The sequence below is a fragment of the Amphiura filiformis genome, chromosome 9 (assembly GCF_039555335.1).
Source record: "Amphiura filiformis chromosome 9, Afil_fr2py, whole genome shotgun sequence".
NCBI classification, from domain to species: Eukaryota; Metazoa; Echinodermata; class Ophiuroidea; order Amphilepidida; family Amphiuridae; genus Amphiura; species Amphiura filiformis.
In genome coordinates this window covers 59548916-59693094 of record NC_092636.1, presented here as the reverse complement: position 1 = coordinate 59693094, position 144179 = coordinate 59548916, and the positions used below count along the sequence as shown (strand labels likewise).

General features: G+C 35.9%; 3 protein-coding genes, 1 long non-coding RNA gene, 1 other non-coding gene and 1 pseudogene across 6 annotated transcripts in view; 5 read left to right on the top strand and 1 right to left on the bottom strand.

Moving 5' to 3' along the window:
- The window catches only part of LOC140161234 (large ribosomal subunit protein eL8-like), a 15474-nt gene extending 13908 nt beyond the window's left edge, over positions 1-1566 (top strand). For both annotated transcript variants that reach the window (XM_072184688.1, XM_072184687.1), the window contains exon 16: positions 1442-1566. The gene's annotated coding sequence lies outside the window, so the exon portion shown is untranslated. The remainder of the gene's footprint in view (positions 1-1441) is intronic.
- A 3194-nt stretch (positions 1567-4760) lies between these two features.
- LOC140161438 (small nucleolar RNA SNORD18) lies at positions 4761-4831 on the top strand. Its single transcript, XR_011860128.1, has one exon. It is a non-coding gene; the product is annotated as a small nucleolar RNA SNORD18 (small nucleolar RNA).
- Positions 4832-9349: 4518 nt separating this feature from the next.
- Positions 9350-9434, top strand: LOC140161445 (small nucleolar RNA R38; annotated as a pseudogene).
- A 6308-nt stretch (positions 9435-15742) lies between these two features.
- LOC140160376 (uncharacterized) lies at positions 15743-16474 on the top strand. The gene is made up of 2 exons (XR_011859974.1): positions 15743-15871; positions 16381-16474. It is a non-coding gene; the product is annotated as an uncharacterized lncRNA (long non-coding RNA).
- A 20262-nt stretch (positions 16475-36736) lies between these two features.
- LOC140161232 (uncharacterized) lies at positions 36737-130111 on the top strand. Its single transcript, XM_072184686.1, is given in 28 exon segments — positions 36737-36900; positions 51668-51738; positions 52908-52977; positions 67623-67726; positions 81076-81124; positions 84299-84418; positions 87198-87647; positions 89841-89986; positions 91005-91182; positions 93104-93307; positions 99429-99740; positions 101587-101607; positions 102100-102232; positions 102826-102867; positions 103021-103182; positions 105615-105943; positions 111903-112244; positions 114385-114540; positions 114933-115116; positions 115924-116103; positions 119299-119622; positions 120411-120721; positions 122406-123144; positions 123710-124197; positions 125859-125985; positions 125988-126082; positions 128266-128368; positions 128980-130111. Coding segments are annotated over 28 exon segments (5574 nt in total). The 5' UTR covers positions 36737-36789; the 3' UTR covers positions 129003-130111.
- A 6783-nt stretch (positions 130112-136894) lies between these two features.
- LOC140161231 (beta-alanine-activating enzyme-like) overlaps positions 136895-144179 on the bottom strand; it is a 17304-nt gene continuing 10019 nt past the window's right edge. Inside the window, exons 9-15 of the mRNA XM_072184685.1 lie at positions 143148-143471; positions 142250-142788; positions 141510-141658; positions 140588-140751; positions 139408-139533; positions 138692-138823; positions 136895-138307 (exon numbers count right to left, since the gene is read on the bottom strand). Coding sequence (XP_072040786.1) covers positions 137696-138307; positions 138692-138823; positions 139408-139533; positions 140588-140751; positions 141510-141658; positions 142250-142788; positions 143148-143471 — 2046 coding nt within the window. The 3' untranslated portion in view covers positions 136895-137695. The remainder of the gene's footprint in view (positions 138308-138691; positions 138824-139407; positions 139534-140587; positions 140752-141509; positions 141659-142249; positions 142789-143147; positions 143472-144179) is intronic.

Below are 144179 nucleotides of genomic sequence, written 5' to 3'. Positions count from 1 at the left end.
AACCCAAAAGAATTATACCATTTCCAAACAGGTGGCAACATTTTTACTACTCAAATTGGTTTGGCAATAATGCACAATTTCATCTAAGATCATTGCGCATTACAGGAAGCTGCTGACCATTTTGGCCCACCTAAAAAGCATGTAGCATCATTCAGGAAGAAATATATGTACAGGGACAGTATCCTAATTGCCCTACATAAATAACCATTGCACTCAGGATCAGCCCAAGTTTTGTTTGTATGGGTAGAGCATAGTAATTGGCAGCAGGCTCCTTCAACCTTACCCAGGACCAGGGGAATTTCAAGCTTGCCCAATTTTCTAGAATTATGACAAGTGCTAGTGCTCAAACTGGTAGCATCACACACCATGCTAGTGTCTTGCTAATTGACAAGCTAAAGTAGGAATGTTGGGCTGTTACTTGCTGGGGTTTCTTTTAATTGAAAGGCACTTCAGTACTCTCAGGAAACTTTTGAAAGTGCTTGGGATCATAACTTATTTTTCTACTTATGCCAGAATCAGAATTGTATTTTCTATATTGAGGTTGTAGCGCATTACCCAGTAAAGCCTATTACTATGTAATGCCAGTCACCTCAGAAAGCAAGTCATAATTACAGAAACAAATGCTTTAGACATGTATTTGTTTGTTTTCTATGAGACGTGTCTTATCCATTATATAACTTAGCATTCGTATACATGTGGCCTTTCAAATAAGAAGTCGGATGCACAAACGGACAGTTCAACAATTATTCAAAGGAAGCATTATTTCAAACAGCAATTTCTTACGGAACGAAGAATGTTATAAGAAAGTGGCTTTCCATTTTGTTGATGAAACCAGGAAAAGAAAATTCAATATTTTTTTGAAGAAATTGTGATCGTTATATTAAGCTTACATTAGCCACTTAAAGAATAGACCACTGTATTCCATCATTTTAGGCCACTTAATATTAATAGGCAAGTTTATTAGTAGTATAAAAGTGAGAAGAGCAGTATGGTTTTGGGTACAAGTAACAGGACAGCTTGCGTTTGCTATCTTACATGACCTATCCTGTTCAAGCTAGTGAGTCGTCAGTGAACATATGTTGCTGCATCACAAAGTTGAGATAACAGCGTCATAAATGAAAATTGCACTTCAATGAGGATGTGAACCAATTGCTTTTCATCTTTCATAATAATATAATAATCAAGCAGTTGTCTTTAAATAAGGCACACTATCCTACTGACGTTTATGTGTGTATGCATCTCATTTGCTACATTCATTTTAATTGTAGGTAAATGAAAACTTGTGGGATCTTTCTCCGTGTCTGTAATGATCATATTACCAGCATTATCAGACCCCATAACCCACAAACAGGTCTTCTACAAGATGGTCTTAGTGCTTGCCCTATAATGCAGAGATACTTATATTAATTGTAATGTATTTTGTTACTTCTCACAAATTCAGTTGGCAATGATCAGCTTGATGGTAGTAGACAAAGCACTTGGCACAGATGTTCCGTCATGTTCGGCAACTTGGTAGACGGCAAACTTAGTCAGCAATTTGTACGCGAGTGTGATGCAATACAATAAGGCCGTATAAAATTAATGTTTTGGTTCTCGCCCAGAGGATTTTCATGAATTGATGAGGGAGGGAGGTGTTTTTTTTTTTTTTTTTTTTTTTTCAATGTAAAATTAGCATTGTCAGTAGTTTTCGGTCTTCTCCAACAGTGCTCGAGGAAGCGATGAGGCCCTTTTTTTTTTTTTTTTCAAATGTGAGATTCTGAGGGATAAACCCCTAGTACCACAAAAAGACTTGGAAGTGATGCTTGTTCTCTAATAAACTTATTCATATGTATGAAGATTTCATAAATCATTCCAAAGTCTAAAAAATTGAAAAATCTAAAAAAAAAAAAAAAAAAAAATCTGACAAATCCCAGAAATTGAGGAGGGAGGGGCGAGAACCAAAATATTAATTTTACACAGCCTAAACAGGTGGGTGTAATCCTTAGTATTAGGGCCTTGTACATATTGGCTGAGGGAATATGAAATTTGGGTCACTGAAAAGTCGATTAAACATCCCAGCCCAGTAACATCAGTTGGCACCGAAGATTGGATGTCGGCAGCAGGCCACCACAGCTAAACAAGTTGTGAGAAATTGGTTAAACTTTTCATTCATTCAAAGTCAATTCCTTGTTTCCATTGGCCACATTGCCAATGCACCATAGTTATTACATAAACAAGAAATAATAATTGACTTCTCCTTGCAAAAAGAGAAACAAGCTTTGAACAAATTCTTGAATTATTGAAAAAATTATGATGTAAAATTGGTTCCCTGTCAAGAATTGCATGCATCCTGCAGAAAAACATTTAATTTTCATTTTGTTCAACCTAGTGTTAAAATGCCAGTTATGAAAGAATGTTAACTTTATTTTTTGAGTTGCCCCTGAAGTTTGTTGCTCAAATGAAAATTTTTTTATAATATTTCATTGCATTCTTTGTGTACCTGAGCAAGTGTATTTCATGTTGCCTTGCCCTATTTGGTCAGAATGCGATATGAAGGAGATATCCAGACAGGACGTACTACTTAACCGTGTTAAAACAGTACGCAGTCGAGTGCAGAAACCTGACTACAGAAAAATTGCGATGCTATCATAAACAACTGCTGGAGGCACTTAAATGTTTAAAACTTTTTTGATTGTGTACTTTTTATCTCAGAACACCAACTGTGCTAAGGAAGAGCTGAAGATGTCGCTAGCATGTGTGAATGAAGAACTGAAAAGGATGTATCGCCCTTGCTAATATCTCGGTGACATGTAATTTACTCTAGCCAGACAAACCGGTAAATAAATTGTATTTGAGATTCCTTCAACAGTTGTGCTCCCAGAGCAAACAGGTGCCGTTCAGTATTTTTTGCGGATTATTCTGCAAATGGCTGTATTGATTTGGATTAAGTATTACAAAAGAACAGGCTTCTGCCATAGGTGGTAGGCAAGGACAAGTGATGTGCGTGGAACTTTTTTTCAGCGCAAATCATGTATCCCTGCCCATAAGGAAAAAATAGCCAATTGCGCGGAAAAAGTTCCGCGCAAATCACTTGTCCCTGGTGGTAGGTTGTGGGTTTTGAGCTTCATAGTTTTTACAAATTCTTGAATTTTAATTCAGATGCCACTGCCAAAAATTCTGGCTTTTTCAGCAAAACTGTTCTTTGTACAATGAAAGTCAATTCCTTGTTTCCATTAGCCACATCGCCAATGCACACCATAGTTAATATGCAAACAGAAACTGCTTATTGATTACAACTTGCAAAAAGAGAAACTAATTTTTCATAGGCATTTTGTGCATGAACAAATTATGGGAAACAATTAAAATGTAAAATTGCTACTCCACCCCCAAAATGCATGCATCATACAGAGAAAATTTTTTATCCTCCCGTTTTAATACCCGTTATGGAAGAATTAAAATTTTGTTTTCAGAGTTGCCCTTAAGTTAGTTGCTTAAGTGAAAGAACAAGTTGCAACTTTTCCATACTAGCTGGCATTCTTTGTGTACCTGAGCAAGTGTATTTCATGTTGCCTTGCCCTATTTGGTCAGAATGCGATATTAAGGAGATATCCAGACAGGACGTACTACTTAACTGTGTTAAAACAGTACGCAGTCGAGTGCAGAAACCTGCCTACAGAAAAATTTTGACGCCATCATAAACAACTACTGGAGACACTTAAATGTTTAAAAGTATTTGAATCTGTACTTATTTCAGATTCGACTGTACTAAGGAAGAGCTGAAGATGTTGCTAGTATGTGTGAAGAACTGAAAAGGATGCGTCACCCTTGCTGATATCTCGGTGCCATGTAATTTACTCTTGTCATACAAACAGGTAAATAACTTGTATTTAAGATTCCTTCAACAGTTGTTCTCCTAGAGCTAACAGGTGCCGTTCAGTATGTGTGCCGATTATTCTGTAAATGGCTGTATTGATTTGGATTAAGTATTACAAAAGAACAGGCTTTTGCCATAGGTTGTGGGTTTGAGCTTCATAAGATTTTACAATTTTAATTCGGAGATGCCACTGCCGAAAATTCTGGCTTTTAAGCAAAACCTAAAGATCTGTTCTTATCTGGACGTCCATTTTAAAGAATACCAGAAACAAAATTGTTTTCATTTCATGTGTCTAGTTCATAGACCAGCCATCATAAAGACTGGCAATCATAAAATAAAACTGATACTTGCACCTACCAGACTTAATGTCGGTAGTGCCGGAATATTCCCTATCAACGCTGCCAAGTGATTGTCCCAATCTTTCACATGGTTTTTTAAAAACGAGGGGATAGAGTAATCAAGTGATCTTTAAAAACCCAGCTTGAGAGTTGATGATCTCCTTGACTGGATCCTGTCAGATCAAACAAATACATAAAAATGTATAGTTCTGTGATTTGTTCCATTCCAAACAAATAGATACTTTGGTGGTAATAACCAATTTTATTGTGTCACCTTTGCACAGAGAATTGAGGGGCTTACTTGTTTGCGCTACAAATTGGTGTATACATGCTGAACTGGGAAATGGCGTCCAAGCTATAGCAGTCGGAAAGAACACATACAGGTGAGAGAATAGATAGCTAATATTAACACACAATCTATAACCTGAAAGTTCAGTTACGTGGCTAAAACTTGAAAAATATGGTTCCTGCCATCCGACTCGCCGTAATATAATCGGAAAGCAAGTAATTTTAATGACAAAGCACAGTCAGTTGTCTGTATCATATTGGATATACCAAAAAGCATAAATAAGAAGTGATGAGTTTACCTTCAAGGTCCGTGTTTCTGATGAACAATGACGTGTATTGAAGCTCTGATCTTATTGTTTCATTGTGCAGCAAGTTAATCAATGGGAGGGTTTTGTTTTTGCTTCCATTTGCACAAACATCTTACAAATAAAGTATTTTCAACATATAAAAAAATGAATTATTTAGGCCTATAACACCCTAACAAAATGGGTTTCATGCTTTATAAAACATGTTTCGGTCTGTGTCTTAATTTAAGGCGAGGTAAGTAAACAAAATTAAGTGATGCATTACTGGCAATGACGGAATGAACTGGCAGTACAGGGTGTGCAATATGCGTACACGGGTCCATGCTTAGTGGTTGAGATGTGGTGTCTACTCGTACAAAACCGGCAGAGGGTTAGACTTGATGTTTGCTTGCCTGTTGTAGCAGGACAAAATGGAGTTAGGTTGCACAAGATCTCGCAGGGAAGTGTGGGGCTAGCGAAGAAAAAAATCTTGCCCCGCTCATGGCTTTGCTCAAAACTTCCCAATATACCATAATTGATATGAGGTGTTGGTACTGTACATTATTCTCTAACATAACCACTATCGTCTTTTCTTTTACAGCCTTCCAATGCCAACCATGGTGAACACAAATCTGAACAGATTTCTTGGGAGGTCAGGAGGTCTCAGCTCGGACCAGCAAAGTAAGTGACATTCATCACAATGGAGATTGGACAAATACTTGCCTGAAATAAATTGAAAGGCATGGGTATTTATTCAATCATCTTTTAATATTCAAACATACAAATTAAAAGGAATATGAAACCAACAAACACTCAAGACAACTGGGGCATTTACTGTCCACCAGGCATGGGGTGAACTAAATACATGTACAAATTACGCACAGACATATTAAAACACCTTACAAAACAACTGGAGGTCCTCCAAAGTCAACTAGAGAGAATTGCTCCAATTTGACTGAAACCCACACATTGGCACTTAAATGAAATTTGCATTATTGTGAATGTTCAATTCAGGTGAGGCTTCAGCACATCGGTGCTCTTTGTTTATATTGAGGTTAGCGCATTGCTTAGTAAATCCAATTACTCTGTCGTGCTATCCACCTCAGAAATCAAATCATGGATCTGTAACATACAAGTGGAATACAAATGCATTTGCTTGTAAGATATCATGAAACATGTTTTTTACGACAACTTACTGTATTTTGCAAAGGCCCTTCCCTATTTGGCGATGTTTACAATGTAAACAGGAAGTGATGTTCTGATTGGCTAATTGAATCATGACCCAATTCTTTTTACACAAGGATCAGGACAAGCAGTCACCAGAGCAAAAGGTCTTTACAAAATACTGTAGCATCTGTTCTCAATGCCTGGAAGAATGTACCTTATATTGTGAACAAGCCATTATGAAGACCCCTGATAATCTTATATAAGGTAAAAGATACCACCAATTGTAACTGTACCCATTCATATTCATGCCTTTGGAAATAAGATTTTTTCAGGTGTAACAATATATGTTGGTAATGGGAGTGGATAGGCTGAAAGAATTAAAAAATGCTTAAAAACTTGCAAATGCTTAAGTTGTATGTGTTTCTCACTTCCTACAGGCTGCCGATATCCAGGATTGAAGCTATCTAGTTCTCGACAAAGCTTGATCATCAAGCACTTCAAATCACAAAGGTGAGCATACCTCGAGTAATGTTCATGATATATCCATGCAGCATGTGTGGGTGAAGTTGCATTTGCTTTCCCTGCCTATAGGGGTTTCACATCATCCCCCAGTCATCATTCCTCCACCATCAGTCCATTCCAAATATGCCAAAATTGGACTATTTACAACCAAGGGATCTCCAGTTGGGTAAAATAGAAGTTTCTGATCAGGTGAACAAAACATAAAAAAGGGATAACAAAGTTGATATTGAAAATTGGCTATGATGATGTTTCCACATCTGCAGTTTCCACTGTAGAGGGCGTCAAAACCCTCGGTGATAGGCAAACTTCCTTGGATGTCTGAGCCAATTTCTTGTACAGATTATAGATATTTTACATCCAAGTCTGTGATTTCCAAAATGTCTAGGTTGTAATTTAGTGTTTGCTTTTCCTTCCATAATTTACAGCTGCCAGAGGACAAATTCCAGTGATCACAAAACAGGAGATGGGTAGGTTTTCTTTCAAAATGATGAAATGTAACTATTATGAATTTGTCTTAAAACATTCATGTAAAGAAAGTATATGAGCGTCAAGCTTCCTTGTAACAACTTGCCTTGATGACACTATTCTTTCCCCGTCTTATCGATATATGCTGATATACTATGGCTGTGTAGCCATATTAGCCAAAACAAATCTGAGCAAGTTTCAACAAGTTGTCTAAATGTTTTTCAATATCTAGAGAACATTTTAATAAAATATGCATGATTTGTATTTGAATTGCAGGAACATTGACGCACAAGCAGCAATTTCAGTTGCAAAAAACCTGATGAACAAAGGTAAGCAATTCTGTAGTTATTATTGAAATTTGTCAATTTCGATCAAAATTTGATTAGTCTTACAGGCAATATCATACTAGACAATCGCAAGGTGCGTAGCGTTTTTTTTTAATGTAATTGCCAATATCTGATAAGTCGCCATCGTCATCAAGTCACAATCAGTTGACTTTGTTGCTAGCCAGTATGATATGCCCTGTAATGGGATCAATTCAAAAATTGAGTGGAAAATCACACCAGATTTTTAAAGCACTGTTTGTCGCAACTGAAAAGAAATTTTATCGTAAAACATACTGTAGCCTTCAAACTATAATAGAAAGTATGAAATGCATAGTTGCTATGATGACACCAATGATGTTCCATGATTATATACAAATAGCGTTACCAGATTCTGAGCAACTGAGTGCACATCAATAATGAAAAGTTGTATTAAAGTGCTGTACTTTAATGCATTGATTTGATTTGTTTTATGTCTTTTGTTCCAGATCCTAAGCTGCTTCACCAAGTGATGTCTTAGAAATGTGTACTTCATTATTGACATAAGGTATGGATGTTCAGCATTTGTTCTGGAGCACTTGGCATGAAGGCTTTATTACAAAAATAATTAAGCAACAAATATTGACAAATCAGCATTGGCAAAATCAGCTGTATATTGAAAAAGATTTTCAAAATTGGCTATGATGTGTGTTTCCACATCTGCAGTTTCCACTGTAGAGGGCGTCAAAACCCTCGGTGATAGGCAAACTTCCTTGGATGTCTGAGCCAATCATAGATATCTTGCATTTGACGTGCATGTTATAATGTATAGGTTGTAATTCAGTGTTTGCTTTTCCTTTTCTGTCTATTTTACAATTGCTGGTACATCATGTAATCTGAAACATCAAAATGAGGCACAATGAGCGATTCCCTAAACCAGACAATCTGAAAATGTTAATATCAAAATCGGGGTTTTCTTTTGCATTTTGCAAAGAGCATAGATATGCCAACAACTGATTTGACTTACAGTGATGAAACGAGGGCAAAATTTGACACTTTGGTCATTGTTATTGTTCAACACTGATGCCAATTTTTAAAACATTTTATCTACCATTTATATAGCTGTGAAGGAAATGCAATCATCAGAATATGTGCAAGTCAAGGTTTCCTGCATATTGGTTAGTGAAAATTTCCAAGGAATCTGCAGTAGAAGCTTGTCAACCACACAGGTTCAAGAAACCACGGATGCGCCGCACATCGTAATCGGCTATAAATGGGATCAGTAGCAGATAGCCATCGAAGTGAGAGATGAATTCAAGAAGGAATGTTATGTCTGGATGGTTATAATGTATGGATGCATGTTGATAAAATGTAAGTTTTGAATGGTAAAACAAATAAAAGCAGACCTGCCAACTGTCCCGCATCTCCATCCATTAATGATTAAATAAATTATTTTGACATCATCTGGTGTGAAAATTTTGTGGTGGCACTATATGTAAAAGCATTTTGTGCACACATTAATCATTGGATATGTGCGGGATGTTGTCATTACAATGCACTGTATTGCTTGGTGCATGGTTACTTCAATGCAGCATTGTGTATCTGATAAATAGTGTTGTTTTTCGGTTGGCGATCAAACCACTTAATGGAAGAATTACAATGGGATTAAAGGGAGGACCCTATTGGTTTAGGACATGGCTTATCTTCAAATATTGTCCAAATGCATCTAGATGTGAGAAAGCAAGAACATTTTCAGGCTAAATATGAATAATTAGCAAGCCAATATGTTGGTATGAGTGAATTGCTGTTATTCCATTACGAGAGCATGCATGTAGCAGTAGTACAACGGTGCCTTTAGTACATTGAATGCAAAATGTATTGGTTTTGTGCGCTTTCGGCTGTTTATATTTCGTTTTGATTTTGATCTATTTTCTTTTACTTACAGAATGGGGAGAAGAACAGAATTTGTATCTGAAGATGATGATACACCATGTAGCATCAGCAGGTAAGTGGTTAGTTTGAGCGTAGTATGTTGGGAAAGAAATATTGGAATAACAGATGTAAAGGGGATAAGATCAAACCATCCAGAATGGATTTTGTTCTTAGGAAAGATGCAGACCTTAGTAATTTGTTTGCCAATGATGCAATAAGTTATCCCTGTCTGAGGTAACTATCAATATGAGGATAAATATCAATGGTATTGTCTGAGGCAAACTTGGCGTTTAGTTGTCACATTTTGAGTTGCTTTCCCTATATGATAAGCATTATTGGGTTGCAGTTTTCAGCAAGATCCCTTTACACTTGCCAAGGTACATGTCCTGTTTATCGTAGGAAAGGAACCAGGATCATGCGATGCTACCCTATGAATTGATAATATTTCAAGTAGCCATCGGGGACCGTACTTTCCATATTTACACAGGACATGCGCTTCATCAAAAAAGTGAAGAATCTGTTCTCCGAAACAGGTTCTCCATGAAAGATTGTTTGAGAGAAAACATTTGGCACATGATACATAGAAAGGTAACCTTGTTGTACCTTGTAGAAATTTAGACATGGTGGAAGTGTAACACAACTGATGAGACGGTTGATGCCTCCATTTTTCCCCCCATCGTATCAATATGCCGATGTATTATGGCTATGTAACCATAATATTATTAGCCAGAGCAAGTTTGCATTTGGTATTGAACATTTTAATGAAACATGAATAATAATGTTTGATTGACAGGATAGACGGTGCACTGTCATGATTTTCAGTTGCTGAAAGATCTGCCGAAGATAACATGGAGAGATGGTAAGATATTCTTGTGAATTTTGTACATCCTGCGATGCTTCATTCCTATGAAGACGAACATACTTGTCTAAATTTGTGTCAGTTTATTTAAAAAAAACTTTCTTGGCTATGATGATGTTTCCACATCTGCAGTTTCCACTGTAGAGGGCGTCAAAACCCTCGGTGATAGGCAAACTTCCTTGGATGTCTGAGCCAATTTCTTGCATAGATTTATTACATTTACCATGCGTGTTTTAAAAATATCTAGGTAATAACTCTGTGTTTTTCTCTCCCATCCATTTTACAGCTTTCAACATGAGCGATTAAAATACACAAGGTACGTATGTGTGCGATTGTTTTCCTAGTGCTCCTATCTCTTGTATGATCTGAAATTTAATTTTCAGAATGTCATATACATTACATGAAATTTTCAATAAATTACCAAATATGAAGAAACTTCCAATGCACTACTGATACAAAATGCTTTACAACAACTTGCGGTGATGACACCATTCTTTCCCCATCTTATCGATATATGCTGATGTATTATGGCTGTGTAGCCATATTAGCCAATACAAATCTGAGCAAGTTTGATCAATCTGTTAACATTTTACAAGGAATTTTGAACATTTTCATTAACTGTGGATGATTTTTTGTTTGAATTGCAGGGTAGGAGATGCAATGGCATTTTCACATTTTCAGTCATCAAAAGACCTGATGAGCACAGGTAAGAGATTATGGTCAATTTTAATCAAAAGCCTTTTTGTTTGTGATATAGAATAGAAAGTATGACATGCATGGTTGCTATGATGACATCTTAGGACACCAATGATGTTCCATGATTATATACAAATAGCGTTACCAGATTCTGAGCAACTACTACTATTCATTTGTGCAAGTTACAAATCTTTGTTTTGATGCAGCGAGTTGTTTATAAGCATTATTTTGTGCATTGTTTTTCAGATATTATCCTTCACTGAGTGATACCACTGTTTCTACATCAATTGTCAAAGGTATGTCTCTTCATCATGCGTATGTACTAAACATTCTTAGCCCAAAACTATAAATGTTCAACTGGAAGGCATCAGGCAGTGTTTCTCTCCTAATGGTCCAAATATTATTTGGTACATGGTGACACTACTGACACACACTTCTAGGTTAATTGTTTGCTATGATGACAAATTAGGACACCTTATGATCTTCCATGATTATATACATAGCGTTACCAGATTCTGAGCAACAATTTAAAAAAAATCAAGATTACCTGTTATCACACCATTGTGGTGGCAAAATCAATCCAAAGGTATGTGTTTTCCCCAATTATGAGGGCATAGCTAAATATAAATACCTTGTGCTTTAATGCAATGTGTGAATAACTTTCCTTTCGCAGATAATATTGCAAAACTGACAGTCCATGTACTAGCTCTGGCTATCCATAGGTGAGCATACAGTCAATTTCAGTTGACTATATACTTTGATCAGTTTGTAATCGGCAGGAATTATTAGGCTTTTATCACTACGCCCAAAAGTAGACCCACATGTTTGGTTTATATTTTTCATGTTATAGAAAAGACAAAGTACAGGACTTCAATTAATGTCACCAGACAATTCTCCAAATAAACTATATTGATATTAATCTGATGTTATAAGCCTGGCAATTACGAACTGATCAAACTGTAGGTCATTACATTCCCATTATATTATTTCATTTCAAATGTTTAGTATATTAATTGATTTTGCATTTTATTTGTTTGTGCCATCTATCCTATGAAGGAGAGTATACTGTTAAATTAAGGTGGGACAGGTGTAATTAGATAGGCCAAAATCATCATTTCATCAAAAATTAGTTTTTGTCATGTTTAGACACTTTAATGTAGTTTTCATAACATTAAAAAAAATCTGGAAAAATTATGCACATTGTATAAAAAGCGTGCTAATTACAACAAGAATCTTATTATTTTCATTGTTTACGAACCCGTTGCATAACGTTTTTTACACATTTCATTTTTTCAGCAATTATCGAATTTTGAAAAAATGTGGAGCCGCTATAGAACGCCTATTTGAGGTATCAAAATAAAGCTTATTTAATTATCTAGGGCGTGGAACTAAATTCAAAATACCTGAAATTGTGATTTTGGTACATTTTCAAAATTGCATTCACCTCAAATTGGAAAATCCAATGGGGTAAACCTACCTAACCCTGTATGTAACCAGAAGTAGGTCCATGCTCTAGATCTTTCAAAGAGCTTTAATTTGACACCTCAATGAACTTCAAAGGACATTGCATAGTGGCTCCACATTTTTTTTGAAAATTGGCCAATTTATGCTAATTAATTATGCAAATTAGCTCATTAATATGCGTAAAATATGTAATTAAGTACGAAATGTGTATTTCAGCATATACTTGTTTCATATACTTAGGAAGGGGTTCCTAGTATGTTTCCACTAGAAAAAATTTCAATTCCACCTGTCCCACCTTAAGTTGACTACTTGCGTAGGTCGTCATTAAATATTTTGATCAATTTTCAAGTTCCGACTCATTTTTAAGTAGTGCCAAGCTAACATTGTGAAATTCAATAGAAACAGTTAGCAGCCTGGACAACCGATTCTTTTGTTCTGCAAGGCTCACTCAGTCATTTAATGAGGCAATACAAACGATCGAATTTGGTGTTGAAATGAGCTAAATTTTGAGTTACACCTTTTCAATGTAAAATTAATTTTCTCGGCCAAATAAAATGCAATCATTTTCATTTTTCAGTAAATGTCAGGTCAAATTGTAGCGCTTGATACTGTATTTTTTTCAAATCCTAGTGTTAAACTTAGGCGTGAAATTCAGTCATTTCGTGTAAGATTTTCGATTTTGATAGGCTTAAACTCTCCTCATGAGCCTTTTTTTGGATCAACCTTTTAGCTTTTCAAAGTAATATAGTTCGCTAATGAAGGATTTTTCCCAACTTTCTAACGCACATCACCGTGAGCGATATATCATAGTTTTGTCAGAATTTCCGTTTTGATTTCACCACTTTTCACTCCCGCCTGAAATTTTTTTCAAAATCAACGCTGGAATCTAAGGCTGATACTAGCATTGTGGATCGATATCCCTGGGTTTAATAGGAATACCGGCATGGGTACAGTGTTGCCAGAACTTCAATATAGCAACGAAATTCCCAGGCCTAATATAGCGCTCCAACTGATCACAGCCAGGCGTAGCTGGGATTTTTTCAAGGGGGCAAGCCTGTATGGGCGGTGGCCCAAATCCACCAAATTTCCCTGCACTTGGGGGGTGAGGAGGCGGGGGCCCAAATAGACAATTTTGCCAGGCTTATTGAATATAATCGTATGGTATTGCATATCGTATGGATTCTCTCAGCCCCTCTTCTCCCTCTCTTCCCCTCTAACCTAGGTAAACAAACCTAGGTAAACAAACAAACAGACAGACAAAATGGTTTTCATAATCATGGAATCCATATAAATTGAAATTGCAGGCCATCACGGGAGCAAATTTTTAAAATTCACCTCATTTACCAGAAAACCCAATTGGGGATTTGGGCTACTAAATCGCTGGTCAGGCAATATTTGCTTTTCAATGGAAAATTGCCCTGGATGAGAACAATGAAAATATCGACTATTGGTGCTGGTTGCTCACTAGATAAAAGTACTGAGTTTGACATTTTCGCATCATGAAGGGAAAAAGGTAAAATAAAAACGGAAATTCTGACAAAACTATAATATATAGACCCACACGATGTGCGTTACAGAGGTGGGAAATATCTTTCTTTAGCAAACTATATTAGTTTGAGACTCTAAAAACCAATTCCGTAAAAAAGCTGCTTGAGGCGAACTCAAGCCCTATAAAAATCAAAAATATCACACTAAAAGACACAATTTGATGCTTAATTTTAATACCAGGATTTTAAAAAAAATATATATCCAAGCACCAAGTTTTTAACTGACATTACTGAAGAAAAAAAATATATTGCTTTATATTTGACCGAGAAAATTAATTTCATAGCAAAAAGGTGTATCTCTGAATTGTGCTGATTTTAACATGTATCGATCGACTTTTTTAGCGACTAAGCATTTCTAAAGAATCGGTTGTGCAGGCTGCTAACTGGAAATGGCAACACAAGATATTGCTGCTGTAGAAAATAGTGAACTTAATTATGATTGTTGTGAAAACAACTAAATCTGCCAGAGGAATGATGCATAACTATAAGTGATGATTGTGGCATAGCTGCATATGATAGCTTATTGTATTCATACTGTCTGACCTCAATGGCAACACACTTGCACATTATCAAAATATAAATTTAGGGAGCTCGGTTAAGTGATTGGACCCTTAATTAGAGGGTCATGTATTCAATTAACATTGCAGCCATTGTGTTGTGTCCTTCACTTCAACCAGGTGTTAATGGGCATCTGCTTGGGGTAGGAAGACTTGTGTGAGAGAAGTTGTAAACCCCCACAACAACATTATACACAGGAGTCTGGCCCGAGTCTCTTCAAAAGAGGGATGGCACTCTGGACTAAACACAGGCATGAATCATTACCTTTAATGTAGAGAGGAATGATAAGTGGTTCCTACTCTCTACCTTTAAATAAAGATAGTAATGAAGTTCTGATTCAATAGAAAACAATTAGCTAATTATTTGTCTTGCATTACAGCATACAAGAATGTGGACAGACTTCTATGGCCCCTACATGGAAAATGGACCAATCAATGCCTCTTCCAGGCTCAGCACCAGGGGAATATGTATCGGATAAGGGTAAGTGGGGAAACTCATACAGACCCTGTATTATTAAGGAAATAAAAGAAAAGGGAGAAGTGATATATAGAAGTCTACAACACCAATGTAGAAGTCTGTCCAATAAGTTTCAGCCGAGACATATTTTTGCAAAGGAAGTATGTCGGTGATGATCAATGCCATTGTGCACATCAGAGAGTACCATGGATGACTCCAATATTCAATCCTTACTGATCTGAGACTACTTCACATTGGCTATTAAATAAGGAGAAGGAGAGACAGCCATTGGCACATAGACTAAGTATACATGGGGTTTTCTGATGTTCTGACCCTCGAGATGTTCAGTTTGGGAAAAACACTTGGTCCATGAATCGGATATTGGTGACTGGCTGAAATAAAATATGTTGGATCTTAGGGTCTAAATACACCATTGAAATGTCATGAAAAATATTGAGGTTAATAATCGGATGTTTATTAATCGGTATCAAAAATCATTTTTGCATGTATGGCGATATGTTGTAGTGACAAAATACATTTTTAATACAGATGCTGATGCAGTTTTGATGATTTCATAATTCTGTTTAAACATGAAGCGAATTAACAGAAATTGATGGGCTTAGTTTACGGTAGGGATAGAGATAATTGGCAATTTTCATATCAATCTAACATAACCCGTTTGTTTTCATATGTTTAGGATGTTGTATTGATGGCTGAAGCTCTTATCAAAGTAGCCCAGATAGGTGGAGTTAGAAGATGGAGAGGAAGAAAATGACCCCACTCAACCTGGAAGTAAGTAAAATAATGAGGCACGACAGAACTTGCTACTGATGTATAAAAAAAATGTGTACCCTGTGGAAGCAAACCATGTGGTGCTTTAAAATGATGCTTTTCAGTGATGTTTACCTTACCTACTCTGATAATTGTGTGCTGACATTTGATTTCATACTGAGAAAAGCAATATCAAGGATGGGGATATTTCATATTGATCTATTATATGTACTCTTATTAACATCACTTGCTTGTTTTATGTGTTTAGGATGTTGTATTGGTGCTTGAAGATCTATCTTACCAAAGATACTGATGAAAGATGTGGAGTTTGCACATCCCACCAATGAAGATGGGGTTGGCAACTTGGAAGTAAGTAACTTGTACTAGAGTGAGAAATGAATTTTAAACAAAATTTGGATCATCCCCAATTATGTTAATATGTCATGAATGAATGTAAAAGTGTGAAATTGGTATAGGGTATTTGTAGTCGCAATTTTGTTTTACTTTCATTTCTATTAGCAGGACTAAATAGTCCAAATCTTGGCCCAGCACAATGGCTGCCAATTCCTTAGAAAGTGATTTTTGCTCCCTTAGGCAACAACATAATCTCTGATTCTAACAGTAGTATTTGTTAAATGTATGCATTACCTCACGGGCATGGAGATGAGTCTTTATGACAAGGAAATCTCTTAAATCAGATGAGGTTATAGTAATATGCCATGGGTTAATCCCAGCTTCTCACAACCAATTGAGATGATTGATTCATGACATGGCAACAATTTTGTTTATGGTGACGGATATTTTTTAGATATCAAGCATTTCAATGAAATCAAATTACATTGGTTTACAAATTATTATGATACTTGTCTAATCTACAGGATGCCTTGAAGTAAAATTTGCAAAGAAATCAGATGGGGAAGCTGATGAAATGGAAGAGGAGGTCAAACTTGCCAGGAGAGGCGGTAGAAATGGGGGGAAAACCCAGCTGCTAGCTCGGGTATGTGTGGCAGATTTTGTTTTGTAAATTATGGAATAATTTAGATCAATAAGTAATATAATCCTGTTTCTATACAGCACATAAAACTTGCAAGGTATTTGATATGGGAATGGTAATAAAGTAGTAGGTGTGGGTCCATGCCTGCAAAAAAATACTGGGAACATAATCACAATTCAAGTGGCAAAGTGTCCATGGAACATGGATTATTCCAAGTACACTGCTTTTTCCAGGCATGGGTGCGACTCAGATAGTTAAATGCATTCATTTATTTATCTAGTGCTAAAAATGTATTGGGAGTAGAGGTTGTCAATAATAGTATAGACTTGTAAAAAATGATGATATCATGCGTGTCAATTGAGCCATGACCCGACCCTTGTATGGTGCCTATTCAAGAAGTTTTTTCTTGTGTTGAGTTCTGTGCTTGGAAAAAGTCATGGCGAGTGATAGCAGTCAGTATCTGAACAGTTTGTACTCATTTGAATTATCAGTCAATACTTGTAATATGTTTAAATAGGTATTTTAGTAAATCTGATCTTTTTTCCTCACCAGCTGGAAGCAGTACACAAACAATTAGCAGAATTATTGGGACGAAAAATAAGGAAGGGCACAAAAAGAAGAGGAAAGACAAGGATAAAGAGAAATAAAAACAAGAACTGGCTGTAAAGAAATTAAAGAGCAAACAAAGGTACAAATAAGGTGAGACGAGACTGGTCTCATAAATGGTATATACCCTGTGTGAATATTTTGTTTTTAAACAAGCCAATTCAAATACTTGACAGTTGTGAAGATGACCAGTTTATTCTGTAAATCACTTCTGCCCAATGTCTTTGTTTTAAAAAAGGCCAGCAAAGTTCTTAAATAATTTTTAATTGTTAAAAACCCATGAAGACTTTAACCGGGTGGCATCATATAAATGTTTTTATGTGAAATTAACGAAGTATGTGTTATGCTTGTATACATTACCTCACGGGCATGGAGATGAGTCTTAATGACAAGGAAATCTCTTAAATCAGATGAGGTTATAGTAATATGCCATGGGTTAATCCCAGCTTCTCACTACCAGTTGAGATGATTGATTCATGACATGGCAACAATTATATTAATGATGGTGAAAATGTCACTTTTTATAGATCTGAAACACATGAAATTAAGTTACACTGAGTTCAAATTATAGCCGACTTATTGTTGTTTATTCTCCAGGATGTCTAAAATATGCCAAGATGACGACGAGACGGAGGGAGTACTTCAGGGTCAGAAGATGAGGTAAAAAGGAGATACGCTTGAAACGGCTGCAGGCTCAGGTGTGTGTGGCAGATCATTTTATTATTTTGTAAAAAGCAATAATAAAATATATGCAAAAATAAAAAAATATAGAATAGTGCTGAATCTGTTAGCAAACCCCATAAATAAATAAAAGTTGTCAATAATAGTATAGACTTGCAAAAATGATGATATCATGCGTGTCAATTGAGTCATGATCTGACCCTTGTATGGTGCCTATTCAAGAAGTTTTTTCTTGGGTTGTGTTCTGTGCTTGGAAAAAGTTGTGTCAAATGATAGCAGTCAGTATCTGAATAGTTTGTACTCATTTGAATTATCAGTTCATACTTGTTATATATTTATAAATGGGTCTTTAATAAATCTAATCTTGATTTTACCTTTCCAGCTGGAGGCAGTACAGGAACAATTAGCAGAATTATCATCAATGAAAAGGAAAGGGCACAAAAACTAGGGTAAGGACAAATAGTAAAAAGAACATCATACTGAAAAGAAACAACAGGAATAGAAGGCTGCTATAAAAGCGGAGAGCAAGTTCAAATAAAGCTACTGGCAGGGACAAAGCTCCAAAATAAGTACATAATTTGACAGCTCAGTTGCTCATTTACAATTTAATACCAAAATCTGCGTGAAGATAACCAGTTCTGTAATAAAAAAAAAATGTTTTGTGTATTTTCTGCCCATTGTCTTGTTTTAAAAGGCAAACAAAGATCCCCTTGATGGTGCAAAATGCCAGATGATGCTTAAATATCTGTTTTAATTGCTGAAAACCCATGTAGACTTTATAACCTGATGGCATGAACCAATCAAACAGTATGAAATCCGGTGTAGAACCTTTTTTTTTTACACGCATTTAATATCTCTTTACTGTTTGTTTATTACAGAAGTAGTTAATAATGAGGATGTCGGTCATTACGGATCAGTTGAGGTAAGCTATACCTATAGGCCATTTGAACAGTAAATCTTGCCTCAATTAATATAATGTTGCTGGTGACATGAATTCCAGATATGATGAGATTTTGCAGTTGCATTTACATGACTGTTCCTAATAAACTTCAAACCATGGATGGAGTTCACCAACTCTGATCTGGATGAGGGATACTCGCAATCATGTTACTATGCTAATAAAATATGGAAGTAAATTAACACCTTATCCAGTGGTTTTTTTATGCTGCCCTTCATTGTCTGTCTTGAGACCATCATAGTACTCATAGGATTTTAATTGCACCTAATTAAGTTGGCTATGTGAAGCATTATTGCGGTAGTATGGGTCTTTAAAAATGATTGATTACATATGTGACATGGTATCCAAATGTCATGAGAGAGGATACCTGCAAGGGTGAATGCTCTTATGAAGAGAATGGAGGAATCAATTTTGACAGTGCCAAATTGATTGTACATGGAGCCATAAAATTAATTTTGTTGACATTGACTGCACATGTGAGACTGAAATAAATGTTTTTTGTCTCGACATGCAGCCATACATTGTGTCCAAGTAAATAGTTGCCAGTGAATGTGCACCATGTGGCAAATTACAACCAGTCAATATTGCAGTCTGAAGTCGGACATATTCAATTTTCAGTTTCTTACAGGATTGTAAACAACATTTGCAAAGCTTCATTTTGCAGAAAACCCCATTAAATTTCGACAACCAGTTCAAAAATTCATAAATTAATATTTCCGACTTGTGACTGATTTTGCTTGATATATTAAGACTTCTAAAGAAACTATAAATTTGTCATCTGGGATTTCTATCCAACTGGCTTTGACGTATTTGTGGTTGCCCATGCAAAATGCAAGTGATGAGTCACTGGCTAGGTCCTTTGCTCTTATCTAGAGAAAGCGATTCTCCCGAATTTGCCCAACCCATGGAGCGAGTAGTGACTGCAATTTTCGGATTATCTATTTTGCCATACATTTTATGGGAATTGTCAAAATGTGTGATGTTTACAACTGGAATACAATCCATCTATGAGCAATGATGAGTCAAATTGTCTCGTTCGTATGACACATGATTACAAACTTTTTATGATGCTGAGCTCATATGTAGGCAATATTTTGGTTGCTGGTCCTAATGGGAATGACCTGTGAAGCTCTAATTAGATGAACAATATCATGTAATTTGTACTTTTGACCTTAATGTTATGTTTCCTTGTTTTGTTCCCAATAGGACCAGGTCGACTGAGGATCATTTAATAGAAAGCAAGCCAACCAAGAAAGGTAATTGCATTATAATATTACACCAGTTCTATTCCGATTTAAAATTCCAAGGTCAAATAAGAATGGCCAACTCCAGAATGATGCGGGTGGGGATGAGAACCCAAAAAGAGATCGCATACAGCCTTGCACATCAGCCTTAAAACATTGCACTGATTTCATTATACTATTTTCTAACTTACCAGTAATTGCATACAAGACAATATGATGAATATTAAACATTACAGACCTGTACTGAAAGAACAATTGATGATTAATGTTCTGATTGTTTTGTTATCAAAATTACATTATACTAAATCCCCTATTGATTGTGGCACTTTTGTGTCATCCAACAAGCGAATGAGGATTACACAATGTTTGTAGTTGCATGGACGGCATATATTTATGTACGGTCATCCTTACTTTTTTTTGTCACCTGCAGATGAAGATTTGTAGTGGTGTCTTGGCTGACCCGACCTGACATCTGTAAGTATTAAATTATGGGAAATTCTCAATAGGCACCCCGTGGGTATAGATTTGGCCCGTGGATCAATGGCTTACCTGCCAACTGTATAGATTTAATAGGAACTGATTTTATGGGCAAGAAGTAGGAACAGTTGCTATTTCCGAAAATGGTAAACTCAATCAACAGAAAATGAGCACCAGAGATTCTCTCCTTATGCATTAAATTTGATTTCAGACCCATGCAGCCTTCCTTGTATCCTACAATACTAATGAATATCTAGATGTTGAGTACATCGTGGTAGTATGTAGGCGAGGCATATATAATATTATTTCTGACTTCCCAATTGGCAGTTATGCAATTGTGGTTGGCTCTGAAATGTACAGTAAACATAGCCAAACAAGGTGTATTTGGCCCTCAAACACAAATCTTAACAAAGAAAAACACAAGTTGCTATGATGACACTCTCAGCTCGCTTAGAGTTCCTAGAACACTGAAGAAACATTTGTTCCCTATTAGATTTTGTCTGAGCAACACTAGAAAATTCATTATCTGAAAAAATATCGGTTGCATAGTGTGAAGTTAAAATAATGTAATGCGATTGTTTCCCTTTTCTCATAGGGGACAATACTAGCAGAAAACATCTGAGGATGAAGAAAGTAAGCATCCCTAGCTGATACATGTCATGGTAAGTTGTTTCATGACCATCCAGTCTGATACATGGAATTTGCTCAAAATATATTCAGTTTTATAAGAATCATGTTTTATTGGATCTTGGTCATGATGAACACTTACTGGGACTGATGAGCAGGTCAAATTATTTGGCTTGTTTATGAGATTAAACAATTCCTCGTTCTGAACCAACACCAAACTGATTCACAAAACTGAACATATCAGTTATGAGAGAAAATTTAACATAAGATGCATTTTCTATAAGGAAATTTTAATCTTTTTTTGAGAAATCAAAGGTAGGATCAGAGGGAAAAAAAAAGATAGCAAAATATTAAAACTTGTGGTAACTTCATGCCAGGCATAAATAAGCTTGAAGAAGGTGTAACATTTTACATGACTAATATAATCTCGCTGGGTCATAAAGGATCATAATCACACGTTTCAAAATTCTCCCACGCGTGGTGATAAAAACATCCTAAAAGTAAAAAAGTTTGCCAATTTTCTGGAAGTAAATAGGAGTCCTTGTTTCAATAATTATTTCAAATTTGTTTCTTCTGTCTCCATTACTGTATCCCTGCCAAGTTTTTATGATCTTCCCAATACTTAATTATGGTGTTTGTAACCTTAACAGCATCTTGATATAATCGGGGGTGTGAGTTCCTCTTTTCAGCTGATTTCCTCTTTTTTTTATATTGCCAAAATTTGTGTTTGTGTTTTTATTTTTATTTTCGGCCCATATGTGGCGCGGTTTTTTTGTACGCTGTTTTCAGCTTTAAAAATTCCGGAAATCTATAAAGGAAAAAATATTCTTTTCTTTTTACATTTCTGGAATTGGGCAATGATAATTTGTCGTAAAAAGAGCAAAGAAAACTTTTTGGAGGGGGGGGTGATACCCTGCAGCCTATTTCCCGGACAATTTGAAAACAGTTCTACAAAAAATTAAAATGCCACCATGTGAAGGGTTTTCACAGATCATAATCATATCACATTTAGTATGAAAATTACTAAAAGAGGACTAATATGATGAACACTTATGTCTGAAGCAGATTTCTGTGTGTCTCTGTGGACATGGTTTAGTTTCTGATTAGAACAACCTCTGTATCTTCATGAAGTAATTAAAGCATGTATGCTGCGATATGTAGCGGACTTAATTTTGGAATGTTGTGATTTGTATTATTTTCTCAGGGATGGCCAATGTATGCCAAACTACTGGTGCTCAAGTTCTTAGCACCATTCCTGCACAATGAGGAGCTAAAAGCACCCAGCATTGAATTATCAGGTAAGAATCATCTTGGCAAGATAACGAACATTTTGCAGTATCTTTTATAAAAAACATACTTCATATTATGCCGAAGTAAAATGTTGCATGATTATCTAAACTGCATAAGGTTAGTTTTGAAATGCATGAAATCCTTAAATAAAAATGCGGTGCAGTTTCATTCCTTGGTTATGATGAATGCTTACTGGGACTGAAGGGCAGGTCAATCTTGGCTTGTCTTCAGAGATGAGAAAATTCCTCGTTCTGAACTAAGGTTAAAAAAGTATGCACATGTTTATTAGAAGAATACTAAAACAATTGGGTGAGTGTAGGTACACTTTTTGGCTGGCAAGTCCAAGATACGACTTCCCAGCTTTACTTTGTGATTATCACTAATCGCCGAAGAAGTGATGTAACGGAATAATTACCATAGCAATAGATGATTACAATTTTTGACTACAATGCTATTGTAATTAATCCGATTATTACATGACTTCTACGGCGAATGATCATCAGCCCATTCACTTGAATATCACACCACACATATCCAGTATCATTTACATACCCCTAATGTAAACTGTTATTACATTTTAGGTGAAATATGCTGTCATCATTTTGTAATAATCTGGAATGAATAGAAGTGGGTTTCCTCATGATAGTACTAGCTGAGCAGATTTGACACCAACATGATAAGATATGAATGGTAAGTGTCTATACTGTTTGTATATATCAGGCTTCTAATGAAGTATACATCACTCAATAATAATTATTGCTAAATTAACTGTCATGGTGGCGGTGGCAGCTTTAAGAAGCCCATTGATATTGGTTACCCCTGATTGAGGACACCATTCGGATGGGCAAGATTAAGCAAGGTATGCAATCAATTCAAGCTTCCCTTGGTTCAAATTAGAGAAATGATGGCATATTGTGGCATAACTTCCAGATATGATGAGATTTTGCAGTTGCATTTACATGACTGTTCCTAATAAACTTCAAACCATGGATGGAGTTCACCAACTCTGATCTGGAAGATATGTATTCTTGTCCTTTTATTGCATGCCACAGCATATTCTAGTATATCAAGTATCATTAACAAACCTCATGTGAAATATTAATTGTACATTGCAGGTGAAATGTTGCTGCCTTGATAATGAAGAGAAGAGAAGGTTTTGAGAACAGAACATGATTGGATTGTAATGGTAAGTTGTCATGTGTTTGAACGAGAACCAAGTCTGACACGTTTGAAGTGTGCTTGTTTGCACTTCCCACTCAAAACTTCGTCAAAATAAGCTCTGAACTTTCAAAATATTCACAATTTCTGTAACAAATGCTCAAATATATTTTTACTGTATTGTAAAAAGAATATGGGAAAATTGGAATTGCCTGTTTCTCAGAGACAAAAGCAAGATATCCAATAGTTTGCCTTTGAAATGATGATATAATTTTACCCATTTTGTCTGACAACCAGTGCTGATTGTCTGCAAGTCTGATCATTGGCATAAACCTGTTGTGTTGTGGGATCAAGCAGATTCTTCATATTTGCATACAAGTTAGAATAATTTTAGTTTAGAATTGTTTTATTTTGAAGTAAATTAAAGTGGCATATATATTAAATATCATTTACACACCTTGTAAGTTGTATTCTAAATATTTTGTTTTGCATATCAGATGAAGAGAAGTTTCAATATGTTGAAGTTCTAAGGAAGTGAACAAATTTGGTGAAAATATAAGATTTCGAAGGTAAGTATTTATCATGATTGTATTGGTTTATGAATGGAATTCTGATGCGGGGATACGCAGTAGTGGTTTTAGTTGCGTATTAATATGTGCCCACAAAAATAATAACCCGCGAATATGTTAAAATGAAGAAATTTCTTATGTATTTTATAATGTAAATTGCCAACAACCGCGAGTTTAACACCAAGAAATTGTGATACTTGAAACCGCGAAAGTTATTGGCGTATGCAGTAGTGAAATATTGAGCCATTGAAGTGATGATATAACTTTACCCATTTTTTCTGAAAACTAGTGATTATTGTCTGCAAGTCTGATCATTGGCGTAAACATACTGAAGCAAAATAACACATTTATATTCAGTATTATTGACTCATTTATTTGGTTTTGCATTTCAGATGAAGAGAAGTGGCTTTTGCCTCAATACATTTGAAGTTCCAACTGGTCAAATTTGGTAGCAACATGATAGTTTTTTAAAAGGTAAGGCTTGATCCGGATTGTATGGGTCTATGAATTCCACTCATCTACATGCCTTCTCCTATCTGTTTAATTGAATAAATCTATATTTTTGAATAAGAGTCTTTTTATCAAATATTTTGCCTTTGAAATGATGATACCCATTCACACATTGTTTCTGAAAACTAGTGATGATCGTTCTGCAAATCTGATCATTGGCATTTAAAAAAAGTGATTTTATAGTGGACTTTGGTTATGCACATGCATAAACACAACACACGCCTCTGCACACTTAACCGGAAACGTAAAAATTGTGGTTTTTGATCAAGCAAATTAGTTAAAATTTATGGAAGATTAAGGTCATCTATACACCAACCAATTGAAATAGCCAAGTTTGCTTCCTGGGTACAAGCAATGTATATAATTTACTGTTGAATTACATTTTGTAGTGTGTATTATGATGAAAATTTCCATCCAGATTTGACTTCCTGGGACATAATCATCAGCCATGCTGATCATATTCCAAATTTGATAATACAGATATCGGACTTGTATTGCTTGATCACATGTTCCCGTCAATAAAATTGTGGTATATGACATTGAAACAAATGATTTACGATTTGCACATTTTGCTTTTACAGATATGTTTCAGAGTGTTCATTTGAGCAACAAGGAAAAGAAAATAGGCGAACTTGGTAAGTAATAAATTGAACTCTAGTTTGATCTAACAAATTATTTTCCATCACTTAATTGAAAATGTATGATATTCTTCAGATGATGGATATTTGTGTGTACAGTGATGCCCTTTCTGTTGCACAAGTGTAATTAAGGTAGTGTGAGCTGGTTCCATCCAAGTATTTTGAATTGATCTGTGATAGGCTTTCAGAACGTCACTTGACATTGCGGTTTTCTTAAAAGGGCACATTTACCAGCACACCTGACTGTGGTTACTCTAGTATTGCTTAAATTTGGTAGAGAGAAACAGTGTTAATCAATCATTCAAAATATCAAATATTTAGTTATTGCAATCATTCACATGATATTTTTGTAATTATTTGATTTCAAAAACTGCCTCTCTTTGACTAGACTTCACGGTGTTTGTAATCTTTATGTGTACCTTGAACTCACTTGCTGTGATGACTAATCTTAGGACACCTAATGAAAGATAGTGATTCCTCAAAGATTGTACATGTAGATGACTTTCTTGTGTTCTGGATGAAATGAAGTAAAGCGTTCCTGTGCAAGTTATTGTTTACAGGAAAGTGGTAAATTCTAAATCATTTCAGACCACTACAGTTTGTTATATTTCAAAAGTGCCCCATTATTGGCCATTACCAAGGCCTCTTCAACCTTCTATGTTGATTTGTGCTGTGACCTTGGCCATAGAGAAACTCATGGGTCTTGCCCTCGGTTATGATCCTTAGTTTGATGTGGCTGTGATTCCCATCAGACAGTAAAACCGAGGGACATTCTGTATCAAAACTACTTAATTTAAAACTGTCACGTTAGCTTGTGTTTGAAGAAGTTAACTCACCCCATGTATTTGGTCTTGATCCTTTCAGGTGCTAATGAGATTCTACGTGAAAACAGGCCACTTCATTTTCATTCTGTCCACATGAATTGGTGTGAACTGGTCATCTTTGTTAATAGTGATCAGAACCATGCTATGGATGCTTGAGCATGGGACAGGTGTCACAGGATAGCTGCAGCAGGGATCTACACATATGCAGGTAAGTCTCTACTCTTATACAACACTAATTTTTTGGATTAAGAAAATAGTATCCTGTTTTGCCAAATTAAACCTAGCTATATCCTAATCCTTCAGTTCTAACTGGCAATGAAAGTCAAATTTGCAGAAATGCAACAACAGCTCGACTAGTGGGCAAGGTATTGAAAAACTTTGTGTGTAATGATGTTCAGACTAGAGTCACTGAGTGCCACTGTGAAGAAAACTGCTTTTAGCATTCCTGAACACACAAATGATCAGCAGTTTTAAAAATGTGAATTTTTAGGAATTTATTTCAGTAGATTCATGAAAACTTTTTGTTGCCTTATTAGGTTGAGTAAAATGGAAAGTGGAAGAGAACATCCTGAAGAAAGCCAACCAGAAAAGACTCCAGGTGGATGTCTCCATTGAAGGAGAGGTAAGGATTGGGTTTTATTATAAATCCCTGACATTGTACAAAGGTCATCTATACACATCGCTGTAGGTTATATACCACCTTATAATATACAGACTATAACCACCTGTGTGGGTGTGTGTGTAATGATGTACAGACTAGAGTCACTGAGTTCATCTGTGAAGAGATCTGCGTTTGCAATTTACTGAACACGCCAATACAGTACTGGCACTGGTCTTGTCATATACTATATGGCAGGACATTTAATTTTGGGTATTAATAAAAAAGGGTTATGTGCAGTTGTAGACGTAATTTTACAAATGTGTACATCATTAATTTAATATCTTGCATTTCCTCTTCATAATATAGGAATCATTGATAGGTAGGATTGAGGACAGGATAGACACTGTCAAGAATAGCAACCAGTAGGAGAACACATTGCATGTAGCCAGATCGATCCACGGCCAGGAGGACCTGTTCTCACAGTGGAGCGTCTCATAAGAAATTGAAAAAGGTATTGGCAGAATCTTGTTACAAATGTATTGAAAAACTTTTGGCACAGTGTATTTATTGTCTTGATGGTGTATATACATGTATTGTTAAAGACAAAACCACGGTGCCTAGATCAAATCTTTGGCACGATCTGGGTATGCTATCATAGCTATGCAGGCCTCGACCTTTGAAACATTTTGATTTCTGGACCTAACCAGAATTCCAACATGATGACAAGCTTAAACAAGGTGCAATGTATCTCTGCTTTAGTAGATATGAAGCATGTTTGGTTCTAGGTTGTAAAAAATGTTTTCAATAAAACATGGTGGAGGACAATTATTTTTTGGTCATGAACTTTTAAAATATTAGTAAGCTTAAAGGTCCGTAACCCGATCGACAGCATCATCCCCCCGATTTTTTTCATTGTTGATGAGGTTTTAGTATCACATAATAGATACTATTTTTCTCATTACTATCCTGAAATTTGACGCTCCGAGTCGATGTATTTCCGGAGAAATCATGAAACACAGCGGCTTTTACAGGTATACCAGTTTGTAAACAATGGTAAATACTTTGATTTCTGGGCGGGAATTATGAGCGAAATAGCTCGTAATATCAGTCGCCTCAACAGCTACTTTGGTTTCGCGCCATACACATTCTGTGAAAAAGCGAACCACACTAACTGCTGAGGAGACGCGTCTAGACGGTGTGCCGTATTTAATTATAAAATTTCCACGATGGAGGCAGCGGGCGATTAGCTCAGTCGGTTAGCGCTTCATATTTCTACCGAGAGGTAATCGGTTCAAAATCCGGTGTCGGAATGTTTTTTTTCCCTCTCCATTTTTAACCCAAACTTTTTTTATATTCATTTGAAATGTACATATTGCAAGGGGAAATATATTTTGTTTCCTTTTTTTTCTGAAACGGTACGAAAAAAACAAATATTTTTCGTTCAATACGGGCCGGGCATTGATTGTACAGCATGTCAGCATTAAATTCGTCATCCGAACGGAAATGGTTGTTGTTGCTTGCCTACCCAGAATGCAATTCACGTATACCAAGGTATTGGATTGCAAATTTGGCTATTTATTCACATTTACGCCGAAAATGCTCTCGTTTTTTCACAAAGCAGCATAAAGGGGGCGATATTTGATATTACTATGTAATTTTAAAGACAATCCATATCCAAAACCAATAGGGTTACCCCCCTTTAACATGCGTTTCAATTATTACCAGATAAAAACTAGTCTTGGATTTAATTAGATTTTATGAAATGGTTTTGTAGGTTGGTGAGCGAGATGACGGTGGAGAACAACCAGACTCCTAGACGATGATGTCTACATTGGAGGAAATTTCACCACACCATCATTCAGATAGGTAAGGATCTGGTATTATTACCTGTCCATTCATGCATTACACAATGAATTAAATGGTGCAGAAACATTTGTGACTGTATGTCAAACATTAGTAACATTTTGCAGATTAAATAAAGACGTAAAATGATTGTTAACTGGAATTTTCTATTTCCGATGTTGAACTATTTTTCTGTTGAATTTTTTCATCCATGGACACTTTAAAAGTGGATTTCCAACAATCACGACTGGACAAAAAGTCCGGAAATCCACACTCTGTAGGGGGTGTGCATCTGTTTTCTGGAATGGCCCAATATGATGTATGAAATTGCACATTCATCACATAGTTGCTATGATGACATCTTAGGACACCAATGATGTTCCATGATTATATACAAATAGCGTTACCAGATTCTGAGCAACTACTACTACTCATTTGTGCAAGTTACAAATCTTTGTTTTGATGCAGCGAGTTGTTTAAAAGCATTATTTTATGCATTGTTTTTCAGGTATTATGCTTCGCCTTCACTGCGTGATGCCACTATTTCTACATTGTCAAAGGTATGTCTCTTCATCATGCGTATGTACTAAGCATTAACCCAAAACTAAAATTGTTCAACTGGAAGGCATCAGGCAGTGTTTCTCTCCTAATGGTCCAAATATTATTTGGTACATGGTGACACTACTGACATAGATTTCTAGTTAATTGTTTGCTATGATGACAAATTAGGACACCTTATGATGTTCCATGATTATATACATAGCGTTACCAGATTCTGAGCAACTAAGTATTTTTGTGGTTTCTCTACCACTACTGTTGGTTGGTATAGCCTAAACCTTGCATTTACATTTCATTATTTACCATCTTGCAGCCATTCCTCCAATCCAATACCTCGACTGATGGGAGCAGTTTGGCAGATAATGGGTGAAACACTAGCAGTGAGCTGTTCCCTTCATCCATCTGGAGTAGCAGTACTGATATCAGCCATCTAGCCAGGTAACTAAATACTAAATACAGACCTCGGCATCGAAATATCAAAGCCAATTTCCAGGTGATATATTGGCATGAAAAGAATGATGGTTAAATCTCAACTGAAACTGCCTGGAAATGTAAAAATGTTGAGAAGTACCAGTAAAATATCCTGTATACATGGAGATTCCAACCCTCCCTATTTTCGAGGGAGTCTCCCTATTTTTGGAAACATTTTGACACAAAAATTTGGCAACCTCTCTATTTATGACAAGTTGCATGTAATTCTGAAAACATCCCTATGTTTCTGTATGTTAATATTGGCATCTCTGAATTACAGTATTTCACCTATGGAACATAGTTTCAATGTTCATGTTTCGAGTCAATGATGGTGTTTCAAGACGGGACATAAAGCACCTATATGGTCTTGTGTTGATAATTTCAATTTTACTGAGGCTCAGAGCAAAGGACAATGGAAATTACTCATTTTTATAATTATTGCATATGTTTAAAAAAAAGCGAAATATTTGAAGTACCCCCTTAATATACCAAAATGTACTTTTCATGACGTGTGGGCAGGCAGGTATACCGTTATATTGGGCCAATTGGAATGGGAAAAACAAAAAGTAAATGTTAAATCATCCCTTTGTTTGATGTTTCCTCTCCATCCCAAATCAAATTCTCACCGACTATGCTTTTGCCCCTCAGAATGACCATTCACCCTTTCAAAGTATGGCGGACACAAAATAGGATTGCACTGCACGAAGTCTTTTGAATTTGCCGGGTTTTACCCAAGTTGAAGAATGCCCTCATTTTGTGTACTAAATACTTAGAAAAGGCTAATGATAGTTACACACCCGGTCAAAGCATTGTTCACCCGTGCCTTTGAACGATATTTTTGAGACCACATACCCTATTATTTTAATTGTATTACCAAAACTATTCGTGAAAGCAGGAGAGACTTGTTGTATTCACATGTGAATGATATGATTTTACTTTTATTTTGGAATTTCAGATATCATCTAAGCACTACCAGTTCTTATGAAGTCGACATGAGAACCAAAATAGCCATTACGAAACTGAAGATGGGAAAGAATACTTTGGCAACAGTGTTAGAAGATTGGTCATGATGTGGCTTTAATGCACAGGGATGAATCATTGCTATGATCCAATCGTGGAATCAGTTACTTACAAATACCCTTGCATGTCAGTTATTCAGCTGCCTACTATTGCTAACTTTTCCCAAAATAAATTTATTTAGTCGGGATTACCAAATTGATTAATTGGTAAATCCCATAAGCCTTTGCGAGTAAACCTGAGATGGCCGACTTGCAATGCGCAGTAACGATGTTCGATAAACGATGTGCGCATCGGCGAAGATCAGTGTGACGTCAAATGACAACATCGCAAGTGTACTCGCAAAGGCTTATGGGATTTACCGATTATATATATTTCCCCTAAACCCAATGGACCCTGCTATAACATCTGGCAAGAGACCTGCAATACAGAAGTCAATGTTAAAGGAAAAGACTGAATGATTACTGAAAAACAAAATGAAAGGACAAGTGAAGAAGTAAAAAGGAGATGGCCATGCTGACGAAAACAGTGGGAAAAAAAGGAAGAGGTCATGGAGTGAAGCCAAGACAGGCACATGGAATACTGGAGACTTGCAGCCTGGGCCACAGTGTCCAAAGAGGATAGGTAGGTAATAGAAGCACCCAATTGCTCAGAAATATTTTTGTAAACAAAAGTAAAGTCCAATCAAGACAAAAGACTTGCATGCAAGACAAAGGTTGTGCATTCTAATTTTTAGAAAACAAGTTTTGTATTATTTTACAACTTGTATTGTGTTAGTAAACTTAGTGATAATTTGCTCCTTGTTTATAGTAAATGTGAGTTTATTTATGTAGTTGATCTAAAAATCTTTATATTTGTAACAAACCAAGATGTAATAAATATATACTATTGAATCTGAAGAAATGTTTCACTGTGTTTTGTTTGTAATAGTCTGAGAGGCTGAAATGAAGTATATCCAGTTGCCTCCTCAAGGAAGCCAATTTTTTTGTTATTCTACAGATATGTTAGGGGGCTAGCAGCCCTTTCCACCCTCCTCCCCTGGATCTACCCCACACAAATGGAGTAAGAAATTTCATGCACCAGATAACCACTTGTCAACAGGTCATTCAACCCCCATAATACCCTACATTACATGCACCACCCATTCCCCTCGGGTAAAATTGATATTTTTGACATTTAAGTCCTCAAAGTAATCTAATATGTATACTTAGTAAAAAAGTGTATGTAGCTGGGAGAAAAGCCTGCCATCATTTTACAATTTTGACCTTTCGTATTTAAGCTATACATTTTTTCCCCAAAAGACCTAAAAAGTATTTGACAAATGTTTTATATCTTGAACACGGATGGTAAAATTTTTCAAATGATGGACAGCTTTTCCTCCTAGCTACATATGCACTTTAAGTACATATTGTTATAGTCTGCATACCCTCCTCGAGTCTGTAATTTGGATATAATTTTTTAGTGCATCTCTAAATCTATACATTTTAAGAACGGAAATGATACAAAGCATCAGATTCATGCCAAGTTTTTGAGGAAATCTCAAAATTTGATTTTACTTTACCGACTCGAGGAATGTATACGGACTAGATTTAATAAGTTTACTTCAAGGACTGTTGAATATCAATTTTTAAGTTTCCATTAAAATTAGCAATTTCAAAAAATCTCGCAAAAACTACTGTATAAGTGGTTATTTTCGCGAATTGGAGTGAGAGAGACATTTTTGGGATTGTTATTTTCGCGATTGCCTCGAGCCTTATAAGCAGATTGGAACATTGCTCCTGGTTCACTGGGATTTTACAAGAACCAGGAGCAATTTCTGAACAAGAGCAATTTTCAAATAGTAAACCCTTTTTGTGCATACAATACAGCACTACTGCATCAAGTGCAAAACTGGAACCAGGAGCAATTTGTTTTAGAAAATTGCTCCTGGTCCATGTGAATTTTACAAGAACCAGGAGCAATTGATGGCCTTACGAGAGCAAATTTGCTCCCAGCGCCTGCTTATTTCAAGGCTTGGATTGCCCAGTCTTGCCCTATACTTGCAATACATTTATACCTATATTCGCGAGGTGTTAATTTTGCGGATGGCACTCCATTCGCGAAAATAAAACCCTTGCGAAAATTACCACTTTACAGTATCGGATTCCTTAAACATTTTATACTGCGCTTTATGTAAAACGTTTTGGGTTGATGGGATCATGCACAAACGGCTGCCAAACGTAATTTTGCCACATAAGCTCGTTTTGGTGTCCATAGATTTTGTTTTGATGGATATTGCTTCTCGAGACCAATTTTAAAAATAACTTGACTGGAGCATTTTGAGATATGGAGGGTCAAGTTTGTAGAGGTCAAAATTAAAATCTGCTCAAATGTTGCAAGGTTAACAAGATTATTCCGCCTGTCTTAACGGTCCAGAAAAAGTACATTTACCTTTCTGTGACATACCCTTCTGGAGTTGGGAGCATTTTACAGGTCAAATTATGATATGTCACAGAAAGGTAAATAATGCTCCCATCTTCACCAAAATATTCGCAAATTGTATGGTTAGCTATTACTTTCAGAAGACGAAGGAATGTCACAGGTAGACAAAAGTGTACGTTTTCTGGATTGTAATGACAAATTTTGGAGAACATTTGTGCAGTTTTTAATTTTGACCTCTATGAGCAGGGCCGGATTTACCCAAAATTGCTTTGTGTAGTGTGCATCTTCCATTTTAGCTGAAAAACACCAGTTTTGGGCCAAAATAGTGTACAAAAATTGCAAAATTTTGCGCGCACTGGCCTATTATATAGCAAAATTCAGCTTCTGTTTGGGCCAAAATAGTCTAAAATTGACATTTTTAAGCGCGCTTCGCGCGGAAATGTCGTAGTAGAATCTAAAAACTTTGCCACTTGAGTGAACATGCCTTCCTCACGGTGCGTTTGGGGCCTCCAAATTTTGGCCTGGCCCAGGGCCCCCAAAAAGGTAAATCCGGCCCTGTCTATGAGCTTTGATCCTCCAAATGCCCAATGCTGAAAGAGGTCCAGTAAACATTGAAATTTTAACCACAGTCTATTTTGGTCACTTTTACTACCCTAAAACAGCGAAAAAGTTAGCAATTTTGTGATGTTTCATGTTCGAGGTCCTTTCAAACATGCCACTTTTCAATTCCCTAATGTTCAGAGTTCCTGTCAAACATGCTCTTTACCGATTTTTCATTTTTGACCACTATAAATTATGTACCCGTCGAACACTTTTTGTAAGAACATGATATGCAGTCAAATATCGGATGCTTCCAAAATGCCCCCAGTGGTGTAGTCGGGCTGACTCGGAGTCGGGCGATGTCTCGTGGGATGCTGGTCGCCCAGATATTAAAGGTTTTAGGCCTTTGTACTTTTTAGCCCATTCACTCGGTCGGACATCCGGGAATATTGTCCCCTATTTCCCCTTTGTGACGTCAGCCCGACCAAGAGAATTATCACATATTGCCCCCTCACCATGTCCTGGCTAGGTCATTCGCAGAGGCAAAAAATCGATTGCAACAAATTCGATTTCAAACTGGCCAAATTATTCGTTTGGGCCACTGGATATTTGAGCACTCCCAATTTTCATTAAAATTGAAGCAATTTGTTCGTTAGCTCGTTTTGGGGCTTGTGCTTTTTCAGATTTTCTCGCCACTTTCAGGTTTTTTGCACCCTTTTGCATAAAAATTTGGGACCCACACCTAAAACCAAATATGATGCAAGTGCCGCGAGCAGGAAATTTGGCATAGGCACATACGCCCACCCACCACCAGCGAATTCGGGATGGGTAAATTATAGGGGGATGAGTTTTTGGCTAGGGAGCCACAATTGTGTGCGTAGAATATTGCCGTTCCAACTGACTCACGCTTTCTTTGTTACGAACCACTGATCGAAATGATCACGACACAAAGCCTATATCAGGCATATCATTATTCGGAACAGGTGTATGAGCCCAGGCTTGAACCAGTAACGAATGGTTACTAACGTGCACTACGACTTCGAACTAAGTTCAGATTGGATTATAACGAATAGTACCCTATATAATATGAAATTAGTTATAAGATGTGTTCAAAAAGTACTGTTTTACAAAATTTCAAATACGCATTTGGCATTGGGAAGAGCCCGATGTGGATACACGCCTGCATCGTTACACTTTTGTTTGCATCGCGTTACATTCGGAGTAACAAATCTTGTCCGTGCAACGTTCCTTTTATTATCCAGTGCCATCCAGATGTGTCGTTACTTGTTCACAAGTTTTCACAAAGCGTTCCAATTCCATTCTAGTAGAGCAGAAAATGGCAATAATTGTGCACAGAGTGTTAAAGTTATGTATACTGTGGCAGAAGAGATGCCCATCGAGTTGATCTTTTACAATACCCTACCATTTTTGACATTAGCAACTTGACTATGTGTATGGGTCATAAGACGCCATTGAAAATCTACAGTGGTAGTTTATTCCCCGGGGAGGGGGGGCACTCAACTTTGGAAGTGATGGTATTTGCCCGTCAATATGCCCCCTCTTTTGAAGTAGACTATACCCTATGACCCCGTTTAAAAGTCATACCCGATGACCCCCCCTTTAGTTGCGTCTACCCAATGACCCTCTTTTTTTTGTTGAAGCTACCCAATTACCCCCTTTTCTTTCATCATCAAAATGCCACAAAATAATGCCGAAACTTTCACATTCTCTTTCAGCAAATTTGTATTGGGAATTTGGAACAAGAACAAGAATTTTGCTCCATTTTCAAAATGTTCTACCCGATGACCCCTTTTTGGAAATCTTATACCCAATGACCCCCTTTTTCAAATTATTATACCCAATGACCACCTTTGTCATTTTGCTTATACCCAATGACCCCCCCCTTCTTTTTTTTAAATAACGTTTTGTACCCGATAGACCCACTTCGCGACGCCAGTAGGCACACACCTGTCACTTGTTGAGGGTCCCCGGGGTTTATTCCAAAAGAAATCCACGCCACAAAATAATAATAATAACCCGTTTCAAATTTTGAATTGCTAAATTTATATATAACAAAATAGATAACCGCGCGAACAAATACAATTTTACGGCTTTTTCTGCTCTACAACGGTGTACAAATGCCCAAAGACGGATCTAGGACCCACCCCCTATGTGGTACACCGCCCATCGGCCCCAAGAATTAAATGGCGTTTTATTTGCCCTATTTTAGGAACATCCCTTCAAAAAAACGTGATCCGTCCCTGCAAATACCATACGGTCGGATATGAATCGGGATTGAGGTTTCATGGAAATAGGGATTCGCACTTGGGTGCCTTGGATTCGTCCCAAATGTTTAGCTGGCTTTTTTATTCGTTGAAATAATAATATACCATAAATACATGCATGTTCGGACTTGTATACCATGATACCATAGATAATCACTTTGATTCACTCATAAATATCAGTTTGTAAAGTTTTTCTCTGCAATGACCAATCGGAAGCCGCCCCCGCTGCACAGTAGCCAATTTAGAGAGTATGGATGTTTTTCCGCATTCATAAATTTCGCGATTTCCAATCCGAAGTTTATATTTTGTATCCAATTGGTTTAGAACAGATTGAAAAACAGCTAAACAAAAATTTGATAGTTAGTAATAGTATGTCCTTCGTTCATGCCCCAAGTTGAATAAAAGAAATCTATAATTTAATTCTCAAAATATTTGCAACCACGAAAATGACCAAATTTACCTGAACATTCCCGTCAATCGGATTGCAATGGGATTCGGTTTATAGAAAAGAAAACTTTTTTTCTTCAAAACACTGGACTTTTTTCCATGCGAGTTCACATACCGTGGTAAAACCTATTGGCCTTAAAAACCCTCCCACGGCTATGCATAGACAGTTGACAGTTGAGTAGACACATACAGATTCCGCATTCATTCTTACCACAACATGCAACAGAGTTTAACGTTGCGTTGCTCTGTGTACATATCTAAGGAATGCACCAAAATTTATTTTTTGCCACATTTTAAGTCAACTTTAATGAATTGCGGTGCAGATCACTCATCACGTATATATATCTTTCTTCATAATCATAGTCGCGAGTAACTCATCCACCGTTGTAAATGATATCAGTACTACGTTGATGCACATCTTTACACAGTGGCACAGGTTTTTTTAGCCAATCCCAAACCTGTCAAAAGTTAAGTGATCAGTTATAAAAAGTTTCGGAAGTTACATTTTTGACGACCAATTTTGTATACCATGGAAGATTGGGACCCGGGTAACAGATGCGGAAGTAGTGGCCGTATGTCTATGTCGGAATACAATCTAAACCTGGAAGATGCGTTGGCTGAATCAAGAAAATGGATTGAGGTAAGCTAGTTATGAGACAAATGGTCTCACTTCATGGCATAATTCAATAACCCCTATTCTCAAACTTTGACATCAAGTTGTTGGGTATAAGTTTTTGTACCCAACTCATTGAAAAGTCATTCTATGAATATACAACATCGAGGTTCAAGACCCAGCAAACCGATGTAAACGCGTTATAGACGTGTTATAAACCAGTTTTGTTTTTGGTCAAAACGTTTTAATAACATTTAAATGTCCGGTTATATAAAGGTCATGAAAATGTTTTTAAAACCTGTTAGTTTTATATAAAAGAACACGACATTATTAACATGTCAAAATGTTATTATAATTCTAAAATATTTTTGGCAAACATGTTTGGAAAATATTTTGTCAACACTTAACAAAATGTTTTACATCAAGTTATTAAAATGTTTAATGAACGTTTTACCAAAGATATCTGCTTTACCCTTTATACACCCGACATTTAAACATTTGCTGGGAACTGTGTCCTAGAAAATGAGTGTTTGCAAATAATACTAGCAAAGGCCCAGGAATGGTGTTCGAAGGACCCTCCCACATGAAATCACCAAAAACATGCCAAATCAGTCTATTTCTAGGTACATTTTAGCTTCAGCAACCCATGGTACATTGGACCCTAGATCCGCCCTTAATATTGTATTCTATAGTATTAGATGAAATCCTTGAAAAACAGTTTTAAGTCGCATTAATTCTTGAATAACTTTCCTAAAAAATCTGTGATAATCTTCGAGGTCTTTAGAATTACGAATGCATTAATATGGATCAATTGATAAATCTAATATTGTCAGACTGGGGTACTAATGTTCAACAAATTGACAAATGTAAGGAATATGAATTTTTCTCTACAATGAATAACGCCTTTATACTATTTTACGCTCTCAACATCATTGCAATATCGAAGAATGAGCTCCATTGATCATACTTTGAAATAAATCGTGTCTTAAGACTACAAAATGTAATAATTGAGTAATAATCATGATTAGGCCTAGGCATAAATATGATGGACATCGAGGGTATGCAAATACCCCGGCAAATACATATCGAGCCAGAAATGAATTCATTAAAATCATAGTAGTGGATAACTAGTGGTTTTTTTTAAATTCACATTCAATAAAGTCATAATTTATTTGCTATGAACCCACCACTTCACTCACTGATTCAAGTTCAACAGCATGCATATGATTCCATAGCAACCAGAGACATCAGTTTAAAAGGGAAGCCTTTAACCCGTCATGTGCGGTGAACTTCGTCGGACAACTTTTTTGGCAACTACTTGTATTTTAGTCCACTGAAGAATATCATTGTTTTTATTTAAAATATATTTTGTCATCATCACGAAAAAGCGTTTAAATGGAATAAATGAATTTATAGTTCATTTTGGAGGTTTGTGATGAGATATAGTTTCTTTTCAGGCTGAGGAAAATGCCTCCAATCTGACCGTGTACACTTAGTTTTTACACTCACGAAACATGAAAGGGATCACTTACCTATCCGGTTTAAATCAACTCAACTTAAATACTTGAAATGCTTCAATCGTTCGTGTTTATTATTTTTCTACTTCTGCACAATTGTCGTGTTTCCCACGACTACCAACATAACCGAGCAGGTATCACTGAACAACGAAAACACAATTTTAAAGCAACAATTAGTTAACAAATTACCTTTTATTTTATGAGGCAATTCGGGAATATTGTTGTTCGACCAATAATTGGTGCATGTAATTGAATGAAAGAGAAGGATGATACTTAAGTGATAGTGTTTATATAATGCCTCAATAGAAAGGACGCTGGACTAAATTGATTCATATTTTGGTAGTAAAATAAATTGACCTTAATTTGAATATATTTTTAATCAAAATCAATCAGGAATTTTAATAATTCAATCAATTAATCAAGGGATGTATCTTATCATTGCATTATATTCTCGCAATGGGTTCCATATAATACATCTTCATAGGGTTGAACAAAATAATAGTAAATTATTTTTTATTATAGATTTATCATTTTGTTATTGCCAGTGTCCCCTTCATCGCTACATGCATGTATGATAGGCTATATGTAGGTTTATATACCCGGTATTGAAGCATTTATTTTTTTAAACTATTTATAATAGGCCTAGTATATACGCACCCATTGTATGCTCAACTCAAGTTATTACTTGTAAAATGTAAATACTAAAATAGGTAATAAGATCCCCCGCCCCTCCCCGGAAAAATGATAATGGGAGTCCATGGAGCTCCATGGTGAACAAAGGTACGTGTTTGTCGCTATTAAATAATGTTAAATTTCAAATTAAGAAATAAAAAACGGACCGTTCAACATAATTTAAGCCAACATGGCCGTGGGTACGACAAACTTCGCACCCTCCCCCCAATTGCAGCTCAAATTTGGGTCTGATCCCCCCTGCTAATTAGTTTCGCATTAAAACATCCCCCATGCATGATGGTTCAAAATAAAAATTAAGATACCACCTCAAAACCCCCATAAGTTTTCGGACCCTCTCAAATCCCCGCATATTGACCGGTCCCTAAAAAGCTATATAACTTGAATTAAATTAAACGAATAATTTGCTTTATCCATAACACCTTTTATTTACATATTTTGCATCAAAACGTTGGCGCAACGAAATTTGGGTGTGTGTATTAAGCTTATACGATTAAATGGTATTATTTTTATGATAATTTGTTCCAAAAATATGAGTTCTGATATTTATTATGGTGGATACACTTCAGATGTTACAAGTTATGTGCTGTTGTAGAAATCTGTTATTTAAGGTCAGGTTGGGGAAAATTACATTATACGCATGGGTTGATATTTGCTTAACATTGATACACGATTCCTGATTTTAAATCATTTTTAGTTATTCACTCTGAAAATATGGTTCTTGAAAGAACCCAAGAAATAGTTCTGCTCAGTCTTTACAGAACGTTTTCAGGTCTATATAGATCTTTCTGCGCTTTTCTGGCTTTACATAACCTTTTGTTCTTCATAGAACCATTTAACTAATTAAAATTATTTAAGAGCTCAAGAACCCTTTTAACATTTTAGTTCTGGATCCTGAAAATTAAAAAAAAACAACTTAAACTTATTATTGCTGGATTTTACAAAACTTTTCCAGGCCCAAAATAGTTCTTGCTGCTATAGGCCTACTCTCCAGATAAAAATGTGCCACTGCCAATACAAAACCCAATGTCTGCACCATTGTAGTATCCAGAATGATCAAAATGATTCCCATCAATTATTGATGCATGATGTTTATCGAAAAGCCAATAAATTATGCAACATCAGATTGGATAATCTCGAAATGTACAATGAATCGACAAATTATTTGGATCATATTATGTTGAATTTTGATTTGCCAGACTCATCCATTATCAATGAAAACTGATGGTCCCAATCATTTTGATACAGCTTGTATACCTTTTCTAAAATTAATTTCAGAACACCATCAACCAATTATTTTTATTACCATTTTATGTAAACGAGGCTTTAGAATAAAAGTGAAAGCTCAAACAAATTGCTATAGCCATTAGCCAAGCCATACAGCTTATAATTAATATTACAAGCCTGTATGGAGAAAAATAAAGAAACATAATCGAAGAAAAATAAAAAGTATAAGAAAGGCCACTCCCAACAAATCAAATGAACAATTTTGCTCTAAGCCCTTGAATATTGAAATAAGAAATTGAAAGATTCTCCGTAAATAAATGACTGTACAATTTTTGTTACGATTTATCATTTTGTACCAAAAATACTTCACAAATTCAGTGTGTAATAATATCATGTTTATTATGCCACGACCTATTTATTTGATATAAATATTTAATGGATTGATATAAAAACATGAAAGTACGAAACACCTTTCAGAAGGACTTGAAATTTAAAACTTCCCTTTCCCTATTTCCTTATAATAAATCCCCCTTCCCCATAGATGTTAGTGTTATTCAATTGGTCTAGAGGGGTGTGGGGCAGTTTGATTTTGTATTTATCATGTTTTTACAAGAATTATAATGTTGACCAAATCGTTTCTTTTAAGGGATATTTTTTATTTTTGCTGACAGCTTGCATTTATTCAAACAGTCATACAAATCATTGTGATAGGGCCACATATTTCTTGATTAAAACATGGTGCAAATGTTAACACCAAAACACATTGTTTGTCACCCAAGTTGGTGCCAAGGGAAAAATGAAATGCACATTACTTACAATGAAGAAAGCAAAGTGTTATTGTTAACATTTATATAGTAACATAGAGTGTCATGTGGAGTAGCCTATTCGTTCAATATAAAAAAGAAGAAAATATATCAAACGTGCATATGTATATAATAGTACTCCCTATTCCAGAAAAATACGACACTAATTTTTTGGAGTTAACAAAAATATTGTCCTGTTTTGGGAGCTTTTGGGGATGGTTTTTTTTTCTCAAATGAAGCATATAGCTAACTCATAATCCTTTAGTTAGTTCTAACTAACTGGCAATGAAAGTCAAATTTTATTATTTTTGCAATTTGAGGGGAAATGGGTCAACTATTATGCAATTTTGTTTGCAATACAATTATAGTCACAAAATTCAAAAGACTTAGCATTCAAATACTTGAGTATAGGCTAAGAGTTAGCTCATAAATTGAAATTGATTTGAGCTTGATTGTCATAGCATACGAAATTAATGCGTAAAAACGCATGTTTTGGGCCCTTATTTGATTTATTCATGAATATTAAAATTTGACTTTCATTGCCAGTATAACTAAATTAGGATTTAGAAAAAAAATAGTGCTGTATTTTCCTGGAATAGAGTGTAGTTAGGAGTGGTGCATTTCCCGGATGCATTTAGCCGATGAATATTATAATTTATAAAGGGCAATAGGTATATTTTGGTAGGCCAAAAGGGGGACCATTTCTTTGGCCAAAGGAAGTGGGTAAGCGATGTTTGACACATTATATTTGGGTCCCGTTTCGGTATTTAATACGCTCTAAAATTGTTGGGAAATGTTCAAATATGCAACATTTTCTGCTTGCTGCTCTCGTTTTACATGATTTGACAATATCAGGGTTTAAATTGGGGTTCCCCTTAATCTGGCATGTGTAAAGGAGGTGGTAAAGATATTTTGGCATGTTAAAAGTGATGTTTGGTAGACCATTTTGAAAATTCGCCACGGTGCAGAGGTGGTACACATTATTGCACAGTCCCTCAATGGCAATATGATATAAGGGCACGTACATTTTGGTATACGTGAATGATGAAATTCCTTTAAAATTTATCCTACTCCTAACTCCTTAATTATCTTCTATGATATTAATTATATGCATTTTTGTAACTCATATAATATAGCCTAACCCTTCAATATTAAGGTTAATTTTAACCATGCATGCCATAAACCACGACCTAAAAATGCTACCTGAACAAACCGCATGTGCGGAACAAACGGTGAATATGTGTTGTATTTAAACAACTACATGTATTGTTTTAATGTGCGGCTTTGTGCGTCACATGAATTCTATTGACTTAACCCAAGTTTCGTCACTTTTGTTTCATTGGCAACTTCAAATGCACAATTCCCACGACATGAACTACATAATCATGATAATACAATACAGTTTTATGGTTTCCAAAATGGGCATTAATCATGCTGATTCATTTAATACCCAAAATGTATAGTTGCGATTAAAAAAAAACACAAAGAAGAGCATAGAAATGTTCTTACTTCCAAGTTGTCAAAAGTTGAGAATGGCATCATGTACAATATTTGATCCCCTACAGTGTCAAAATGGAAATTGAATTCCAATTTAATCAGTCAAAGGCTATGTTCGGTACATATCTCACAACACAAGAAAAAAAAAAAAATGTATTTATTCATTATTTATTTATTTATATAAAACTGCCTGTTGTATTATAAGTACATGAATTTTATTATTTTATTTATAAGATTATAAAACTAAATGATACATAGCGCCACAACTCAATAAAGTAATTTTGAGACGGTATAAAGCCCGGTTAATACGATATCGAATAATTCGCAATTTCGCAGGTGTTCGCCAGCACGTCTGGAGCATAACCTGGGCCTAAGAATTGTCGTGTTAATATTTCCAATCTGAACTCAATGATTCGATTCAATAGACCAATAGACGGTATAGCCTAGACCTCGGCATAATTGTTGTGTATTCATGCTGAATCATAATTACTAACTCTGCCTTTGTTTAGTTTTTGTGAATGATGCTTCCTTGTGAATCGCATGCATGCATGCTTAAAAGGATTGTTTTTAAAAAAGATAGAACAAAACATTAGGTTGACCTTTCTATTTGACAGAGTTGTGAAATTTGTGGACTGCGATTCGGTTTCTTCACCAGCATGTCGCTATTTATGTAACAATTATAGTTGAATCACAGTTGAATCACCTTAAAACAAAACAATAATTTGAAATTGACAACCACAAGACAGTTAGCATGGTTAGCCAGAGAGTTGGCGCTTCTGTACCTTTTTACGTCGATCATCATATTTGTCATGCAATAATGACGACAACACGACAATTTAATCTTGAGACATCTTGAAAAGTGGGAAGACATTTCGCCTATTTTCAAAAGTGGCTGAAATGTTTAATTTGGCTAAAAGGTGGGGCACACGTTCCGAATCCCAATTAAGGCTTGATGTCATTTCCGCATTTTTTTTGCTCGAAAGGGGGAAAATGCTCAAAACTTACGTTTTGATATGAGTATTGGTCTTAACTCAAGAACTGCAAAACCTAGCCTATGGAAATATAAATGCGATTATTGGCTTCCTTGACAAATTTCAATTTCCTGTAAGATCATGGGCGTAGCGTAGCCAGCTTTCAGGAGGGGTGGGGGTAAATTTTGGTAACGCAGACGAAAATAATCGCAGTTGCATCATACATAGGCCTACATAGGCTATACCGGATTTGTTTTTTAGAGAGACTGTACATGTCTTCGAGCTGCAACAAAAGGCTTTACTGTGACGATGTGTGCGCGTAGCGCGCAAAAAAATGTGTATTTTACACTATTTTCGCTCATGATTTGGATTTTTATGAAGGGCTTTATTGTGACAATGTGCGCGCGGAACGGGCAAAAAGTTTGTATTTTTCAATATTTTGGCCCATGATCGGGGTGAATTTTGGTGGAAAAGGGTACTTTTTTCTTTCATTTTTGTCAGGGAGCACTCTGCCCCCCGTCCCCTGCTGGCTACGCTACTGTGTATAAAGAATTACACTGAAGTTTGTTAGTTTAAAGGCTAAAACTTTAAAAAAATGGCTCCCAAGAAATGATGAAGGTGTGTTGTATATAATAGTGAAGCACCAAAAACTGGCAAAACGACATTGTATTAAAAAAAAAAAAAGCGCAGTGATTTATAGTGCGCTACGCACATCAAGCGTCATCACACTTTACAGGTTGTCGCAGAGCTTAATAGGCACCGCCCGGGTTCGAACCCGCAACCTCTCATAGTCGAACGCCTTGAGGATTGAGGATGTATAAAGACATTCCCATAACCCAATGGGGTTTCTGACCTTGTATATCTGCTGCCTTTTGTACACTTGTGGCACAGTTGACCATTTTGTGTGTGTGGTAATGGGGACTTTGTAAGTTAAAAAAAAAGCGCAGTGATTTATAGTGCGCTACGCACATCAAGCCTCATCACACTTTACAGGTTGTCGCAGAGCTTAATAGGCACCGCCAGGGTTCGAACCCGCAACCTCTCATAGTCGAACACCTTGAGGATTGAGGATGTATAAAGACATTCCCATAACCCAATGGGGTTTTTCTGACCTTGTATATCTGCTGCCTTTTGTACACATGTGGCACAGCCTGTGACCATTTTGTGTGTGTGGTAATGGGGACTTTGCCTTTAAGATTAGGTTATATTGATCAAATTTCCCAATCATTAAGTGCATTGTAGGAATGCCTTTAAGCCTTCTCTGTGATTGAGCTAACTTGAATTTTACCGAAACTCGAAATTATACTTTCAAGTGTGATGTGCCCTGAGTAATTTAATTTGATTATCTTTGTTTGCAATTAAAATCTATTTTATGAGACATTTTAGGGATTCCCCTTTCTTGCATCAACTTGATCAAAAACAAGTTGAATCATATTTAATTTGGAATATTTGGAAACCCCCTGAGGTTGTAAAGGGAAAGTGATGTAATGGAATTCCCCTAAGGAAGTGATGTAATGAGAAAGGTTAATGTTATAAGTAAGACTTGGGAATTTCCCAGATTGAGCATAGTGTGAAGGCAGTAAATGGCCCATAATAGAATGGGGTTTTCCCCCAGGCTTGATATATAAGAAAAGGTAAACATAATTCTTCACGATAGTGTTGATCTGGGCTAGCTAGCTAATATGCTTACAGTCCAATTCCTTCAAAGAAAGGAAATGGCACACCAGAAATATTTTATGTAGTCAAAGTACTACTATTTGCCAGTGTTGTCGGAGAAGATCTAGAATACGTCAAAGAACGTACTTCTTCCAAGAAAGGAAAATATATTCTTCTGTCGACTTGCTGAAGTCTGGTGTTTTGATTCAACGCAACTGTCAAAATAAGTGGGAACAACTGCATCGCAGTCCTGCTTCCTGAAGATATTGTGTGAAAGGTGGAAATAGCACCAAGTTTGGAGAAAAGCAGCACAAGGAGTTTAGTATAGGAGAACGGAGTAAGGAGATTTGGAGAACTGCGCAAGGAGTTTAGTACAGGAGAACGGCGCAAGGAGTTAAGTATTTGGATTTTATACACAAGGATTTATAAACGCAAGTGTTCACTGGACTTCGCTGATTTTCGCAGGACAAGTGAATAAGGATATATTACATCAGTCGTCCAGAACATTGCAGGAACTTTATGATCGCCAAGAAGAAGAATGCTGGCTAAGTACAAAATAGATAAAGAGTGATTATATTTGATTATTGTGTATGTGCATTTGTTGTCATATATTGTAGGCCTACCAATAATAACGTGCTTTCAATTAAAGACTTAGATTTTGTTAGCTTAACCAAACAGTGTATTTGTGTTGTGCATTCGTGTGAGTTCGGGTAAAAGGTGATTTTGGCCTTGAGTCAAGTACGACTCGTAACACAAGTTATTGCAACAAGTGAAGGTGTTAATTCAGTATACCATTCGCTTCTCAAAATCATTTTTGGTGAGCACTAAATGAAAGTTGTTTTGAAGATTTATTTTGATGGGAACAGGGAGCTTAACTTATAACTCTTACAAGCTGTCGCATTAGGTGTAATAGGATCAAGTGTCTCTAAACATGCTCAAATTCTTTTATTATATCCTTCAATATAATCGCATTCATTTTGTGTTTTCCCTAAATTCCAATTAATAATGGAAGAATTACCTTATTTCTGAGCACGAGGCATTTCTTTCTTTCTTTTGTTGTTGTTCCTGAGGTAGCCTAGTACTGACACACTATACATTTGCACAAAGTTTGAGGAACTGAAGAGTAGGCATATTTGTTGTTTTTGTTTTCTTTTTGTGCTGGAATTTCAGAATTTTTTTCAGGAAGAATCACATTTTTTAAGACTCATCAAACATTATTTTGGCAAAATATTGTGGCTGACACATAGCTACAGGCTGAGTCAAAAAGAAGTAAACTCGAGATCTGCAAGAAATCTGCTAAACCACTGCAAAGAGCAAATTCTACACGTCTAAATTGAATAAAGAATTGTTGCAATTGCTTACAGCAAACTATTATACTCATTTGAATACAACCACCCATTTTTGTAGCTGCACACGGCTGATTGATTTTCATCCATTTCAATTTCGACGAATCAGCAAAGTGCTAACAGGATTTATTGTTGAAAAGACAACTTTTGCTTTTAATTAATATTCAACAAAGTCCATGACGGTACTATTGTTTGTAGGGATACCAATTCAAGTCTTTACGAACGATTCGGCAGAAGCTTGATTTGGGAATGTTGGGTAAATGATTGAGCTGATCTTTGGTCTTGCTGTAACGCATGTCTAACTCTAGCAATGTTCACTTGTGATCTAGCAGTTCGTGGTCTGCCTGAAGCATCCGGCTGTCTGTTCCTTAGTGTCCCATGCACATGGAGCTTGTTCACATTCTTATATACTGCTCCCTTACATGAAACCCGGTTAGCTGTAGGAAATTGGAGACGAAAAAGACGCTGAACTTCAGTGGGACTCTTAGTTTCATGATACCGTTCGTCGACAGAAACATGCGCTCCCGTTATAATGTAGTGCAATGAAGTAAACTTCATATTGAAAAGAGCCCTTTAACATTTAGGAATTATTGATCGAAACCACACCTTAATTAAGGGCTGGGTAGGGTGCATCAGGAGCCCCATGATTTTCAGAAATGTTTGCATTGAACTTCTACCTACCCCTAATTTGTTCCACTTCCTAATTGAACCCTTCATACAAAATTTGGTTGAAATCAATCATTGTTAAGGGGGTCCACGGGCCGATCAAAAATATGTCGCAAATGTATTACTGTATGCAAAAGGCAGCTATTTTAATGCATTGAGTTACTGTGACAAAAATGGCTCCCATATGATTTATTCTCTATTTGCCCTATTTGAGGCTAGTTACTGATAATTTTTTCACATTTAAACTACACACAATTAAACATGAAGCAGCTATTGGATAGACAGTGACATAATTAACAATAGCTGCCTTATGATTTATGTAATACATTTGGAATGCATCAATGTAAAATCAGCTATCATACTTTAATCATAGCAACCAGAACAAAAATAAAACCTTAAAAAAATTGGCACATGCAAGTCAGAAATATATTTGCATGAGCATAACTTGTAACACAGTTGGTAGTGTTCAGTTTTGGCCGCTCCAAGATACTAAAAGTAGTTTGAACTCAGTTTAACTCCAAGCTTAGCACAATCGTTTACCACATTCTTGGCATCAATATAACAACTGAAGCGTTTGGTAGCATCAGAGTTTGGGCACCTTTCAACATATTCTGCAAGAAACTCATGATCAATCTGTACTGTAGAATTTGAAGAGTGAACCAAGAATCATAGCTGAGAATCATGGCTGAGCAGTGGCGTGCGCAAGGGGGGGGGGACAGGGGGGCGATGGCCCCCCACTTATGTTGGTCATTCGGGGGAAAACATTAAAAACATCAATATTTGCTCCTAATCAGACTCCATTCGGGGGAACTGAACAACCTGCCCCCCCCCCCCCTCCACTTTCAATGTGCTGTGTATGCCACTGTGCACTGCATGAGCAAGGGTAATAGACTGTTTGATGCCTCTCAGTCTCAGTCACTTGGGCTTCCCGAATCCAGTACCAAACCGGCCACATGGTGCGGGGATTGCCTCTGAAAGCTTAACAGTCAGGAGACTAAGATTCAACAGTCGGAAGTCTGTCAGCTAGTCGTTTCACCTTTGAATAGTGCAAGGGTTACCATTTCTGCATTTCTTTGAATAGGGCAAGGGTTACCATTTCTGCAGTGAGATACCGTGCAGATGATGTTGGAATGTTCTGATTGCACTTCAGGAAAACACAGGATTCACACCTTTACACATTAGCAGACAGAAATGCAGTGTCAGATCACTAAAGGACTGGGGCATCAATGGCCCAGAACAGTAACAGTCTGCAATAAACTACTCTACCACATCAACACAATACAGGACTCCAACAATTTCAACAAAGAAGCAACCAACTACCTAAGGAAACTACAATAAAGCAATTCCATGTGCACAACCATTCCTGTCCATGGGCAGGATTGAGCCAGAAACAGAAAATGGCAGAATTACACACAATCCTCCAGGAACTGTAGTTAGATAATGGTATTGGCAGCAAAGGCAGACATATCTTTATAGTATAAGTTCAGCTTTGCCATCCATCTGGTTTTGTGCAGTGCCCCAGGTCACTTGAAGTTAATTGCAGGAACACAAGACATAGCTTTATAACATGTATTAAATGTCACATGATAATCAATTAATCATCTCATGTGAAGATTTAACTCTGATATTATATAAGGTGTTCAGGGCAACAGTAGCTCTCCATCCTTCCATCATCTTCTTAGGTTAAGCCTGAGACAAATATAGGGTTCAGCTGGGTAACTGGCTGCTCAATCATCTATGGCAGTAGCCTATAGCTCAAAAATATATATGGCAGCTATTATTTTGTACACAATAAATGCCAAAAAAGCTGCCTTATACTCCCTTCAAAAATAATATTTGAATGCATGAAGACTCGTTAGTACAAAGCACTGATAATAACCAATTATCTTAAGGCAGCCACTATTCTTGTTATGTTAATGACTGTTATTTAAATAGCTGCCATATGTTCATAGTGGAGGACATAGCCTTCCAACTTCGAGCTAACGGTGGACCCCCTTAATGACTTCCTATTTCATTTAAATTTCACAGAGGTTATTTTTTTCACTAATGGAACATTTTAAGACTAGGTAGAAGTTAATCGCTTACTATGAGGGCTCCTGATGCACCCTAGGGCTGGGGTATGAACGTTTGGACAGTATTTATTGTGGGACATTAGAGCACATCAGACATATCGAATTGCATTCTGAATACGAAGAATGTCATTCTGATATCAAATAATTTTCATTTTTGAAATTCGCAATTTAATACACATTTTATGGTAAATCATTAAAATTGATATTTTTGATATTTAACAGTACTTGAAGTAAACTTTATAAATCTGATGATTTATACTTAAAGTGTATGTAGGTGGGATGAAAAGCCGACGATCAATTGAAAATTTTGACCTTTCATATTGAAGATATGAATTTTTTTCCCAAAACACCAAAAAAAAATTAGGTCTTTTTGGGAAAAAATCCATATCTTCAATATGAAAGGTCAAAATTTTCAATTGACCGTCGGCTTTTCCTCCTACTACATACACTTTAGGAATATGTCATTAGATTTATATAATTTACTTCGAGGACTGTTATATATCAAAATTTGAAAAATATCAAATTTTTATAATTTGTCATAAAATTTGTATTATATTGGGATTTTCAAAAATGAAAATTATTTGATATCAGAAAGACATGCTTCGTATTCAGAATGCAATTGATAGGTCTGAGGTGCTCTCATGTCCCACAAAAATACTGTCGAAACGCAATAAACGCTCATTTTAGATCCCTTAACTTAATTTGCATTTTATTATCGCGCCTTACCAATCAATATAATAGGTAGGCCCTACTTGGGAGTGAAACCGTGTGCAGCTACACAAATGGGTGGTTGTATTCAAATGGGTATAACTTGAGTTTCCTCTGAGCAATGGCAACAATTCTTTTTTATTTAGACGAGTAGAATTTGCTCTTTCCAGTGGTATTTTCATTTTTAGCAGATTCCTTACAGATCTCGAGTTACAGCCCTCAAACATGAGTTTACTTCTTTTTGACTCAGCCTGTAGTTCTAGAATTCTTTGATCCCTGTGTCATATGTATGGCTTTTACCGTTAGCATGGTTAAAAGATGAGAGAAGCGTTGACCATCTACCATCGTGCTCGCTTGGTATCTTTTCTTTTCTACAAAATTCCAGGGTCGCAACTTTTACATAAATCAATACATTGAACACAGAACAAAAGTCTTGATAAAATACAAGTTACCATTTTGATTGATCTGTGTATACCTTTTCTATTGTACTTAAAACGTGTCTTTACATATCTGATCTGCATGGAATGACAATAATTCTGTTTAATTTGCAATCATCTATCCAATATGTACCATATTCAAATCATCAATAATAATAATGCATAATAAATAGAGAGATGTTGATGCTGTTCGTAGGTCTATATAATTATGGAAATTCCCCTTTTCCAAATCATCTCAAATCCACGTAGATTCCAGAAAGATGCAGAACTGCGCCGGGAGAGCCCGGGGGTCACTCCGATTGCGTGCGAGTATCGCGTTTAGGGTGTCAAAAACATGAAAAATCGGGGAAAAGGGTAGCAAAATTGCAATGGCAAATACGCGAAAATGAAATTTGTGGTGTTAGGGTATGATAAATTTGTGTTACCTGTTTAGGGTATCGTTTTAGCCAAGGGTTAAATCCTTGTTTAGTGCTTTTCAAAAGTTGATTATCGCGGATACAGGCCACAATCGGAGTGACCCCCGGGCGGGAGAGCGATGTACATATGGCGCCTCTCTTTAAGATCCTTTAATAATAATTTCTTGTTTATACCCCATTTCTCCTTTTTCACAAAAATAATTTTCTCTTTCCAAAGCTATACTTTTGCAAAATTTTATGAAATATATACATAGCTCTAGTTCATAAAGTTTTCGCTTAATTTATTTTGCTTTGACTCAGTAAGTTCTTTATTAACATTGATTAATGAAGAGCTTTGTTTCAAAACCCCTTACATCCACTTGCCCAATTTTGAGAACACATCAAAAAATGATCAAAATAATCACTGATATAAGGTGGTTTTCCAAAAAAGCAGTTTTTGGCCGGATGCTCACTACCCAAGCATCCCACTAAAAACTACTTTTGTTGCAAACCCCCATATATCACTGATTTTTTTGATGATTTTTTGATGTGTTAATCTCAAAAATGGGCAAGTTGATAAGCTCTTCATTTGTTAAGACCTCTCCCATCATTAAGTTGCTCTGAAAGTTTGAATTAACTTGCCCCATGTTGGTCAGTTTGTCCCGGTATTTCGAGCCAGCGGCAACTTGCCCCCCCCTCTCCCGCTCTGCCCGATCGGTACGCCTCTGTGTTATCGTAGAATAAATGATTTTATAGCTTATGTCATCCCCAGATGTCATCGTCTTAGTTTATTCTGTTTTTATTTGTAGGCTGTAACTGGGAAACTTTTTAAACACAACGACTTCAGGAAATCTGTGTCAGATGGTGTGCTGTTTTGTGAGTAAGTATAATCAATCAAACAATCAATCAATCAATCAATCAATCAATCAATCAATCAATCAATCAATCAATCATGACTCAGTTGGTTTAATCAATCTTTATTCTGTGTGGTTGTTTGTTGCTATCCTTGGGGGGAGGGCGTCGCCCTGATCAATTCAGCATCGATTATACGCCCCTCCATTGCCTCCAAGCGATGAAAGTCCAAATTTTCGCGCACATTCAGGACAAATGATATTTGAAAGATCATTTTAAGGCCGATATTCAACTTCATTAGGGACCGTTCACAAACACTTGTAAGGGGGGGGCTGATGCAAAAGGGGGCCCTGAAAATTTTTGACCCTCCTAAGGGGGGGGCCTGAAAAAAATGGCCACAAATATTCTATGCTTAGTTTATATGCTTTTCTATGGGGTTGACCTATAATTTTCATGTCAAAAAGGGGGGGCCTGAAATGTTTGAGGTCTGTAAAGGGGGGCCCGAAATATTTTCGCCATGAAATTTTTTTGCATCAGGCCCCCCTTACAAGTGTTTGTGAACGGTCCCTTATAACTAAAATTAATAATCACGCCCTCCGCGCGCAATTGTTTCAAGAATGGTGCATGGGAGGGGGGGGGTCATTGTGTATCCTGGGCGTCAAGCCCTACATGTAGCTAAATACTGCAGCAGTGCAGATGAAAATCCACCCCTGCCATCGCATACCAAAATCGTTGAAAAGGACGGTATCCCAAAACCGTGGCACATCCCCGTATAGACCACTTGCCATGTGACGTAATTGCCCGGCAGTAGGCCTATGCGCGCGCATTATGGCAATTTCCATTGTTCTTTGCCATGCAGTGTGCGTACGCATCGTAGTCTGCTAAGGGCACGTGCATTTTAAATCGCCCGCCACATTTCATATAGGCCTAGTACAGGAAAGCCATTGAACAGTGTAGCGGCTCGTTCGACCATATCGACAGATGAGTCCCTCGCCTTTGTTGATAAACAGTGATGTCAAGTGGTCTATACCTTCAACTTGGACATGTTGGAAGAACCTCCTCCCACAAACTCCAATGATAGGTCCATTTGCGCAGAAAAACTGGCCCTGTAGAAAATATTACAGGCCTATTTAAAATTAGGCATTCTGCTTTAATTCTGTGCGTCATCATAAATCCTTTATTTATTCATCTTCTCAGATTAATGCAGCACATCAAACGTGGATCCATAAAGAAAATTAACAGATTGCCAACAACATTTGCTGGAATGGTAAGTCATAAATTATAATTATCATTATGTCATGTCAATGAATTTCCAGGAATTTCCAATGTGGCATTTTGTGATTACAGGTTTTCGAAAGCAGCGGGTCCGTTTTCTAATTATAAATACTGCCCTCTATTTATCCTCATAATGTAGCGCAGCGCCCGGACTGAGCTGGGTGGCTCTGGTTTTGCCCAAAATAATGATAAACTCATTTCATAATTCATTGAGTTAACTTCAGTTAAGACACAGCTTATTTTGCTCTGTTGTCTTATTTGCTACTGAGTTCTTTGAACTTGTCTTCAGTTGTTGACTTGAATTTGTTTTTAAACTACAGCATGTTTTCGTTGTTTGCTTTTATATTTTGTTATCTGTCCCTGAAGTTGAAGAGCAGTTTATAGTGAGTCGAAACGTCGGTTTTTGGTGGGTTTTTTTGGGTTTTTTTTGTCTGTTTTGTTTTGTTTGTCTGTTTTGTTTTGTTTGTCTGTTATGTGCACAGAGATTTTCATCACTTCTAGTGTACTTTTGTACTGTTTTCCTGACACTTTTGTGGGCTCTGAAATTGGCAATTTTTGGCCATCGAACTTTGCATGTCATTCATATTTTTGTGCCTACATTGGTTGTTTGGTTTATCGTATCTGTTAATGTGCACAGTGATTTCTATCACTTGTTCTGTACTTTTGTATTCCCATTGTTGTTTTTGCAGGTTTAGCAATTCTGTGGGCCTTCAAACTGATAATTTTTGGCTATCGAAATTACTTAGGCCTACTTCTATTGCTGTTTGCCCCCCGGATACTGTCTAGTCTGTATTTTACTTGTTTCCCCACATCAAGTTGGTGTACCTTGCACTTTTTCTTTTCATACACTCATTAGTTTATTTAGTGGTAACAGGTTACAGCAACCACAGCACGAAAACTTAGTCGAGAAATTAAATTCTACATTAAAAACTTGATATTCACATTCTGTCACAGCAAAAGTAAAAGAATATATGAGGTCTGGGTGGCATCACCTTAGGCCTACATCGAAAAAAAAAGAGGTTTCAAACTGATGATGCTGTTGTTTTTTGTTGATAATAATAATAAGAATCTATACACAATGGGAAGGTCTTAGTGGTTTTTTTTTGAGGGGGGCTGACAGGGGAGCTTTTTGCGATTTTTATGAGGGGATCTTTTTTGTATAAAAAAGCCTAATGGCTGATGTGTTGCAATAAGTATGTGCACCTAGGCCCTGGAGATGGGCCCTTATAAAAGTGGTCAAGCACTTTTTGGCTGAGCATTTACTGATGACAGTTAAGTGCGGACAAGCATTATAGGCCTACATGTGTAGGCTACATATACAATGGTGGGCAGGAAGGTGCAGGAAAAGGTGGGGGAAAGTGAAAATCAACTCGCCTATATAATAGGCGTAGTACTTTCAAAATTAAAGCTACTGAGGCCTACCTATATTTCAAATGATGCCAATAGAATTTGTGAGTGACACCTACCATGCCTACGGGTGCTGCAATAATTAGGGGCTGTGACATAATTATGTGCCCCGGCCCGGGCCGGTTTAAAATTTCCAAACGGCTCGCCAAATCGCTTGCCCCCCCCCTCGGCCCGTCAAAATCCCTTCCCCCCCCCTCTCGGCCCGCCAAGAAATCTTTGCCCCCCCCTTGTACATGTCAAATTTTTGGGATCCCAATTTGCAAACCTTAAATGGTCTATAGGCCTATACATGTTGTGAGCGTAGCGGATTTCCTTTTTAGAGTGTTTTATTTAAAAGGCGCCCGAAGAATGTGTGCCAAAATCGCTTGCCCTCCCCCCTCGTCTTGCCAAAAATTTCTTGCCCCCCCAATTTTACCCCCCCCAGGGATCATAATTATTGCACAGCCCCTTAGGCACATGTGTACCGCGCGCCAGGGGGACATATTTTTTTTGGAAGCCAAAGGAGAGAGCCACTGGGCAAAGCATTTTTAACAGAATTTCTTTGATTCAAAATGAAGAAAATTTAGGTCCTTATTTTAAAACCGGGAAAAGGTTACCTTGAAAATAGGCCTATCCCCTGCATGTGAGGATCTTGAAATGTCACATTTTCGTGTCCCAGTCCCAATGATCACGTTTCATTGGTCATGCTGATTACCTCTGATTGAATTGATTAGGACAAAATTGTGAACTGCAGTTAGTAGGCTGTAGGCCTAGCCAGTGGCGGATCCAGGATTTTTGAAAAGGGGGGGGGGGGCACAAACTTCGAATCATGGGCGCGACAGCGACGTACGTCACGCTTTTGCGACGCAGGGGGTGTCTGAGGGGGATGTGCCCCCTCAGAAGTGAGAAACTTTTGCAAAATGAAGACCTAATTGAAGCTATTTGGTGGACCTTTTTGGCATTATTATTGTGTACAATTTTTATTTTAACAAGCCGAAAATTTGCGAAATGACGTTCCAAAGTTGAAGTCATTTGTCGACAAGCTTTCACTATTATCGTGTAAATTATTGCTTTAAACATAAAGGGTCGGGTGTCAGAAGCGAAAAGGTTATTTTTCTTTATGCATACGCAGGGGTGTCTGAGGGGATGTGCCACCCTCAGAAGTGAGAGACTTTTGCAAAATAAAGACATAATTGAAGTCATTTGGTGGACTATTTTGGCACTATTTTTGTGTAAAATTTTAATTTGAAAAAGCCGAAAATTTGCGAAAATTGAAGTCATTTGCCGAGAAGTTTAAATTATTGCTTTAAACATAAAGGGTCGGGTGTCCAAAACAAGCGAAAAAGGTTCACTTCTTTATGCATACGCAGGGGGTGTCTGAGCTGAGGGGATGTGCCCTCCTGAGGAGTACTTGGTGGACCATTTTGGCACTATTATTATGTAAAGTTTTACTTTGTAAAAGCCGAAAATTTGTGAAATGAAAGCCAATTGAAGTTATTCGTCGACAATTTTTCACTATTAATGTGTAAATTATTGCTTTAAACATAAAAGGTCCGGTGTCCAAAGCAGAAGTGAAAATGGCAACTTCTTAGCTCTTCGTTATGCATATGCAGATGGGGAATGTTCCTTCTGAGAAGTTGGAAATTTTTGAAAAATGAAGGTCCAATTGAAACTATTTGGTGGAAAATTTTTAATACTACTATTATTTGAAGTCATTCGTCAACAAATTTTCAATATTGTGTCAATTAATGCTTGAAAAATAAAGGGCCTGGTGTCCAAAGCAGAACGGTGAAAATGGCAACATGAAAATGAAGGCACGATTTAACCCACTCATAGACCATTATTCACTATTACTGTAGGCCTAATTATTGCTTAAACATGTTAAAACATAAAGTGTACAGATGTCCAAAACAGAAGTGAAAACGGTCCCCTGTTTATCTCCCCTCAGAAATTTTGCAAAATGAAGGTCTTAAGTCATTCAAGTTGGTGCATCATTTTTACACTTTTATCATTGCTTAAAACAAAAAAGGTCCCGAACTCAATTTGCACACTTTTAAATATTACACTGGATCCGCACCTGGTTTAAAAAAGAAGCCTACTGACTTCTTTATCCATACGCGGAGGGAGGGTGTCTGAGGGAGGATGCGACCCCTCAGTATTTGGAAAAAAAATCAACAATAAAGGCCGAATTGAAGCCAATTCATGGACCATGAAAGGGGACACGGTCCGGGTGTGCCCCTGCATGGATCCGTCACTGGCATGGGAGGCCGTTGATGTAAAAATGAAAAGCAAAAAAGGGGGCGTTATATTTATTTTTTTCATACAAAATTGTAAAAAAAATAAAAAATTAGGACCCTCGAAAAGGGGGGGGCACGGGCCCGGTGTGCCCATGCCTGGATCCGCGCCTGGGCCTAGCCTACCGTATTTCCCGGGTATTTCAGAGAAAAATAAATTCATTCCCCTTCCCCAATATCATTGATTGGATCACCCTAATTGGTGTGCTTTTGTGATGAGAAATGTTTTCCTTAAAACAATCACGAGTAGTTCATTTTTCTGTAAATTATATTTTCCCGCGTATTTATATTACAAATTAAAGTATTTATCATAAACATAAGGCTGAAAAAAAAAAAAAAAAAAAGCAATATAAATATAATCCAAATTTATTATACTTTTTGGGGAATATGAAAACATATTCTAGCAATGCTCTGTGGCCATAAGTTCGTTGGTGCCCCTAAAATTTTAACATGATCATGTCGCAAGGCGATTTGCCAGCAACTGCGGTTTGGAACTCTAAAACGCATGTCAACAATTGCTGCATTGTGAACTGTGAAGTTGAATGGGTACTTGCATGCTTGGCACTCAAAAGTTGCTGAAAATTCTGTCTTTGGATTTTTTCCATGGATTAAAGAGCTCTCCATGAAAAGGTAATGATGTGTTTGTTTGTAGATTTTTGATTTGATGTTTATTTAATTTCTTAATGAGTTATATTTTTCCGTGCTTTTCGTGAAGCTCGCGCAGCTTCAGCTGATCATATTTACACCCACAGCCACTCTTCTCCCCATGTATTGTAAAGATTTAGAATACAGCGGGTTAACTGCGGTGCTTGTAATTTGACACGGTTAGTTCACTGATCTAGCTTTGTTTACTCCGTCCGTAGCTTTGAAGATGCGCAGGTTTTATTGGTCAAACCATCATAAATTATAACCACTTTTCCCTAGCTCGTTCACGTAGCGTTTTCGTTGTCCCACTGGCCTACTACAACGCTACGTATTATGGTATAGGCCTAGCTCGTTCACGTAGCGTTTTCGTTGTCCCACTGGCCTACTACTACAACAGATTGCCTGGCGATCGGAGTGTTATCGTCAGAGCACCTCGGACTAACTTTTCCCATCCATTAAAACATTTTGTTACACTAGCAAGCATGCTAGCTAGCTAGGTACAGCAGTGCACACATGACATGTAGGTAACCCAGGCAAACCTTAGTTAACACATTTGCTGGTCAGCCAAATTCGCCGACAATGTCAATGCATTTTTACATAGAAATTTAAAACTTGTGCCCGAAGAAAGAAACCTACATAAATATGTTTTCTATACTTCACTTGACCCAAATATATAATTTTTTATGGTGATAAGTCACCCGCACATGGAATTTCAGAGGGATTTTGATAGCAGTTCCATTAAAAAAAGCTGCTATCGCCATGAGACTAAGATCTAGAAACACCCCCGAAATGCCGTTTTGGGGAATTTTGCTAGATGAATCTTTTTGATGAAAGTCAGGCTTTGACAAGATGTAACTTTGCTACGGAAAGTGCTATGAAAAAAAGGTTTTCAGTTTTGGCTTTGTTTACTCAAGGGCTTAAATTTGATATATAAAATGATGCAGTTTGATGGCAAATTTGAATTCACCTAGGATACCTATGACATGACAGGGCCTTGTTTGCAGTCGCAGCTTCTAAACCCCTTCCTTGCCAAGTCCAACCTTGGCCTTGCCTTGTGTGTAAGGACCTATTTCAGTTTACTCGAGAACTTAAGCTTCGAATTTGCTCATGATAGTTTTATGCATTCGATGCTAGAGTGTGTTGCTAGTATCATTTTTCGGTGCTAGTATAATTTTTCGGTCGGACAGCGGTGCAAGGTTTCGTACCGGAGGTTATTTAATATTCTGTTAATGTTGAAATTTTAATGAAAGTTATTTCGATGAGTCAACTGTATCTTTTGAGCAAGATTTGCCTATTTTGGACAGTCCAAAATTTTGCTGAAGTGTAATTTTAGCAATATTTTTCATGCGATCACCTGTCGTGATCGGCTGTGTTTACTTCTGAACTTCCATTGCTTTACACGTTGTCATGCTTCAGCGAATCCGACTAGATTTTGAATGCAAATTGCAATGGTCTCTAGCCTAGAATGTGAAGCTATCGGTGAGCAAATTCTTGGCTAGATTTCTCGAGCAAATTTCAGTTGATCAAGAAATCTATATCATGATATCCAGTGGCGTAGCATGGGTCATCGTATTCATTTTGTTTGGGGGAGCCAGCGACCATGGATGGCATGATTGGGGGGTAGTTTTCGAAATAAACCTCTCTTGGAATGAGCATGTGTCCAATGTTACAAAAAGTGCAATAGACTCATCATGCTCATAGGCTTCCTCAGGACTTGTTGGTTTACAAACAAAATCAAAACATCCTGCTCACACTTTATCGTTCTCTTGTTTTACCGGTCATAGATTTTTGTTCACCAATTTGGCAAGTGCAAGTTGTGCAACTTATTCAAAGGAGGGCATCAAGATTTATTTTGGGTCAGAGAAGGGGGATCAATCTTACATGGAGCATCTTCAATAATTCAATCTTATGGATCTTAAGGGATCTAAAATGAGCGTTTATTGCGTTTCGACAGTATTTTTTGTGGGACATGAGAGCACCTCAGACCTATCGAATTGCATTCTGAATCGAAGCATGTCTTTCTGATATCAAATAATTTTCATTTTTGAAAATTACAATATAATACAAATTTTATGACAAATTTATATAAAAAATTGATATTTTTCAAATTTTTGATATATAACAGTCCTCGAAGTAAATTATATAAATCTAATGATATATTCTTAAAGTGTATGTAGCAGCCTAGCAGGGAGGAAAAGCCGACGGTCAATTGAAAATTTTGTCCTTTCATATTGAATATATGGATTTTTTTCCCAAAAAGACCTAATTTTTTTTGGTTTTTTTGGGAAAAAAATCCATATCTTCAATACTAAAGGTCAAAATTTTCAATTGATCGTCGGCTTTTCATCCCACCTACATATACACTTTAAGTATAAATCATCAGATTTATAAAGTTTACTTCAAGTAGGCCTACTGTTAAATATCAAAAATATCAATTTTTAATGATTTGCCATAAAATGTGTATTAAATTGCTAATTTCAAAAATCTAAATTATTTGATATCAGAATGACATTCTTCGATTTAGAATGCAATTCGATATGTCTGATGTGCTCTAATGTCCCAAAATAAATACTGTCCAAACGTTCATACCCCAGCCCTTTAAATACAGGAGGAAATCAGATATTTATTATCTGTTTGTTTTGCTTGCCAATGTATTTCAATTCAAATTCTTTTATGTCTTTCATTTCAGCAATTGGATTGTAAACACTTGCCGTCTTGACAATTTGCATTTTAACAATCATAATCACCCTCAAAACCGATAGTTTAAATATACCATCAGTGCCAATTTTCCTTGTCTTTGGAATGCACTTCCAGTGTCCATCAGGGATCAGTTTTTGATGCATAAAAATATGAGGCAAAAGCCACCTTAAAACACATTTTATTGAAATGACTATCTGCAAGAGCTGCAGCTGGACTCCTAAATTTTATGTTATTGTAGTCTGAAATATATATGTGTAATGTGTATTATGTTAATTATTATAAATGTGCAATATTTATGTTTTGAGTTCACTTGTCTCAGTGGATTGGAGGGGTCGCGCTTCTGGCTCCTCCTGGCTAGCCTAGTGGGGCAATCTTTTATAATTTTTATTTTATGACATGATTTGTATTTTTGATGTATTTTAGCCAAACGAATAATAAAACAACCCATACAAATATTGACTGCTAGTGCTAGGGCCAGGGCACAATTAAAATTAAGGCATTCTCATGTATATCTCATTGCTGAAGTGAACAGTGAACACATACAACCATTTGGCAGCCATTTTGCACTCCACTTTGACTTAATCCCCGGTGATCCTTACCGTACCCGCCAAGTAAATTATATAGGGTACTCCAGCACAAAATTACCAGAAAATGGAAGCCTTGGTGTATGTAATTCAAGTTTGGCATGTGTTATGTACCAGGTATGTGTATTGTAACTCAGGCTTTCTCAGTTTGGATCCAAATCTCGCCAAATTCACACGGAATATTAAGGAATACGAGAAGTGCAAAAACATTTTAGGTTGAATTGGCTACAAAAACTGCAAAGGAGTGAGTTTTTCGGTGCAAATAACAGCTGTTGCTATGTACATGTACAGGCTATATCAGTGTTTGATTTACCACCTGACTTTGATTCTGTGCAGGTAACTTTTCAAATGTACCTGCACAAGTGCATGTAGAATTTTAAACTAATCAGGAAATGTAAGAAAAAAGGAAGCTAAAATAATGGAAACAGAATTAAATACTAATACATAACAATTAACATGGAAATGGGAAATCAGAAGCTAAGCAGCAATTTATAAAAATGGGAACAAAAAAGAAAATGCAAGAAAGGACAGACTAATTTTTTTTTAAATGTGCCGGTTTGGAATGGACAAGAACAAATTTATACCAACCATGTGGAAACGATTAAGCTAAGGACAGGGAAAATGCATGATGGGCAAAGAACGCTGAAATGTGCGCAATTTGGGTATAATTGCGCATCCGACTACAAATTTTAAGATTTTCCCAAAATGTACCGGTTTGGAATGGACAAGAACAAATTTATACCAACCATGTGGAAACGATTAAGCTAAAGACAGGGAAAATGCATGATGGGCAAAGGACGCAGAAATGTGCGCATTTTGGGTATAATTGAGCATCCGACTACAAATTTTAAGATTTTCCCAAAATAACCATTTATCAAGTACCGTACTCATTTTCCAAAAAAGTTTTGGCTAAAATCAAAGAATCCATAATGATCTGCAACACAATCCATGTTAAATAAAGTATGTAGAAAATAAGCCGCCGCAAAAAATTGCAAGAAAATATAGAAGAAAAAACGTAAAAAATTTTAAGTAATTGCAAATTCAAACGTTTTGGGGAGAAAAATCATGCATTTTGGAAAAAAATGCACAAATCACACATTCTCAAAAGCTGGCACACGCATTTTGTTCTCAAAAATTGTGCATTTTCCCTGTGCTTAGATTTAGCATCAGTGATGATCTCCTTCACTTGTGTACTTGTGTAATATTTGTTTGTGTGTATTTTTCACATTAGACCCAGTTTTAACCACCGTTTATCAGTGGGAGCTGGTAGCCTAATGGATATAGCGTCCGTCTAGAGATCAAAAAGTTGTGGGTTCGATTCCCATGCCGGCGCATTCTCTTGCTTTTTTTTTCAAGTTGGCTTGTGTGCTGGTCGGGATTTGTGTTTATGTCTTGTTTAATTGTAACACTTTGGGTTGGTAAACTGTTCTTTCTTTCTTTTTAGGGAATGAGTTTAAAAATAAATAACATGGAAATGGGAAATCACAAGCTAAGCCAATAAAAAATGTGAACAAAATATGTAGAAGAAAAAAAGAAACTAAAAAGGAAATGTACATTTTAAAAAGGGACAGATTTGGAAAAATAAAATTTTTCTTTTCAATGATTCTACCTGTTCAGTGATTCCTCCTATTTTAGTGAACACTCCCATTTAATCATCTAGTGGGGGTATACCCGCTAGTGTATGTAATTGATGACATATTGTGCATTAATTTTTGCTGTTGGATTGCTGTTGACCCCCCCCCCCCTTTAAATCTTTTGAACACATGTATAAAATGTGATAAAATTGTACATATACAAGAAGTGTTATAAAAGTTTCCTGTACATGTTCTGAAAATACAAAAAAAAATGAATGTGCTGTCAAACCTATGGCCTATATTTTAAAATGTACAGATTTTGTAGTCTTAAAATTACGAAAAACTATGACTAAATCCTGATGATGGGAATTTACTGAAAGAAACTCTTTGTTTTTATTTTAAGTGAGCCATTCAAAATATGGTATTGATTTAAATGGGTCCTTGAACAAGAGGATACCAAGGCATGACTGCATGCATGCTATTAGGAAGTAATGGGGGAAATTATTAATCACAGGTCATCCTATGGTCAAAGCTATTGAAGCCATATTAAGGTGGTTCTGGACCCATTTTGGAAGTGCTCTATTTATGTTTTAAACATATTAATTGAGTAGGGCAGAGAACACTGATCCATATGCCTTTTGTTTGAAGCTAATCGGACATACGGTTTTCATAATACATACATTTTAAATGTCTTTGTATTGTATTGTTTTTATCAATAATCAATACAGTTAATGAGCTAATATGACTTGAAAGTGCTCATTAATATGTAATTTTTGCCAATATTTTGCTAAATCCAATGCATAAATGTTCATAACATTTTATTTAACAGAATATTGGTTTCAAACTTGGTCAAAGTGTTCGAATGACTTCCAGATAATTTATGCATAATTAATGAGCTAGCCGCCCTAATTTGCATAATTAATTAGCATTTATGCAAATTAGCTCATTAATTATGCAAATATGCAAATGAGGGGCGGCTTCACTATATAATACATTAGAACATATTAGAAACACTTTGACCAAGTTTCAGGGCAAAAGTATGCAAAATAAAAGTACCATGAACATTTATGCATTGATTTTTAGCAAAATATTGGCAAAAATTACATATTAATGAGCCTTTACAGTCCTTTTAGCTCATTAACTATATTGATTATTGATAAAAACAATAAGATACAAAGAAAATATAATTTGATGTAGTATAGAAACCGTATGTCCGATTTGCTTCAAACAAACGGCATATTGATCAGTGTACTTTACCCTACTCAATTAATATGTTTAAAACATGCTCAAAGCATTTCCTTATTTCTAGAAAATGCATCCAATACCACCTTAACCACACCAATCACACTACACAACTATTCACACTTGGAACCCTTTAAATTACAACTTTAAGTGTTATTCGTACACTCTTAGATAGCGAGAACCAATTAGAGCAAGCTGTAAAAAAATAATTGCACAGGCAATATCTTTATCTTGCCCTCATGTTGTGATTTTTTTTCAGATGTTGTCTTTATACATCATACAATACATACATGTACTCAGTATTACATTTATGACAGCGTTCAAGCTTTGACTTGCGTTTGGCGGACAGAATGGTGGAAACTTAAAGTGAAAGATATCCTACTTAAAGGAACATTTTCTAGGGTGAAATTTTGTGTAGAAACTGAATCTGACATAATATTTCTGCCCCAAACCCTCAAATTTGAGCGAAAATTTTTGTTAAAAAAATAAGTCCTTCAAAATGGAGATACTTAGGCCTAAACAAAAAACATGTTGCTCTGGAGAAAGGTATTGGTAAGAGCAACATGTTCTTTGTTTAGCCTTATACCTCCCAGTTTTGAAGGACTTATTTTTTTAACAAAATCCATTACTTTTTTTCACGCCCTCAAAATTCTTAGGGGTAGGGGTAGCATATTGCAAGTTATTTTCTTTTCTGTAAACCTAGCTTACTTATTTGTTATATCACCATTTAGCTATTGAAATACTGAGCAAAAAGACACTTAAAACATCCCTATAGCTCCATACCATTGTGGAGATATGGCCTTGTCAATTCGAAAATGAGGCGAATATTATACTTTTTTCCAAATCAATTGTCACCCGAACCTTCGAGTTTCTACCCCTGCTACAAAAATAAAGAAATATATGGTCATGTTTTTAAACTGGGACCCTAAAAAAGGTGGTGCTGTCACATTTTGCTAAATCGTTTTGTCTACATATTCCTATATTTTTGCTAAAATTCATCATGAACAAATGGTTTTGGTCTTATTTTGAAGATAAATTATTAATCTAATGAATTAATAACAAATATAATTAAACAAATGTATTAATTAATTACAACAGCTTAATTAAGTTAATTAGTCAGGGGTGGTGCCGGAAGTGGAGGAGTCGGAAGCGGAGGAGCTCTGTGTAATTCCAATGGGAAGTTGGTGTTCATTAATAAAATTTATGCACTTTGTTGCCTAGTAGAAGTGAAAATGCATTTGCAAAATGTTAATCTTATTTTTTAACTTTCTATAACTATAATTGCCTAGTTAATCTTAATAAACTTAGTAATTAAGGATTTAATAAGCTTTTAATTAATGAAGTGGAATGTGGGTCATGCAATAAAATGGGCTTTAAATTTTGCATGCATATGAAATAAATTTCAATATTGTTTTATATTTGAAATATAAAATAAATCTTCTCAAAGGAGATTATTACAGTCAAAGGATTTAATCTGATGACATATTGATCTCTGGTTATTGTTAAAAGTTTATTGATGTAGGCTATTTGTGCATGTATATGCCTACATGTACATGTACCTTTGTTACTAATTATTCACTGTATATTGATTTTTGGAACACCCTATATAGGAATTGGATATTTAAATTTGATATTATAGCAATTCTTTAAACTATATTGAATATATTTTCCAAATTTAATGGCACTTAGGGAAATTTTACATAAATTAAAAAATTTAAAATACAACTTTTTTCACACCCTGTATAACACAATGGGCTTAACAAATATAGTGCAAACTATATATTTAATGAAAGGACTAACTGTGTACATTGCAAATATCAAGTTCATTTTCCAATTTAATATACTATGTAGAAATATTGAAGTGGTAAAGAAATTAAATTTTTCTGTATTTTTCAATGGAATCACCCTGTATATTTTTTGGTACACCCTGTATATCCACTCAAACTTTACAGATTTGCAATCATGACAATATATGCTTTCTAAAATGTATACTTTTACTAGTTTGGGTGAAAAGTTTTTGAAATATAATCAGAAATACAAAAAAGGAGTTCATTTTTGACAAATTGCAAGATGTGACACAATTGGGTCCCACCTCAAAAAACATGACCATATGGATCCCATTCAATGCTTTTAATATCACAATTGTACCCTTGTTACACACTTAGCATAGAAAATTAGGCACTATTTGATAGTTTTCATGTTCATACACTCACAGGAAATTAGCAAGCCAAAACGGCCATTTTCGGCCAAAAAAGAAAAAAAAAATGAATTTTTCTCAAAATCAGTGAAAATAAGGGTTTTAAGTGCCAAAATCTGAAAATATGTGACATTTTACCCCTAGAAACATTTAAGTAATCAAGAATTTTGACTGTTTTTACCCCTAAATACTTTAAACGTAAGTCAAAGCTTGAATGCTGTCTTATGATTGCTTTTGCATCGTGATGTAGCTATATATTATTACTATTAGGCCTACTTATAGCTAAAATAATAGTTGAAATCTCGATCATGAGAGTATGAATGTACTGCGTGCACTGCATAATGTCGCAAGTTTAGTGGAATGACACGATAGCGCGATCGATTGTGCACGCACAGGAAATGCAGCGCTACGGTACCCAAAGCGTGTGTGGTAGGCGTTGTACGCTGACGCAATTGTCATTGCATGCTTATTGAGCTCTCATGATCGAGAAACTATTATTTTAGCTATATCACTCAGTGATGTACAAAGGAGTAAACATATTTACATATTTCATTTGGTTTGATTTAATTAAATTATTTTATAATTGCCATCAGGTGTTTTTTCATGAAAAATTATGAGTAGCAAAATGGAAGACTTTTAGTACTATCTATGCTCGTGGGGTATGTTAGTGCACCTGTATCCCGGCCCCCGCACTCCGTGCATCCGCGGGTATTCATGCTTGTCGGTGAACTTTAAAAACACCCCCTTTTGCATCTCATTTCGCGAAGTTTTCAGGGAAAAACACCCCTTTTTTTAGCGATTTCGCAAATTATTTGCCCTTCGACAATACCCATATTTTCGCTAAAACGCGAACGATATTTCTAATATACCCTTTTCTGGCAAAAACGCGTAGGGTTGGCTCACAGGTCCCATGGCTAAATGTATGAACTTCAATCACTTGGCTGGGTGCACACCGGGTACGCGCCAAACGGAAAATGGTGAAACTGCAATATTTTCGTAAAACCATATCGTAAAAGATATAATAAAATATTACCTCTTCTCTGGTAAAAGCAAGAGAAGTGATATTTCGATGAAAATACATTTTTTTTCAATTTTGCGAACACATGGTTTGAAAAAACACCCCTTTTTTGTGTGTTTCGCGAATCGCGTTTCTTCATCTGAAAACACCCCTTATTTCGCGAAATTTTCGACGAGCATGAATACCTGCGGATGCACAAAGTGCGGGGACCGGGACCTGTATACTCTACCAAAATGCCTGTAATTGTCTCTTAAAACTGTGTTGTAAAATCAGGATGTAATTTGTTGATAACTAATTCGCACATCAGTGGGTATCATCTACAAACATAACATGTTTAGCTTGGGCAAGCTGCTGTTAAAATAATCAGGATAAACCTGCTACCAATATGATTGGAGTTCAGTGACCCTTTGGAGTGATTGGTGCATCAATGTGATTTTTAGAAGTGCACTCACTTTTTAAATGTTTTATGGTTGTATGAAAATCACTTAAAATTTAAAGAAGATGACTAAAACCATGTTTTGAAATTTAAAGTGGATATTTTTTGAATTGTAAATCACATTTTTATAAAACATCTTCTTTCTTAAATTGGATTTTGAACTGGTGGAGAATCATTCTAGAACCTTTTAGTAAGGCTATTTAGGGAACAAACCAAAAGATCGATGACGTCCTATAAACGTAACTAGTTTCGTTTTTCAGCCAACCCCCTCCCTCCCTACCAGAAACGTAATAATGAAATGTTGAAAATTTTGACATAATAATAATAATAAAGACACATTCTTCTGACCGATGTTTTTGTACAAACGTAATCGAGTATTTTTACCCCCTCCCCCCTAAACGAAACTAGTTTCGTTTATAGGACGTCATCGATCTTTTGGTTTGTTCCCTTACAATGTTGCTGTTGTGTCAGATTAAAGTAAATTGACAATATTTTGATTTTGAGTAATTTTGTCTAGCAAATGTTTACTGATGAGTGTAAATAATGTTTGTATCTTTCCAGGACAATTGTAATGTATTTCTAAAAGCTTGCGAGAAAGAATTTGAGCTGAGTGGTAGTCAGCTGTTTCATGCTGGAGACCTACAAGATCTGTCACATAGAGCAAGGTAAGAAAGAATTGTGTGCAAGTGTCTTTTCTCTCCCATCCTGACGTAACACATGGTCAGTGTCCGAAATAGGGAAAATATAGAGGTTGTCCCGAGGACAACTAAAGCATAAACTCTGCTTGTCCTCAAAACATTTTGGTTGTCCCAAAATATATAATCATGTTTTTGAGTCCAACGAATCCAAATAGTGGTTGTCCAGGGGATAAGTACATAGCTCAATATGGTTGTCCCCAGCGATTTTTGGACAAGAGGACAAGAGGATAAGTGCTTATTTCGGACACTGCACATGGTACCCGCTCCAAATTTTCATACCCCAACCAGCTGAGCTTACATTTGGAGGGATTACAAATCTGATAAATTTGTTTTTGTGACCTGGACCATCCAAATGCAAAGTTATGAGACAAAACCAAGAACCGAAACTTGCTAATTGTTGATATGGTATTTTTCAGATAATTGGTTAGAATTCCCCTTCTCTGCAACAGAGTTTATGTCATTCCAGAGGGCCTTAAAAATCACACTGACACATAAACACACACCACCCCCCCATCCCATCCCTACACACAACTGTGCACACAAACCAATTTTGCTTTTTTGCATGAAATTTAAATTATTATATTGTTGTAAAATATAATTACAATGAGAATATAATGAGAATGATTCATATGTCCAAGTCTGACTGGCACCCTTTCATCATGGAAATAAGAGATCTTATTCTCTTATTTCCATGCTTTCATGTAGTTTACTTTTCATGCTTCATGACTTCCCTGTACAAAATGTACAAATGCCCATAAATTCATGTTGGAACTTTAAACAAGAAACATTGTTGTATTCATTTCAAAGCATGCATGCATAATTACCTGTCATACCTGTACCTGATCCTTCAGGTCATGGGAATGTATCAATATCCATTGTCAGGTACATTGTGTGTGATGCTACAATGTAAAAGGTTATCTACAATCATTGTACAGCCATCTTCTCTTGTACAAATTCAGTTCAAGCGGATAGAAATAAAGTCTGTATTTTTGTTTAAAAAAATAGCGCCCACTCAAAATGAATTTGTTTTAAAAGCACCCTAGGCGGTTCATGAAGTAGAATCCAAAGCACTTTAGTCCAAGTGAGTTTGTCTATTTGTATTTTGTCTTTCTTTATTTTGGCCAAAACTTTACATTGTCCCATATATTTTGGCCAAAAGAAAAGTTGTCCTATCCATGGAGAAAAATATTAGGCACAATAATGTTGGACCAAACTTTTGATGAATCAAAGTACGCATGGACAAAATATTTTTTGCACAATACATTTTGGACCAAATGTATTTGGACAAAACAACATTGACCAAGTTTAACAAAACAAATTTGGAAGAAATGTCATACACTGGTACCACAACATAGTGTATTTAAGGGCATACATATGATTTGTTTTGGGGTTACATGAAGAATAAATTGTTTGAAACCAAAATACCAAATTTTATTGACACATTAAACATTTGTGTAAATGAATTTACATGCTTCTGATAATGTTATTATCAGAGCTATGATGTTTCGGTTTCAGATGGGGCATGAATAGGACTTGGGGATGGAAAAACACCAAAGCCCAGACTCTGATAATTGAATCAGTTGCAACTTTGCTAAATTATTTTTGTTAAATAAAAGTACATTATAAATTTGCAATAGTTACATAAAAAAAAAGTGGGTAATGGTGAATCCAACGGACGAGGACACAAAACACATCAAGGATCAATAAATGATACAAGAGGATACCTTGAATATAAACAACAGAAAGGAAAACGAGCAAGGTACACCAACTTGATGTGGGGAAACAAGTAAAATACAGACTAGACAATATGCAGGGGGGGCAAAACCAGCAAATGTAGGCATAGGAAGTAAGCAAAGTTCGATAGCCAAAAATTACCAGTTCCAAGGCTCACAAAAGTGCTAAACCTGCAAAAACAACAAGGATCAATGGTAATACAAAACTGAACTAGAACATGTGATGAAAATCACTGTGCATATAAACAGACACGCTAAACCAAACATCCAGAGTAGGCACAAAATAAGCAAAGTTCGATGGCCAAAAATTGCCAATTCCGGAGCCCACAAAAGTGTCAGGAAAACAGTACACTGGAAGTGATGAAAATCACTGTGTACATAGCAGTCAAAAACTAAACGGACAAAAAACAACCGACGTTTCGAGCAGATAAACTGCTCTTCTTCAGGGACAGACAATAAAATATAAAAGCAAACAACAAAAACTACATGCTGTAATTTAAAAACAAATTTAAATTTAAAAACAAATTTAAATTTAATTACTTTTTGTCTCGCCTGATAAGGCAGGAGACTATATAATCACTTTTCCGTATGTATGTGTGTGTGTGTGTGCGTGTGTGACAAATTTGATTAAAGTTTTGGTTTTCGCCTATTTTCTCGGAGACTAGGAGTCGCACGTTTCTCAAACTTGGTGGGTGGGTGCATCTTGACCCGAGACAAAACCGGTTTGTATTGGTTAGTGGGTCAAGGTCACTGAGGACCGAGACAAAACCGGTTTGTATTGGTTAGTGGGTCGAGGTCATCTGAGGTCAAATTAGTAAAAACTGTTGTATGGGCATGAAACTTGGTAGGTACAGTCAACATTTCAAGCCAAAAATTTTGAAGGACATTTCAAGGTCACCAGGGGTCATCTGAGGTCAAATTAGTATAAACTGTCGGATGGGCATGAAACTTGGTGGGTACAGTGACTACAGTCAACATTTAGAGCCAAATTTTTGGAAGGTCATTTCGGGGTCACCAGGGGTCATCTGAGGTCAAATTAGTAACAACTATCGGATGTGCATGAAACTTGGTGGGTACAGTCAACATTTAAAGCCAAATTTTTGGAAGGTCATTTCGAGGTCACCAGGGGTCATCTGAGGTCAAATTAGTAAAAACTGTCGATGGACATGAAACTTGGTGGGTACAGTCAACATTTAAAGCCAAATTTTTGGAAGATCATTTCGAGGCCACCAGGGGTCATCTGAGGTCAAATTAGTAAAAACTGTCGTGTGGGTATGAAACTTAGTGGATACAGTCAACATTTAGAGCCAACGTTTTGGAAGGTCATTTCAGGGTCACCAGGGGTCAAATTAGTAAAAACTGTTGCATGGGCATGAAACTTGGTGGGCACAGTCACCATCAGCCAGATAATCGTGCCTAGCCGATAACCGCCAAATTCATTTACCTCGACCAAAAGTAATCACAAAAGCAGGCGGTTGCGAAAGCAGGCGAGACTCGTGGTTCGAGAACCGCCTTGTTCATTTACTACTGGCTCTACATGTATTGTACATGCTTGATGTGTCAATTCACATTTGGCATTCTCACTGTAGGCCTCCTTGCTTGCCTATGTTTTTCCATCTTTTAGTAGACCTTGTATCACTACCTATTCTAGCATATTTCATGCTAATTTGTAACGGTATTTTACTGTGCTTTGGTTTTAGTGATTTTTGGCTTTACCACTTCACTGCAGGCCTATCCACATGAACTGCAGTTACTTTTTTCTACCCCCCCCCCACCCCCTCTTTCTGTATGCATACTACACTCTAATATTTGAGACTTTCCTCAACTTGTGTTTTATTCAGCAATTTTTGCTGTATTTTTTTCTCTTTTTTAACATTATATGTATTTAAAATAATTGTTTTGTAATATGCATGACTCTTCTCTTTTAAATTTGAGTGACATTGGCCCACTTATCTCCCTCTATTCATTCTCTTCCTCTTCTATTGACTACGACCCCTCTTGACATCTACTTCCTGTCAATTAGGACAATACCCTATTGTCCTGTGGTCGTGCTTATTTACATAATGCTTTCCAGTTTCTCACTGTAGTAAACTGTGCTTCATTGAAGTAAGACATGCTTATTTTGCTCTGAGCTTATCTTGTTTGCTACTGAGTTCTATTTGAACTTGCCTTCAGTTTTTGACTTGAATTTGTTTTTAAATTACAGCATGTAGTTTTTGTTGTTTGCTTTTATATTTTATTGTCTGTCCCTGAAGAAGAGCAGTTTATCTGCTCGAAACGTCGGTTGTTTTTTGTCCGTTTAGTTTTTGACTGCTATGTACACAGTGATTTTCATCACTTCCAGTGTACTGTTTTCCTGACACTTTTGTGGGCTCCGGAATTGGCAATTTTGGCCATCGAACTTTGCTTATTTTGTGCCTACTCTGGATGTTTGGTTTAGCGTGTCTGTTTATATGCACAGTGATTTTCATCACATGTTCTAGTGCAGTTTTGTATTACCATTGATCCTTGTTGTTTTTGCAGGTTTAGCACTTTTGTGAGCCTTGGAACTGGTAATTTTTGGCTATCGAACTTTGCTTACTTCCTATGCCTACATTTGCTGGTTTTGCCCCCCCCCCCCCTGCATATTGTCTAGTCTGTATTTTACTTGTTTCCCCACATCAAGTTGGTGTACCTTGCTCGTTTTCCTTTCAATAGTTACATACTTGTTCATGTTCTTACCTAATTTCTTTTCTCTAAGTTTTAAACTAGTAATTTATTATTATATTCAGATTTGTACCTTTGCCAAGTATGCATAAAGTTGTTGCAGTTACTTTGCCATTGAGTCATACCTTTTGATCTAAAATTACTTTGTATTTATGCGGGCCATTGAGCACGTACCCTGGACTAGGAAAACCCATCCATCATGCTCACAAGCATATCAATTACCTTCATTCACCCTGCTGAAAAGATTTTGGAGAAAAGAAAAAAGCCAATAAACCAGTTTTTAATCTGGTATTAACTCAAACAATGACATTTCTTTCTTAAAATTACTACAACATCATTGTTTTGGGAAAAGAAATCATCACAGGCAAATGATAATTAATAATTTGAAATTGTTCGGGTTGTACTTTGGGTTGTTTTTTATCACAGAAACGTTCAAATTTCTGTTTACATTGATCAGATGACCTCTTTTCCCCTCGTGCCAGCTCAATGAAGTGTGGATTCTTTCTGTTACTTGCCCTTTGAGCGCTATTGTTGTCTTTCAAAATGAAAACAAATTCCCACAGTATGGAATGTATCAGTAGCTATAGACATATAAGGTTTTGGTGTGTATTTGCTTGTTGTTTGTTTGAGGGTGTTCGTTGAAGAATATCAGCAGAGAGGCGGGTGTTGTCTTCTAAAAATGACCTGACCAATGATCACAAATAATGAATAAAGAATAGTGCTTTCATCTTTCTTCAACTATGAAGTAAAACTGCCTTATTTTTACATTTATTACATGTAGTATGATTCAACTGCTATACCAATCATACAAAATGAAATAACACATTCAAAACCTTTCTGAGGCCTAATGATTTGGATCACTACTCGCTAATGTTACATAATCAGTCACTGATATTATAATATAAGTCTGTTAGTGTTACCCATGATTACACACTCAAAGTACTTGCCAGTGTAAAATTCAAATGTCATGAAGCAAAATGTCAGAATCTATGTTTGTTTTATAGATAAAATGATTCTGTAAAGTTAAGCAAATTGGGCTTTACGGAGATTGCAACCATTAGAGAAGCGTGACCCATGATCATGATGATAGTGGCATACCAGCAGTAGGGTCATAAGTCATGTTGACACTGAATTATAATAGCCCAGTTACCTGTATCAGTATGTGACCATAGACTGTGACAAATGACCCACAGAAAGGATGACATCAATTGCTGCGATGGTGCTAATTTGTTATGAGAGGGACTAAGGTTACTGCTTGCTGGTAGGTTTATAATTTGATCAGATGGTCTTCTCTTGGTCTTACTGGCAACATTTATATCAATTATATCAATTTGATAAACTTGGCCTGATTGTATTGAATTGATTTTTGATAGAAGATCAACAGGAGTATTCTGCTGCATCAGTTAAAACTGATGTCATAATATAGACCTATAAACAACAACATCATCATCATCATCATCATCAACATCATCATCATCATCATCATCATCATCATCATCTTTGGGATCACTTGCCGACCATGTAGTCAACTGGACTAGCACTAGCATATTTGAAAGCACTTCAATGATTTGTGTTGCATTGCAAATAAGTTCCTACATAAACCGGAATAATAAGTACTCAATACACTCAAGACATTTCATTAGTTTTCTGTGTTTTGTTGGGAATACAATCACAAGTAAGTATGCCTAGTACACGTAGGCTTGTATTATTTTAGTCTGTGAAGATATTAAAAATTAAAATACAGGAAAGAACTTCTTAAAACCATTATTATTATTATCATGTAGGCATTTTGATTTCAATTATTCAAGTGTGAATGTGTATGTTGCAACAATTTCCGGTGATTGTAACTTATTGGAATGCATTGCCTGGTTGAAGTATGGGTGTGTATCAAGAGATAACCAGGGAATGCATCTAATGCAAATAGACCAGTGGGCATTCACAGAAGCAGGCTTTAACCTCAGAGTGCCACTGCACTGATGATTTTTGTATGCCTAGGTTAGTACTGGTATTACAGTTCATAAGTCTGGAAAGTCAGTAAAAGTATGATATACTGCTTACTGTGATATCATGTCACTGATGAAATGATGACAAACAAACATTAGAACCATTTAGTTTGAACTGAGACTAGTATACCTAGGTATATTAGTCTCAGGTTTGAATTTGAAAACATATAACCTGTTTTGAAAATTTGTTGACTTTAGATGCCTGTTATTAGTGTTAACTTGTACTCTGATCAGCCCTCATGGGTAAATAGGTTTTATTACAGAAACCTACTGTTACGGTTTATTTTTCTTGCACCCTAGACCTACCTATCAATGCATATACTACATGTATATGAAAATGAAAGTAGAGTTAGTAGACCCAGTTTCCGAAAATTATTCTGGGAAAAAGCCAGGGAAAAGGTCAAATAGTTCTAAAATTAATCAAGCAAAATTAACCATCCATGCAAGAAACTTGGCCCTGAAAACAACAGAAAATTGACAATTTGTTGTTTTAAATGTTTGAAGAACAGAAATATTTTCATAGAAGTTGTAGGCCCTATACATTTTGTGTTGGGATCTCCCATGTAGTTCTCACATTATGTTGAAGCATAAGACCAATGGTTCAAGTGCAAGCTGTAACTGCAGTAACTCTATATTGAGTGTGTTTAATGTAGGATCTCTCTGCCCCAGGGTGTGGATGGAACTTTGCCCTTTCACAAATTGCTCTGTTTACAAAATGTACAGCAGATGAAGCTTCTTGTTATTCTCATACAGGTAGTTACGATATAGAACTCGCCAAGTCAGAATATACATGTAGACCAACATGTTTTTAAAAGTTATGGAGTGATACATGTACATAATAATTATAGCCTACATGTAGGCCTATAATTTATACCGGGAATTTATAGTGTAATACCAGGCGCGTATCCAGGAATTCTTAGACCGGGGGGCGCAATTTTTATTTTTTTGGCATACAATATGGCGCTGAGCTGCCATCCCAGAGCACTTGTGCGACGAGGGTGGTGTCTGAGGGGGATGTGCCCCCCTCAGAAGTGAGAGACTTTTGCCAAATGAAGATCTACTTGAAGCCATTTGGTGAACCATTTTGGCACTATTAATGTGTAAATGTTTAGTTTGAAAAAGCCGAAAATTTGTGAAATGACAGCCCAATTGAAGCCATTCATGGACAAGTTTTCAATGTTATTATATTGTAGACCTATAAATTATTGCTTTATAACTTTTGAAAAATGAAGGCTTATTTGGTGGGTGATTTTGACACTGGGCCTATTACTGAGTGCAATTTTAGTTTGAAAAGGGTACATTAGGGGGCCTATTTAGCAGTGGCGGATCTAGAGCAGTCAGAAGGGGGGGCAAAATATATTTGGCCATCGTCACGCTTGCGCGACGCGGCGGGGGGAGGAGTCTGGGGGGATTTTGAAGTGAGAAACTTTTGGAAAATGAAGACCATTTGGCGGACCGTTTTGTCACTATTATTGTGTAAAATTTTAGTTTGAAAAAGCCGAAATTTTTTTTCAAAATGACAGGCAGGCCATTATTGAAGCCACTATTTTCATTGTTATTGTATAAATTATTGGTTTAAACATCAAGTGCTGGGCATGAAATACAGAAGCAAAAAGGGGCAGTTGTTTATAGGCCTATTATGCATAAATGCAGGGTGATGTTCCCCGTCAGAAGTTTGGAAATTTTGCAAAATGACGGTCCAATTGAAGTCATTTGGTGCATATACTTTTTACATTATAGGCCCTATATCATTGCTTTTTAAAACAAAAAGGCCCGAATATTACACTGACACTTTAAAGGCCTAAGATTCGCAATTAAAGCATGCATGGGCCTACATGCAATTTAATCTTTTCTCTTCTCTTTCTCTCCTTTTCCTTTCTTTTCTCTTCTCCTTGGGGGGGGGGGGTCACCAGGGGAGGAAGGGGATCAGGGCCCGCCGCCCCCTAATCCGTGCCTGCAGTACGCAAAATAATAGTGTTTTGCTTCTATTGCTTTAAAAGCACATGCAGTAGGCCTATTATGCTGAAAAATGCGGTAACATAGTATGCTCAAGATCGATCCTACTTCCCTCCTCTTTCTCTCCTCTCCTCCTCCCCTCCCTCTCTCCTCCTCCCTCTCTTCTCTTCCCCTCTTTCCCCCTTCCTTTCTCTCCCTCTCCTTTTTTTTACCCGGGGGGCGAGCGCCCCCTTCGCCCCTCCCCTGGATACGCGCCTGAATACTAGTATGCAGAATGTCTCTGTCCCGACTGGAAAAAGGGGATGATTAATGAGAATGCAAGTTGTTTTTATCTTGCAAAACACAACTATCAGTTTACAATATTTATTCACATTCATAAATATTGAATACTCCCAGAATACAAACAAAACGTTAAAAGTATACAAGTAAATTTGTCTTTTAAGTATAAATATTATACTTCATTATTTTTTGTTTTATTTATATTCCTTGATGTGGATATGGTAACCTAATCACCTAGATTTCACAATTTATTTTCAAGCATTAAAGCTATGGGTAAAAGAATTCACTAGTTAGTACAACAGTGGAATTAAATAGATAATTAAGGTTTACAAAAGATATAGACAAATTGGACAAAGTCCATTTACACAATGATGATAACCGATTAGCAATGATGGAATTTTTTAATTGGTCACCATCAACAGAAATTATTGTGATTTAAAATGAGCGATCATTACAAGAAAATATTCTGGGGCAGTGAAGACCAACAAATGGCAAAACGGTTCAGTACAAAATTGAGCAAAGTGTGATATTGTGTACTGGTGCTGTGAAAGATAGAGTTTATGGCATGTAATACTAATAGGGTGGGTGTAAAAATAGAACATTTCAGCGTGTTTTGAGAAGGGTTAAGTTACCAGATCCATTTCACACATCCAATGAACATGGTAAACACAACGCTCTGGTGTGTCTTTAACTCGTACAATGTAGACTAGCAAGAATTATAGGGCCCTATCATGTTTATAGGGTATGAGTGTCCAATAAAATTTGCACATGTATGGGTTTGCTTGGAAGTCTCTTCGAAGGTATTCAGAATGTAATTCTCCAGATTGGGTCACATTCTGTGATTTTAAAAATTTAAAAATTGGCTACGTGTACCGTACTGACTCGAGTATAGTCCCACCACTTTTCTAGATGAAATTTATTCTTCCAAAATTAGAGGGTGGTAATATACTTGAATTAAAAAAGAAAATGAGAGTGTCCCTGGACCTACAGCTAATTGCTAAGATTGATTTAAAATAAAAATTCCTTTAAAAAAGGAATGGGGCACCCAATGTGAGATTGGACGTGATATGGTGAATTCCATGGTGTTTAGATTTGGTCTTATAATGATTTTTTCTAGGGAAGAGTACATATGTAGAAGATGATATGCAAATTGCAAGAGAAATGTGTTTGATTGGGGAAGGTGTATGACACGACCGTTTTGGATGAATGTCATGATCAATCCAATTAATCATTTTAAATCTTAATTTTTAATTATCAAGCTCTGCTTGTCAAGCGTTTTTTAATCGTGCCATTTGTTGTGTGGTCTTTCAGCGTCCAGCGTGTCTAGGCTTATGCGAGTCTAACAAGCAAGACGCGACTGGAATAATATAAATTGTTTTGAGGGAAAGAAAAAGGGGCATCAAGGATTCTCGAGTGATAAGCCACACATTTGCGTAAATGAAGTCAGTCACACACCCAATGCACGATCATGCATGTGATGGCCTGCACTGTGTACATTGTAGGAGTGTATTACCTGTGGAAGAGGTAATGTATGTTTAAAGGGAAAGGAAAAAAAAAAGGTTTTTGTATTTTTAATATAATGCAAAGTTAATAACTTGTGTTCCTGTCATAGCCTAATTTAACGATTTCAAAATGGTTACAAATCTAATGTGTGTTTTTTTTTTACAATTTCTGGAATTTTTCAAAAAATTGGGGCGCGACTTTTCTCGAAGGTGGGACTATACTCGCGTCAGTAAAATTGGTAGTTACTAGTTGAAACACTTTTTCTCAAGTGTGACAGACAGTTGCAGAAAAAGTAAATATTTGAATCAATATACATGTACATGAAGTGTACAAGTTTGATTGAGGTACATTTTAGGTGTGTGTAAGTTTACAAGTCGTGTCACTCCGAAGGGTGGTGAATGAATACCACATGTAGTTCCATGGTATCCAATTATTAAACTTGCCAAACAGAATTGCAGACTATGTAGCATAAACTCAGGGATGTCATTAGCAACACCATTAGGCTATTCCATTCGAAATACATACCCCTACTGAGGCAGATTTTGTAATTCCAACCATATTTAGGCATTTTCATCCATTGAAAGTGGAAAAGATATGGAAGATTTTGTATTAAAATGGTCTCAATTAGGCCAAATTATGCAAAATTCAACTGGATTTACGAAGTTCAACAATTCTCTTAGAATTGATCATAAAACTGAACTGGTTTGAATTAAAGGTGCAACTAGACAATTGAAATTGCAGATTGGCAGGGATAATGGGTGTAACTATTTTAAGTGGAATAGCCTATTGAAGAGGAATCCCAGGCCCAGCCTTTGAACTAATTGCGCATTATTGACATTGTTTACTGATGCGTAAGGCAAGAATAATTCACTGGAATTAATATGAACCTATTATTTGTGTACACAAAACATATTTTGGAAATTCAATGTAAAGTGCACTCACTTTTTATGTTTATGGATTTCAGCTCATGAATTTGTACAATTAATATTTGATGGGAAAGAGCAGAATGAAATGGATGTCTATCATAATTGCTAAATTACTACATTTAATCTTCAATCAAAAACAAATCTTTGTTCAAATATGAATGATTTGTTTTGTTTTGTTTTGTTTTGTTTTGTTTTATTTCTTCTTTTGCCTGGGTTACTCATTCAGTGGATGTTTTAAGGTATCCTCTGTTCTTCCATGAGGCCCAGGTGTCACATTAAAATATATACATCAAAATACATTAAAATAATGAAACAAAATATTTAAATACATAGGATACATAAATATATACCGGTAAGCATGTACACAATCATGAACTTAAAATGCGGAAACTAACCCATATTTACAGTTATAAAATACATAACCAACACAGCGCATCAAATTTAAATACAAAGTACTTTTATCAAATATAAAATTAAGAATTCAGAATTTGCAAGCAAAAAACAAAAACAAAACCTGGGAAATTTTTCAAGAAAGAGATTTCAGATTTCAGATTTCCATTATACTTGCCAAAATACAACATAAAAGACATGTTTTTGAAACTAAATAATTTACACAGTTTAAGACTAAAGACACAATAGAATTTACAAGAAAATTCATCATTTAGTATTTGAATTAAATAAACATATTTCCCAAATTATAAAACAATTGAAGATTTAAAACATACTAAAAATTGATACAGTAAGAAATTTCATCAGCATTTCAATATGTGACACGATCTGGTCCATGGGGGCCAAAGGTGGCAAATTTGAAACTGAGATACGGGCAAAAATATGGGAGTAAAAAACAATAAAATACATAAAATAGACATCACGAAACCTTACAACTTTAGAACCAAGTATGCTAGACCTTTGGTGTTTTCAGTAAATGATAGCCTAATGTTACTACAATGTAATAATTATAGTAACTCAATTTTCAAAAATGCCTCCTTTGGCCCCCATGGAGCAGATCGTGTCACATATACACATTTGAAAACTAAAATTTTGATTTCAACATTGATGAGATCAGTTTTGCTTTAAATGTTATACATTTAGGATTAATACTGCCTGAACAAGATAAAAATACAACAGACTGCATGCTTGTTATGGCTTCATATCTTGAACTTGTTAAAATAAATTTGCCCAACATCCATTCCTGTCTGATTCCACCCATACCCTTTGTTCTTTATCATCACACATTCATGTGTGAAATAAAAAGTGCAAGCAGCCAAATTCATTGATGTTTCAAATTAATAGGGACAATTTAATGTAGATTTAAAATAATAGAATAGACCTTGCTTCAGTTCATAAAAAAGTACCAACAAACTTGTAAACCAAAAATCCCCAACTGATTCCCCTTTCTTGAGGTGCCCCACCCACCTTATTTACTCCTGATTTATTAAAATAAATAATAAAACGAAACATGCAAGTGAAATACATGATGAAAGAAAAGTTCAAATGATATAATCTTACAAACTTTGTAAATTTCTTGTGTCATGTATTTCAGATTTGATATTAATGTCATTTTTAAATACATTTGTGTTGCTTTCAGTAGGTCATGCTATGTTCATCTGTGGCAGCATCAGGGGGACATTCCCCCACCCCAGTCAGAACAAAAAATCATTGAAAATACCAATTGATATATTTTGAGCAAAAGTGACAAATGTTAGACAAATTTTATTACTTTTTCCTCACAGATTTCACTTTCTTCCCTCATTGCTCCCCGAGAAAAAGTGCTGTCACTGATCTTGACTAATAAAAGAAAATATTGAGTATCTATATCTACAAAGAACATTTGTTTGTTTTTATTTCTAATTATAATTATATGGATGGACAAAACATTCTTAGTTTTCTTTTATTGTCATTTTAACAAATTAGCTTGCAAAGATTTTGAAGAATTTGACACCTATTTCTTGGAAATCTGACAATATCTCTTTAATCTATTGAAAAGATAATAAACAAGATCCTTAACATTTCATTTGCTCCATATTGCCAGTGGTTTGTTTGAAGAAGTACACACACAGCCCACATGAAGCATAATTTGCTTGCTTAGTGACTTGGCAAGATTTTTTGAAAGAAAATTAAAACCTATGGTTTACACCTGGGTTTGTACTTCTTAAGTTTTACTTATAACCTAATCTTGTTATTTGTGTTTTGTTCTTTATAATTTACAGTTTTACCATTGCTGAGAGGAAGAAAGAAGAAGAAAGACGACTTAAAAACGTAAGTACAATGTCGGTTTCTAATATCCTGGTTTTAAGCTTTGTACAGAATAAACCTATAGCCCCAAGCTCCTTAAAATTACAACTTGAATTGGCCTTTTCAAATGCAAAATGCGTAGTGAAATCATCAGTATTGCCTTCAAGGGTTGTTATAAATAAGTTTTCAGTTCCTGTACATCAGAATGAGAAAATTCATACACTAAGTGATCTGTTTGTGTGTAGTTTGCAATTGCAACTATTCTTTATGGAAAAAAATGAATACTGGAAAATCCAAGATCTAAAAGAAAACCAAGATAAATTGAAACTCTATGGAAATGAGTATGAAAATGAAAATGACCCTTTTATGAGCAAATTTATAAAGAAAATCAAATAAATTAGCAAAATTTGGGCAAGATTATTATACAGCAAGTGTTCTGTTTTTGTGTTGTTTGTACTTGTGACTAGGCTTTATGGAAAAAGAAATTACAGAAAATCCAAGATATAAGAAAACCAAGATATAAAATTGGGCATGAAAATAAAAATTGCCTCAAATTTATAAAGAAAATTAAATAAATCTACATGTAGCAAGATTTGTGGCAAGAATACTGAGATTTTGTTTTTCCTAAGCTTCACTTGAAACTACAAAGAGCCCACTCCTAATTTAATCCATATAATTTCTCTGAAGTAATTAATATTACTATAAATTATTTATTTTCTGTAATTTATTTCTATGCTGCTGGTTCATTGCAAATAGGAGCAAATATTTAATTATAATTTACTAATAAATGGATCAGAGAAGAATAAAATACCGGTACCATTAATTTTGGCTGCATTTATATGCACATGAGACAATTGATGCTTGCACTTTATTGCTTTATTTATAGACCAAGGGTAAGTTAAATAAACCAGAATATGTTTCAACTCTTGAAATTATTTTCTGCTTGACATTTTTCTTCACAAATTTAATATTTGCTGCAGCATACACCAAGTAGGAAGCATTAAATTAAAACAAACATACTCAATTGGGTGTGTGAAATAAGTGATTAATTTTATTTGCATACTTTCAAAGAAATAATTATGATAATAGCGGAGGTATATAGTACTAGTATCATTGGTACTGAGCTGTTTGCTCATGCTAACATAAATTACTGGTAATAGATATTGATAAGGAGATCAAGTAAATTGGTCTGAGACAATTCAATATTTATGTAGTGAGTGACTGCTTTGTCTACAAGCGAAAGCTCATCTTGATATTGGTAAATGGTAATAATTGTAGCGCCTAGAAAATGGTTGTCTAATGGAAGTGATAAAATTTGAGGATGTCAACGAGAGGATTTGGGGTTTGTCTCAAGAGAGATAATTAGTCTGTGAGGTTGAATATGATAAGAATTTGCATATTTGACTGAAGAATATAGTAATTTTAGTATCAAGAAAATATGATAATATGATATGATCACTGGTAAGAGTATATTATATTTACATGTACACAGACAGAGTTCCACCTATTCCACACCTGTCTCTGAGCATCTCCTCTCCTGCATCGGCGTGTTTGAAGATGTGAGAGCTTGCATTATGTCAAATTTAAAATAGAAGATAGGAAATGGAAATGTAGGCTCATGATATGAAATATAATATGATGGATATGTTTTGGTGTACTGCCAGTGCCAGCTAAGTTCTTGAAAAAGTGTGTGAAAGAAATGTTCACTAAAAGCAGTAATATTATGTACATGTACATATAATAACACTTCTGCTTTAATTTGAAACTAAGGGTAAGCAAATATACAATATAGCATTTGCCATCTGCTTTTGTTTACCTCATGCTTGTTGTGGAATTATTCCAATTAGGGAATGGCTAACTCCAGGATGTTGGACAAATTCTGTCTTCCTTCTTCCTATTTGTAAATTTCCTTAGATGTAAACAAACTCAAATACAAACTATCATAAAAAGCAATTCTCTTCCTAAAACAGAACTCTAAGTTGTATTCACCCTGTTGTAATCAATAACGAAATTCATTAATAACTAAAAGAGCGATGTTTTAGACCATGTTACATATCACAAACTGTAGAAGGTGATATAAAATCCTGTTTGTCATGATTTTTTTAAAGCCAATGTCAAACTAATACCAGCTTCCATGCTGGATAGAATGACCTGGGCAACAATGTTGGATTTGTGTGTCATCACAAGTCAATTAGAGGATGGGTTACTTATTGCCCAGGGAAAATATCAATTGAGATAATTGTTTAACCATGAAGAAAATTTGTCCTAAACATCTATTACATTATCCTATATTACCAGTGATATAATACTGGTAGCATATTTTAGCATGTCCCTTTTGTTTTCTTGCTTTGTTTAGTGTTTGTGGTGCATATTGGGAATCAGTGCTTACGCAGAGCCCATATGTTGCGATTTGGACCAGTGAAATTAGATTTGCTCACGCTGCACCAGAATTTGCAATTTTCTGAATTACAATTAGTCAGTCAGAAATTGTTCAGCCAAAATTGGGCCAATTTGAGGAAAAGTGCTTTATTTGGCACACTTTAATAATTTCAAGACAGAGTAAACACTTACTGGGATGGGTCGGTGACTTTTCTGTCAATTGTTAAAATAAACTATCAGCCACTTTTACCATTGTAGATTCTATAATTTCTAAGTGCAGTTTTTGAGATTTTTGGTTCTCTTCTAGACATCTACACTTGTAATTCCAATTTTGATTGTAGTTACTCAAGTATGAAAATACTTCCATCCAAAAAGTGTAATTTCATTTTCATTCCAGAAATTTATGTAAGCTTCTTCCACAAGTCTTCAAATACTTCTTAAGTTGAGCTGGTATACAAGCTGTATCAAAATGATTGGTACCCATCAGTTTTGATGGTTATTGAATAAACTGCTTCTTCACAATGCATCATAGGGTCTTGAAATGACTATAATTTATAGTTTTTGACTGGTTATGACATTAGTCAATCCATTTTAGGGATCCTATGTTGCATTTTGAAGATGGTAATCTTGTCCATAGCTTCCATATTAAATCACTGGACATTGATGGGTACCAATCATTTTGATACACCCTGTGCATGTATATCATGGTACATGTATGTATGTAGAATTACTTGAAGCTTGAGGTTACAAGTTCTGGTTTCTCTTCCTGGCAGTTCATGTCTATACAATCATCTAATAACTTGTCTGTTCCATTTGCAGGTTTGTATAACACTGTACTGGTTGGGCAAGAAAGCAAGGAAATCTGAATCATTTGTGGGTCCACACCTTAATCTTGATGTATTTACCACACTTCTCTTTGATGGAGCATCATCCTTAAAGGTAAGAGTCTATGAATGACCTGATATACATGTAGCCTCTACAGTCTATGCTCACATCCAGTGCTGGTAAGAGTCTATGACCTGATGTAGCCTCACAGCTGTAATTTGGGTCACTAAATTGGTCACCAGAATCATGAAATTGTCTCAAAAGAAAATGGAAATACCCCATTTTAGTATGCATTTTCTTGCCATAAAGGCAATTGTGAAATATGCAATATGGGCCTTCTTTTTCCATATCTCCAATTCTTATTTTCTTTTTGTCTGTAGAATCCAGTATACATACAGACTTGTAGCTTGACTTGAGCATTTCCTTGAGCTTGGTCCCATCATTCAGGACCCAAGTGTATTGTACATCCACAACAAATCTATGAATGTTCCTTCAAGCACGGGGCTTTATTGAAATTATCTATGGGTGATGAGTGCCCCACAATCGCAAACTAAGAGACGCAACTTACTATATTTCCACGGAGACAGCTTCATCACATATTGGCAACACACTGTGTTATCTTTATGAAAACAGAGCCAGACTTGATCTATGTGTTATGATAGTCTCATCTTCTACATAATATTGTAGATGAAATACTTCTCATTGATATACTTCAAGGAGTACTAGTTGGTAAGATGGGAGTTCCATGCTGAACAAATTGGTATTTCTAAAGGGAAAATTTTAACAAAACAAGCACGAGCAGTTAAAATATGTTCAATATGTACGATATTTGCTTGAGAATAAAAGTTAACAATTGTGTTAATTAGTTGTTGAATACAAAATATGTGTTGTCTTTTAACAATTAAACATGATGCAGCTAATATGGTTGGACTTATTTGCAATATAAAGTGACAGTATACCTAGATATGTACAAATGTACATGTGCAAATTAAATACAGTTGATTGATTGTTACACTTCAAATATATGAATCAGCCGTAAGTTACATTTAATGTGGGCATCAGACCGTACAAATTAGCATGGGATATATAGCCAAGTCTCTGTGTCTCTGCAAACAACAGGATCTGAATTGAAAGTTGGATTCCTTTCAAATGTCAAAGATTTGTTTTGATTTGTGCAGTTGCTACACTAGAAGTAGTGCATGATAACTTGCATGTTTTGGTTCTTGAAGTGCAGAGTCGTGGTTGAATGAACTAATGACTCTATTGCGAAACATTGGTAGGATAATACAATACAAATGAAACATTGTATCATGTAATAATGTTTGCATTATTTGTATACATTTGGACCAGATGCTAAATTTTTTTGCTTGCAAACCTTCCTATGACATGTGATTGAACAGTACTTAAAAGGAGGGAACAAAAAGTCAAAAACAAACCAAAATGCAACAAACAAACAAAAGAATCTACACAATCCAGTTGATGTACACATTGTACAATAATTCTCTGCTCTCTTTATTTTTGTTTAGTACAATACTGCTATTTGTTTTGTCTTTGTAATTTAAGTCAATATGATGAGCTGCAGTATTTTTGAAAGTCTTAAAAATGTAATTAACAAATTCTTCTTTGTTATAATTTTTGTATCCACACCTGGAACATTTTTAGTAATCCCCTAGCACTTTTATCAAAGGCAGTTTATGAAATGATAGGCATATGGCTGATAAAAACCCATATATCTGTAGGATATGCCCAGCTGGTGCGGCATGTGGTGATGATACAGCACAATCAATCTATGGTAGAAAGATTGTCATTTTGAACTTTTGCTGGTTATAATTTGACTTTTGAGCTCATAAAAATGAAAAAACAGATGTGCACTTTGTCATTGGCAAACTCATCATTGTTTGTGGCTTTGCATTATAAGAGTAATGACAAATTAAAGCATTAAATTGTGAAAAATTAAACTATATTTTGTTGCCAAAATGATTTGAAAATAGTTGCTTTCCTGATGAGACAACATTTCTGTGACAATATATTTCTAGTTGCTTAAAAATAAATAAAAACAGTTGGAAAATAATATTATGAGTATTCAAACTTTTAAAAAAAGTTGTGAATCCAGGAAGCTTTGTCCTGAGAGATTTTGACATTTAGAGGAGATTTTTGCTTCCCCAAACAAAGAATTGCATAAGAAATTATGTGAAATTGTGCCATCTTTCTGAGAAATTCTGTGCAGGAAATTAAGATTATTCCAGGGCTGCTTATCATTAACTAAATTGACATATTACCACATAATTAGGAAGATACTTGATAAATATGTAAATATAAACTTCCTGTGAAAATCATGACATAAACAAATAAGTTTGTGACTTGAACTCTGGTAGAATTATTGACTTAAATTGTCCTCAGTGGCCTGTCATTGTATAATTGATGTAGAGAGATGAGACATAAGGTGAACTATTGAGTATGACATGTGTAGGAAATAATAGAAATCCTGTATGGCTATAGAGTCTAGCCATATCATCCATTGGAATCATTTTACCAGGGCATGGATTGATTGATTGTTTTTGTTACTTTTGCATTAAAAACAACAGAAATTTGTTTGCATAATTTATCATACTGATGTACAGGTTTGTATTTTTCCATAATTTTTTTGTTGTTGTTTACTTTCCTTGTTGGTGCCAAAAATCTAGGTTAATGATAAAATTCATAAAACCAGGCAAGCACACAGCATTATTTGAAGCACCTGAAATGTAGTTGCAGCTATTCTATTGGTACAGAACTTTGGTAAAACAAAGCTTTGTCTGAACGAGGATACAGTGTCTTTGTCTCAATTTTACAATTCACCAGATCCTGTCCAGTATATCACAAAATCACACATCTCTTTCTCTTTCCTTCACAGGACACCTCCAGTAGTGGAGTGTCTTCTATGGACAGTGGTGACCCCACAAACAACAACAGATTTAGTTTTGGTGCTTGCGATGAGGTGTTTGGCCCAGACGGCACAATCGATTTCAGCAATATCGCTCCAAAAACATACAAGGAACCTGAGTGGAAGAGAAATCTATCTATAGACACACACCAAGAAGTAGAAGTTACTGTACAAGCTGTGGAAATACAAGAAACTAACATTCAATTGGAAACATCTTCTGTTGAAACATTGACAGTTGAATCCCAGTATATCAACACCGAAGAAAGTGTTTTAACGACAGGAGTAAAAAGACGTAGCAGAATGGAGAGGCGAATGCATGCACCTGCCTTAAAACCGCATATGCGGAGCCAGAGTGTCCCAGAAAAAATGCTGGGTCCTGGAGATGATGATGATGGAGAGGAATCAGAAGTCTGGATGTCGGTATGTACCTTTTTACCTTTATTGCAGAGGTTTTCCTTATAAGTTATATTTGCTGTTGAAGTGCAATTTTTTTGTACAGTTGTCAGGTTTATGTTTGGAACATTCAATTATATGGAATATGAAATGCTGGGTGTCATCATGTGTTCCCATTTAGAATATTTAGCTTAGGCCAATCTGGCTGTTTTCATGTTTTTTTATAATTAATAAATTGATAAAGCTTTGATATTTTTTTCCACATTTCTAATTCTTCTGGGCCAATTTTGTGAATAAATTTACATTTCAATCCTTCGATAATATGTTTGTTCTATCTATATGAACAATATTGAACATCTTAACATCAACTTTAGCATTTGATATTCTTAAATATGCTATTAATACATGCATTTTAGGATTCTCTATTGGAAGTCAATTTGTGCCGAAATTCCTTCCTGTAGTATGCATATAAATATAATAACCTCCAAACTATTGTTATGTAATAAATATGCCTAAAATTTGCATAATAGTGATTGAAACCAGTTTAAATGTCAGATTTTTAAATGTCTTGTTGATAAGTGATTTGAAATACAGGTATTTCCTGTGGGCAGCAGTGGAACAATAGTCAGCACATAAGTAATCTACTTATGATGCTTTGTAAAGAAATAAAACTATGTGTCAACATTAAATCTTATTCAAGAAATGTAGTCTCATCAAATGTTGACAAAATGGATTAAATAGGAAAACTCTATAGCTGCCAGCTTTGATTTATTGGGAAAGTGCTTCAAGCTTAAAATAGATGTATAAATGCCGGCATAAATGTTTAATTTGAATGTTCATATTAATGTTCACTGTTCGAAACATTCTTTTTATTTGTTAGTGGTTTAATATTGAATAACCAGGCTCAAAATAATAGCATCAGTAGGTTGTACATGTACACTTGTTATTATTTTATCATAGCTTACCTGGGTCTAAAACTTAATAAAAATTAAGCAATTTTTATTAAGCAAAAAAGTAAGCAAAGCACGGCTAACAATATTTCCCATCTCAGTGTGTGTGTGTATCAGGCACAAGTGGGCTCCAGGGGAAATTCCCATATCATATTTTGTGAAATGTGAAATAGAACTTCGTAACTTTTTTGTTAATTTATCAATAGTTACATCCCTAAATTGGGGATTGCAGCATGTAATGTATGGGTGTTTTTATGTACCCAAAACGAAGTATATTTTACCACATTCTTAGAAGGGATCTGTAGCCTATATCTTGTACACAGGGCAGCTGTATGATGTAACATTATTGCATTTACCATAGACCATTTAAGTGGTGTAAATCAGGACATGCTTAGGGAGGGTTTGTATTGGCTCTATTACATAGGCTACCATGTGATACCAGTGTTGCCAACATAAGTTTTACCATATATATTGGGCTCCGTTTGATAATTGTATGTTGGAAAAATATGAAAATAGTTGTACTTTTTAGTGTGCATGTACCCGCTTGAACTTTAGATTGCAATATATTTGGATTCAAATCTTACTGATCTAATCCAAACCCAAATATGCCAGTGTAAAGGTCATTCTGGTAAACAAATAAATAATAACATTTTGATTGAAAGATTCATAAACAATTATCAATTTGATTGAATTTTCTGGTTTAATTTCTATTGATTATGGTTATCAACCTCACCCTGTTGTTTTCTCCCACTTTAAAAAAACATCAATTCGCCCTCCTTAGGTAAAAATCCTTGATGAGATCATTTTATAGTACTATTTCTTTTTTACAAGTCTAAATTTGTGTCATGATTCTTCTGCTTCTGCTTGAATACTCCTCAACGCTACAATTGTAACCAGACGAGGAGGAAAATTCAACAACTAAAAACCTCTGAATGTTTTTAAAAAGAATGCATGTATTTGGTGTAATTTGAGTTAATTGCAGATTCGCCAATAGGTGATGCACTCACTGACTCACTAGTCTTAGGGTCTATGGTCTGTGGAGAGGCAGCTTTTGGATTTGGGTTAGTAAATGGCAACACTGGGCTGAGACACACATCTGTGACCTGGAATAACATTATACAACACTATACAATTGTAATTTGTGACTTTTTATTGTATTACAAACTGATGTGGGCTAGTCCATGACAACTGGGGTGAGACACCCATAGATGACCTGGATTGGACATTGTACAGTAATTTTTTACTTTGGTTTTGTTTCTTTACCACACAGAGTTTAAGTTCTTGGAAGAGCAGAAGGATGAGAGCAACATCCTCAGAACGCTCCAGGAAAGCTTTGCAGGAAGAAGTGCAGGAAATAGAATCTGGCACAAGAATACGACGGAAGAGCAAGACGTTCAAGGAAATCGTAGAAGAAAAGTAAGTGCATGGGATAGGAAAGAATAAATGCACACTATGAGCCAAAATGGCCTCGTTTTCAGTGACTTCGTTCCACAACCTCCCTTCAACAAATTATAGTTCACAATTTGACCTCAAGTTGGTGGTGGATGAGTTTTTTTCCAACTTACTGAAAGCCAGGCCTCATGATGTCCGCTATGCGCACATAGGCCTATTTCAGTTATTTCACAGAAAATTTCCAGCACTTGTCATCAAGTTCCCAGACAGTTGAAAATTTTCTGGAGGCCAACTGAAAGCTCAAGAGTCAAGAATATACAAAATGAGAAGGTTGGTTTATGGTGCGCTGTGCACAGGAAATGGTGCGCTATCCACAAGCCTCAGCACACTTCACCAGAATTAGCTCTGTGGCCTAAGATTATACCATATAGACCATTTATCAACAATCAGGGAATTGCCTCCGAATCCTATACATACCACAATAAACCATCACAGCCAGGATCAGCTCCCTGAGTTCTCAAACAGTTAACCAAAATTACCCAATGAGCATGTTGGACAACCTAGTGATGATGAATTCCAGAAGGATTTTTAGGAGATGCGTGACAGAAAAGATGAATAAAGCCTGTTGAAATAGATTTGATTGTGATTGATGTGGAACATAGACCAACTGATCTCTAAAGTTACATTTTTGAAATCCTTAGAGCAATAAGATGTAAAAAATGTAATTTTGACACTGCAATAATTCTTTCAAATATATGGTCTAATATGTGGCTTTTTCAAAGGGATAAGTTCAATATGTTACAGGTTGAAACATAAATTTAGCTACTTTGAAACAATTCACAGAATTGTCTGAGATTTGATATGTAATTTAGAAAGAACAGGTAGGGGCAGAGGGGCAATGACTTAAACTACATTGTAAATTGTGTATTTTGATGGATTCTGTAAAGTGTGCAGACAACTACGTTTGTCATAAGTATATATATACATTGTAGTGCACTATAAACTGCTAAGGTGGTTTTTTTTGCTTCACTATTTAACACAGGGAGAGAAGAGAAAAAGAGCTCCAACAGCAATGGGATTTTGAGCACGGTATTGAGCCACCGCCACCCAAAAAAGAAGAGGAAGATCGCCAGGAGCTAGAGAAAATCATGACAGATGAACCTTTGGGGTATGCCTCCGATGGAGAACAGAATAACAATGATCAACAAGTCAAGAATTCTGTAAGTGTTGAAATAATTTGATGTGATACAAGGTAGTTTTGTGCTCTTTATTTTTGTTTTGTTATATGATATGCTGGTTTCTTGCACCTTGATTGATGATGAAAAGTTTTCGCAAATTCTCAGATGTAGACCTTTCTTTTACCTTAAGCATGATAGATATCATAATTCATGTTATATACCATAATAATAATGATCCAATAAGGCAAATCGACCTGTAGAATGTATAACTGTATATAGGCAAGTTAACTTCATGCATTGATGTTAATTGATAACTTGATATGAATAAATGTATGTATATGCATCCAACCAGGGCACAATATAGCTGGTATTGCATAGCAAAATGTTCCACATTAAAAATAAACTGCTGCACAAATTCTGAAATTGTGTTATATTTATTAGTTTTTTCACGTAAATTTTCTACACTAAATGCCCAGAGTCCAACCTCTCTTATCCGCACCTATTTTATCTGAATCTCTCTGTTATCTGGAAGTGTGCTGATGTTTTTAATGTTTTGAAACTGTGATAATTTCATGAAAAGAAGCATTTATAGTCTGTCCACATAGAAGTACAAAGTAAATAGACCTCGCAAACTGGAGGTATGAGAATAAATATTTCAGTGCAATGCTTCTTGGCTCTTTACGTGTCGCGTCGCACTCGCGTGTGACGCAAAGTATCGACCCCCGATGCCACAAATTTGGTTTGTACTAAGTGGACAGACTGTAGAAGGATATTGATGTTGCATGTATACAGCACCCAAATATATGTACTCTCTTTCAATGCAATACCCCATATTGTTTGTTGTCCTAAATAGCATATATTGGACATTCAATGCAAAATTGCACAAGTAATTTACCAATCCAGGTTTTTCACTTATCCGACCAATGGTTGTTCCCATCATAATCGGTTAATAGAGGTTGGACTGTATGGCAATCATTCCTAACTTAGGAACATGGGACTGGTATTTTGAAATTATTTTGTATGCTTTATATAAATGCTTATGCACACACAAATAGTTGTTAAGATCCTCACAATATATAAAGCAAAGTCACTTAAGTATCTTCTTCATACGTGCAGTTTAAAAGTTTTATATGTTCTAATATACCACCTGTTTGGTTGCCAATGCTCCATTTAATTGCAATGGGGGTTAACAATTGCTTTTTTAACCAAATTACCTGTAGCAAGGTTTTCACATACTGACGAATCACTAATAACTATAAACTGTCCCTATATTATACTGACTTCATAGGGTGACATTATCAAGTGTGTTTGTATGGTCACCGGTAGTGATAAACTGGGAATGTTGTGTCGGACGTCACATGTCACTCAAAGTAGAAACATGCTATGGATAACGTTAGGGTAATATTTCTGCCGGTGATTGTAGTACAAAATTGTTTTTGCCATGATCGCTTATCCTGCACTAGGTGAATTGTTTGAGGCATTGTATAGATTTAAGGGCAGTTTATAGTAATATGGGTTTCATCAGTGTGTGGAAATCATGACAACATAATCTCATCTACCTGTTTAAAGTTCTGTGTTGTTGCATACAATATAGGAGCATTGCAGTGTCTAGATGTGCATTATCAAATAAGCCCTCCCAATGCACACAGAACTTTGACATGATAGATGATATTGTGATTGCTTGTGAGTTTTAAATGAAACATTTGCAACCAAGCAAGTGAATATATTTGCAAGTTCATTAAGTGTTTAGATTGGCATGCATATTACTTTATAGTTGAGTTTGTGTTTGTGCATTTGAAATTCTTTTGAGCATTTTTGAGTTCTTTTGTTGTTTCATTTTAATTTTGATTTCATTTTATGTTTTGCCTGTGTTTTCTTTTATTTTCTCAATTAATGCATGCCGTCTTATGATTTGACTACCGATCTTCATCGAATCCAATTGGAACCATTGAAATCATTCTAGTCGGGCAAAGTCAGACCAAGGACCTTGCCCAAGAGTTTTAAACAGAAAAAAGTTCGGCCAACCATATTGAAACCAGAACCAGTTACGGCAACAAGCGCCCCCAGAGACGAACAGTCCCCGCCAGCTCAAGCACCCTCTGACCCTCACAAGCAAAAATTGCGACGTCGCTATGGAAGTGCCTTCCAACCCTACCTCAGAAGTAGTGTTAGTACAAACCCATCTTATCAACAGAGATGCCACTTTCAGGTTCTTATCTGAATTCTGTTCAGTGCTTTTATTTTATTTTCAGTCCGTTTTAGGTCTTTTCACAAATATTTGCGTGCTATTTCAGGCATTTTCACCAAATTTTGGCATTTTAGGCATTTTCACCAAATTTTGGCATTTTAGGCATTTTCACCAAATTTTGGCATTTTAGGCATTTTCACCAAATTTTGCCATTTTGTGTGGTAATAAGTGGCATCTCTGTATCAATATTTTGATTCATTTTTTTCTATCAATATTTAAAAAACAGTATGTTACCCATTTCCACTAATATCACCTAGTTTTTAGTGGTAGCTTATTTCACACATGCTGTTAACATTTTTGCTCTCATCCTTTGCTGATAAATTACACATTTAAAGGAATTTCACGTAACAAACGTTACTAAAATGCACATTCTATTCACAGCTTTAACTCATCTCAACTTCACCTACTTTTTTTTTAACTTGGTTAATACATCTTTTAAACAAGAAGTTAAGACTACAATGTTAGAAGCTTAACCCAGTCGTTTGTGCGTGTGTGTTTGACATACTAAATCAGCATGTTCAGCTGCCCCTTGTGACAGTTAAGCTGAATTTACACGAACAACAAACAATTGCTTTTGTACCAATAAAAGTAGTTTGCTGCTTCTGTTTTGGAAACTGATGACTCAAAAAATTTGTGTAAATTCAGACGTAAACTAATATTAGGCATTTAGACAAGAGAGAACATCATTTACACCACAGGTCCTATCTATTTCATTAACATGCATGATTGTATCAAATAGAGCAAAATTGTTGATTCAAGAGAAACAAAAATGAAGAACTAAAATATGAGTAAACAAAATTGTGGCTAATTTTCCTCATAAATATAGAATACCATATATATGGAATCAATCCAAAAATTGATAATATAATATCATTCCCAAGGGAACATTAGCTTTTGTATCTGGAAGACAAATACATCATGTTTTGATATGGTCCTGTCCATATGATATGGCTTTATTGTTAATGAAATTATTATCAGTTTTGGTTTCAGTCAAACATTTAGAGAAAAAAGTGACACTATGAAAAAATTCTTATTGTGTACTCAACAACATAAAGAAAAAAAGAATGTGTTCATTTATCTTTGTTAATCTCTACCCGGGGGTTTATGATTTATTTTATATTTGGATTAGGATGTGGATGCGGATGAAAACTTACTTCTAAGCTGCACATCCCTAACTATCCACTAAGAACCCCCCCATCTCCATCAGTCATTGAAGCTTTTATAACAGATATGAAAGATCGGACCCCTCCTCTTTTAATGCAGTTACCTCCAATATTTTACATCTAGTTTCTGAGAAAGATAAAGTTTACTTAATTTGAAAAGGAGGAAATCGTTGGGATGAGATTGTCAATTAGTGGGCACTCTTTTATGTTGGATTCCAGTATGATGAAAAATGTGCGGAGTGTTTGAAAAATATTGCAGATTTTACAAATATTCTTATTTATTTTTAAATGTAGCTCAAAATAAAGCATTACCCATAATATGACATAATGCACAAACTACAAATGTATGGAATGCCGTAATCAGCCAAGCTGTTTGTTCCATGTGTTTGTCAGTACAAGCAATATACACACCGTATAATTGGATTACCTACAAGAATTGTGTCATACACATGTAATTCATAACATTGAATTACATGTGTTTACTACTATCAGAAATTGAATTAGTCATTGACAAATAACCTAAAACAGAGTGCACACAGGAATAAAAAATATATTATTAGTCATATTATTCTCAGAAGATTATATCATTTGGTGGAAGTCATATTGAAAAGGAAGTTTTGAAAACATTTATATTGAAAAATAGATGTAAGTAGCACTCAAAAATTGTGCAGATAAAGTGACATGTACAATATAAACGCATGGTAATTGAAAATTACAACTCTAGGGCTTTAAACCCCCAATCTATGAAATAGTTTTCATGATGAGAAGGATATTGCACAAATTGAAATGTATCCATATATGAAGGAAATACTCAAAGACTGCTTACTCTCAGTACAATTGAGCAGGCTTTTTATGTTATGGGTACAGGGATTTGTATTTCGAGAGCCACTACATGTATGTTGTGTATACTAGGGGTTTTAGGTATTCTTGCAATTTAATGTAAATCAAAATTAAAAGAATCCACAATGATGGATTATACACGAGCGTTTGTCATGACTAACATGAAGTTAATCTATTATAAAGATTTCAATCCCATGTTATCCATAAAAATACAACCATAATATGTGATGCGATCAAGCAAAATCAGTCGGAACTCGGAAGTATTAAATTTTCAGTTTCTTATAGGATAGTAAAAAGAAAATTGCAAAGCTCCATTTTGCACAAAACCCCATTGAAATTGAACAACCAGTTCCAAAGATATGAGCAATTAAATAGTTTCAAAAACAACAGGAAACAAAAGGAAATATTGCCTTTGTTTGGCTATATCTCAAAATCAATATTTCTGAGTTCCAACTGATTTTGCTTGGTCGCATCGCATATAATTCAGGCAATTGAAGTGAGAGAGCCAGCCATTTCTAAAGTGAAATGAAAAGAAGAAAACAAAGGCTTCAAATAATTACAAGACTCATGAAATTCATGAGTGTCAAAATTGTAAACATTGACAATTTGAATGTTTCATGTACAATTGATGTTATTCAGGCAAATGTTAAAACACTGGACATCATATGAATGGGAGTGACAACGTATTATGATTGTCTAAATCCAGACAAGCTGCGCCACTTTAATTCTCTTGTCAAACAGCTGGTAGAGCCTACTCCCGGGGGTCTACTGGAAGGCACAAAAGGATTTGATGGAATTAATCACCCAATTAAAAATCAAGTATAACTAAAGTAAAATTCTTAATACTGTTCAACAATTATATCAAATTTATTTTGAATCTTGCAAACATTAAAAACTTTCTTCATGTGCATCACTAGCACTTTTGTTGACCTCACTGTGTTCAAGGGATAGTAATACTCAACTTTGAGGGATACATGTACACTATACTAAATAAAGATGAACATAACTGTTGAAACAAGCAAAATAAGAAACAACGCTAAAGCTGAATTAATACTTGATCGCTGAGTGATTGCAATGCACCGCTTTTTGAAAGCGATGTGCAATTGCTGCATTTTGCGATGCAATACTCGTTGCTTTTGCATTAAGCTACATTGTTTTTGCATCAGCAAATTTTATCGATTGATTGGCTTGATGCTATGAAAGTGGAAGTAAATACTGAGTATGTGTGAGAATTGTTTTTCTGCAAAAGCGATCAAGTATAAATTAAGCTTTAAAGAAAAATGACAAAGTTACTAGGAGATGTAGAATTTTTCAAAGTATGTAAATTGTAAATTTGGCAAGATGTATGGAATAATTACCCTACCCCAGAGGTAATGATTATGTTTACGGTTATGCTTAGGGTTGGTAGAGTGTAATGTTGAGAATGGCATTAGGATTGGATCAATGTATTTAAAGTATTTTGTTATTCAGGAAACTGATACACATGCATGAAAATCTGGGTTTTATAATAAGGCTTTGTGTTTTTTATGCTCATGTGATCATTCCTGATTACATTTTTACCACTATTAAATTAGAAATATAGGACTCCTGAGAGGAGCAGATTTATAGGATATTATTTGCTAATTTTCATAAATGGATACAAGCCTTTGCATTCATATAAATTGCCATTCAAGTCATAGATACCCCACTATTGCCAAAGCCCCACTCCAATTCCCAAAGCTTTTATACTCTATGGTTACTCAAGTGTTAATTTAATCCATTCAAGAAGTTACCAGCTAGCAAATAAAAAGTGTAAAATAAAGCTTAACATATGTGAATTGTAACCTCTCGTTACCATTTTATATCTTAAAAAAATTAGTTACCAACATACAGGATGATTTCAGAGATGTTTCATAGACATTGCACTTATTCTGTTAATATTCTAAATTGCACTTTATAAAAAAAGACACCGCTTATTGAGCCAGCATGTAAAATATTAAAAAGGATATATACAAATTATTGATGAACACCAGAAGCGATATTTGCTATCTAAATATCAGATTTGCCTTTAGCCGTCACGCAGCATGCAGTCAAAACAATAGGCATCTTCTGTATCACTATATTGTAAGCTTGCATTTTTCCTGTGCACTCAATTTTTTGCTTACTAAGTTAGAACCCTAAATTGTTGTTTTCTATTCAAAAACTTTGTAACAACTGGTATTAAGTCATTAATTTTATGATAGTAGCGCATTTGGGTTTATGCTGATGTTAATTTCAATTTGTTAAAATTGGTGAAAATAAAACTGCTGTAAAATATTGACGAGCATGCAGAGCGCGTGTAGAACAGAAGATGGAAGAATGTCCAAGTTATCAGTATGTAGTTTATGTAAGGGCTTAACTACAGTGTACTTTTGACATCTTAATATCTGTGTTTATCAGTGAGACATTTCTAATTGAATTACGTCTCACTGTATATACATATGTAGAGATTAATTATAGGGGCTGTGTGAGTACATGGATGGATAGATGGTATGATGTCTTATATATGTACTATAATAAGATGACTACTAAAAATATGAGTGATTTATAATGCACTAAAAACTCCTCAGATTACTTTCCCGATACTGCTGATCAAGGTAGCTGAAGACATCCTGTAGTCTGTCTTGTCTCAAGTTGAGAGTAACGCCATGTTGGATTTCGCAGTGGCAGATTAGAATTGTGTGCGCCAATCTAATCTCGCGGGGCATATACACATTTGTCAAAGAGTGATTTGTTTGTATGCTGGCAACGCAACCGCGTAAATGCACCAATTTGAATCTGCCACTGCAAACCAACTTGGCTTTATTTCAACTTGAGACGAGACACATTAGATGTAGATTCTGACATGCCAGCATAAGCCGACATTTAGAAATAATCATCACAGCCCAGATCAGATCCCTGAATTTGCTTGTTGTTAACACTTGTTTACACCACATGGTGTCCACAACTTCTTCATACAAGGGTCTTATTAAACCAATCAATTGCTTACATCACACCTTCATTTCTGGTACATTTGTTCCCTCTCCACTTTATGTGTTAGTATTTCTAAATGCCAATTTAAGGAAGTTTAGAGAATATGGACTTAAAGAAACAAGATTTTATTTCCCCTTACAATCAATTCAAAACATATACTCACCTTTGAGGTTTCATGATATATTCCTCTTTGTAGTTCTTAGAGGCTCCTAATTCTGAATTGAAATAAGCTTTTATAGGCACCATACAATCTGTCTATGAAAAGCAGAATTCAAATCCACTCTTCACCTTTTTTCATGACAAAAAATGTCCATTTCCTGGGAAGATGTTTTAGATGAAGCCATATAAAGACAACTAGTTTGGTTCCCTGCTCTCACCATCTATAATAAAGCTGCAAGTGGAGTAAAACATTGGTATCTTTTAAGAGGGCAATGTATAGAAGAAACATAATCAACATTATTAACTCCCTCCCTAATAAAACCAGTTTTGTTCATATCTCCTCCATCCATCTTATAGTTTGTTTCCTAACATGAATAAGTGATATTCCACACATCATCATCATAATAATCATCAACATCATCTACAGTGCATTATCCTCTTGTGAGTTATCCATGAAACATTACATAAAAACATACATCTCAAACTTAATGTAAATTGTTGCATGTATTAGTGCTCGTAATTGCATATTTGAATAGTTTATATTATCTAAGCACTAGTATACTATCTGTAGAATATTTCAGTAGAAATCCAGTACTTTACTCTCAGAGTGCTCTCAACTTTCACTAATATCACACATTATATAAACCATATGTTAGGCACTAAACACGCAGTGAATGACGTCATAGCTATTTTGATTGCAGATAACACAATTTATCAAATCGTTTCGTTCATTTTCTAATAGAATTTTAAAAGGCTAGCATTTAAATTTGCCATTTTAGACTTCAGGAATAAATTTTGTTTGTGACAAGTCAAAAAGACTTGACAAACAGACAAATTGCCTTCTCTAAATTGATGTACTTATGTTGTTCAATATTGACTATTTGCAGACGAGTAATGGAACAGTAGATGATAATGTAATCGTACCACAAACTGCCGACAGCCAGTACTCATCGGCACCATCTAGTAGACCCAACAGATCTTCCTTGCCAATGTCATTTCACGACAAATTGATACGTGAAAGAGAACTAGACCATGATATGGCTGAAGAAAGGCGAGATATCCACTCCAAAACAAAGGAGGTAAACACGAGGAAAGGGAAGCTAAGTAGTGGTATTATGAGTCGTGTGAGGGCATTTGATAGAGGAGAGGCAGATGTGCCAAAGGAAACCAAACCACAAGTACAGTTGATGAGACAAAGAGTAAGTCAACATTTTGTTAAAATTCATAATAATAACCTGATTATTGTACATGTATACAGACCAGCAGCACAGCTTAGTAATAAAAGTAACCAGATCACATCATAATAACTGTTACAGCATACAGGTGTGTGACCCTATTAACAGCCTCATTCCCCCACTTCACACATCAAAATGAAGATTTCTGCATCTGAAGAAAGCTCATATTTTTCTCGTAGCACCTGAGATTGTGTTTCCTTTAGATGATATGAATTAAAAAAAAAGTGGTAGCCTCATTACTATGGTGGTATACAACCTCTACTGTTCTATGGGCTTCCAAAATCCAAATCGTTACAAGAATATAACTTGGAATCGGCTTATCTTGGTAAACTGATATTTGTAATTTCATACAAGGAGAAGGATTATCTTGGTATAAATGGGCCTTAATGTAAGGTACAAAACACCATATGAAATAAATGATAAATGACCACCCACTCATAAGTGGGTGGTCATAAGTTTCATAAGTTTCTATCCCTTAAAAGGGATAGAAACTTTCTAAATTGTAGGCCTAAATGTTCCAAAACATTTTTTCCTCAAAGCAAATTGAAATGAAATACAATAGACCCACCCACGTGGGATGGATCCAAACTTTCTAAATTGTGTGCCGTAGTGTTCCACACATTGTTCACAAAGCAAAAAGAAATAAAGCAATGCATAAATTATGCAATAATGCAGCTGAATTTATTTATTTAGATTCAGTCTTTAGTTCATTCTTTTGTTCATTCAGTTAATTGTTGTTGTGCATTATAAATATTAACATAAATTAATTAATCTAAGTAAATGAATTAATTAAAAAAAATAGTAAGTAACATTTGTAGGCATCTGAGTAAAATGATAATTACTGATTCCCCAACAGACTGAACAGCTGCCCATAATAGCTTAAGATGAGTGAAGCTATCAGTTGTAATGATGACATCCCATTAATGTAACTCCGGAAATATTACTTAGGTCTACAAAGTCTTCCCTTCTGAATTGGACATTTAATGATATAGATATTAACATGTGGAATAGACATTAAGGCTTGTTGATGGCTGTGTATGGAGTCATAGAATAATACTATATAATAGGTGAAAGTATTCAAGCTATCAATCAAAGTGATAGCAGTTTATTATTTGGAATATGGTTGAAATTATTGCTACATGCAGGAATGTTTAAAATATTGAATTGAGAATACATAATAATATATTACATGAGCTATAAATATATGTCACATGAAAATTGAAATCCAGACAAGTGCAATGTTTTGCATTAAGTGTAAATGTAAAATATCCTTACAGGCCTACATGTGTATTACCCAAAAGTAAACCATTAAAATATAATTAGTATTTTATTAGGGTTGCTCTAAATGGTAAAACAGATTATAGGCTTACCTATTCACTGTACCAAGTCAATGCTTAAATGTCTATGTACAAGCTTACCTAATTGTGACATGATCAAGGGGAATGAGTCAGATGTCGCTAATATTGTTTTTAAGATATTGGCAAAAACAGTGTTCAAATTCTTTTGTTTTATATTGTTTTCAGCCATTGATAAATTACTCATAACTGGGTAAACAGATATCCAATTTTGATGGGGTTTGCATCAAAATGTAGCATTTGTAAACTGCCAGAAAATTATGTACAAAACTTCTAATTGAAAATTGCCGACATGTGACTCATTCCCCTTGATCATGTCACAATTTTGTTATCAATTTGATTAATTTGGTATAATTTGTTTTGAAGATTGGTTCAAACTGGTAATGTTATGAGATGCATTTTATTAATAACCCTTCGTCCTTATCACATTCCATGCTGCCTAATATTTTCTATAGATCACCCCACACTCATCAGAGGTAAGCAATAAACCGTATGTCACCCATGTAGTGACCAGTGACCAATTAGCCCATAATGACCAAGTTGCTGTCAGCTACTCAACCTGTCAATTGGTATAACTGTCAAAATAAATTTACCCAATCCAAATGAATAGCCCTTGATGTTTGTAATTATGTTGTTGTTGTGGATGTTGATTGCATGACATTTATCCATATTGGTAGATATAGGTATTCAAGTGTAATTTTTTAACAAACTTGGTAGCATCTCTATTTATAACAGTCATGATAATAACCGTATAGTTTAGCTGCAGAGCTGCAGCCCTATAAACCTAATCTAACATTAACACAACCTGAACTTCAATCCTAACCCTAATCCTGAACATGAATCCCAAATTCCACAGATTCTTGCAGGGCAATCTTGGGCCATACATTCTTTAGTGGGAACACTGGTTGCTTATATCCATCATGGTTTTGTCATGGCTAATATTCACCAATTTTTATATTTTTTTACAGAGTATGAGCAGACCGTTTAGCGAGTTGACAGTATGCATTAATCAGAGACCAAGAAGTGAGAGAGGCTTTGGGTTTACAGTGGAAGGTGGTGTAGACAAAGACAAACCCATTGTAGTTACTCAAGTAGAGTCAGGTACGTTAATAATCATAACCATTGATTGTTTTATAAAATGTTTTGCCTAATTCCTTTTACAAATTAAGCGTACTGCTAACTAAGGGCCAACTGCACACTCTTGATGTCACGCGTGTATTGCCAAGTTTTGGTTCCTGATGTGTCCAATATTTTACACTACAAACTATAGGACCAGGAACCATCTTTGGGCCCAGGAGTTCATTTTAGTTCCTGGTCCAGGCATACTTAATATAAGGCCTGATTACGTTTAAAACAGACTTGGCAAACATTTTGGTACTGTTGCCATCTTGTAATCAGCCCATAAAGACCTAAAATGACCTCTAAGACTAAGGTACCTGCCAGGCAAGATATCTTACCTTGTCAGAAATTAATGAGAAGGATAAGAGACATTAAGACTTGAAGCACCAGTGATTTGTGTTTACTTCAAAAGCTTCATTGATTCCTACAGCAAATGTATTTTATGTTGATAAACCTGAATGCCAGTTGAGTCGGTGAAGTGCTCAGGTGAGTATAAATGTAGCACCATAGATGTATTTAATACTCAAATTTTAGTCATTACTGCAATGTCATTATGTTTTAATTATATATTTTAGATGTTTCCTACCTGGAACCAGAAAATCCTTCTAAGGGAAAGAGTAAGTTATCATTGGTCAACTAGCATGTAAAAGATGTTGCGCATGCTAATGAGTGGTTCTGCGAGATGACATGCATACCTACTGACTGCCTTGTATTTCCCGTAATGAGACTTCCTTACTGATTGTTGTGGGTTATTTTTTATTTGTGTACAGGTGGACCAGCTGATTTGTCCGAGTTAAGAAAAAAAGATGAAATAGTTGCCATAAATGGAGAGAAAGTGAAGCCTTTTACACATGATGATTTCATGTATTGTATCAGCCAAGCTGTGTTATCTGGAAGCTTGACATTAAAAGTCAGGAGATATGATGATGAAGGTAGGACTTGAAATAGAAGGGGCTGACTCTAGTAGCCATGCATGTAGATCTATCTTAACCCCATGAGAACTACCTGCTGATTGGTCAAAAAAAGTTTTCATTATCAATTGGACCAATCAGCAACATTGTTAGAATAATTTCACCACGCAAAAAATTGGGGTGAATTATTTGCAAACCTCCATTCTGATTGGTAAATAAAGTGAAGATATCATGTAATTGACCAATCAGAAGCAATGTTAGATCAGCAGGTAGTTCTCAAGGGGATAACAATTGTATTCAATTTCATTTATAGTCTGCTAATTTGTCTTGCATGCATGTATTATCTTGTAACACTCTTTTCACATACTAGAAATATATGATTCAGTTTTATAACTGTAACAGGTGTAAACAAATGCTCAAATTGCATTGATAAAGAACATCATTGCTGAAAACGTTACTTTAAAAATTGGACATTTTTTATCCTTCTTCATGCTTTTTGTCCTCCAAGCAGCTACTACAAAAAATAATATTGTGCAAACACAATTTGTCTTGTGTATATTTAGGCTATATAGGCTATGTAAATTGAAACTGATCAAAATCAACAAAGCATGCAAAATTAATGTTGCAAAAATGGCCACTTAAAGTATGAGAAATTTCGAATAGATGGTAGTGAGATGCTTGTCAAGGGCTCAATGCAACAAAGCTGTCTCCATTAGCTCGGCTGGGTAATGCTCTTCATAAGCACGGTTGCATTTATATGCGACACTACCCAGGGGAGCTAGTAGAGGTGAGGCTTTAATGCACTGAGCCCTTGATATGCAACTATCAAATCATGTATTTATAGAATGTGAAAAGATGCAGCCTGTTAACCTGTCATCCCTGTACATCCATCTTAGAATCTAAACAGAGTCCTGGCTCATCACTATTTTAAAATAGCCATGATATTTCTCAAATCCTTTTTGCAAGGATTTTGCATCAAATTAGCCCCCCTTTTCTTGTAAAATCGAGGACAAAATTGTGCAAAACGGCACCCCTGTTCTGTGTTTGTCAAGGGCTATATTTTGAAATGAATCTTTTCATGGAAATTTCATCATGGTTGTGCATTCAAATAGCTCAATTTCCACAATTTTTTGGCCATGTTCATTTTGATCAGCAGCACATTAACCAAATTTTCCCAAAGTACCCTATTCTGAATTTTATATGTAAATTCAAGTAAGCCTGGTGTTGACGATGTCCCTGACCATGCTGTAACTATTAAAGTGCTCCTTTTCTGTGATATTCAGATAATTCATGTTTACCCACTAGAGTTTTTGACCTGGAAGAGACTAATAATCAGGCTTATGTTAATCCATTAACAATATTTGAATTAAAAGACATTTATTTGGTATTCTTAATAATGTACACCATTGGGCTAGAACACCTGAAACCCAAACACCCATGTGGAAGATGTCATTGCCATCTCAATTCCAGTTACACCTTTGGTCAATCCAGGTGGAAATTTTGCCTGTTTTTTGTTATACCCCAGTTGAAAATTGTTGATATGAAACCCAGTTGAAGTTTTTACAATTTGGCTTTAAAATGAGATCACTTTGTTTGCAATTCCAATATCTTCACATCTCAGTTGTTGAATTTATTTGAATTCCAGAATCTTCTTCAAGGGGGTCTCCATTTCATATGGAATAGCCTGTTAAATTTTTTATCCCTGATCCTACCATTTCCCTTCCCTGATGCTATTTCTATGTCAAAGCTTATACATTACATTACAGCTGAGTTAGAAGACCACTTGTGACATCACATGCAGTGTAGAACAGTAGAATTAAATGCATGCTCATAAACTAACATTCATTTTCTGTTATTACAATTACATTGTAAAAGAAGTTTAACAATAATTTCTTAACAAATCATACAGAAACCATCAAATTCTATGAAATTCTAACATTTTAGGTAACTATCTGTTTAATTGACTTAATAATGAAGGGCTTTCTGATACATACATTTCAACTTCCTCTATAAACTAGGACTAGAAACAACAGAATTTTTTTACTCATGGACCTCCCAACTTCTTTTTAGTTTAACAATGTATATTCATACGTAGCGGTAAACGTAAATAGAAAGCAACATTAAACTTCTATGCTACTCAAATCTACATGTGACATCATCAGAGGTGTCTGAACAGCATCAAAAGCAACAACAAATCTTCAGCACTGAAAGCACTCTGGTGAGTGTAGCGTAGAAGTTTAATTTTGCTTTCTATTTTCTTTTTAGTTACTTAGTTCCAGGGCTAACCTTATCATTATGCATGCTGGTCATATAACTCATCCGCATCTATTTTCATTTTTGTTTACATCTTCATCTATTTCCATCTTACTCTGACTTAACCACTCTCTCCTTGCATGCGTACTTGTGTGCTCATTTCACCCTTGCCTGCCTCATCATATGCTATCATAATATAGGAATTAAGGTACGTGCATCAGCCAGCCGGCGTTACTCTGATCTCATCCCTACTTTCAAATCTGATTCATCAGTACCAGAAAACCAATCCAGTGATCCAACCGAAGTCATATCCCCATCAAGAGCAAGGGCGATGTTCTCACAGATGGAACAAGCAAGAGCGTTGTCTCCGGATTCGCAGCGATCGAATTCGCCGAAGCATACGCCGTCGCCACCAAGAGGGCAAGAGAATCATAAACCAAAAGAGATGGCACCTTCACCACAGGAGAACAAAGATGAGAAGCAGAATGATGTAGCGGACCACAGCATGCCTTATAAGGAATTAGAAAGGGTAAGGATATGTGATCCAATACCAGAGTAATAAAGATGGTAGACTTATGACTCACTAAACATGCAATTAATGTGTAACCAGAAAATGGCTTTATTTAATTGTGAAGGTATATTAGTGTTAGTGCATAAAATAAAACAAATCTTCTGATGAAATCACAAACTGGGCCATACAATGGAATTTTTGGAGTGCTGCAAAAAGTATCAAGTTTTGACTTTGTAATAAACTATAACAAAAACATTCCTTCATGATCCTCAAAGCTGTTTTCTGGTACACGGTAGTCATTAACATTTAGTGAGCTTTTTAACCACACCATGAACATTCGATCAAAAGGGTCCAGTTCATATTGAACAATAACATGACAATCACCAGTAACTATTTTATAGTTTTCTGCCAGAGAAATGAACCATTTGCTTGTGTTTGAACAACTACTATATGTAGAGGTCACAATTCTAAATCCTATGTGCACACCAATTCTCTTGTAATTTATATTAGATGTAGTAACTAATTGATCATTTTGTAGACTAGTATTACACCTAGATGGGTTTGCTAGTTGCTTTATTAATGCACACTTCATAAGGTAGATATTGGTTGGGAATGGGGAAAATATAACTGTTAAAGGTACCGTACAATCTGTGATATGCTCAACCAGTACACCGTTAGGTTCATCACATTTCAGATTTTGGCATTTTCGGAGCAAACATACATCTGCTAATAAACAGTGCAAGACATCTATATAATATGTTCCACATTCATTTCGAGTAACCTTTATTTTTGTATTGTGAATACTCTCAATCATCTGGGAATAGCAAAATGAGAGGTGAAATTCAATCTAGACAACAGATTATTCCAATAATCTGGTTGACTAGATTGAATTTAATCTCTCTCTTTGTTTTTGTATAGATATTATCATCAATTGATGGGCTCACCAAGTCCACATTATACAGTTAGGAAGAGATCAATCATATTTAATCTGGAACCTGTTTTGAAATAATGAGGTCCAATGGTCTTCAACCTTTTCCCAAAACTCCAATGTAATATGGAATCTATTATAATAAAAACACAAAATCTAATAAAAATCCAAAATCTAATGCTAGTGACACGATCAGATTTAGATGCCATGGGCTAGTGTTTTACATTTACTGAACAAGTTATTTGCAGTTTTTAATGTAATGGGCATGAACTATTATAATCCAATTGACCTATTTGTGTTTGTTGATCATTTCATTTTTTGTACAGAAACTCTCAGATTGTATCCGTCACACTCTATAGATAACATTAAGTACTGCATATTAATAGCAAACCAACAAAATTGATGCAATAATGTTGACATACACTAGCCAAGATATTGTTTGATACTGTGTTCCAGTGGAACATGTACATGTAGGGAATATTAGGGTATATAGAGCTGTATTTTTATGAATATTTGAGACGTTGTTGTAGAGTAGTTTTGCAATGTTGGGTATGAGGTTTTTTATGATGGGGATTTGTAATGATGTTGGGTGAAATGGGACCAGTGTTTTGAATATGAAACAGTTTGGAAGTTTACTGGAAGTCGAATTCTGAATGTATGCAAGCCTTGCCTTCCCTTGCAAGGCCCTTCTTTTTAATATGTGATAGAAAATGCTTTGTGTTGTATGCAGATAAAACTTTGTTAAGCAACCAAAACCTGAACATTTTGAAATTAATCTGATTTCATTGTTGTTTTGAATCGAAGAAGAAATCAAACATCGAAAAAAATGGGAATATTTTTATTTTTAAATACAAGTTAGTAATTTAATAAATAGAATTGGAATAATTAAGTGGAATAAGAAAAAACAAGAATTTGATTGATTCTTTAGAGCTGGAGTTTGCGGACAAAATTGCAGGAATAATCATGTGACCAAAGAAATGACCAAAAAGTTGATGTTGATATAACAAATGGGCAACATAAGCTAGATAGAAGTTATGCCAGGGATAGGATATTTTTGTTCTCTTGAATGTAATTAATACCTTTTGAGATTCATTTTATATGTCACTATATCATACCATTAACAAGTTGAAAGTCTGTACATAATTATACTAAATTTAAACTTCCCTTTTCCTCATTAAAACCATTATGAACAATAAGCCTTATTAAAGTTGTACTCTGTTGTAAAGAAAAATGTAGACATTTTTTATGTGAAACATAAAGTTATGGAAAGAGCAAACTGTACATGTAGGTAGCTGGGTGTATGGCATAATTACTAAATCATGTCTTGTGTGACAATTAATACCATTCTTCATTAATTGGACACCACTATGAAACCAGCTTTATTTTGGATAGCTTTTATGAAATATAAATACAAGTACAGGTAGACTTATCAATGAAGGTCAAATATGACAGCAAAAACACTGTGAAGAAAGTGCATGCAGTATATCAACCTACAAGTAGTAGTCATAACAATAAAACAATAACCATGCAAAAACTTTTACTCGGGAAAGAGTGGAAACCATGTCAAGATTCATTGACCGAGAGAGCATTTGATGATTGATATGACCAACATAATCGGACAAGCAATATATTCATGCCTATTGCAGTTATGGCCAACATGTATTCCTGTAACGACATGGTCCTTGTATAAAACTACATTAGCTTACTAAGGCTAACCTGTATAGTAGAGTCATCATGTCTGTCATTAGGTTTTTTAATGTATAGCTATAGTACAAATAGATTAATCCAACTAGTTTTGTAGACTCATATTTTAAGTGCTCTTAGGCCTTTACTATTGCCTCACTGTTTATCTGATGATGTAATTTTTCACAGAAAAGAATGGCTTGGACTTTACTCAATATTAGATTGTATTGCCCATAATGACGACCAAAATAGTGTCCCGATTAATTTGTGCAATTCCAGTTGAAATCTGTACCCTTATGGAAGACATGACCTTAATCCTCCACACAGGGAGTGTGAAATTTAAATGGGGTTACCTGAATGGTTGACTCCATTTGAAATCTATACCCCCTGTGTGAGCGATTAAGATTATGTCTTCAATAGGGGGCATATGGATTTCATCTGGAATAGCCCATTTTTGGGTGGAGGTAGAAATGGTTAAGCATTACAAAGGTTTGCACATGAAGTACTTAATGTGAGTGATCAACACAACACATTAGTTACAGATTGCAAACAAGTATGTACTAAACACCATGCTAAAAACTGCAGTTTAGGAGGTGAATGACTATACAATGTGCAGTGACACTGAAACAAGTGGAGTATGAGTTCTCTCTATCTGCTATAATAATTGGATATAATTTACTTTAAACCATCTCAATTTGAAAAATCTTTAGTGAATTCCCACAAACATATTTTGTACTTTCTAATACCAAGCTATTCTTTTCAGCAGAAAGCCTTTGTAGCATGCATATTACTATGATATAGTACAGTGCAATATATGACAAATAAATGGCTGTGTGACTTTGAATATATCCTGGTGTCAGATCAACTTTATTTTTCAATTGGAAGTTGTCATTTCTTGGGCAAGTCAGGGTGTTATTCAAGTTGAAATCCATACACTCCCTACCGAAGACAAGACCTTAATCTTCTACACAGGGAGTGTGAATTTCAGATGCAGTTACTTGAATGTGTGGTTCCATTTGAAATCAACACCCTATGTGTGGAATATAAGGTAATTTCTTACATAAGGGATGTATGAATTTCAACTAGAATATCCCATTTGTGATTAGACTTGAGTCTATTTCATTTGGAAGTTTACTATGCTGGAGAGTGGTTTGCAGAACTTATGGTAGGATCTTTATACATTTGACTGTTTTGCTTGTATACTTGCATATTGGATAATTTGTGACTAGTTTTAGTAAGTTCTATGGCTGCTGAAACAGTTTCCTTTACATCTTTTTTCTTCCTTCTGTTTATAAAATGCTAGTTTTCAGTACTTGTTTTAGTAAGAAAATGATGCAAATTATGTTTGTCATATGTAATAGCTTGTACAGAATGTATCATAACTGAAAACTAACTTGCTAGTATTGCGTACAAAACTATGAGCTATAGTATGGGTAAAAGGTTTACCACTACTAACGAGCACAATTAATACTGACAAATGAAAATGATGTCAAAAAAAGAGCATTTTATGGCTAACTTGTTAAAACAAACTTAGGTCTGTTTTTAGTGTGGTAAAGCTACATGGAACTTTGGCAATCTCGTCATCTACCACCTGTCACAAAATACAGCTTAGCTGTAAACTATCTTAACAGATTCGATATTGTACCGATCACACATATATCTGTACTGAGCCGATAATCGATTCAGCCTCATCTGTGAACACTGTGCAGAAGTCATGTTTTGTGTGTAGGACGACAAAGAAACCTTATTGCTTGAATTATCTGCTCTTTTTACTAAATTTAATGTATTTATTTGTGCTGACTAGCTGACTGCAAAAAAAAAACTTAGTTGTGCACCCCTACTTAATAAGAGCTGTTATTTGCTAAATGGTGATACAAAAATAATCCATGAGTTGATAAAATGCTCTTTTTCGAATATTGCAGAACACACATATTAACCAACATGAAATTAATAAATTCAATTAAAAGTGTAAATCACTAGTTTATGATTTGATTAATTGTCACATTACAAGGTTTGTATTGTATGTCTGTTAGTATTTTAAGCAACTGAATTATTGAAGCCCAATTTGCATTCAGGAATTGTACAACTTAAATGAGCACATTACTAGTATCTGCCTTGAACAGATTTAAATATGCATGCATGCTTGTATTACTTGTTTATATGTTGCACCAAGTTTGCACTGTCTTACAAATTTTGAGGGTACTACACAAAAAACATTTTTACTGTATCGATATATCGTATTGTGAAGTTAATTTGTTATACATCACAAAACTTCGCATGCTCATCTTCCCGAACCTCTGCTTGTACGATAGCATTGGCTAAATCTTTTCTAAATGGATTTGAAACATACAAACTAATGTCCAGAGATTTTTTTCTGATATGTGCACTATTGACCATATTCCAATCTCTGTACTCAACATACATATATGAAATTTCCATGCTCAAACATTGTAAGCTTTGACTTGTTGTAGGTGTCAAATCTTAATTTCTGAGTATGTGGTTGTTGAAATCCATGGAACCTATTTGAAATCCCAACTGTGTTAATAGTACCCTGAAAATTTGATATAAAAATAGTGTAAACTTTCAAAAAACAAAGGAGATATGTATTTGACATACAGAGTGCATGTGTTGTGGTTTTTAAACTTCCATAGCTTTGGTTTAAAACTGATTCTAGTTATTTTGCAATCCAGCCATGTATGTATTCAAATACAGATCTCCTTCCATATTGCATGATTTGTACCTGTATGATAAACAAGTAGGTTGCAAGTGCAATAGATATCTTTCCCCCTCTACAATGGTCACAATACCTTGTTTCTAGATTATGTAATGCAATCACAATTCTGTTGATGTTAAAAATATCAAACAGGACCAAACTCATCAGCCTTTAGGTTCTACACACCAAATTGCCTTACTTCATGGCATGGTGGTGTCAAAGAATGTGATAGATCAGGAATTGTGTTAGATAAAGGTGCCAATAAGCATCTAATGTACATGTAGATCACCTTTCATACCAAATGGTTCAGATTATGTGCCTGTAGAATTGTTGCAACAACTTAAAACCAATTAAAGCCTGTATCAAATTATCAGAAATTATAGAGTTTAACTTCTGAAGATATTTACATATATCTATTGCACTAATAACCTGCATGTATGTGTTGCACCATCAATGTGCTATTCCAGTTGAAATCCATATACCCCTTATTGAAGACATGACCTTAATCTCCCATTTGATATTCATACTCACGGTTTGGGCGATTAAGGGCATGTCTTCCACAGGGGGTGGATGGATTTCAACTGCAATTTGCCAGTCTTTTTGCATGATGCCTGATTTCCTGCATGTTTTTTGCACCCCTCTCAACCCCACAGCATGTAGAGCCTGCCGAGCATTCTCCTTCAACTTCTCCTTTCTCATCTCCCGATGAAAACGACGACAGAGACAAAAGCTGGGTAAAACCATCTCAGACCCATCTTGATGAAGATAACTCAAAAATGACTCAAGATGATAACTCAAAAATGACTCAAGATGATGGGTCCAAAGTTGAACCATCCCCTGTCAGTGATAATAATGAAATCAAGGGTAATCCTCCAAAAATAGATGATATGGAATGGCTAAAGAATTTAGAAGATATAGAAAAAGAAGCATTTGGGTTTATAGAGGCACAGGGAAGGAAAGATACAGAGGATATACCAGATGCTAAACCACAAGAGGTGAGTCAGTTGTTGGGTTTACTTGATATCAAGCATTTGGCTATAGTTACTAATGAGTGCAACAGAATCGGTGATGGTATTTTAAAATGTCAAAGACTATCTAAAAAATTCAGATGCATCAAATACTCATTGCTAGAGAGAACAATTTGTTACCTTATTTATTGTAAGGAATATAATATGCACACAGGTGACCAAAAATATGAATGACCACACAATAAACATGCTTCACACTTTTTCCACAAAAAAGTGTAGTTTTTCTGATTGCCGTGAGGTATGGTAAGAGAAACTTTGATGTAGCCAGTGAATGGCACAGCCTGTCCTCCTGCTCCTTTTACCAGCAGATCTTCAATGGGTAATAGGAGTTTCTGCAAGGTGTCGTTGGTGGAAGGCTTCTGCAATAGTTGTAACTTGCAAGCCAGAATCTATCAAGGCTTTGCAGGTTGTTCCATTCACTGTCAGTGTTGTTTCGTTGCGGGGTCCAATTAGTCTCTCCAAGGTAGCCTTTCAAAAACTGACCCAAAACAAGTTAAACTTGTTTTGGGCCAGTTTTTGAAGAAAAAAAGGGGGGTTGTTTTATTAGATTTGGTGGATAATTTTTTTGGGTGAAACAGTGTGAAACTTGATGAGGGTGTTACAAAACCCTGGTGAAGAATAATACTTCAAGTGTCCAGTAAACTGAAATTGCGGACATTTTGAAAAACCATGCCAAATCATGTCGACAGTAACTAATGGGTTGCCAACATAGCCAAGTGCATATGTCAAATACTCTGTGTGACTAATTTTGATGGCAAGTAAGTTTTGTTCTGAATTTGGCATTAATTCACTGAAGGCATGATACTTCTTTGTTTTCATGAAAGACTCAGCTGATTTTATCTCATGTTAAATTACAACAAGACAAATTGCTTTTGATCCTCACACAATTATACTAATGCTTAGATTATTTAGATTTTTAATGCTCGTAATACAATTAATACTGATGTATTTTAAAGAAGGGGAACCTGTGATTAACGTTGATAAATATATTGCAACACCTTGCGTGTTTAACTATGCCCATCCCATAGATAGCGTGCTGTTCTGTTTATTGTAATGACCCCGTTTGGAGCTGTACCCTTGCTTGGTTAATGCCTTATGACTCTGCCATCGCATGTTCTTAAGTAATATTATTTTGATATTTTGGTTTGTATGGTATATTTTCTTTATGTATTCATATTTTAAAGTTAATTTTCTTTTCATTTTCTGTTTTTATTTCTCATTAATTTTTCCTTGCACCTCCTTATTTCTCATCATGTCACTTGCATGTTTAACAACTGTGTATATAAAACTGATCATATGCCATGTTCATTTGTTGTTTTCTGTTATTGATTATACTTGAATATGATGAATTTCTGTTGTTAATTTTGAAAAATAAATGATTCTTGCTCAAATCAAAACTTGATGAACTTGGATGACTTGCATGCATTGATCCACCTGCAATTCCCACAAAATATACCACCTGACACTCATACCCTGTCACATCCAACCCTCTATGCACCTGCATGCTGAACACCTCAAACACCTGCATGCTATGCACATGACAAAATGTGGACGTTAAATTCATGTGTATTCTTCCCATCCTAATTTCCTTATTGTTAAATAACCTCTTCCATCTATCTTCCTCATCTCTTTTCCACATCGTTGCTACCTGCTTTCCCAATTGCTGTGACTTCATTACAAACTAAATATAACTTTCAAATTTTGATTTCCACACCATCCAAATTCCAATGTTTTAATAACATTGTAATATTTCAAATTGGTCATATTCTTTCCCCATTTCCAAACATTTGAATTAAAATGTCATTTTAAAATTTTGATATTAACCAATATCAATACCAAAACAAAATATTGAATACAATTTTAAACATCAACAATGTCTATTTCCAATACAACCCTCATCTAATCAAACTACAATATACACACCATACTCTCATGACCATGTCTATCCACCTCTCCCATATATTGACAACCTGTCCCTGCATAATACCACCCAACCTTCCCAATTAACCCACCAATCAATACACCCACCCACCTACCCATCCTGCCAACCACACCCAATCTTGCATGATCCGCATCCATTGCCTGCTTTCATCCCTCACATCATCAGAATGAAAGAAGACCAGAAGATAACAACCATCAGCTGAGCTCCAGTGAGGAGGAGAGGATGGAGGATGAGATCATAGAACGTCTGCAGAAGGAGGAGAAGGAAGAACAAGTGTTGGAAGCAAGACATAAGGCTATTGAACAGGATGAGTTGAATAAAGTGAGTATCAAGGTTGTTGTTTTCTCTCTCAAGTTTGTTGTAGGCAGGATATTTCAGGCAGGGTGTTGACTCTATATGAGGAGGAAGTCAAAGCTAGTGAAAAGTCTGCTACCTACCACAGCCAAAACTGTCCCATAGAGCCAAATTTGAAGAAAACAAATAAGTGTTGTAAGAATAATATATGAAATAGAGCCTTATGAAATTCTTATTAAGTGATAGGTACATGTATATGGTATTTGAGGACGGTCCTCATGAATGTATAATGGCACCTCTAAAGCAATATGACTAATTAAATTACAGCCGGTTACAGGTGCCTTGCGAGCAATTAAAAGAAATGTAACAATTTTTTGGAACTAACTATTACAATAAAATTGATGCCTTGTCAATTTTAGTCTGCTATCAAAGAATCACCAATCCAGAGAATAGATAGTCAGCCAGTGGAATCTTCTATGCCTAGTCAGCCATTGTCACAACCAGATGTGACTCATGTCAACCCACCTCAACCAAGCATCTCACCAGTGCCACGTCAACCACTATTCAAAGTCACACCTGCTCCAGTTCCTATTGGTAATCTGGGTAAGCACCAAAGTGATTTTATCTCTAATAATGGATACATGAAGTTATGATGTGTTTAATTTTGTTTTGTTTTTGTGTGTGCATGAATGAAGTATCATGATGAAACGTATAATCAGGGTTCCCTTGCAGAGAGTCCTTGAATTTGAAAACACCTTTTCCTTTTCAAGGCCTTGAAAGTCCTGGAAATTTGCACAAGGTCCTTGAAAATTGGAATTTTACCTAAAATATAATTTTGACAAAATTTGGGCAGTGGAGAGGAGCTGTCACTTTCGTTAATATGTGCCACATGGAGAGCCGCATCATGAATTTTGTGTTGTAGTAAGTCCTTGAAAATCATGCTTTTGGACCTTCAAAGTTCTTGAAAAGGCTTCAAGGTGCGGGAACCCTGTATAATTGATATGCTATATCACACCTTCGGTAGTTTGATTTCACTTCCTCAGAGAAGCTATGTTCTTTTGATTACAATAACGGCATAAGTTTGGCATCCTGATGAATACCAGATTACTGAACACCATCCCTAAATAACCTATAAGGTCATATGGGATTTACCAAGTGCAGGTAGTTAGAATCCCGATCTACCTGCCCTAAATTTTTTTTTTATGTTACGCCAATCAAACAATTTTTTTTAGGCCTTATGGCAAATATGTCTTTGTACTGTAAATGAATTAAAATTGTCAGATTCTACACTCACCATAATACAAAGGAACTGTTATATTACAAATTCATAACAATATGAAATGTATTCAAATCATATTGCAAGTTCTTCAAAAGGCTTTATTTTAAATCTGCTCGTTTCATCTCTTCCAGGACCCAAACCATACAAACCAATGGCACCAGAACCTTACAAAGGACGTCCAAGCCAGCCAGTATTCCTACGTGAGAAGGACATCAGGGAGAAGGTCAAAGCAGATATGTATAAGAGACGCTCAGACTTTTTCAGTAAGAGCATGGATACCACTAAATCAACGCCGGTGTTTGGTAAAAAAGGTAGTAGATAAAGAGCATTGATTACTACATAGCTGTAAGTGTGGCTGACATTGCTGTGGCTTTATAATCATTTCCTATTAACCCCCACCTGCTCAAGGCAATTTTTCAACATCTTTTTCTACATGTTACAATCAAGTATCATTAGCTTACCATTATCAAATCTTTGATATACTATCAATTTAGGTTGATATACAGGCTAATAGGTTATTAGACAATTCAGTAACTTTTCAAATGATATTTTGAAGAACAGCGATTTTGTTATTTACAACCTTTTTCCGTCAAAAAGAAGTTATATGGCATACAATTAAATGCAAAATCTTACCTAGTATTCTAGAAAGCTATTTTATATGACAGTTGCTAATACCAAATTGATCAGGATTTTTTTTGTATATTTTCAAATCAAGATATTGTAAATCACTGTTTTAACAAAGATGATTAAATTTAATATTTCATCAGAAAGAGGTTTTCAAATGCAGATAAGTCATGAAAGAAGTTAAACTATTTCACAGGCTTGACCAGCATTAATCACTGCATCATTTATATATTCTATATTTAATTGAATGAGAATGAATACCTATCCCATCCCATGAATGCTTGTTGCTTTGAATCTAATCATAATCAAAAGTTCACCAAGTTATTTCCATATATTTATACTTCCTAATAGTCATATTCTCAAATATTTTTTGCTTGCAATTTCACGAGAATGTCATTTATAGTACCTGATCATATGATCTTATCTTACAAGCTGAGGTCAAAGGTTGATTTAGGTCAACTGGTAAACATAGGCTGAAAATGAGAAAAATGGTCTATTCAAATCCAGTTGCAACCAAACTTGGTTGTAGCTGCACCATTTGTGGTGCTCACTAACTTCACTTCTTCTGATGACGTATTTGGGAACGATGTCCCTATTTTCAGTACCTGATCATATGATTTTTATATTACCAGCTGAATATCATATTGCTTGTCATGTTTTTGCTTTTAGTTTCTGATCATTGGCTCATTGTAGGTTTTAGCTTACATAATGTTTTATGATGTACAACTTTATAATTTTATTTATTGGGTTCTACACTAACTACACATTTCTTTTGTCAAATCTCATGATTCAGTATAATTTATATTTAATCTTGTAATAGAAGATTTCTTTACTCATTTAGCTTAGTAAACCATAATTTTGACTGCTTGTAGGAAGATATCTTTTTTAAAAAAGAAATCCATTTTGGTTTTTAATACCCAAAAGAAATATGAGGATTAGTCAGGATTTAAGCTGTAATACTATAGAGATGTTTTTTTTTCTTAAGACAGGTTGTTCCAACTGTATTTGGAATGTCCAAAGACCAAAGAAATATAGAACTATATATTACACAAAATGAAGGGTGACATTTATTTGAAGGTCGTCAACAGTACACCAATTCTAATCAATCAAGTGTCCAAGCTTTTGAACTATTTAAACCCACCACCCTGTAACACTCTTGCATGATTTAAAGGTAAGCATAATATTTGGAAATGTGTGGATTCGCCTTTTGAAGCCTGTCGAGTGTTGCGTTCACGCAATGTGTCACCACAGCAATTGTAATTGAAAGACTGATCAATATATCAGTGATCATTGCATTAATGATCAATTTATAATGTGACTGGTAAATTGTCAAAACAATTCCATACAAAAACTACCACTCAAATATATTTGTGAATATTCTCAATCATCCAGGTAAATAAACAAAAACAAATTCAGATGAACAGAATTGTAACTTTCTTTACTATACTTTACTAATCAAATTTTATTTCCAAATTCACTAAAACAAACTTCTATTTTATACAACAATTTCTTATTACCTTAATACATTTTTAACTTTTATCATAAATCCTTGTAACCAAAATAATGATTAACAAAATCAATATTCAATTTCTACCTTTGACACAAAAGATACTTTGGCATGACTTGCATTTTATATATCTCACCACCACATTAACTGTTGATCAGTCTTTGATTCTGTGTGCACCTTCCATGACAAAGAAATGAATCATATAGAGGGTTGAGCACCAGAAAGCCTTGTGAGTTCAGGTTTTCTAGTTTTCAACCCTCGATGTATCAATCTTCCATGCATCATACCCCACAATTAAGTAATGAATTATTTTTTGGCCAAATAATTTGATGAGGCAAGCTGAACAAGAAAATCAAACATTGTTATTTTCTGTTTTGATTCACTTCTGTATGGAATGAAACAAGTTTATGTTGTCGTCAGAGAAAAAACATATATTAATTACTGAAGAAGTAGAGATGCATTTGTTTGTCATGGAAGGGGCCACTGCTCTTATCTTCCTACCATAACAGCTGAACACTAGCTTAACATAATATGATATTCACTAGAATTATTATTGTATTTATTGTACTTATATATGAATAGTTACCACGAGTAGAGATATTCAGGTTAGGTCCAATACTAGCCATTCTGTTATTGAACTATTCTTAAGTTGTCCACACTTACATGTGTATGTGTATAAGGCACAACACCTTGTTTAATTAATACCTCTGAAGATGAGACTCACAAGGGTATTGAAAGCTCAACTCTCTGATAAGGACTTCTTTACGGAAATATTAAAGCATATTCATGTTTACCAACCTAGAGTACCAAGAAATTTCATACCACACTTACGTATGTTTGAAAAATAAATCGGAGCAAAAGTAATCTGTAACTATTTATTTTGTATGCAATAACCAAATCCAGAAATTTACTGCATGTCCTGAATTATATTTATATGATTTAATTTTAAATGCAATTAAGATTTAACACCTGCAGTGTACTAATGATGTAAAGAAGCCCTGCATGTTTAATAGCTATGATGACATTTAAATAGCAATTAAGAATTAAGAGATGGATAATACTACACATCTGATTCATAGAGTTTGTATTAGTATATCAGTGCAACACTGCCCTCATTTGCCAATGTCATTCATGTTTGTACATAATTAGCAAAATGGCTTCCAAACTTATAACACCGGTTGCTTTCACACCGGTTCAGTCTGTAATCTACATTGTTTTTTACAAAATCATTCAAACCCACCAAATGTTTAAAAGATTCATTAAACATAGAACAGGTACTATGCAATAGCTTTTTGTAAGGTGTGGTATAGCTGGTGTTCCTCAAGGTTCCGTACATTAGGCCTCTTTTAATAGTAACTGATGGTATCTTTTACAGTTGATATGTCTCCTAGCAGCAGTGGAAGAAACAGCCCAGTGGATGAACCATTAACTAAAAGCATGGAAGATCTTTGGCAACGTGTTGAGCAGCCTCCAACAGAATCTATGCCTCCGCCTCCAACCCTACCCCTACGGCATGAATCAAGACCAAAATCAATTCATGGTATGCCAACACGGAAAACTTTCAATCTAGAAGAGGAAAGGAAGAGACTTGAAAAATGGCAAGCTGAGCAGGAACGACTTAGACAAGAGAAATATGAGCAAGAGCAAAGAAAATTACAAGAGCAAAGAGAGCAGAGCTTTAAAAAAGCAGAGGAAGAAGGTATGATGTACCCCAAGGTGTCATTCTAGGGCCTCTATTTCTCCCTAATTTTGTCCAGCTAATGCTTCCCTGTAATGTTTAGGGAATTTAGAATATTTCAGAAAGCAGAGGAAGAAGGTATGATGTACCCCAAGGTGTCATTCTAGGGCCATGGTCTCTATTTCTCCCTAACTTTGTCTAGCTAATGCTTCCCTGTAATGTTTAGGGAATTTAGAATATTTCAGAAAGCAGAGGAAGAAGGTATGATGTACCCCAAGGTGTCATTCTAGGGCCATGGTCTCTATTTCTCCCTAACTTTGTCTAGCTAATGCTTCCCTGTAATGTTTAGGGAATTTAGAATATTTCAGAAAGCAGAGGAAGAAGGTATGATGTACCCCAAGGTGTCATTCTAGGGCCATGGTCTCTATTTCTCCCTAACTTTGTCTAGCTAATGCTTCCCTGTAATGTTTAGGGAATTTAGAATATTTAAGAAAGCAGAGGAAGAAGGTATGATGTACCCCAAGGTGTCATTCTAGGGCCATGGTCTCTATTTCTCCCTAACTTTGTCTAGCTAATGCTTCCCTGTAATGTTTAGGGAATTTTGAATATTTTAAGAAAGCAGAGGAAGAAGGTATGATGTATCCCATCCTGTGGCTCCTGTTTGTCCCCATTATTGTCTAGCTAATGCTCTCCATAACATATAGGAGATGTTGAATATTATGTCAAAATCAGTCCTGATGTGGTGTTTTTGTTTTTAAAATAAGAGGTGACTGTCTTATTTGTTGTTAATTTTAATTATTTTTATACAGAAAAGAAAAGAATAGAAGCTGAACAAAGGGCAATTGCCGAGAGGCAAATGAAGCTGCAACAACATGCTGAAGAAAGACTGCGGTTAGCCAGAGAAGAAGAGGAGAGAGAAAGATTGGAACAAGAGAGACTTGACAAGGAGAGACAAGACAGGGAGAGGTTAGAACATGAAAGACTGGAAGAGGAAAGGCAGGAAAGGGAAAGACTTGAACATGAAAGACTGGAAGAAGAGAGACACGAAAGGGATAGACTTGAACATGAAGCTATGAAAGCTGCACAACAGTATCATGAAGAACCTGTAGATGTAGAAGAGGTATGTTGTGTGTGATTAAACCTGGTTATAATGAAGTAAACCTGGTTATAATGAAGATGCATGTTTGTTCTTACAGAACTAAAACCTAAGGTCTTTTACACTTAATTCTGAGTTTCCTGTCCCATAATTTCATAAATGAAATGTGGTAATTTTTCATTATTCAGTATTTTCCAGAGCTTCTCTATCAGTCAAAATGCAGAATTAAGCACAGTCTTCATGCATAAGCTTACATATTGAAGAATTTGAAGCTAGCTCCAGCGGGTATAGTAAATTAAGATTGTGTTCCAAGCCAACAAAAGTGCACAAATTTTGAAGGTTTTTTACAGCAGAATTTTAATTGTTTAAATCGCAATAATGACTTCAGACACGGCCATGAATTTCAAACGAGGCCAACAAAGAAACTCAAAATCAAGTGTGAAGCTGCTTTTACCCTGTTCCTCGAAGACCAACAACCGAACTATTTTTCGATCATGTCCTACAACAAATTAAAGGACAATAAATAGCTGTCTATATAAATCCTTCATGAAACTATACTGACATTTCTTGTGTATTTCAGTATGATTATGATATATAGAAATTTAATACAGACACTAGGACATGTGTTTATTGTTGCTACATGTATGGAACAAGATTTTCTGCTTGATCATGTATAACCAAAAAGTGAGCGAAGGCTACTTTCAAAATGGTATGTACAAATCATTTTTATGCCTCCACCGCGAGGCATACTGTTTTTGCAATGTCCGTGCTTCCGTGCTTCCGTCCTTCCGTCCGGAGGCTATATCTCTGGCATGGATGGGCGGATTAACTTCAGATTTTCAGGATAGGTGGGTCATGGTCAAAAACTGTGGCTACTTTTTTTGGGTGAGGTTCAAGGTCATCTACTGAGGTAAAAGGTCATTTGAGGTCAAGGGGCCCATTTTCCTTATTTACCTCTTTTTTCGGAGACTAGGGGTCGCACGTTCCTCAAACTTGGTGGGTGGATGCATCTTGACCCCAGACAGAACAAGTTTGAATTGGTTAGTGGGTCACGGTCTCCTGAGGTCATGCAGGGGTCATTTGAGGTCAAATTAGCAAAAATAGTCATATGGCCATGAAACATGGTAGGTACAGTCCACATTTAGAGCCACATTTTTGGAAGGGCATTTTGGGGTCATTTTGGGGTCACCCAGGGGTCATCTGAGGTCAAATTAGTAAAAATTGTCATATGACCATGAAATTTGATGGGTACAGTCAATATTTAGAGCCAAATTTTTGAAAGGTCATCTGAGGTCATCCAGGGGTCATCTGAGGTCAAATTAGTAAAAACTGTCATATGGGCATGAAACTTAGTGGGTACACTCAACATTTAGAGCCAAATTTTTGGAAGGTCATTTTGGGGTCACCAGGGGTCATCTGAGGTCAAATTAGTAAAAACTACTATATGGGCATGAAACTTGGTGGGCACAGTCAACATTTAGAGCCAAATTTTTGGGCGGTCATTTTGGGGTCATCCGGGGTCACCCAGAAGTCATTGGAAGGTTGTTTTGGGGTCATCCAGGTGTTGTCAAAAGGTCAAATTCAGTCTCCTCTTTTAGGCCACATCACACCCTTTGGTGGAGGCATCACGGTCGACGCTGTGCGTCGAAAACCGCGACATCCGAGAACCGCGGTCCATCTAGTTTTAATTTTCCAACCTTACCTGCAGGTTATTCAGCCTCAACATAAACAAGAAGAATTTGCAATGCCTGGTGAAGATCCCCATGCAGCATGGCAGAGAGAACAAGAAGAACAAATATGCCAGGAAAGAGAAAGAAGAGAACGTGAAATGGCACAGGCTAGAAAACAAGAGCAAGAACGGCAACGCCTACAGAAGGAACGTGAAGAACAGGAAAGAAAAGCACGTGAGGTAGAGCTTGCCAGACAGCAAAAAATGCAAGAATCGGAACAAGAACGACTCTCAAGACTACGTGATGAGGAAATTGAGCGGATTCGTGCCGAAGAACGGGAGAAATTGAGACAGGAATGGGAGAACTTACAGCGCGAGAGATCGTTGCAAGAGGAAAGGGAGCGAAAAGAGATGGAGAGACTGAAGCAGCTTAGAGCAGAGCAGGAACGTCTGCGGCAAGAGCGTATGCTTTTAGAACGTCAACAGGCAGAGGAACGGCACCAACTAGAACTTGAAAAAGAACGATTACGAAAACTTGCCGCTCAACCTATGTCATTTGGTGGTAATAAACCACAGTATGATAAACCAGCTAGACTACCTCAGGATGAACTGGAAGCTCCTATGGAGCACTCAACACCTTACCATGGTAATAGTTACCATGGAGATGGTTATGATAGTGGAGGTGGAGATGCATCTACCAATAGTAAACCTACTGCACCAGTCCAACATAATAGCCAGAAAGATAAATCACCAGATCTGTCACATATGTCAAAATTAGGTAAGCTGCTTATTGCAGAAGATAAAAAGATGTGTTATTTTAAGTTTGACTAATTTGATCCTTACATGTACTAACAGTGATTTAATACCCCCCAAAAAAAATATACACTTAAACTTCATTAAAAAAAAAAAAAAAAAATCAAATTTGGGTATTTGTGGAACAAGTATACTCTGCATATAGCCAAAATGAAAGCAATCTTATAAAATCTGGAATAAAGAAATGAAGCTCAGGCAAACTGGCACTATAATAAAGGAGAGAAAAAGATCAGAACCGTTAGGATTCAAACACTCACAATTACATGTCGTTGAGTTCACCACACGCCACAACAGCTCATGGCAGATCAGCCGGCGAATAAAACTTTTAACTTTATATAAAGTTAAAATCTGACAGACTACATCAAGTTACAAGCTTTGTCTATATGGACTTCTAGTGTGAAGATTATTTCAAGACAACATCTCTTGCAAGCTAGGCAGTTGAATTCAGAATTGTGATTAGGAATAAGGTATTAGGGTTAAATATAGGAACATTGTTATTGTTAATTTTTTTCAATTAATATTTTCTTCAGATCCTAATGTTGAGCCACAACAGCACTGGTTAGTTGAAGAAGCAGAAAGACGGCGTCTCGCTGAGAAGACAGGGACAGGACGGGTATCACCATTTGTGCATCCAAAAGACAATGTAGCAAATGAACCTGCAATAGAAAAGAACACTTATCAACCAGAGGAATCAGCTCCTCCATCACAACCATCAGATTACAATGGCAGAGATCCAAAATTCCCCATGGATCCACCCACAAGAATAGCGCCACCTAGAGATGGGCAAGGTGGCGGAGACTATGAGATACCAAGTCGCCCGTATGAATCGCAGCCAATTGTAAGAAGGCCAAGAAGGAAAGAGGCAGATATTGCGGAGTTACAAAGAAAGAAACAGAACAGGCGATCATTACCTGATATAAGTGCAGGGAACAGGGGTGATATGCCAAGGACAGTAGGGGGTGAGATGACCCCACCGTTAGATCAGGGAAGTGCACCACCACCGGAGGCTATTATGCAGGTTAGTCATGTGAATTGTGCAGACTTAGTCCTTATTAATCATAATGGTTCTTTTAGTTTCAACAGGTATGGCAATAAGCTATGGACACACACCATCTGCACTTCATTTGCACAGAAAACATGTATTGGTGTGTGTTTGTGGATGTGTGTTTATAGTGGATGTTGGGGGTGGGGTGTGTGAGGGTGTATTTGTCAGCTAACACAGACATTAATATGAAACTTGACATTTCATCAGTTGAGTCCCAAGTTGATACATGTAGGATAAAGTACAAATAAATTGTGTATAATTTGTGTTAAACAGGTCAACTTCCCCTGTTAGGTGCAGAAAATCCAGAAAAAAAACCACGTCAGTGTTGGCATAGTCCAGTACAGAGTCCCTGTTTGCCAGCAAATTCATATAGGAGTGAGTGTGTGTGTGATTTATGAATACACAGGATCTAATCTTAAAAGTCATGCTAACAAATTATGAACACTTATGTACCTCTTATTATGTAGAGAGCGGGCCTCAAAGAAGAACAGATGATTAATTGTGTTTTCAACTGATTGAGTGTCCCAGGTTAAAGAAGCAATAACTCACTACAACTAGAATATAATTATACTGTACATTGAAGCTATTTTGTTTTCCCTTGAGGTCAATATATAAGAATTAGCGTAATAGTGAATAAGTAAGCCAATGCATTGCAATATTACAGGTTGCAGGCGGTGAATCTCAGCCAGCATATTATCAATATGCTGTCACCACTCAAGTAGTCAGTACACATGTAATCAATACACAAGGAATCATGATGGCTGCTCCTATTCCGTACAGGTATCTCATTAATAGGTCACATAAGTGCAATGGCTGCATGTAACCCTTGTATGATAAGCTGAAACTATACTCTATAGCTTTTGTGGAAAAACAATTCTCATGCATGCTCTTTATTTGTTTCCTTTTCTAGAGAGTTAAGCCGATTGAGTAAGTTTTTGCAAGTTCAAATATATTCAAAAGATGCTGCTTGTTACGTTCACTGCCTTCCAATTGGATCTGTTATTTTGTAAATTGATTAACAATTCTCAATCATAACTTCCGACCATGATTGGATTCAAAACAATAATAAACTTTAGTGGATGTCCTACAAATGTACATTGTGGTATTTCAAATATTATTTACAAATGCAAAATTAATGACTGTTTCATCTCTTTTGAACAGCAATTGCCCATCCCTTTTCAAAAGCATTTGAGTGTAAAATTCAGCTTAACAGTGCCATAGGGAATCTGTATATATTTTCACCCAAGTTTGATAGTTCAGTAATCAATCAACAATATTTGATGTTTACAAATTACAGCATTTGCACTTATGATTTTGCTTTTCGCTTAACTATTATATTTATATGTTATGTTAAGTTGGTATGTAGAGGGAGTACATCTGCATAGTAGAATAGCATTTTGGCATTGTGTTTGAAACTAACCCCTGCCCATATGCTTCATATATATCAGTTGTAGCCTGACTGCATTTAGCATTCTATCTTGCAACTGTCCTCCCTCTGGCAACCAAAACATGCAGTTGTTCATTCTGTAGCATGACACTAACCCATGGCTGTTACATTTTCTTTGCATTCTCCCTCCCCACCACTTGTTCATTTTGTAACTTCACACCCATACCCTGTCCATATTTATGTACAGTCGTTGAAGCAAAATGCAGCTGCATCTAGAAGTCCGCAAACACAACGAAAAGCTGCCAGCAAGCCTGGAGGTCCTGGTTCGGCATTCCAGCAGCCTAGTAATAAAGCACCCTCACGGTCGGTGAGCGGAAACTGCATTGCACCAACTGTGGCAAAGCACTGGGTCGCGGTGCAGCTATGATTATAGAGTCACTGGGTCTTAACTACCATGTTGATTGTTTCAGGGTGGGTAACAGTTTAAATGATACTATATGGCATTATGATGCATCTTATCAGCACTTCTCTAAAATCATACTTTGCATGTCACCATTATTTTGTGATTTTTCGCATGTGAAGTAGAGTCACTATATAAGAGTGTTCTCTCTATTTTTTATCTCGTTTTGAACTACACATGACCCGATTATGGCCAATTGTAACACATTATGTTTTCTACTTACATAGATACCCATCAATCACCCAGACATTCTTATCAAGTTTTGAGTTTAATTGCTCCAGTAATTTGGATTCTAGAAGTAAACCTGTGTATCCTAGTGACCTATAGAACAGTGCATGATTTCTGTGGTTGTAACCACCAAACTACCTTGTGTTTATTCATACCGCCTAAATGTAACATATTCCAGGCCTAAAATCACTGGGGTTTAAGAGAAAAATGTGATTTCACTCGATACTAATATTCTGCATGAAGTAAAGTGGGGAGGAGTAATGAGGCTGTCAATTTGGTCAAGCAGATTTAAAAGAATGACAAATTCTTTGGTCAACAACATTAGTTTTTATGTTGAATCAATCATATTATAATGATGACTTGGGTGTATAGGTAAAGTGTGATTTGGAAAAGTTAACATAAGTTGCACATTCGTGTCATGAAAGGGCTAAATAAACAATTTAGTGATTTGAAAGTTGTATATATGCATTGAATACAGCTGTAGTCTGGCAAACACTTCCTGATGTATGTAGATAGGCTATCTCAGCAGGAATTCATAATACGTTATTGCATATGAGTATGCTGTCGGTTATCACAATAACGGTGCAGCCGTTCCCTGTATGAGTGGTCCAGCTCTCATCAGATGTGTCCTGATGAAGTCAGAGACACATCTAACGGAAGGTTGGAGACGCATTTGATGAAGTCAGAGACACATCTGACGAAAGCTTGATTACTCACACAAAGACCTGCTGTGTGGTAACTGTGATAACCAAAAGGGTACTGGTAGGAATACTATAACTTAGTGTGGTACAAAAACAATTTGTAAAGGAAAAATTCTGCAGCACTTATAAAAATGAATTTTGATCAAAATGACTATTTGGTTTCTTAATTTTGAAAATACAAATGCAGCTGACAAGATAAGTGACGTCAGCTTTTCATAGTATCATAAAATAGGAGAGGCCTGAAATGCATTTGACAATGGACCAGACTGTAATGTGATATACAACTTTCTTCACTTGAATTCAAATGTTTGCTTTAGAATTAGATGCTTGCTTGTAGGACGTAGTGTTTGCATGGTTGATTAAACCATTGTGTTTATTTCATGGGCTAGTCCATTTGAAATCTGACATAACCCAGTGCAAGATTTGAGAAAAGTCTTCCACAGAGGAAGTATCTTTTTCAAATGAAATTGGCTAGGTAATTATTTTTAAACCCATACTCCCCCTGTATTTGGCTTTACTTATATCTTTCACAACTGGAATGAGTATTTCATGTGGAAGTTACCCAATTAAAACCCATACACCTTTTGTGAGAGACTTTAGCTAAATCTTCCACAGGGAGAGAGTAGATGAAAAATGAATAGCCCAATTTCCAAGATTTGCATGCTGATTGTGATCCTCAGTACAATTGATTGTAATCTGTGCTCAGGCAGATTTGACCAACATTACATAATTTTCAAGATTTATACCATTTTCATAAAGAACTTACAAAGCATGTTACCACTAAAACCCATTGTGAATGTTACTCTAGTCATTTGTGATAAACATTCATAAATTAACTCATTGTTTCCAAAGGAAATTAAATGAACCCTTGCATATATAACTGGAACAAAAAAATCTAAAATCAACAAAACTTTTTGTCAGATTGGACTATTCCAGTTGAAATCCATACACCCCTATGGAAGACAGGTTAAGGTCATGTCTTCCATATGGGGGTGTATGGATTTCAACTGGAATCACCCATTATTGCTGTGGAGAGTCAAGTATTTCTTGGTTATTGTTTATTATTAGTTCATTTCAAAGAATATGAATAGAGATAATGTGCTCAAAAACTTACGAAGAGTTATATTACACAGATTCACAAAAAATCATAAAACGTCTTTTGTGATCAGCATGAAAAAGAATTAAAAAGATAAGGTGGTTTTATTAATTTAGTGAATTTTGAGATTCAGTTTATAATTTTGTATGGTGTTCCTTTGCATTTTCAGTGCTGCGTATGCAACATACAACTGGGAAACGGCTGCGCAGGAACCGATGTTCGAATACGATCAAGACGACTACACTGTCAGAAATGCTACAGCAGCGACGCAGGTAATGGGCTGTTAATTGTGTCTTATATAGTTTCAGGTCAAGGTTGGTCAGTTCACTATTCCCTGAAAGGCTGTTGTAGTAGGTGCCCCTTTCAGATTTGGTGGCTCTGAAAAGAGCTGTGAACAGTGGTTTATAGTAGGATTGTGGCTCTGAAAAGAGCCGTTTAAAAGAACTGCCCCTGGTGGCCTTGGTTAGGTGTAGTTCTCCAAAAATTAAAGCCTTAATGTACGATTTCTTTCAAATTGTAAATTTGTTATTCTATACTCAAAATGCTGAAATAATACTAGTAATAATTGTTGGGAAGGGTTTCTGTCCTGAACTGAAATAACAAGGTAAAGTGAAAGAAACCTTACTGGTTATTTTGGCCACTTAACATGCAGTTCTATGGGAGGACATAAAGTCATAATCATGAATTATGACTTTATGTCGAACTTTGCTCTGTTGACCTACAAACACAACAAATTTGGCTGATTCCATTTAGGTGCAAGTTGGGACATATGTAAACATTACTAATATGCCAAAAAAATCAGGTTGGAAAAAAATTGACCAATTTCATAAAAGATCGTACATCATGACTTTATACATGCTTTTTTTTAACTTGTTACTTTCAGGATACGAATTCACCGAGGTATGACAGCGATGGCAACGAGATGCTGTGATGATATAAATACCTCTATACCAGTACTAAAGGATGACTGAACAGGTTTCATCACAATCCTTTGAAGCCAGTAAAATGCCGATTATTATGACTTGATCCAGTCAACCAATCAGAACCTTACTTTTGTATTTACATACTCGCATGCTGCATTGGCAAATATACTACAGAATTATAAAGCTTGTATTTGGGTATAAACCCTTTGCACAGTCAGTCATCTCAAACGAGTTGGTAGTAATGGTACATGCAATGCTGTTTTGTGTGCATGCCTTTGATACGCATGCATATTATGGTGCATATGTAAATGCGTTAAAGAAACCATAAAAATGCACTTATGTGCATTTATTTGCTTTGGTAACAGATGGTGGTGCAGCAACCTGAATTCTGATCAACTCCGGTCCCCAAAATCTTTATCATGTGATGAATACTGAATAAATCTACAAATGTTATAGGAGTAGATTGGGATTAAGTTTATTGCAATAGCAGGTCTGTGCAAAGGGTCGATAAGATGGCCGGCATTGAACAAAACATCTGCTCAAAAAAAAACTGGCAGGACAAATTGTCATTGCTGGTTGACAACTTTACAACACCTACCGACCTCAAACCAAGACTAAAGTGCCAAGACTAAAGTATGTTTCCATTCATCACCAAACAAGATTGAAGTTGGATCACAGATACTTGGTAAGACATCGGGTTTGAAATAGGTGAAACAAGCAGAATTGGATTGCTGTCGTCAAATGTGTCATTACGCACCCATGGAGTATGGTGGGATAATGGTACACATATCTTATTGTTATTTTCTCTTTGTAAAATGTTATAATATTGATTTTGAGAATATACAGGTGAGAATTATTCAGCCATAGTCCCAGGTAGAGATAAACTCTGAATGGTGCATGACGTCTTGTCAATTTGATGAAATATGCCATACTGCACAGGTCAGTAACTAATAAGTGCAGAGTGCACCTCTGCCATGATGTAACATTACAAGTTTATCTCTACCGGTGACATTAATGCACTAGAGAATTACAGTGACCTTAAAGTAGCCTTTCCACATACTTGCCTTATTAGGAATATTCTCATTGGTACAATTTGAACTAGAAACCACAGTTGTGTTTGACCAAACACAAATATCTATGCCCGTGGCCCACACTCTCTCTAAAACCCCACCAGACCATCACTCTCTTATACTCCACCAGACACTCACTCGCTCTAAAACACCACCAGGCGGGCCCTACTCTCTCTAATACCCCACCATGCCTTCACTCTCTCTTATACTCCATCAGACCATCAATCGCTCTAAAACACCACCAGACTGGACTCTCTCTAATACCCCACCAGACCCTCATTCTCTCTTATACTCCACCAGACACTCACTCGCTCTAAAACACCACCAGGCTGGACCTACTCTCTCTAATACCCCACCAAGCCTTCACTCTCTCTTATACTCCATCAGACCCTCATTCTCTCTGAAACACCACCAGACTGGAGAATACCCCTTTAATCCCAAAACATTTTGTCCCTTTAAGCGGTTAAGCTCTTAACCCCATTGTACGACGTGACGTATATTTGAAGCCTTCATCATTGCAAATACAGGTAGCTACCAAAATTCTACCTATTGCAATACACTGTGTTAACCGGTCGTACCTATTTTGCTTTTTAAAGCTATGAACTTTGACCTCTGGGGTTGTGGCTAGCATAGCATACTTCTAGGGTCATAAGCCATCATTGTACCAAGTATGAACCCTGAGGGCGCTATAGTTTTTGAGTTAGAGCTGTTTGAAATTTTACAAATATTGCCCCCTGTAGCCCATGACCTTTGACCTTTGGGGTCGGGGGTACCCTAGGATGTATCTAGGGGTCATGGGCCATCATTGTACCAAGTATGGGCCCCGAGGCTTCTTTGGTTCTTGAGTTAGAGGAGTGCAAAGAAGTGGTCTTAAGAAGAAGGAGGAGGAGAAGGAGAAGCCGAAGACTAAACACAACAAATACAATATCTATGCCACCGTTCCACGGGCATAGATAATAATAGACATTGTATAACATGATATCTATAAAAAGGTATGAGTAAGCTTTAACCAGCAGGGATGTATACAACGAATGAAGACAATTTATAAGATCATAATGGGCTATTTCATTTCAAATCTACACTATCCCAGTGGAAGATTTGCAAAATATCTTCCACAGCAGGGAGAGTATGAAATTCAGATGGAATTACTACATTAGGCAGTTCCATTGAAATTTCATACATCCTGTGTAAAAGATTCAGCCTGAATCTTTCACAGAGGGAGGGCGAGTTGTAAAGAGAGTTGGGTAATGTGTAACTCCATTTGAAATTCATACTCCCTGTGGAAAATACTACCAAAATTTTCCACCGAGTAGTGAGGACTTTAAAATTGATAGCCCCATGATCTTTTTGCATGATGTATACAGACAAATATAGTGTGTGATTCTACTCTTAAAATGTATAGGTAATAGATATAAATTTTGTATGCTATTTTAAAAATGGTGCTATTGATAAGCATGAATTGATTTTTGGTTGGGAAAGCAAAAAGCATGAAATGTGCTCTTTTACAGTAGTAAGTACATGTATGTTGGCAATTTAAACAAACAATAGAACTGACCTGCTTGGATTCACATGGCTACCTGATAGATCTTCAGTTTGTGATTGGCATATTTGATTGACATATTTGCACCCTTGCTAACATATACTAGTATATAAGTACTTACAAAAGGAGTAATAGACAATGTGTATAAAAATATACACAATCATTCAATTTGGGATGAAATGTTAGTACTGTTTTCATTTCTCTGGGCAATTTTTCCTCTTTACCAAGTACTTATAGTGATACTTAGCAGCTAGTAAAACTGTTACTTGTTTGATGTATTTTACGAGGTCCTGTTATCTTGCAATGAATTGGAACCAAAGAGTACTGATCAGGTTTGTGAGTCACTCATGGAGGGCAAAATACTATGGATAGTTCACTCTGCGCCTGGCAAACTTTGTATTCTGTATGTAACATGTTGTGCCAAAAATGCATACTAAGTGCTTCATACGCATATCTTTTAACGCTCAAGCTTAAAGATGCCAATTATCGTTCCATTTCGGGCTTTAGCCAATAAATGCCACATGTGCACTCTTTGCTCTCCATGAGCAACAAGCCAATATAGTACATTTACCAATTTTTGAGTCGATACTCTTTGGGTCTTAATCTCTTTGGATTTATATGAAACATTGGGCTATTCCAGTTGCAATCCATACACCCTTTATGGAAGATGTGACCTTGATCTCCCATACAGGGGGTGTAGATTTCAAATGGAGTCATAACAATATGATCAAATTATGCATGTATTGAACTTCAAACATCCTATTGGCCAAATGTATTGATCATTGTGTATAAGTGTATATATACAAGGTATAGGTCAAAGGTTAACTTATCCTAGTAATTTAGCACTGATAACCATTCATTATTTATTCACGTAGTGTAATATTACCTCACCATGTCTTTGAAATTGTATCCAACATTGTAAAGTAGCACTTCATTATTTTATACATACACTGAAAAGATTTGTAAATTGTACATTTCTTCTGTGACTTCCTATTCAATGTCTTCCATGTAAATTCAAAAACAGATTATATAATATGCATGTGAAAGTTGTGGTCAATAGTTCCAGTTGTAACTAATTAATCAATTAATTACACTTTCTGTGCATTATGACCAGTAGACACATTTATACTCAGTATTATTATCCATATGTATTTTTTCTTTGATATTTTTTAAATTTGTTATTGTTTATTTTCTACAATCCTATTTGAATTTTGTTATTATTAAGATAATTATTTGTCTTTGGTGAATTTAAACAGTTGGAGTGCAGTGCAACAAGAGTTCACACATTTCCAGTTGAAATCCATACACCCCCATGGAACATATGACTTAAATCTCACACAGGGGGTGTAGATTTCAAATAAAGGGTAACCCCATTTGAAATTCACACTCCCTGTGTGGGAAATTTAGGTTTAGTTTATTCTTTCTTTATTGAGGGTAACAACTTCAGTGACTAGCACTGCTTTCCAAGCAGGCCCTCAGGTCATGTATTCCATAGGTGTATGGATTTCAACTGGAATAGCCTCCCCTTGTGTGATGTCAGCCCAAACAGGATAGTAAATCACTAAAGCCTTAAAGGTCAAGTGTTGCACATGAACTGGCCTTCAAAATCATATGTGGAAAATAAATGTATTGATCACCATTCTATAGATACAGTAAATCCAGGACTGTAAGTAAAAATGTCAATTTCACACAAGTATTTATCACTATCATAACTGTTGCTGATGTTTATGGATAGCAAGTGTAAGTCAAGAAAATGTGTTACTGTTACTGAGTTATTCCAGTTGAAATTCATACACCTCCAATGGAAGACATGACCTTAATCTCCCACACAGCTTAAGGTCATGTTTTCCACACAGGGTGTATGGATTTGAACTTAAATAGCCCAATGTCACTTTAAGAAAATTGACCACTTGAGGTTTGTGTGTGTGGCCAATAATTTTGACAGAATCATAACTCATAAACTGGTGCCAATTTAGTGTTAATTGATAAGTATTTTTGTGAGTATTTTTATACCAGATTAAAATATCAAGGTTACTTGTTGGTCATTTTTTGGATTGTCAAATTCTGAGTGTCATGAATGAAATTTTTGCCATAGAAATGGCATACAAAGTGTACTTTGCACAATTATATTATTGTTAAATGTGAATTTGAAATTATTGCCGAAAGAAATTTTGTCAAGTACAGCTACATTATTGATATGCAATGTAAATTGAATTGCCCAGCTAGTCTTTGCCTTTTTGTATTCAAATCATATTAAAAATTCCTAATTCATATCATTGTTAATTGCGAATTAATTCAATACAAGTTAAATACTTTGACTTGTACGTTCAAGGTTTTCATGTTATTTGAAATGTATTACTACTAGACCATGTTTTCTCTTTGATTGCATATGTATTCTTAATCATATCCTGTGTGGTTTAAAGTATTTATGCCTGAAACTCCTAGTCAAATTATGTATAATAGAATTTAAGTTATAATATTTGATTGATGTTTCCATTTGCCTGATTAATATGCTGAGCATTATGAAATATTTATTCACAATATGAACTGTGATGGTTTCAATAACGTCTTGTAGGTAAAACCTAAAGGCATTCATTAGGGACTTTTTGAGATCTGTTGGAAGACCAAAACAATCTATTCACCCATTGCACGGTTCCGCCATATGCAGGGAGAGCCTCGATCTGGCAGCATGAATTCATGAATGGGAATTGAACTAGTCATATAACATTGCGTAAAATTATGTAATTCTTCCTTTCCCTTTCATGTCATGCCAGTTCGGGGCTCACCTTGCATCATGCAATAGTCACATAAACATAAACATGGTTTATAAATCAGGGAAATATAAAAACAATGTAAAGATTATGTCCATCTTAAAAATTGCAAAAAGAACAGGGCACATGCACTTAGAAAAAAATATTTCGAACTATCCAGGCAAGTTGCATAGGCAGGCAACCTGTGACATTAACATAAATCTTGCCGTAGTTCACTGAAATGTGACTTATTCATATTTGGTCATGTAATAAAGATATAGGGGACTGTAATAGTCTTTCTTGTCTTAAGTTGAGAGTAACATGTTCTTGGATTTCTCAGAGGCAGTTTCGAATAATGCGCGCTAACCTAATCCACAATCACACATAGAAGGGTAATTTGTCTGTATGCCGGAGGGGCGAACACCATGCATGTAAACACACCGATTTGAATCTGTTACTGAAATCCAACATGGCATTACTCTCAACTTAGATGAGACACATTATAGGTAAGATCCAGGTTGCAGCCGGTAAGATCCAGGTTGCAGCCAAGTTGTGAATCCAGTTGATCAACAATTCAGCATGAGCCCTGATTATCACATGTAGCAGATTAAATGGGCTAATCCATTTGATATCCACACCCCCACTGAGGAAGACTTTGTTTTCATCATTTCATATCAAACCATTTTCATTCACAAAAAAAGTGAAAAAGGTGAGGCCAAATTGAATCTAGCAAACAGTTGCATTGAACTTGGTGTAACTGAAATTAGTGAAATCTTCCACTTTAAATAGAATAGCCCAATAATATTAGAAATGACAAATTCTCATGACTGACTCTTGAGAATGTTGTTCCTGAGCATTCAACCATACCTAGACTTTGCAGTTAAACATTTTGTATATTTTGGTCTTGTGTATTCTTGTTGTAATATTGACAAATATTAAAAAAAGAAAATCACATTTGAATCAATTGTAGTTACATTTCTCATTTATTTTATTTGACTCCATTTATCTCCTTGAAATAAGATTAAGCATTCCATTGACTGGCAGAGTACAGTTTCTAACAGGGAAGTATGACACTGGCCAATGCTCGCAACCTATTTATTGTATAAAAAGAACCAAGTGATACCAGGTCCAGGGTCATGCAACGCTATGCAGCTTGTTCAGCAAATGAGGTACTGATATTTCATGACATGATTTAATTAGCCAATCAGAACATAACTTTCAGGTTTATGCAGTACATGTTGCATAGCTCTTGATCAGAGCCCTCGCAGTACCTTAGAAGATCCAGAGATCCCCAAGTAAAATAAACCCAAGCGAGTGACTAGTTAGTATTAGTAAAGAAAATGTATATAGGCCAATCCATTCTGTAAAAAATTAATACCACTCCCATGCATCACCCAGCAGTACATGTATTTGTACAGAGCTTGCCGAAGGCAAGCTTCACTATTAAATATGCAAGTCGCCAACAAGTAAAGTAGGACCACTATGCAGTAAAGATCACTGTCTACCTGAGATATTGGTCTACCCCACACACCAACCGCGAAAGTCCACTGACCGACGCGCCAGCCACAGCCGGTCTTTACTATAGTGTCAGAGGGCATATGGCATGGTTTTTTCATTTTTTCTTTCAATTGGATGGAAAAAAGGTTGGCTTTGGAGCAAAGCTACATGTTGCATTGACCAAAAAGTGCCAAACATTGTAGGTAGAAGCTGTGTGGATGCAATGAGATGTGTGAATTGAAAATTAAAATTTGATTAGATTAGAACAGTGTGTGGCCCAGTGGTTAAGGTCTTTGCATCTGGTTCAAGAGGTCCCTGGTTCAATTAAATTTTATACCCAGCGGGGAAAATGATTCAATTATCTGACTCCCATTATTGAATTGGGGGACAGATGTAGTGTATGACAAAGACCTGACAGCCAGTTCCCATACTTTCCACTGGTCCCTGGGCATCATGGGAGAGCAGTGTTTCAACACTGAATGATTTACCCAGGTTAAATTATTTGATTACAAGAACATTGTTTTGTTGGCTGCTTAATGCAATATCTTGCAGCATAAGCATTGGATACCTTCGAGGATAGCATTTGTTGCTGACCGAGCTGTTCAAATTGGCGAATTTCCTTTGGAAACCAATTTTTTTTAATGAAGTGGAATAATTGCTCAAAGACATCTCTTGAAATTTGAATTTAAGAAGTCACCCATCTACCTGTCATTTTGGATGGAGAGTTAAGATTGGACCAGGTAAGATCCTGTCTTAGTTGCTAGGTTATATATCATTCCTTTAGAAATAATATGTCGGCAGAGTGCTACGCTATCATAAGCAATATTTTTGGCCAATTTGAGATGTTGACGAATTATGCAAGGCAATTTAAAAACACACATTTTAAACCAGGTTTTAAGTTTCAAAATTACTTAATTATTTACAATTTATGAAATAAAATACCTTAAGTGCAATGCATTGCAATTTTATTAATGCCTGCAAGCCTATCGTACATGCCACTAACGATAGTCTGCTAACACATCACTGACTGTGACACCGACGGCTGTAGGCGTTATCACCAAGCTGGCTAAGTTCATAGCTCCCATGACTGGTAATAGAGACGATAAATCCGGTGTTTTTATTTTTAGATTCAGTAATAAATCTTGAGAGATAACAGTCATTAGGGCAAAATGTGTCTTGCTATTATAAATATTATGTGCCAAAATAAATTGTTGTTAAGTAACATAAAAATTATAATGATATTGGATATTTTGAGCTGATATTACGCATATCCTAATTTAGCAGTGGATGCAACACTATTGTATGTGGCACTTACGACATCTAAATCAGTAAATAATTCATATATTGATTAACTTTAAACACCATTTATATAGTTAATAATTAAATTGCTTTATATTCCCATGTCATTTTATGGCTACTTGGAAACAAACGGCTACGCAAAACACAAATCTGCTCCTCCTGTAAAATTGTCCAAACTGCACTTACGACAGTGTAGCACTCTGCAGACGAATATGTGATGTGATTAAGCAAAATCAGTTGGAACTCAGAAATAATTAATTTTTAATTTTTTATAGGATAGTAAAAAGCATTTGCAAAGCTGCATTTTGCAGAAAACCCCATTGAAATTCAACAACCAGTTCCAAAGATATGAGCAATTAAAGAGTTTCCAAAACAACAGGAAACAAAAGGAAATGTTGACTTTGTTTGGCTATATCTCAAAATCAATATTTCCGAGTTCCGACTGATTTTGCTTGATCGCATCACATATATATAGTTGCGAAACATGCATATTGCTGGCCTAATTTAAATATCAAGTAGTTCAAATTATATCCAAGCAGTAAACAAAGTCATCCCTGCATCCAATGACAATGGTATTGTTCTCAACCACAGGTGATGAAAATACTTCACCAGGCAGCTCATAACTAGACAAAATACCACCGGTAGATATATCCAAGATTGATACTGTACCACTAGTACATGCCACAACAACAAATAAATTGTCCACAATGTTACTAGGATGCAGTTCATTTGGATTCTGATCACTGACACTGTTTACATGGTCCCTCATTGGTTGATCAATTTCATTTCCTAATCGTACACACTTTCTGATTGGTTCATTACTACTGCTTGTTTCTTTAACTATTAGTCTCTTTCTTCCATCACCTTCCTTATCAACTGTTCTATGATCATTTAGTCTCTTCTGGAAGCTTTCACTTTCAAAAATGAAAGATGTCGCATATACTTGACTCTTTAGCTCTGTCTTCCATAATAGTCCTCCTTGGATGTTATCAACACAATACACATAATGATCATGGGATCCAAATACAACATACTGAGTTTTGGTATTGTTGCAGTCCGTGGATTTGCTGGGTGTGGATGGGTAAACACATGGAGAAGAAAATATAGGAGCTTGAGTCTCAAAGGTCCAAAGCTGAAATGAAAATCATACAAAGAATAACAAAAATAAAACAGGAATAGGATCTCTAGACCTGTCTTCAAAATACTGGTGAGCTGGATAACTGATTTGATTGTCTAATGGCAAAATGTCAGTATTTTTTCCTTTTCTTTTAAAATTCTATTTTAGTGCTTCAACTTTGCAAATGGCTCCCAACTAGCAATGTTAATCTAAAGGGCTCCCATGAAAAAACAACTGGGACAGCCAGGTGCTATCTGTACATAGAACTGTCAGCTTAATGACCCCTCCAAAGGACAGAATAATGTCATCTTTAATTTACCAAAGCCAATACCCACACACGGATTGAACATGTGACCTCAGAGGCAAGTACCCTTGGAAGAAGAATTGCTTTTGACATACCGTGGTTCCAGTATAACTGATGCAATATAAACTTCCATCTGCACAGCCTACAATCACACCTATGGCAGAGATGACTGGAGATGAAAAAATTGGTTTGGGACATTTGTAGTTCCACTGCAACTGTCCTGTGCTCTAAAAACAAATAAACAAACAAAATATTTGAAACAAATGTGATCCAAATTGCTCTATTCAATATAATATTTTTAAAAATCCTGAAATTTAGGTTGGCATAAACACTTGCTTCCTAAAAATAAACTTTTGAGGCTACGAGTTAATTATCACTTCTGACACCCCTTTGTACATTTATCTCAATTGTGTTATTACTGGTGTATTACATTTGTATATTCTTTCACATAAATGTAATTCCTTGTACTGATTGAAAATCAAATTTTGCAACAGTATTTTTCTATCAATCCATCAGCAACCCGATTATGATAGCATCTGGCTGTACTGCATGACCACAACATACTAAAGTGTAAAGCATATTTCTTAACTTTTATAGTCCTCAACAATTTCTGCATCTCTTAAAAATACAGTAGTAAGTAATACTAGCAAATATAACTGGCTTTGGGGAGGAGGTGGAAGACTTGTACATCAAGACCTATATAATAAATGGTGAGAGGTAGGTAGCTGGTGACACCATTCTTCTTACAGTATGCTTATGAGAGAGTCACCTCTGGTGGGAGAGGATGGTACCATCCTACAGTGTAGCTTACCTTTGTTACAGCCAAGAGATTCCCACACAATGTGCCTACATAAACACTCTGGGTTTGGTATGAGATAACAGGTGAGGAAAACACAGAACCACCTCCACAATGTATTTGCCATACACACGTCTTATCCTATACAGAGAAAGAAAAACACATCACCATACATTTCATATGTATACTTGATTTGCTATGTAAGGCAGTGCGGTGGTGCTTATGATAACATTTTGGATTGAAAAACAATAGTATACATGCATTTGGGTACAGCATCTACATCAAGTGTGCTTTGTGTAATGTACCCTTGCATTTGTGAAGCTTCACCAACACAACAAGCACCAAATAATTTTCACCTAGCTATGCTGCACAAGTAAATGTATTGTTAGAGGTCATCTTTTTGGGCAGCAAGCTTCTCATAGTCTTTACAAGAGTGATGATTCATTTTCCTGTATGTGGGTCCTCCAATTTCTTATCTTACACACAAGCACCACAGTTAATAACATACTTTAAATACAAAACAATTCTGAAGCAAACAAACAAACAAAAACTATTGCTTCTGAGATACCTGTATGACTACAAGATTGGATCTATTTTCAAATATTGAAGCAAAAACATATTAAATGGACAAATGAATGATTTTGCTTGATAAATGAGTAATGACTCATCACGTCCGCATCCACATTCAAATGCACCAAGAATTACACAATAGAATAAATTTCAATGATTCTCCTAAACTTTTAATAAACTACACCTTTTGGGCAACATGATAAAGAATCACTTGATTCTTTCTTGATTCTTGCCTCGTAGGTTTGAAAGAATCAATTTCAATTCCCACAAAGTATGTTGAAATCACAGAGGAGAAAGAAAACAGACCGCGTACAACCAGTCAAAGTCTCAGCATCACCCGATAATGAGGGCCGATTGTTCCAAGAAATGCGACAGGCGAGACTGCTACGCAATTACTGCGTATTTTCACGGTCTATCGCGTAATCGCGAAAGTACGCAACGCACATGAAGGCACGCAGCGCTGCCGTGATTGTTAGACACGGCACGATCGAACAATCGGCCCTCATGAATATGCGAGAACTTACATCATATAATACACCGGACTTTGACTGGTTGTACGGGCTCTGTTTCTTTCTCCTCTGTGGATGAAATTGAACCACCATTTTGTTTTATTTTCCATGCTTACCTTAGTGCACAGTGCATACAGATGTTGGTCATGTGACCCAATATAAACCAATGAGGAGTCACTATCAGCTACAGGAGAACTCTTCACAGGTCCCCGAGTCTTATATTTCCAGTAAACAAAACCAGAATTACAGTCTAGAAAATAAACATGACTGTCATAACATCCTGGAAGGCAAGAATGGAAAGTTGAAAACTTTGTTTTAGTGCTGACTTCATGGGATGCATGACCACGCTATTTAAAGATCACTGTGGATGAGTTGTTTACTTTGGAATCAAGTAGTATTATTAGTCTCCTGTAACTGGCAGTAAGTCAAACTTGTATACATTTGAGAGATTGTGATTTACATTTGATGCAAAACCTCAACATTAATGAAACTCAGTTATAGCACAATGATTTGCGTTGATAACTTGGCCTCTGTGTTAAAAATCACTATCTCTGAATATATTGCTCTTTTGCTAGAACACTTTCTTGCACACCCAAATACATGTAAACACACATACAAGCACCCACCCCCACCTACACGCCTTCACCGACAACCGTGGACCCTTATTGTGTGTGTGGTTGTTAACAGTGAAACCGTGGACCCACACACACAGACATATCATAATCCAAACGTGGACTTCTTTGATATTTCACCGCTAACCGTGGTCCTGGTATTACACCTACCATAGAGGACCCTACCCCATATGCAAAGTTATGCTGTATAGCACCCTCTGCCACTGTCCTACGACCGTGGACGTCCACGTTTCGCAGTTTATGGTTTTTCACTACATAAGTGTGGAATCAAAGTCCACGTTTGTAGGTGAAAACAAGCGCCTACACACACACCCCTTCAAGCACATTATAGTCATGACCCATTTGCCAGTCAGGACATCAATCCTGATATATTTGTGATAAAAGCAATATTATTCCTGACACTTACCAACTACAACATATTTCCCACAAGCTGACAAGCAAGCTGATGATTCCACCCTGTCACCTAGGGTACTTTCCCACAATGCATCACCAGTTTCCATGGAAATAGCAGCAAACTTATGTGAATGTGAACCAATATACACCACAGCTTTGGATCTAATTCGAAAAAACAACATGTTAAAAATACTTTGAATATGATGATATACGAGGGGGTATCAAAAAGTTTTTTAAATCACCCAGATATGAAGGAGCTATATCAATGAAATTTTACCAGTGTAATCACTGGTACTTATGTACATTATGGTCCAAAAATTGTCTCATAAGTATGTTCACTTTCTCTACAGCTGGTGCTCGTATGCATTTAAAAAAATTCTCTGATAAAGTTTGTTCGGCTAAAAAAAGAAGACTCATAAGAGCGTGTATTGATATAGAATGGTGTGCACGCAGTTGGGCGCAGCAATTGTACTAATCATGCGTTAAGTAATGCGTGGCTGGCCCACGCTTATGTGAATTTCAATTTACACAGCACGAGTTGGGACTTCATTGATGTGCACAGTAATAAAAACTTTCGCCTAAGCCGATCAAACTTTACAAAACAAACAACATAACAAAGATTAGATCTTATCCAAAATCAGTACACATGTGAACTTTTTGCTTATTGCTTTACTTCATTCTTTGCATTTCCTTATTTTTTTCGCCAAAAATGAATAATGATACCTAAGTATCTGTCTACATTAATATACTTACCTCCATCTTACCACAAGTGGTGATGCATCCACACATTTCCCAGTGTCATATTTCCATCTCATCTGAATTACTTCAGGTTTCCATGGTAACCCTGCATCCACCAATGGTCTTGCATTTGTTTCATCAGACCTACAGGCCTGCTGTCTGCAAAATGTCACCTGAGATCCTCGCCTTACAGCAGCATAGCAACAAGTACACAGGAAGTTGCATGCCTTGTGGGATAGAGCATCAGGAGAAGATGTGTCTTGGTTTGTGCAATCAGAATGTACATCAGATGGTTTTCTTTCATGACCCTCCCCATATTCTAATGTATGCCCTGAGTTCACATCTTGAATAGTTTCTTGTTTGGAAAAACAATCTTGTACATACACAACTATATCACCAAAGCATTTATGTAAAAGATTATCTACAAAGTCTGGAAGTGGTCTCTTACACCACAGTTCCATCTGAGATGCCATGTGTACTGCTTGGAATGAATCTCCACCAAGCTGCAGAAAATTACTGATGTCATCTATGGCTGCACCATGAGGCAACACCATCTGTGTAATAATAAAGTTACATAACACCAAATCAATTAAGAACAGTAATGTTACATTTTCATCCGAATATTTGTGTTACAGTCACACTTATCTCGCAATACACCAATATTAATGATTTATTCCGAGAAAAAAATTGAAGACAAATATGTAGAAATCTTAAATTGGGAAAATCAATAATCCAACAAATATCTTCACTAAAAGTACATTTGATGAGCATTCACAACATGTGATAATTAGCAGAAAGCATTACCTACTCAAATAGATTCTATTACTAAAACTAGTGTTGACTATTAAAGTAAATCATATTGTCACATCTAGATGAACTAGATAGAGATCTGCTGCTGATGTATTGAACTCACCTGCCATAGTTGATAAAGCTTCTCCCTGACATCATTGCTCTCAACACTACCCACACTACCTGCTGCATCCTTTGCTATCTCACATAGGATTGGTCTATCCAATTTCCCATGTAAAGTCACAGGAAAATTACTTACCCAAAATGCATTATCAGGCATACCATGTGATGGTAAAATGCCTTGGAGTTGAGATAGGAGGGGATGTGAATGAGAAATGCATTGTGGGATAGGAGATATTTGCTTGTCGGTTGGAACACAAAACAGTAGAAGTTGCTGCTTGTTGAGGACTGCAGCACATGATGAAACACAGTCCAACATTTCTACTGACTGCATAAAGAAAAACAAATATTTGTAATTAAGAAATATATTGTAGTGTGAAGCTGCTACATTCTACCCCACTTCAAACACATGTATATGGGGCAGCATGCATTCATATACCGTAAACGTTTGCCTAATGGCGCTATGAGCTCCCTTGACATAAGTAGAATTTTAGGCAAAACCAAAAAGTGCCCTCCCGTAAAATTCCCACCAACAAATAAGGGCACGGAACTTTAATTCTTGTTGGGATTTTAGAGGAGGGAGCTCTTTATTTGACATGAAATTTACCCCAAGGCAAATAAGGGCACGGAACTTTAATTCTTGTTGGGATTTTAGAGGAGGGAGCTCTTTATTTGAAATGAAATTTACCCCAAGGCAAAGGAGCCCAGAGGCGCCATTAGGCGAACATTTACGGTATCATTCAAGTAAAAAATAGCACTACTTTTAAACCACTTAAGGGATCTTGAATGAGCGTTTTAAGCGTGTCGACAGTATTTTTTGTGGGACATGAGATCACATCAGACATATCGAATTGCATTCTGAATACGAAGAATGTCTTTCTGATATCAAATAATTTTCATTTTTTGAAATTCACGATATAATACAAATTTTATGACAAATTATTAAAATTTGATATTTTTCACATTTTTGATATATAACAGTCCTCAAGTAAATTTTATAAATCTAATGATATATTCTTAAAGTGTATGTAGCTGG